At 38.8% G+C, this 144,179-nt stretch overlaps 1 protein-coding gene across 1 annotated transcript; it reads left to right on the top strand.

Moving 5' to 3' along the window:
• The first annotated feature begins 17,766 nt into the window (after window positions 1-17,766).
• SYT16 (synaptotagmin 16) lies at window positions 17,767-113,396 on the top strand. Its single transcript, XM_045901989.2, has 6 exons — window positions 17,767-18,280; window positions 82,450-82,662; window positions 88,287-88,525; window positions 93,820-94,260; window positions 97,463-97,652; window positions 112,621-113,396. Exons 1-6 carry the CDS (start codon window positions 17,767-17,769, stop codon window positions 112,932-112,934), a joined length of 1,911 nt encoding a protein of 636 aa, XP_045757945.1. The 3' UTR covers window positions 112,935-113,396.
• Window positions 113,397-144,179: the final 30,783 nt, after the last annotated feature.

Consider the following 144,179-nt stretch of genomic DNA (forward strand, 5'->3'; position numbering starts at 1 on the left):
AAATTGGAAGAAATTGAAAGCAAAAGAGAAGAAAAAAGTAAAAGGCAGGCATTGTTGGCTGAAAATAGAAATATAACTAGCATTTCGGTTTAACTGAATAAATACAATCTGTGTAACTATATATAATGCTATAAAATAGGTCACACGTGTATGTAGAATTAGTTAAGAACATTTGGATCCACTATTATGCTGAGAAAACAGTGCTCCCAGTTCTTATGTGAAATTCCCCACCAGTGGGAAGGGAAATGTGAAGAAAGGAGTGTTTTCAAATGTTCTTTGACAGGGGCCGCTTTGGCTGGGCAGGACTGAGAGACGTCATGTACCACCCGCCTAACCTCCTTGTGTTTGCAACCACAAAGATCCCATTAAGTCTGCTGCTTTTGATGGGCTCCCAGGGGGAGCTGATTATTAATGTTTGCCAAACACAGAAGTATTGATATTGTCATATTATTAGCATTACTATTCTAAGAGCCCAGTCATCAAGGACCACAGGAGATCTTATTTTGATAACCACTAATGAAGGAGATAAAATGTGTCTCAATAGTCATTTTTGTAATGAACAATTTTACTACCTGCTTAGTTTGAAGCTTATGTAAACAAATGAAAAGGGAATATATAAGGAAAAATACTGAACATTTGTTAGCATTGATTTAGGTTGAGAGTTCTAACTTAAAGAGTATTGATACGTTCATTCATAGACAGAAGGGGGCCAGTATAAATAAGAATATGAGGCCATGTCCTAATACCTAGCAGAAACATGTATAATAGATTAATACTTTGTGCTGGAATGGTTTTCTGGCTGTATATGGAAATTTCATTAGATACAAGATTCATATTTTCTTCATCACAAACATAGTGGGATCCAAATTAAAATGGTATAATTGTTGGTTGCAGGGTATCTTTCAGAAACAGACTAATCTCACCAATCTGTGCTTTTCATAGCAGTGACAGTTGGAGGTGGTGGTGAGGAATCCTTTTGAGACTCTGCAAAAGGTATATTCAGATATTCACAACTATTGATTGCTGACAATAGGCAAAGGCAAAACTAAACTGTTACCTGATCTCATGGAGCTTCTAGCTTAGTGGGGAAGGCAGATGTTAAAAGAAATAATTACATAAGTTATCAATAAGCTACAATTATAAACCCTAAAGACTCCACCAAAAAACTACTAGAACTGATAATTGAATTCAGTAAGGTTGCAGGATACAAAATCAATAAACAGAAATCTGTTGCATTCCTATACACTAATCATGAAGTAGCAGAAAGTGAAATTAAGGAGAAAGTGTAATTAAAACAATTCCATTTACAATTGCACCAAAAACAATAAAATATCTAGGAATAAACTTAACCGAAGAGGTGAAAGAACTGTACTCTGAAAACTATAAAACACTAGTGAAAGAAATTCAAGATGATGTAAAGAATTCGAAAGACATTCCATGCTCATGGGTTGGAAGAAGAAATATTGCTAAAATGTCTATACTACCCAAAGCAATCTATAGATTTAATGCAGTCCCTAACAAAATACCAACAGCATTTTTCACAGAACTAGAATAAACAATCCTAAAATTTGTATGGAACTCAAATAGCCAAAGCAACCTTGAAAAAGAAAAACAAAAACTGGAGCTATCACAATTCCAGATTTCAAGTTATAGTACACTGGGTGTTATACTTAACTAATGAATCATTGAATACTATATCAAAAACTAATTATGTACTATACTGTGGCTAACTGAACATAATAAAAAGCAACACAACAACAACAACAAAACCAAAATGGTAGTAATTAAAACAGTATGGTATTGGCATTAAATAGACACATAGATCAATAGAATAGAACAGAAAACTCAGAAATAAGCCCACAATTATATGGTCAATTAATCTTTGACAAAGGAGGAATGAATATACAATGGGAAAACTCTCTAAATGGTGTTGGGAAAACTGGACAGCTACATGCAAGAAGAGGAAACTGGACCACTTTCTTTCACCATACACAAAAATAAACTCAAAATGGATTAAAGACCTAAATGTGAGATCTGAAACCATAAAAATCCTTGAAGAGAGCATAGGTAGTAATCTCTCTGACATTGGCTGCAGCAACATTTTTCTAGGTATGTGTCCTGTAGCAAGGGAAATAACAGCAAAAATAAACAATTGGGACCACATCAAAATAAAAAGTTTCTGTACAGCAAAGGAAATAATTAACAAAACTGAAAGGCAACCTATGGAATGGGAAAAGATATTTGCAAATTACATATCTGAAAAATGGTTAGTATCCAAAATATATAAAGAACTGATACAACTTGATATTCAAAAAACAAATAATCCAATAAAGAAACAGGCAGAGGACATGAACAGACATTTCTCTAAAGAACACATACAGATAGCCAACAGACACATGAAAAGATGCTCAATATCACTCAACATCAGGGAAATGCAAATCAAAACTACAGTGAGATATCACCTCACACCTGTCAGAATGGCTAAAATCAACAACACAAGAAACAAGTGGTAGTGCGGACATGGAGAAAAAACAACTGTCTTGCACTGTTTGTGGGAATGTAAATTGGTGTAGCCACTGTGGAAAATGGTATGGTGGCTCCTCAGAAAATTAAAAATAGAATTACCCTATGATCCAGGAATTGCACTACTGGATATTTACCCCCAAAATATGAAAAGACTAGTTCAAAGGGATATATGCATCCCTGTGTTTATTGCAGTATTATTTACAATAGCCAAACTAAGGAAGCAGCCTGTGTCCATCAACTGATGAATAGATAAAGAAGATGAGGTATACATATACAATGGAATATTTTTCAGCCATAAAAAGAATGAAATCTTATCGTTTGCAACAACATGGATAGAGCTAGAGAGTAAGAGAAATAAGTCAGTCAGAGAAGGACAAATACCATATGATCTATTCACATTAGTGGAATTTAAGAAACAAAACAAGCAAAGAGAAAAAAAGAGAGACAGACAGACAGACCAAGAAACAGACTCTTAACTATAGAGAACAAACTGAGGGGTACCAGAAGGGAGGTAGGTGGGGGGCGGGGTGGTAAAAAAAAGCTACAATTATAATATAGTAAGTGTTAATAAGAAGGTATAAAAGGTGTTAAGAGAAACTATTTCAGAGGCAACTGGGTGGCTCAGTTGGTTAAGCAGCTTTACTCTTGGTTTTAGTCAGGTCATGATCTCAAGGACAAGGGATCGAGCCCTGTGTCAGTTTCCATGCTCAACACAGCCTTCTTATCCCTCTCCCTTCCCCTCTGTTTCTCTCCCCCCCACACACATTCTCTCTCTCTCAAATAAATATATAAAATATGTTTTTTTAAAAAGACTATTTCAGGAAGACATAATTGAGTCTGAATTATGGGGGCTGGTTGTCAGGCTGAGCCCTGAAAAGAGATGGATGGGCTTTGGAGGACAGGAAGGAAGCCTGGAGGAAGGAGCACAGTCTCAGCCAGTGGAGCCAGTGGGAGGAGCCAGCTGAAGTAAGATGTTGAAGGGAGGGGGCAAGATACTGACGAACAGAGAGCAAATAGAGAGTGGTTAAAGATAAGAAGGGGTCAAAGCATGCTTAGCTTCCTAAGTCCTGTGGAGGATTTTGGACTTTGTCTTAGAAGCAATCAGAAGTAATTTTAAGTCATTTCAAACATAGAATGACACAATCAAATATGTGTCTTAAAAACATCATGAATGCCATTCTACCTTGGATATAATGGGTGGTCTAAAATACTGAATGGGCTTATGAAATTTGGAGAATATCTAAAGGTTCTATTGTTACAATGGAAAAAGCACTGAGCAGCTTAAAGCTCTGGTTGAGCCAACCGTGGTCTTTTTGTGGTCATCATGCTCAAACACAAAGCTGTCTGTTGGATAGTTTGAAAAATATATTTTAAAATAAGCCTTCCTCAACTTAAGCAGTAGTTCAGAATATTTTTTAAAAACTTTATTACAATTATTTTAGAAAATGAATTCCAACAGTTTTCATTTTGTAAAGAGTTTCATTGGTGAAAAAGGCAGCCGAGGTGGAGTGGAAACAAAATGAGAATAGACTTTGGAGTCAGACAAACCTGGATTTGAACCTCACGTTGCCCATTAATGAGGGAAATACCTTCACATTTTTTATTTCTAAGGTCTTCACTGTCTTATTGGCATTTCATGAAGATTTGGAATAGAGGTTAAAGCAAGAATTTGGAAATCAGAGAATTGGAATACTAGCTCCATTCTTTATTATAGATATGAACCTTGGGGAGCAAATCACTTGCTCTTTCTGAGCCTCAGTTTTTTTCAACTATAAAATGGGAAGGCTAATATCTTTCACAAAGAGTTTATTCATATAAGTTGTCAAAAAGCATTGCATGCTGTAAAGTGGCAAATGTTAGCTATAATGACAGCATCATGTTTCTGGGGTCTTAGCACTTTACAGAAAGGATTACAAGAGTTTAATATGTTTTCAACTTTCAAAATGTCACAAGTTTGGGTTTAGTAATGAATAACTGATATTCAGGGCCTGTTATGTAATGGACTCTGTTCTAGGTGCTTTAGAAACATTATGTAATCTAATTGTCACTGGGAATTGCAAGACAGAGGGTAGTGCTCCCCATATTGCAGATGAAGACATTTAGGTGCACCCAGGTAATGTGATTTGCCCCATGCTGTGGCGTAACTGAGAGATTATCCAACACTGAGCCTTGTTTTTTGTGATTCCAAGGCCATTGCTACTGCTTTTCCTCATGCTGTCTCATTTTTCTCAATGTCTACTGATGAAAGTATGTTTTGATTAGAGGGCAATTTCACATTTAGCTTTACACTAATTGCCTCTCCCCTCCCCCACCTGAAGCCTAGTGGTAAAGGGTCTGATGTATTACACATGCCATAGCAATGAAAATATGGTTGAATTGTATCCATATTGTTGACATAAATAGTCTTCAGTAGTCCGTTTTTATATTTAAGATTCTAGCCTTTAGAACATATTTTGGACAAATGCTACAAAAGATATTTCATCTCAGTGGCACATGTTCCTACCCACATAAATTTTCTCTTAACAGAAAACACCTGTAGTTCCTTTTGAATCATGTTAAAGATGAATTACAGCCCATTTTATAGCTCTTATTTTGACTCCATGAGTTATTCATGTTTCTAAGTCTTGTTCACACTAGGTGATACAAAATGCCTTTCTCTGAAGAGCATGATAATTGTCATAAAAATCATAGACTTAATTAGCCTTATGACCTCTCTAAGAAGTCAGTGATAAGTAACTCACATTTAATAGATGACACAAGGAAGTTAACTGATGGCTATGCGAAGACACTTCAAATTAACCCAGTATTCTTTTTTAAATAATTTTTTTTAAGATTTTATTTATTTATTTGAGAGAGAGAGAATGAGAGACAGAGAACATGAGAGGAAGGAGGGTCAGAGGGAGAAGCAGACTCCCTGCCGAGCAGGGAGCCCGATGCGGGACTCGATCCTGGGACTCCAGGATCATGACCTGAGCCGAAGGCAGTCGCTTAACCAACTGAGCCACCCAGGTGCCCCTAAATAATTTTTTTTATTATTGAATTATAGTTGACAAATACTGTTATATTAATTTCAGATATACAACATAGTGATTCAACAATTCTATACATTATGTACTGTTTACCATGGTATGTGTCATTACCATCTGTCACCATACAATGTTATTACAATATTGACAATATTCCCTATGCTGTACTTCTCATCCCCATGGCTTACTCATTTTATAACTGGAAGTTCATACCTCTTAATCCCCTTCATCTATTTCACCCATCCCACACCTAGTATTCTTGACTTTTACTTATGACTGCCCTACAGATGTTGGTAGAGAATAAGAATAGATTTTCCAAGGTGATTTCTCCTTTAAAAATTGCTAAACATTAACCCACTTCAGTAGATGAACTTGTATAAGATTTTGACTTGGGGCTAGGTTACCTGGGGACCATATTATTGGAAACATTTTCTTTTCTCTCAGAATGTGTTTGACTCTCTCCAGGGGCTCATAATCCTTTAAAAATCACACAGACATACAGGCTTCCACTTTATCTTTCACCAAAATAACATCCATTTTAAAGGCATATCTCCCAGAAGCCAATATTTCTTCTTAGATGATAACTTTCTTCCCTTCCTCCAAGCATCTGTCATCAGATAGAAAATGGGGTCAGAAAGATTTAACTAACAGCCTTTAAAGGACCATGAGCATTATTATTCTGGGTATGGAACCAGATCTTTTCTGTTCACAATTACCCTTGGTGAGGATGATCAAAATAAGTGATAAAGCATATGGCTCAGGAATTTGATAGTTTTCCCCCCTACAGAAACAACTCTTGAGTGTTTGCTGTTTAGTCATTTCCTATGTTTAAAATGACCTTAATTGAACATTTTATAATTAAAATAGGATTCTAATTAAAATGATATTTAAAGAAATGTAGCCCCTAGGAATGTATCAATGGCATTCCCTTCATCTTTATTTATTGGTTGTTACTAATACTTTTTAAAAACATTTTTTTTAATATAGTTGACACACAGTGTTATTTTAGTTTCAGGTGTGTAACATAGTGATTCAACTTCTCTATATGTTATGCTGTGCTCACCACAAGTGTAGCTACCATCTGTCACCATAAAACATTATTACAATATTATTGACTATATTCCCTATGCTGCGCCATTTACTCCTATGACTTAGTGGTTACTAATTCTTTATTAGATTGTTACTTTATTCTCAGTACTTTGAGAGATTGTAAACTTTCCTCAGTTATGTTTATGGTAGGAGCTCTTATGTTAAACACACGCACATACATACACCCACCTTTGGCTTTTTTTTTTTTTTTTTTGGTACTTCTTTAATAATGAAGTATCATGATCTTTCATTTCGAATAGTGAGCCTTCTCAGCTACCACAGACCTTACATATATTTTTCCTTCTAATCCAAGGACCTGGACTATCTTTTCTTTTCTTTTCTTTTTTTTTTTTGATATTAAATATTTTATTATTTCTCCCTACCTTCAACTTGGTAATCAATATAATGAAACTATGTATAAAAGTCAGTATTTCAGACACATACTTCCTGTACTCTTTACTCTTTTAAATAAGTCAAAAATTATTACTGGACTATCTTTTCTTTACTATTTTTCTTTTCCTATGTGTTTTTAAAAATTTATTATTATAATACCAGAAGCTACTTTGTCTTTTCAGCTGTAAGAAAGTTCCTGAAGAACTAGGATACCAGATATACATCTGCTATTACCTTTGGCATGCTCTACCAAGCAAGTTGAAATTTATCTAAGCCACAGAGATATCTCCCTGGTTACCCTACCAGTACTTAGCTCTCTTGGCTTTAGACTGCTTTAGTATAAAATAAAAGGTCTCCAGTGTTGCTAACTAGGTAATTTTTCAGTTTCCAGCTTTCGGTTGCCCTTCCTTTTTTAATATTTTGGAATATAACAGTTGGACACTGTTTCATATATATACTGATATTTGACCTCTTTCCAATCGCTCCATGATCATCTCCAGCCACTCCATGCAATGGTTATTGACAAAAGTACAGAACCAATCTGAAAAGGGAACTTAATGTTGAATATATCTAGCCTCAGTATTACATGCTTTTTGCCCAACACTGGTAAATTCTTGGGTTTTAAAGCAGAAAGAAACTATTAGGAGTCATCTAGTGAGTTAACTCTACTTTACAGATAAAGAAAAATGAAGGCATCAGGGCTACTTAGCTTTAAAATTGTTCATGAGTAACTTTCTTTCATTCATTCATTCATTCATTCATTCATTCATTCATTCATTTATTCAACAAACATTAGATAGAGTCCTTACCCTGTATGGGTCCTAGAGCTGTTAAGTCTAAACACTGTCCATTGGAAGAGGAAAATGGACAAATAATTACCATATCCAGTGAAAACTTATATCATAGAGCACTGGGTGTTATTCGCAACTAATGTATCATTGAACATTATACCAAAAACTGATGATGTACTAGATGCTGGCTAATTCAATTTAAATTAAAAAAAAAAGAAAAGAAAACATATTATCATAAAGGCACATTTAAAGCCTCTCTGAGGCCACACCTTTGACTGTAGAAGAGTTGACATAGGCAATAGGAGTTTCATTGTAAAGAACTATTAAATATCAGAGGAGGAGCAAGATGGCGGAGAAGTAGGAGACCTACATTTCTTCTGGTCCCAGGAATTCAACTAGATAGGGATCAAACCATTCTGAACACCTACTCATGAACTCAACATGAACTCAACAGGAGATCAAAGAAAAGAATAGCAGCAACTCTCTGAACAGAAAAGCGACCTTTCTGGAAGGTAGGACGTGAGGAGAAGTGAATCCGAGGCGATATTCAGGAGGATAGACGGCGGGGGAGGGGGCCTCCGTCGGCTGCTTCTGGCAAGTGATAGAGCCACAGAGCACAAAATCAGAACTTTTAGAAGTCTGCTCTGCTGAGGGATTATAAAGATACTAGCTGGGCTTGAAAAAAGCATGGAAGATACTAGAGAAACCCTTACTGGAGAAATAAAAGAACTAAAATCTAACCAAGTCAAAATCAAAAAGGCTATTAATGAGGTGCAATAAAAAATGGAGGCTCTAACTGCTAGGATAAATGAGGCAGAAGAGAGAATTAGTGATAGAGAAGACCAAATGATGGAGAATAAAGAAGCTGAGGAAAAGAGAGCTAAACCACTACTGGATCACAAGGGCAGAATTTGAAAGATAAGTGATACCGTAAGATGAAACAGTATTAGAATAATTGGGATCCCAGAAGAAGAAGAAGGAGAGAGAGGGGTAGAAGGTATATTGGAGAAAATTATAACAGAGAGCTTCCCTAATTTGGGGAAGGAAATAGACATTAAAATCCAGGAGGCACAGAGAACCCCCCTCAAAATCAGTAAAAATAGGTCAACACCCCAACATCTGATAGTAAAACTTACAAGTCTCAGAGACAAAGAGAAAATCCTGAAAGCAGCTCAGGACAAGAGGTCTGTAACCTACAATGATAGAAACATTAGAATGGCAGCAGACCTATCCACAGAGACCTGGCAGGCCAGAAAGGACTGGCATGATATATTCAGAGCACTAAATGAGAAAAATATGCAGCCAAGAATACTATATCCAGCTAGGCTATCACTGAAAATAGAAGGAAAGATAAAAAGCTTCCAGGACAAACAAAAACTAAAAGAATTTACAAACACGAAACCACCCTACAAGAAGTATTGGAAGGGGTCCTCTAAGCAAAGAGAGAGCCTAAAAGTAACATAGACCAGAAGGGAATGGAGACAATATACAGTAACAGTCACCTTACAGACAATGCAATGGCACTAAATTCATATCTTTCAATAGTTACCCTGAATGTAAATGGGCTAAATGCCCCAATCAAAAGACACAGGGTATCAGATTGGATAAAAAAACAAGACCCATCAATATGCTGCCTGCAAGAGACTCATTTTAGACCCAAAGACACCTCCAGATTGAAAGTGAGGGGGTGGATAACCATTTACCATGCTAACGGACATCAAAAGAAAGCTGGGGTGGCAATCCTTATATCAGATAAATTAGATTTTAAACCAAACACTATAGTAAGAGATGAGGAAGGAGACTATATCCTACTTAAAGGGTCTATCCAACAAGAAGTTCTAACAATTGTAAATATCTTTGCCCCTAACTTGGGAACAGCCAGTTATATAAGCCAATTAATAACAAAATCAAAGAAACACATCGACAACAATACAATAATAGTAGGGGACTTTAACACCCCCCCTCACTGAAATGGACAGATCATCTAAGCAAAAGATCAACAAGGAAATAAAGGCTTTAAATGACACCCTGGACCAAATGGACTTCACAAATATATTCAGAACATTCCATCCCAAAGCAACAGAATACACATTCTTCTCTAGCGCCCATGGGTCATTCTCCAGAATAGATCACATCCTAGGTCACAAATCAGGTCTCAACTGGTACCAAAAGATTGGGATCATTCCCTGCATATTTTCGGATCACAAGGCTTTTAAACTAGAACTCAATCACAAGAGGAAGGTCGGAAAGAACTCAAATACGTGGAGGCTAAAGAGCATCCTGCTAAAGAATGAATGGGTCAACCAGGAAATTAAAGAAGAATTTAAAAAATTCATGGAAACAAGTGAAAATGAAAACATAAAATCTTTGGGATGCAGCAAAGGTGATCCTAAGAGGAAAGCATATAGCAATACAAGCCTTTCTCAAGAAACAAGAAAGGTCTCAAGTACACAACCTAACCCTACACCTAAAGAAGCTGGAGAAAGAACAGCAAATAAAGCCTAAGCCCAGCTGGAGAAGAGAAATAATAAAGATCAGAGCAGAAATCAATGAAACAGAAAGCAAAAGAAAGGTAGAACAGATCAATGAAACTAGGAGCTGGTTCTTTGAAAGAGTTAATAAAATTGATAAACCCCTGGCCAGACTCATCAAAAAGAAAAGAGAAAGGACCCAAATAAATAAAATCATGAATGAAAGAGGAGAGATCACAACCAACACCAAAGAAATACAACCAATTATAAGAACATATTTTGAGCAACTCTATGCCAGCAAATTAGATAATCTGGAAGAAATGGATGCATTCCTAGAGATGTATCAACTACCAAAACTGAACCAGGAAGAAATAGAAAGCCTGAACAGACCTATAACCACTAAGGAAATTGAAGCAGTCATCAAAAATCTCCCAACAAACAAGAGCCCAGGGCCAGATAGCTTCCCAGGGGAATTCTACCAAACATTTCAAGAAGAATTAATACCTATTCTTCTGAAACTGTTCCAAAAAATAGAAATGGAAGGAAAACTTCCAAACTCATTTTATGAGGCCAGCATTACCTTGATCCCCAAATCAGACAAAGACCCCATCAGAAAGGAGAATTACAGACCAATATCCTAGATGAACATAGATGCCAAAATTCTCACCAAAATACTAGCCAATAGGATCCAACAGTACATTAAAAGGATTATTCACCACGACCAAGTGGGATTTATTCCTGGTCTGCAAGGTTGGTTCAACATCCACAAATCAATCAATGTGATACAATACATTAATAAAAGAAAGAACATCAAAAACTAATGATGTGGGGCGCCTGGGTGGCTCAGATGGTTAAGCGTCTGCCTTCGGCTCAGGTCATGATCCCAGGGTCCTGGGATTGAGCCCCGCATCAGGCTCCCTGCTCAGCAGGAAGCCTGCTTCTCCCCCTCCCTCTGCTTCTCCCCCTGCTCATATTCTCTCTCTCTCTCTGTATCTCTGTGTCTCAAATGAATAAATAAACCTTAAAAAAAAAAAAAAAACTAATGATGTAATGTATGGTGATTAACATAACATAATAAAAAAATAAATAAAAATAAAAGAAAGAACAAGAACCATATGATCCTCTCAATAGATGCAGAAAAAGCATTTGACAAAGTACAGCATCCTTTCTTGATTAAAACTCTTCAGAGTGTAGGGATAGAGGGTACATACCTCAATATCATAAAAGCCATCTATGAAAAACACACAGCGAATATTACTCTGAAAGGGGAAAAACTGAGAGCATTTCCCTAAGGTCAGGAACACGGCAGGGATGTCCACTATCACCACTGCTGTTCAACATAGTACTAGAAGTCCTAGCCACAGCAATCAGACAACAAAAAGACATAATAGACATCCGAATCTGCAAAGAAGAAGTCAAACTCTCACTCTTCGCAGATGATATGATATTTTATGTGGAAAACCCAAAAGACTCCACCCCAAAACTGCTAGAACTCAAACAGGAATTCAGTAAAGTGGCAAGATATGAAGTCAATGCACAGAAATCAGTTGCATTTCTATACACCAACAACAAGAAAGAAGAAAGAGAAATTAAGGAGTCGATCCCATTTACAATTGCACCCAAAACCATAAGATACCTAGGAATAAATCTAACCAAAGAGGCAAAGAATCTGTACTCAGAAAACTATAAAATACTCATGAAAGAAATTGAGGAAGACACAAAGAAATGGAAAAACATTCCATGCTCATGGATTGGAAGAACAAATATTGTGAAAATGTCAAAGCTACCTAGAGCAATCTAACATTTAATGCAATCCCCATCAAAATACTATCCACTTTTTTCAAAGAAATGGAACAAATAATCCTAAAATTTGTATGGAACCAGAAATGACCCCAAATAGCCGGAGGAATGTTGAAAAAGAAAAGCAAAGCTGGTGGCATCACAATTCCAGACTTCAAGCTCTATTACAAAACTGTAATTATCAAGACAGTATGGTATTGGCACAAAAACAGGCACATAGATCAATGGAACAGAATAGAGAGCCCAGAAATGGACCCTCAACTCTATGGTCAACTAATCTTTGACAAAGCGGGAAAGAAAGTCCAATGGAAAAAAAGACAGTCTCTTCAACAAATGGTGTCGGGAAAATTGGACAGCCACATGAGAAGAATGAAACTGGACCATTTTCTTACACCACACACAAAAATAGACTCCAAATGGATGAAAGACCTAAATGTGAGACAGGAATCCATCAGAATCCTAGAGGAGAACACAGGCAGCAACCTCTCGACCTCAGCCACAGCAACTTCTTCCTAGAAACATCGCCAAAGGCAAGGGAAGCAAGGGCAAAAATGAACTATGGGGACTTCATCAAGATAAAAAGCTTTTGCACAGCAAAGGAATCAGTCAATAAAACCAAAAGACAACCGACAGAATGGGAGAAGATTTTTGCAAATGACATATCAGATAAAGTGCTAGTATCCAAAATCTATAATGAACTTATCAAAGTCAACACCCAGAGAACAAATAATCCAATCAAGAAATGGGCAGAAGACATGAACAGACATTTTTCCAAAGAAGACATCCAAATGGCCAACAGACACATCAAAAAGTGCTCAAAATCACTCGGCATCAGGGAAATCCAAATCAAAGCCTCAACGAGATACCACCTCACACCAGTCAGAATGGCTAAAATTAACAAGTCAGGAAATGACAGATGTTGGTGAGGATATGGAGGAAGGGGAGCCCTCCTACACTGTTGGTGGGAATGCAAGCTGGTGCAGCCACTCTGGAAAACCAGAGGTTCCTCAACAAGTTGAAAATAGAGCTACCCGGGGCTCCTGGGTGGCTCAGTCGTTAAGCGTCTGCCTTCGGCTCAGGTCATGGTCCCAGGGTCCTGGGATCGAGCCCCGCATCGGGCTCCCTGCTCGGCGGGAAGCCTGCTTCTCCCTCCCCCACTCCCCCTGCTTGTGTTCCCTCTCTTTCTGTGTCTCTCTCTGTCAAATAAATAAATAAAATCTTTAAAAAAAAAAAAAAAGAAAAGAAAATAGAGCTACCCTATGACTCAGCAATTGCACTTACTGGGTATTTACCCCAAAGATACAAATGTAGTGATCCAAAGGGGTATGTGCACCCCAATGTTTATAGCAGCGATGTCCCCAATAGCCAAACTATGGAAAGAGCCAAAATGTCCATCAACAGATGAATGCATAAAGAAGATGTACACACACACACACAGACACACACACAGAGACACACACACACACTGGAATATTATGCAGCCATCAAAAGAAATGAAATCTTGCCATTTTCAGTGATGTGGATGGAACTAGGGGGTCATGCTAAGCGAAGTAAGTCAATCAGAGAAAGTCAAGTATCATATGATCTCACTGATATGAAGAATTCTTAATCTCAGGAAACAAACTGTGTGTTGCTGGAGTAGTGGATGGTGGGAGAGATGGGGTGGCTGGGTGATAGACATTGGGGAGGGTATGTGCTATGGTGAGCGCTGTGAACTGTGTTAAGACTGATGAATCACAGACCTGTACCTCTGAAACAAATAATACATTGTATGTTAAAAAAAAAAAAAAAGATAGTAGGAAGGGAAAAATGAAGGCGGGGGAATTGGAGGGGGGACACGAACCATGAGAGACTATGGACTCTGAGAAACAAAGATACTTCGTGTCTTCCTCAATTTCTTTCATGAGTATTTTATGAGGGTTTTAGAGGGGAGGGAGTTGGGGGGTGGGTTAGCCAGGTGATGGGTATTAAGTAGGGCACATATTGAATGGAGCACTGGGTGTTATATGCAAACAATGAATCATGGAACACTACATCAAAAACTAATGATATAATGTATGGTGACTAACATAAGATAATGAAATAAAATTAAAAAAATTAAAAAAAGAACTGTTAAGTATCTACCAGGCAGGGTAGGGAGAGAAGGCATCTGGGCAGAGCAAACAGAAGTCAGGGACGAGCACATTTGCTATGAAAAATGCTTAGTGTGTTAGTGAGTGTGACAGGCACAGAGGACTTTACAATGAGGGGTGGTGAAGAAGGGCCAAGTTGTCACTGTGGGGCAGTGTTATTGGGAACATCTCATACAGAGCGAGACATTCTGTCAGGACAAGGCTCTGTGAGTTGTGAAAATGTTGATATAGTTCCAAACTGGTTGATAAACAGCCACTGATCTGAGACCCTCTCCCCTCTACGGTCCTGTTGTACCTCCCAGAAGTCCTCATACCCAGTGATTTCAGCAGTTAAAGAGTTGGCAACTTGCAGGAGGCCTCTAGGCCCCCTCCAGCACTGAGGTCAGTCAGGCAATGCTGATTGTACATTTTTGAGCATCTCTCCTCTTGTATGCCATGGTAGAGAATGTGAACTTTATCATATAATGTAGGGCTTGGAAATTCAGATGCTTCCAGGGGTCAGGCAGGCTACACAGAAATGAATGGAGCAAGTGGGTACATATAACAGAGAGAGGTGAGGACTGTAGTGAACTGGAGGCATCAAAATTAATTTTTTAAAAACTGTGTCAGTAAATGTAAGTGAATGGTGATTTTTACAGATAGACTGCCAGTGCGCAAATTCTGCAGTATAAGTAATAGGAAAACCATAGTGCGGGTTCTTTTTTGATTTTCTTTTTAAACTAGGGGAGTGATATAAGCTTCATTTTTTTAGAAAAATTGCCATAGGCTTTGATGGACAGAGATTACAGAAGAAAGAGATATGAGACCAAGAACATGAGCTGTTACTAGTTCAAAGTTTGGATAAGAAAAAGCTGGCTTAAATTAAAGGGTCTTAGATTGAATATGGAAACAAAGTTTTCTCTGTGTAATAAAACAATAGAAAGGATTATTAAGGAAGATATTTCTGACAGATATTTTAAGACAGATATTTCTGTCTTAAAAAGTTTCAAGTACCAAAAGGACAGTGGTAGAAGCTAAACCCAATGATTTCTCAGGGAACTTTCTAGGTCCACGATCCTCTGAAGCACAATTTAGTCACAGTATTTGTGGAGAAACAAACAAAAAATCTGTGGGTGGTGAAATGGAGTGGAAGAAATGCTGAGAGAACCCTTTAATACTACCAAGCAGGGGATTTATATAGTAATGTTAAGGTGTTTTTAACAATTCTGAGGTCTATTCATAAATTTAGCAAATTTGAGTATATATTATATGCTAGACACTATTCTATGCACAATATTAAATAGCACTCATTACTTCATTTATTGAGAATTGACTACATACTTAGCACACTTCTAGGCACTGTGGATAAACTAGAGAATAAAACATGCAATCCCTGCCTTCCAGAAATGTCTATTCTAGGGGAGGAGACAGGCAATAAACCTACTAGAAGATCAGGTTATGGTGAGCAAACCTAGAAGGATGGATTGAGGCTGGGGAAGACTTGAGATGGGAACCAGCTAGGTATGTAATTTCTGGGGAAATTAGAGTGCCAGAAAGGTGATCACTGTACAAAACACAACAGAAGAGACTGCATAGACCTAAAAGTAGCAGAACTTGGAATGGAAGGAATAGAAGGGGGCAAGGTTGAAGAGAAAAAATCACAATTGTGAGTGTGGAGTGTTGAACACTTGTAGTAATAAAAGTGATGTGATGAATTTGAGATTTTGGTGAGACACCCAAGTGTAGCTCTTTCCTTAGATCAGCATTTCTCAAATTTTGGTGTGTGTCAGAATCATCTGAGGAACTTGACAAAAATAAAAAGATATAGGGCCTATTCCTTCAACCCACCTGAACCTCTGTTTTTTTATTAGCTTACCAGGTGATTCTCATACAAATTCTGTGAACCACTAGCTTAGATAACCAGAGATCTAAGCCGGTATAAAGGGATTGAACTATGGGCTGGAGATATATATTTTGGAGTTAAAAAAAAAGTGTTGAGACTTATGGATGGGTCAGCTCTCCCAGCTGATGAGTATTAAGGGGCAGGAGGAGTAACCATAGGACAATGCGTGGTTGCATATATGTAGTTGATGGGAAGACAAGGAAGAGCCTGAAAGACAAACACATGAATTATTTAGCATAAAGGGAAAGTGCAGAAAGCTCAGTTTCCCTTTAATTGGAATATGGGCACCGTGGGGACAGACCTCAGGGTTACCTCACACTTGGCATTGTGCCCAGCACTTAATAGGTACTTATCAATATTTGTTTACTGATGAATCAATGTATATATGAATGGCTATTACAAAAGGCCCCCCCCCCCCAGAAAGCTAAGAAGACATTTTCAGGAAAATGTAGGCAATCCTATCAATTGCAGTAGCTGGAGGACAAGAAGGCTAAAACATATAGGAGTGTTGGTAGACTGACTCAGAAGGAAGCTATTGCAATAAAGGGATGGGGTAATTAAGTGCAAGGAGTGAATTTAGGCTCTGTGGTCATTTATAGCATTTATCCTGAGCTGTTGATGAGCATTGTAAGGGCAATAAGATATATATTATATATATATATATATACACACACACACACACACACAATACACATGCAAATGTATATATGTGTAATGTTTGTATGCATGTATATGTATAAAAGTATAGATGTTCAGCTCTACAATCTTTGTGCCCTGTTGCTCTGTCAATGTCCTATAGCTGCCTCCTTCAGGTTGTGAATCTTGGGGGCAGGAGGGTCTCTCAGGAGTCTTCTGGGTTGTGGAGGGTTGTCTTCGGGAAGTTAGAACACAAACAAAGGCAACAAGATGCTAGATTCAATTCTCCAGTAAGCTGCATACTCCACTTGCCGCTCTGTTTTTCAGTGGTTCTTTGGTCCCCAAGAATAGATATGATTTGTAGAAATTGCATAAAAATATAAAATCTTACTTTAAGATCTGTTAAAAGCTTTTTAATTCCAGGCACACATTTCCTTTGAAAGGATAAATCTTTTGTGTCATGAAGCAGAGATGGTTATTAGCCTGCTCGCTGGGATTTGCAGGTTTGTAGATGAAGCATCCAACCTTTCTTGTATTTTGAAATGTCATATCCAACTGCTTCTTAATGAAGATTCATTTATCCTTTTCACACTGTTAAGTATGGTCTATGGGGATAGACTTCTCTCAGTCCACATGAATAGAGCCCATTACTGCCGATGGAAGTTTTGCACATGCCTGAGCAGGTGAATAGGCATTGAAGTAATCTACATTTAGACTTTCACAGTAATTTTTATTTAGCTACTTTCAGATTTCAGTGATGATCTCTTTTTGTCCCTGAATGTTGTTTGACATTGATTATAGGTATCTGATAATAGATCTGAGTTGTTACTGAGTTGTTACTGTAATAGGTGTAAGTATTTCTTTCCTCTGTTTCAGCTGAGAAGTTTTGAGAGCGAACTATTCACAGCCATTAAGGGACCTCCAATTTAATTTGTCATCATGCTTATTCTGTAGTTCACATTAAGTCCAGAGTACTGAAGAAGCTGAACAAGTGGACTTGTAGACATCAGATAGCTGGCTATGGTTTTGGCCATGGCATTTCAGGATGCTCAGAACTTCTTCCAGCCTCTCTCTTCCTGGATATCTCGGGTTTATGAAGCTCTCCAGCAAGCAGGAGATACGCTATCTGCTTCGCTGGTTAACTTAAGCAAACAAGACTCTAAATTGAGTGAAAAGCTAGACCAGGACTTAGATGATATTCAGATTCAGGAAACTTACTTTGAAGATGAAGAACAAGGCAATGATTGGCGTCAAGAGGATGCAAATCCCTTGTTTCTTGAAGTGGATCATTTCTCCTGTTGTGATAGGGATTTGCAGGACTCTGCCCAAAGTTCGAGCCCCAGACTTAGCCAACATGCAAAGGACTCATGTTCCATAATGTCCCAGTGGCCCAATCAGACCCTTGATGACCAAAAGCCACCACATGTGCTTTCTTCTATTGCTGAGAAAGAACACCACCTTGAAAAGCAAAGGAGTGACCTTCAACACAGCCAGCTCTCTGGTATTTTAGAAAATGTTAATGGAAAAAAGCAAGGTAAGGTAGCCAGTGATCATTTTCTCTGGGTTCTTCCAAGGGACATATCTCCTAATTATATTTTTTTTACTTTAGTTATCATATGAAGTTTATTTTTTCCTCTCCTGTACCTTTCCACATGCTGGCTTCTTATTGAGAGATGTACTCAGGAATATTTTCAACATATAAAACTTCGGGAGATCCGTATTTGTGGCCTCCATATTTCAGAACAATTGTTCAGAGCAAGTAAAATGGTGAAAACACGTCTGTAGGTTCTGTTTGAGAAGCCCTTGTGCATATGTCATGCTTTTTAAAATATCTTTTAAAATGTTTTCTTTTTTTTCACTAGGTTAGGAATCTCTAGATGTTACTATATTATTCAGTGTGAAATCCTGTGCAAAAAGCCATACTTGTTGCAAAATTTTTAGTTGATAACACTCCAAGAACACTTTTCACAGTGTTTCACTGAGACGTGATATGAGATGACAGTAGATAGGAAATCTTTGAAATAAGAATAGCTTGATTTTCTTTAAGCCTTGAGTGGAAAGGACACATTTAAAACAAACTGTCTTTAGAGCTTTATCCTGTCAGATACCTTGAATATAGTGAAATGTAATTAACTCTCTAAAAGTAGCTGTATTATGTCTTGGCATGAATTTTTCAGGATTCTAATGCTCAAGCCTGAACTAAGGACATTCCACTTGGTTGAGGCGACAGAGGTGGCTGATAGGCCAAGAAAGGTGTTGGGTGTGTGTATGTGACATGTGGCTGTAATGCATCTCTCACCAAGATTATTGGATCTTTTATGTGACATAAAGTTGAAGTCATTAATTCTTTTCTTTTTGGAGGGAGCAGAATTTTCTAGAATACTTCACAGCGTCTTCATCCATTTTCAGTAATTCCTCTTAGCTTTATCTTTTTAGGGAAACATTTTATCCAGATACATGAAGCCTTAGAAAATGAGGAAGCATGATTTCATTTTTCTTTTTATAGTACTTTTTTGATACTCTTATTTAATGTTGAAATGCTAAAATAAATTGGTAAAAACAGGGTAGGCTGATATTCTTTCTGAATCTGATAAGCTTATAAATAAATTCAATTTCAAGTCTTTAAAAATTATCTGTGGAGATATTTCTAGAAATATCTGGGCAACCAATAGGATTTCTTAGATTTGACTTGAAATTTCTATTATTATTTAAAAAAATCTTTCTAAAGTTGAACTACATTTAAAGTTATTAACATGAATTTGGTTTAATAGTTGCTTAACATTGGGTTTTTAAAATTTTTTAAGTTGTTGTAATCTAATGGCAGTAAAACAATTGTGTTCATTTGTTTATTCGGGGATGTTTATTCACTAGATTGTAGCCTCTTGGAAGGCAGGGGCCACACCATAGATTAATTTTTGTATCCTTAACATCAAGCACAATGTTAGGTATATAACAGGACACCAAATAATAATTAATGATAGAACAGCAACAAAGAAAGCTAACAACTCTAAGAGGCAGATATTATCCTTCTCACTTCACAGTTAAGAAGACTGATGCTTAGAATGTTTGAGAATATATGCAAGATCCATATTTAGAAAGAGGCACAGCTCAGGGAGTCTGATTCTAGAGTTTATACATATTCTTTCTCTTTTTTTTCTCCCCCTTTTCAAGGTATAATTTACAGATGGCAAAATTCATTCTTGTTAGCATACAGTTCTGTGAGTTTTAACACACAGTCTTGTAACCACTGCCATAATCAAGGTATAAACAGTTCCATCACCTCAAAAAATTCCTGCAATTCCCTTTGTACTCATTTCTCTTCTCTACTTCCAGCTCCTCCAATTGCTGGTATATTTTCTATCATTTTGTCTTTTCCAGAATGCTTTATAAATGGAAATATGCAGATGGTAGCCTTTTGAGTCTGACTTCTTTTATAATGCACTTACAGTAATGTATTTAAGATCCATCCATGTTGCTGTGTGTTTCAGTAGTTCACTGTTTTTTGTTTGTTTTTTTTTAAATTGCTGAGTAGTATTCCATTGCATGAATGCACCATAGTTTGTTGATCCATTCATCAGTTGAGGAATATTTGGGTTGTTTCCAGTTTTTAGCAATGTAAATAAAGCTGCTATAAACATTTGCAAAACAGGCTTTGGTGCAAATGTAAGTTTTCACTTCAACTAGGTAAATACCTAGGAGTGGGATTGTTGGGTCATATGGGAAGTATAGGTTCAATTTTATAAAAAAAATTCTACTGTTTTCTGAAGTACCATTTTGCATTCCCCAAAGTAATACATGAGATTTCTAGTCACTGATATCCTCACCAGCACTTTGCAGTAATGTTATTATAAAAAAAACCCTTTTTTTTAGCCATTCTCATAGGTATGTAGTGATAGCTCATGTTGGGAGATAACTCTCCATTGGTCTTTTGCATTTTTGCATGTCCTATGAGCAAAGCTACAAACAGCCTTTTATTTTGGACTATCTTTTCAAGGATGTTTGTATGACAAAGAACCTTGGAAGATAGAGATAGTGTCTCTCTTCAGAGTAGAGAGAAGATTTGTTTGCTTCTCAGTCTAATAAAGATAATGTCTCTCTTCAGGGTGAAGCTTAGGCAGATTTGCCTGCAAATGATAGAGATTTTGCAAGGTTGGTGTTCCTTGGCTGTGACATAAACCCACTGCATGCACAGCATCTATCTGCGCCTGTCTCTGCATCGCCCCTATAGTACTTGGACAGTGGGGGACTGACGTGAATGTGGTGTTCATGTTGTATGTTGCGCTGGAATAAACTGTCCTTTGTCTCTGACGAGAAGTCTTGCATCTTCTGCCAACAACCATAAAACAGTAGCAGGCTAACTTGTTGCTGTGCAAGTAAGATAAAATCTCAGGCCTTTCCTAGGTTTTAACATATCATTTTTATTTTAATTTGCATTTCCCTAATAACTAATGGCATTGAGCATCTTTTCATGTAGTTACCTATCATCTGTGTAGCTTCTTTAGTAAAGTCTTCAAATCTTTTGTCCACTTTTATTGAATTGCTTTTTCAATTTTGAGATTTGAAAGTTATGTTTATATTCTGAGTATGAGTTACTTTTCTGTGGTCTTTTCTATTGGTCTATGATTTACAAATATTTTCTTCCAGTTTTGTGGCTTGACTTTTTATTCTTTTAACAGTGTCCCTCAAAAAACAGGGTTTCTTAATTACATGAGACCTGACTCATCAATTTTTTAAAATGAATTGTGCTTTTGTTATATTTAAGAAATATTCATGTAGCCTGGAGTCACAAAGATTTTTTCTTGTTTTATTCTAGAAATTTTAGAGTTATGGGTTTTACATTTAGGGCTATCCATTTTGATCCATTTTGAGGTGATTTTTTATATGATATAAGGTATGGATGGAGGTGTTTCCCTTCCACCCTCAATATAGATGTTTAATCATTCTTACCTCATTTGTAGAAATGACTACCCTTTCTTCATTATGTGCTTTGGTATCTTTGTCAGAAATATATTATCTATATATGTGTGTCTATTGCTAGACTCTTTATTTTCCCATTAATCTACATTTGTGTTCTTTCTCCAGTATCACACTGTCTTGATTCCTATAGCTGTATAATAGGTCTTGAAATCAGGTAGTGTGAGCCCTCCAACTTTATTATTAAAAAAATTGTTTGACTATTCTAGTTTATTTGCTTTTCCATATAATTTTTGGAATAAGCTTTTGATTAAAAAATTATGCTGGGAAGGAATGAGATCTTGCCATTTGCAATGACGTGGATGGAATTGGAAGGTATTATGCTGAGCGAAATAAGTCAATCAGAGAAAGACATGTATCATATGACCTCACTGATGTGAGGAATTCTTAATCTCAGGAAGCAAACTGAGGGTTGCTGGAGTGGGGGGTAGGGTGGGAGGGATGGGCTGACTGGGTGATAACACTGGGGAGGGTATGTGCTCTGGTGAGCGCTGTGAATTGTGCAAGACTGTTGAATCTCAGATCTGTACCTATGAAACAAATAATGTAATATATGTTAAGAAAAAAAAAAGAAGAAGATAGCAGGAGGGGAGGAATGAAGGGGGGGAAATTGGAGGGGTAGACGAACTATGAGAGATGATGGACTCTGAGAAACAAACTGAGGGTTCCAGAGGGGAAGGGGGGGAGGATGGGTTAGCCTGGTGATGGGTATTAAAGAGGGCACGTTCTGCATGGAGCACTGGGTGTTATGCACAAACAATGAATCATGGAACACTACATCTAAAACTAATGATGTAATGTATGGGGATTAACATAACAATAAAAAAATAAAAAAAATTATGCTGGGAATTTGATTGGAATTATGTTGAATCCATAGATCAATTTGGAAACAAGACAGAGGATCATAAGGGAAGGGAGAGAAAAATGAAATGACAAAACCAGAGAGGGAGATAAACCATAAGAGACTCTTAATCTCAGGAAACAAACTGAGGGTTGCTGGAGTGGGGGGGGGTGGGAGGGATGGGGTGGCTGGGTGATGGACATTGGGGAGGGTATGTACTATGGTGAGTGCTGTGAATTGTGCAAGACTGATGAATCACAGACCTGTACCCCTGAAACAAATAATATGTTATATGTTAATAAAAATTAAAAAAAAGAATGACATGTTAATAACTTGTTTTTCAATTCATGAACATGGTATATTGCTTTATTTAGTACTTGGATTTTGTCTATGTGTTTTATTTTGTAGTTTCCAGCATAAAGGTCTCATACATATTTTGTTAGATTTATACCTAAGTATTTCCTTTTTTTGGATTCTATTGTAAATAGTACTTTTATAACTTTCAATTTGAAACTGCTGCTTGCTAGTATATAAAAATACCATTGACTTTTATCTGCAACCAGAAATTATTATGTTGTCTTTCTATTAAAAACATCTAGTTTCCCTTTGACTCCCTCTTTGATGCATGGTTTATTTAAAAGTATGTTAGTTACATTCCAAATATTAGGAATATTTTAGACGACTTTGTGTAACCAATTTCTAGTTTAATCCAGTTATGGTCTAAGCACATATTTTATATAATTTTGGTTTTTTAAAATTAATTGTTTTGTTTTATCACTCTGAATATGTTCTGACTTGGATATTTCCTGTGTACTTGAAAAAGACTGTATTTTGCTGTTGTTGGGCACAGTGTTCTACAAATTACTTTAAGTTTTTTGAGGCTATTTTTTCAGATTTTTTATGTACTTATTTTATCTACTAATTTTGCCAACTGATTTTGTTCTGTTGATTACTGAGAGAAAAGTATTGCAGTCTCTAATTCTTCTTGTGGATTTGATTATTTCTCTTTTCCAGTTCTATTGGTTTTTGCTTCATGTAGTTTGAAGCCCTATTGTTAATTCCATACACATTTTAGAAGTATGTGTCTCCTTGATGAATTGACCTCTTGCTCATTGTGTTATATACCTTTTTTATCCCTAAAGTCTATTTTGATATTAGTATGGCTACTCCAGCTTTCTTTTGATTAGTGTTGGCATGATATAGTCTTTTCTATTATTAACTTTATTTTTAAAAAAAATTTAAAATATTTTATTTATTTGAGAGAGAGAGAGAGAGAGCACAAATGGTGGGGGAGCGGCAAAGGGAGAGGGAGGAAGCAGCTCCCCTCTGAGCAGGGAGTCTGACATGGGGTTCCATCCCAGGACCTCAAGATTATGACCTGAGCTGAAGGCAGATGCTTACCCGACTGAGCCACTAAGGTGCCCCTAATCATTAACTTTAAATTTGTCTTTATATTTATAGTGGGATTCTTGTACATGGCATAAAATTGGGTTTTATTTTTTTAAAATCCAATCTGACAAATTTTCACTGTTAATTGGTCTTAACTTTATATTTGATGTAATTATTGATATTGTTGAACTAAAATCTGTCATCTTATTAGATTATTTCTTATCTGTTTCATCTATTCTTTGTCTCTTTTATCCTATTTTTTTCATGTCTTCTTTTGAATTGAATATTTTTAAGATTCCATTTCACCTCTACTCTGGGCTCATTATTTATATCTCTTTTTAAAAATTTTAAAAAAAATGTATATCTCTTTTTAAAAATGTTTAGTGGTCATCCTAGGATTTACGATATATATCCTTAATGGCAGTCTGTCTTGAAATAATATTTTACTGCTTTACTCATAGTTTGGTGATGCTACAACAGTGTATTCCCAATTCCTCCTTCATGTCCTTTGTTTTATTGTGATATATTTTACTTTTATACATGTAATAAGTACTCAATACATTGATGCTGTTTTGCTTTAGATGGTTGGTTTTCTCTCTAAATAATTAAAATAAAGGAAAAAAGAATTTTATATTTACCTCATTTATGCTGTTTGAAGCTCTTTAGCTTGTGCATATATGCTGCTACTGAATTATCTTAGTTGTTTGTCTGAAAAATATTTATTTTTGAATCTATTTCAGCAAGGTATGGAATTCTGAGTTGACACTTATTTTTTTCCCAGCACTTTAAGGTTGCCATTTCACTGTCTTATGGCTTGCATAGTTCTCATATGAGAAGTATGCTATAATTCTTTTGTTCCTCTGCGTGTAATGTGTCTTTTTTCTACTGGATACCCTCAAGATTTTGTGTTTATCTGTGGTTTCCAGCAGCTGTATTAGGTGTGTGTGTGTGTGTGCGTGTGTGTGTGTGTGTTCTGGTATTCATTTTTCTTGGTGTTCTCTGACTTTATGTCTGTGATTTAGTGAGTTTCATTACTTCTGGAAAATTCTTGGCTTTCATCTCTTCAAATATTGCTTCTAATACATTCTATTTTGCTTATCTCAGTTATACAAATATTAGACCATTTGATATCATCCCATAGCTCTTGAGTGTTCTTTTTCCTTCACTCTTTTTTACCTTTTTATATTTCAGTATAGGTAGCACAATCTAATGTCATATATTCTTCAAGTTTACTAATATTTTCTTTGTATCAGGTCTGATGATAAGTCCACTGAAAACATTCTTCATCTCTGTTACCATATTTTTTATTTCTAGCATTTTGATTTGACTTTTAAAAAATAATTTCAGTCTTCTTTGCTGAAATTCTGTATGAGTTTATGCATGTTTCCCCCTTTTCCTATTATGGCTTTTAAAATATTAATTCTAGGGTTTTTTTTTTAAAGATTTTATTTATTTATTTGAGAGAGAGGATGAGAGAGAGATAGCACGAGGTGGTGGGAGGGTCAAAGGGAGAAGCAGGCTCCCTGCTGAGCAGGGAGTCAGGTGGGACTCAATCCACGGGACTCCAGAATCATGATGTGAGCCGAAGGCAGTCATTTAACCAACTGAGCCACCCATGCGCCCAATTATAGTTATTTTAAATTTCCTGTCTGATCGTTCCAACATCTGAGTCATCTCTGAGTTTGGCTTTTTTGATTGCTTTGTCTGTTGACAGTGTATTTTTCCTTTCTGTTTTTGTTGCTTGTCTTGTAATTTTTGATTCAAAATCAAACATCATAGGTAGGGAATGTAAGTAGTATTTCTGTCTGGAAATAGGTTAGCCTTTTCTAAAGCTGGGAGAAAGTTGAGTCAATTTAATCAGAATTTGATCTGGGTTTGGGCTTTGCTGTTGGTTAATCTCAGTGCCGTATAAGCTTCAAAAGTTTCTATTATTACATTGTGTTTGGGATAGGGGCTTGTTTTCTACAGAGTTTTGTCAAAATCTTCTCCATCTTCAACTTGAGTCTCCTCTTTTTGTCTGTGCCTCAGAAAGGTCTCTCTTTTTAGGCTTTGTCCCTTTCCCAGAAGGAACCTGCTCTGTATTTATTACTTGGTGTTTGCTAATGTGGTGTGGTTGTGTTTTAAGTTTCTGTTTTGTGCTGTTAGGGAGCAGCCTGTTTTAGGCAGGTATTATGTCCCTATGTCTTAGGGTTAGGGTCTTCTCAATAATCCTGCCCTCCCCCAATGGTATGACCCCAAGACTTCTTTTGCCCCTTCCCCAGAGGTGGAAGTTTTTGTTTTGTTTTATTCACTCACTTAATGTCTTTATCTGTAGTCTGGGGGGTGACAAAATCTGCTGCCCTTCCCCAAGTGGCTTAAAGCTTTTGTTCCATAATGGGAATATAATAGAGGAATCTTAGTGAGACTTCTTACCTTTCCTATGGCATCTTCCAGACTATACAATGAGAGAAACTTTCTTCACTCTTGCCCTGCTGGGCCCTCAGTCTTTCTTGTGAGTACTAGGTGAATTTTGTGGAGAAGAGCTTCTAAATGGGCTTCAATTTTCTTTGGATTTGTGACTCCTTTGGGTTTTGTACTCTTGTGCTGGTCCACACTTGGCCTTTAGAAATTTCTTGAAAATATTAACTTAATTCTTCTTACTGTCTTATGTAAAAATCCAACAACTGCCTTTAGCAAGAAAATGCTTGAATTTTTTATCCCTTTGAAAGAAGTTTTCTTTTTTTTTTTAGCCTTCGGATTTGTTGGTTACATTATGATCTCAGCTCTCTGATGAATTTAAGAGAATGTGTCATTTTACAAAATACCTAAATTGTATTGTTGTTGTTGTTGTTTAAAGAGTGGGAGCATTATTTCCAATGTTCTACATCCTAACTGGAAGCCGGGACTTAGATCTTACACACTTAACACTGTACTTTAAAATTGAATTGGACATTCTCATTAATTGGGCAGCATGTTTGGGCTGGAAGATAAATGTACAAAGAAGATATTGGTTTTTTTGTAATGAGTTCCTTAATTCCTAAAAGATAGTTATATGTAATAAGTCCTATAAAAAAAAGTTTGTATAAAGTTACAACAGTTAACTACATGGTAACTCTTGAGATGATTTTGCCAGAGGTGATCCCAAAAGGTTCCACAAAGCAGATGATATAGGACTGCAAACTCTGAGCATGAGTCAGAATTTAATGGTGAATGGAGGGAGAAAGGCATTTCTTTTGGAGGAAATGGCATGAACACAGACATGTGGACAAGTCTGACATTTTCAGGGATGGAAAATGAGGCTAGATCTTAGGTTGCAGTTGGGAAGGTCTTTGTTTTTCTGTATTAAGGACTTAGCTTTTATTTTGTAAGTAGTTGGAATCTCAAAAATATCATAATCATAAGTGACACCAGTGGAGTCTTGTTTTAGGATAACTCTAGCATCAGTTTGGAGGCTAATTTGGGAGAAAGAATGTATGTTAGGGAGCTATTGTAGTAACTTATAAGAAGAAATAGTGTCTAAAACAACATGAATATATAGAGAGAAATAGTTGTCATTATTTTCATGACAAAATAATGTCATCAAAAAGGCATCTCAGAGAGTCTTTGACAGGGCTCTGACAGAGCAAGAGTCCATTGGCTTATTACAATGGAGGCAGAAGTCTAGGTTTCTCTCTTGGCCTCCTTCACTCTTGAAGGGGTGGTCCTCGTTAATGTTGGGTTGGGATGGGAGTTCTATCTTCCCATGTGATTTCCACTAATACTGAGTTGAGGGTAGCCTTATTACTGTCAGGTGATGGTGAAAGTTCTGTCTCCGCTAGAGCTCCTCTGATACCACCCAAGTTGGGAGGGGTGGAAATGCCTCAATACTTTCAGGTCGGGGTCCAGGCTCCTCACATGGCCTGTTCTGATACTGCAGTGGTGGAGGATGCTCATTATTGGCTATCAAAACTGAAAGTCCTGGATCTCTCCTTTGTCTTCTCTGGCACTCTCTGGTGGGGGTCTTGGGGTGCCTCATTACATCTTGGTGAGGATGGAAGTCTAGGCTCCCCATTTGGACTTTGCTGGCATGGATGAGGGTAAGAGACAGTTTTTTTTCTGTGCTGTTTGTTTAGAGTAGAACATTTATTGTCTAAGAGTTTTCTGTTTTGCTAGGCTGCCCCTTCCCTGGTTCTTTGCATAAAGAGAGTAGGCTTTTCTTGGGGCCTTTGTTGTCTGTGCTTGTTGGAATTTCTGGGTTGCCAGTTTCTTCAGCTTCATTCTGGGATATGTGTGGCAAAAGAACCCAGGAAACTCACCACGATGTTGTTCCTTGAATTTCATGGTTCCTGGCAAGTCTGCCATCTTCTCTGTACCTTTTGGTCTGCTTACCTTTGTTTCATATAGGATTTTTGGTTGTACTTAGGGGAAGAATAGGGAAAAGTACAGCTATTCTATCTTCCTGGAAGTGTAAGTCTTTCAATTAGTCCTTAACAGCATTATGACTAAATCTCATCCACTTCTCTCCATTTCACAGTGAAAATAAGAGCAGAAAATGGTAAAGGGAGACATGTATCTATAGATTGATATGGGGAGAAACATTTCTCTAAAATGAGAGGTTTTGTATGATGGCTGTTCTCACTTAATCAAATGTTTATTGACTGTCTACCATGTACAGAGCACTATAGGGAATGGTTAAGTATACACAAGTATAAGCCATGGGCCTCTCCTTCAGATTATTGAAAAGCTTATACCATTTGTTTAATATATTCCAGAAGATGTACAAATGTTTTTAATGTCCTGGCTGTTGGTGGCAGTGGGAATGGGGATGCAGCAGAGATCTAGAATGAGACAGTCCCCTTGGCCTAATTCACTCATGACTTTATAGGTGGGGGAGCTTTACTAAGTTGCCTCTAGGGAGCTTCCATCTTTGTCTTTCTTCCTGATGTGATATAGCCCACTAATTTACTTCCAATGTCTCATACCAATGAACAAAAGCTCTTATTCCTCTTTTCTCAAAATATTTACCTAGCCTGAGCACCCTATGAAACCAGGATAAGGGACTGGATTCTTAGCTGTATGACTATTGAACACTTGTTTTGGGGGGGATTCTACCTGCTTGGTAGCAGTCTTAAATTATCATCATGTGCTCATTTTTTCTTTTATACTAACGGATCATGGCAGCTGCAGTACATGGCTGCTTTGCAGTCTATTAAAGAGATGTATTTGGAGATACACTAGGAAAAGGCGGCATTTTAATCAGTGATTTATACGCATTTTTTAAAAAGCCTTGTCAAGCCTGCTTTTCCCATTTAACCTTGAATTCTTTTCATAACGTTGTATCTTGATTTTATGTTCCTTAATGTGCCATATTTTTTCTCCACAATAGATTTTAAGCTAAATTGGCCCAAAACAAGAGGGATGCTGAATGCTTTTTGTAACCATGGAAACATTTCTGGGCACTTACTGAGGATCTGGTTGCCAATAGTAATGTAACAGAGAAAAGAGATACACTTCATTTAGCAGTTGCCTATGATTAAGAGGCAGATAGACTCCTTAGAGTGCCATCTCAAGATAGGTTTTTTGGTTTAAAGACCCAAATCCAAAACACCAACTTCTCAGTCAAGAAGCAGTTATGACACCTTTGATATGTGATGGGAAAGAGTTCTAATTACATTTAAAAATCATCTTTGTTTTCAGTTTTTCACCTACTTTTTTTTTTTTTGAGGCTGTTTTTTAGCCACATGTATTTGTTTCCAAGAAATATGCTCACTATTTCCTGAAATAGCCTGCTAATGGAATTAATGTGTTCCAAGCACACTGGCATATAGAACTTTAGAAACACTCTTTGGCTAGATGGAATGAATTTTTAAAAAACATAGAACAGCAGGCTTTGGAATCATGGTGATACAATTTGACTTTTCAGTCAGATTATGAGGCTAATATAACATGAAAGGGAAAATCTTACAGTGTTCTTAGTTGCTGGTCGTCTCAATCTTTTATGGATTGGAGGCATTTTGCACTGTTGATGTTCTTAGGAGTGCTTGTGGCAATTGAGACTAAATGTATCAGACAATATAATGCAATTGATTTATAAATCATACAGGCTTCATTTCTTTTCAACAGGACATGTTACTGCACATGAAATGTTGCACCCTGCCTTTCCTTTATTTGCAACACTGGAACTTTGCTTTTGCATTATACAAGTTCTTTCTTGAAAGTACACCAATCCCTAATTGAATTTGTCTTCATTCATTAGTACTTCATTTGATAGCATATGCCATCATGTTCCTTGGTTATCCAGAACTGTCCATGAAAAAAGTTGAGTATTCTGCAAAATCTTCAGAATTTGTTTTCAAAAAACTTTTTGAAGTTAATTTTCTTGATACATTGACTTGCATATTTTAGAAAAGGTAGGCGTTAATGAATATGCTAGGAGTTGACAGTTTTCAGAGCCTTGACATTGAAGGTGAGGAGATTGTTATTGCCACTGTTGCTTATTTTGCAATTTTTGTGTCATTTTTAAAGCAAATTTTAGGCGTGTAATAAAATCCTATATGGACAGAAGTTAGAACATATGACTTATACAAATGGTCAAAATGTGGATTTAATTTTTACCTTGATTTCTTGATGTTACTATAATAGAATACTTGGACACTTTTAAGGACAGGTTTAAAATGAGGAAATAAAGTCCATTTTCTGTTTTTCCATTCTTACCATCATTAGGGGTGAATTAGAGGGATTAGAGGTAAATTATACTACAAATAAGCTTAAGTTCCATTTTTCTAATTCCCAAGACACCAGAAATTTCTCTCTTTTTAAAAAGATTTATTTATTTGATTGAGAGAGAGAGAGAGAACACACGCGCACACAAGCTTTGTGGGGGAGGGGAGGGGCAGAGGGAGAGAATCTTCAAGCTGACTCCCTGCTGAGCAGGGAGCCCAATGAAGGGCTCAATCTCAGGACCCTGACATCAGGGCCTGAGCTGAAACCAAGAGTCTGACGCCCAACTGACTAAGCCACGCAGGTGCCCCCAGAAATTTCTCTTTAATAATGGAACTACTTGATAATAAAAACACTCAGAAATAAGAAAAACTCAGGAATCTTCCTTGCCCTGAGACTCAGAGAGTAATAGAACCAGGTGAATCTTTTGCAATTATCTAGCCTAATTGGGAGGAAACCAGAGCCAGGTAAGAACTATAAACTTAATAAGACCTTTTCTTCATATACTATCTTGTTTCTTCTTGCTGAGGGAGTTCTTACCTGGGTGTGTGTGTGTTGTTTTTTCATCTTTTAAAATGCCATAGAGATACTATTTTCTTTCCCTCTTCTATTCTCCTTTCTTTGATAAATCTCCCTTCTCCCTCTCCCTGTACTCTTGTCAGATATCCACCTCTGAGGAGAGAGGGTCTTGTTTCTGAGAAGGAGCCTTATAATGGGGTTTCTGATTTGTGATGATGAGTTCTTCTTGCCTTTGAGCTCCTGTTAATTATGCTCAGGGAGTGGTCTAGGCCACTGCTAATGGAGTTTTTAGTGCCCTTTACATTTCCTAGTTTTTAAATTTATGAAACATTTTCAAAACATAGAAAAATATAGCATGATATAACAAACACCCACAAATCCACCACTTAACTTGGCCACATCTTAAGGTTTTGCTATATTGAACTCAGATTTACTTGAAAGAAGTCATCTAGGACCAATATAATTAGAACTCCCTGTGAACTCCTCTTTATTTTCTTTCTCTTCTCTCTTCACTAGGGGTAAAACAAATTTAAATTTGGGGGTATGATTCCCAGTGTGTTTTTATTCTTTTGCTGTAAGTATTTGCACGACATAATTTTGCATGTTTTAAAATGGTACAAACTATATGATATTAAGCATGTTATTCTACAACTTGTTTTTGCTTCCAACCCAATGCTACACTTTTGAGTTATTCAGACACATGTAGGTTTGGTTTAACTGTTATACAGTAGTCCACTATATTAAATAATATGCCACTTACCCATTAGCATGTTGATCTAATTTATTCATTAAAAAAATTTAGTTAACATACAATGCAATATTGGTTTCTGGAGTAGAAATCAGTGATTTATCATAACTTATCCATCCTTATGAACATCTAATTTATCTCCAAATTTTCACTATAGTGAATAATTCTGCAATGTAAAAATATCTTTGAGCACATATACTGGAGTTTCTTTAGATGGCATTTATGAAGGAGACAGTGCTATTTGGGGCCCCTTCCTTTAACTAGGTGATTTCTTCCTGGGTTGAGGTCCTTTGAATAGATTCCTTGGTCCTCCCTGACTTTTTCTTGAGGTGATTCAGATTGGTTCTGTAACCAAGAGAGTCATAACCAATAGTGTGCTGAAGGCATTAAAAGAATCTAAGAATTGTGTGTGTTTTCCATAGCAAGTTTAAGTATTGAATGAGAAAATGGGAAGTGATGCCAGATTTTAGGGGGCTTTCAGGCTCCTTTGAAACTTTAAGAAGAGTTATGAACTAACTTATTAAAAAAATACCATGGTAAATCAAAATGTTTTTATTTCATGGGTTCATGGACCACCTGAAGTTCATCTGTGATACTCCAAAGTCTACAAGGCTTACAAGAAAGAGCTAATATAATAATATAGTGAAGAGTCAACCATTTCAAATTTCATTTGAAATTTGGCTTTTCTCCTAAGAAAACAAAATTGGAGAAATCCATTAGGATCTGTGTTGGTCTTAAGCTGTTATCTCTTTGCTTAAATCTATTCTGCTATGTCCTGCTTTGGCTGTGGGACTGGAATTCTGCAAACTACAGTTCTCCTTCTCCAGGGGTATTCTCCTATGTTGTGCCAAAAGTAGCGGTGGAGGGATATTGGAAGATGGGAGGAAGGGAGAAAGGACCTGCTTTTTTCTGCTTTTCCTCATTGTTCTTGTTACTGGCACCTCAGCAGAGCCCTTCACACTGCTGCCAGCAGTTTGGGTTCTCGTTTCCATCTTCTTCCAGCATTCCAGAACCAGCTTCATGGCACCCCACTCAGAGGTGACAACCCTGTCCAGGCAATTTCCCCTCCCCAGGGCCCAGACTCAGTGGGGCTCCTCTTCTGAGATCCTGAACGACCAGCAGCAGCTGAGTGATACCCCTGCCCTCACAGCCAGTATCTGAGTCTCATATCCATTGGGTCTTATCTCTGAGCTTCTAGTTTCAATAAACTTGACTGCTTCCCTTTGCTTCTCCAGCTGCAGGGGTGGTAGCTGCTTCCTGCAGTTATAATCTCTGAGCTATTTCCATGTTCTTCTTTCTATTCATTCAATACCCAATAGCTATAGAACCAATTCTCTATATCAAATTCCCGCTATTGAAAAGCCTATTGTGGTTTTTGTTTTCCCGACTGGACCTTGACCAATAGTTATTAAAGTGGTGTCCAAGCAGTTGTATAGATTTTGAAGTAGTCCATATTAATTGTGGAAGAGCTAGAATGTGCATGTGAACTGAGACTTTCTGAAGGTGATAGGTAACTGGTAAAATGAGCATCTAAATCTTACCCATATTTGATGTTCACCAGGCAAACAAATGTCATGTCAGGTAATAAGTGCCATGTAGGAAAATAAAGCAGTTTAGGGGGTAAAAATTAATCATGTGAGTGGTATTTTATATAGGATGGCCTTATATTTTATATAGAATGACCTGTATTTTATATAGGTGGTTCTATATTTTATATAGGTGGTGCTTTATTTTATATACTATGACCTCTTCAAGAAGGCAGAAGTTAAGCAGAGCTGTGAGGGAAGTGAGGGAGTGAGCTATGCAAATATCTAAGGGAAGAGCATTGCCAACAGAGGGAAAGTAGTTGGGCAAGCCGTGGGGTAGGGTGAGAAGTGTGTTTGGCAGATTGATTGTAAAATGTGGCTTTGCCCAAGCTTATCAGCATCTGGCCATCAGTAACACTGACCAGTGGTTACTCTGGAAGTTTTGCTGTTTGTGAAATTTTCTGATGTTTCATAAATTGCTTAAGGAGGTCAGGTATGAGATTATCATAGGAGACATTCTTGTTCATGGAAAGACTTCAAAAACTCACAGCTATGTCATCTCACAAATCAGTTTCTTTGTGGGGAGGGAGTAAGAAGAAACAGGAAGTTGAAATTTCAAGCATTACCTGCTTAAGCTGTAATGTCAGAGCCTATTTCAATAAAGCCAAGTTAGAACTTCGGTTTTTCTGGTTTTTTATTCTGTTTTGACCCTGCAAAAAGTAGCCACTGCTAAACTTATATATGGGAAGTTGGAAAAATAGGTTTTTTATGTGAGCATAAAAACAGTTATTTTTATGTGAACCTGTGCTAGACAAGTTTGTATATAAACCACTGTTTCTGACTCTTGATACTTCCCTTCGCAAGGCTGAACTTCCTCGCCATAAAATGGCATCGAGGTGGTACTGCTTGTGTCCCAGAAGCCGTGCTATTTTCGTAATTGAACCAAACTCAAGGCATACTGGGAATTTCTCAATCTCTCACAAGCAAAGAAAAAGAGGGAGTGAACTCAAGTAATTGATAAACCTGGGAGTAAATCTGGTTTCCTGAGTTCTCTCAGAAAAGTTCAAATGTTATCTTTGGTACCTGGTTTTTCTTCCCCTACCACCAGTCTCTTCTCTGCTTCCATCTGAGCTGGCTCCACTTTTTGGCTCTGTTTATAGGGAGATGGTTGCCACAAGCTCCAGGTTTATATCTTCTTAGGTTATAATCTGGTGGATAAAGAAATGCAAATCCCTGGCAACTTGAAAAAATAATTCCAGGGTTAGCACTAATTGGTTTTTATTTGCTTGGCTTGGCTTGGCTTGAATTATGTGGCAAACCTTAGTGATCACTTAGAAATCAGGGAAATGTGATGCTCTAATTGGATGGGCCTATGTCACATGTCACTCCTGGACTTAGTATAGATAGAGCTTTACCAGAAAAGTGGTCTGATCATGGAGGAAAAGTGGCTTACCAGAAGAAAATCAGAATTTCAGAAATTGGAAGAAAAGATGTTGGGTGGCCAAACTGTTCTGAACAAAAGATTCATAACAGCCGTGTTTCGGTTTTGAAAAGGAAAGAAAACTTTACTACTATTATAGAAGCCTAATAGAAACAGAAAAGGAAAGGAATCTACACATAGATGAAGGTAATAGTAGGCAATGAATGAGAATAAGGCAAAATTACATCAAATCAGGTACTTAACAACATCTAACCTCATCAGCGGTGGAAGCCCCATGGAAATGGCCAGGCTGGAGTCCTGATTGAGAGGCCTGGGCAGAGTGTCCTCCCCTCAGGTGAGACTTCCAAATGGCCATCCCCATAAGGGCCATATATATAAGGCAAATCACAGGGTTGAAATTAAACATTTGTTCGCCTATGTGCAGTTTAGAGCAAGTTGCATTTCCATGTTATCATGTTTATATTTTCTGCCTCCCCTCCCAGATTCAATTCTCAGGGGCCAGCCCAGCCTGGAGCAGGAGAGGATGTGAGACAAGATTTGTAGCCCTTGGTGCCCAGAACAGAAGGACCAGTTCTGACCTGGAGGCCAGATAATATATTTCAAACTACCAGGCTCCCAAGGTTATTCACACAGCACGAGTCTCACAAACAACATTCCTTAGCCTGCCTGTGTACATGCGGATCCAGGTGGTTGCTTATGCAGGACAAATCACAAAAACATCTATCCATGCAGAACACAAACAAACAAAAAACCAAGAGCTCTATCAGAGGAATCAATGTCTTTCATGGATCTTTCTACTGTCTGTATATTGTACACTGATTACAAGCCTGTTCCAAGGATGAATCTAGATTCCTTGTGTCACCACATATACCTTATGTCACCACAGGTGCTATGAACACCTGCTTCTCAGTGCTTAGGGATACATGTCTGCTTCAAGTCAGGAAAAACAATTTTTCATATTATACTTCTGATTTAGATCATGGCACCTCTCCTGGATGTTAGAAAATCTCCCTAACTCACCCTTTTATCAATCTATCTATCTATCTATCTATCTATCTATCTATCTATCTATCTATCTATCTATTTTAGATTGGAGGAGGAGCAGAGGGAGAGGGAGAGAGAGAATCCTAAGCAGACTCCACTCCCAGTGTGGAGCCTGACGTGGGGCTTGATCTTATGACCCTGACGTCATGACCTGAGCTGAAATCAAGAGTTGGTGCTTAACCAACTGAGTTACCCAGGCACCCCTCTAACTCACCATTTTTTAGATTCACTTAGCTGCACAATTAACTGTATGGGATCTGTATTAGTTATCCATTGGTATATAATAAATTTTCACAAACTTAGTGACTTAAAATGACATACATTTATTATTTCAGGTTCTATAGGTTAGGAATCCAGGCATAGGTTAGCTGGGTCCTCTGCTCAGGGTCTCACAAGGCTCAAAATATCAGCTAGGCTGCATTTTCATTTGGAGGTTGGACTGGAGAAAAATCCACTTCCAAGTTTCTCAGGTCATTGACAGAATTGGTTTCCTTGGATATAGGACTGGGGACCCCAGCTTTATGCTGGCTGTTGGTTGGAGGCTGCCTGTAGTTCAAAGAGGCCATTCCTGGTTCTTGGCCACATGGGCTTCCTCAGTGTGGTTGCTTACTATATCAAGCTAACAAGGAGAGCCTGCTGGCAAAGGAATCTTATATTATGTAATATGATGATGGGTGTGACATTCCATCACCTTTGACATACTATACTTGTTAGAAGCACATCACAAGTCCCAGCCATACTGAAGGGGAGAGGATCACACAAAGGTATGAACATTAGGAAGCAGGAATAAGGGTAGGGTTTACCACTTGGGGTCTGCCCACTACAGGATCCTAGATTGGTTATTTAAATAAAGTAGAGAAGTTACACGAAAAGTGGGATAATTATGAAGGGAAATGCCTTCATTTGAGTTATTCGAATGTAAAGATTTTTTTTCAAATGAAGAAATGGTATTTTTATCTTAAAAGTCAACTGTTCCTTTCTCTTGGCTTCTCTGCAAATGGTTCATCCAGGAATTGTTCATAAAAAGATTTTGGTTAGAAGCTAAATCTGTAGACTTGAATTGATTTTTGAATGGTAGTGTAGAGGGAATGAAGCCTTCACAGGAAAACTCGCCACTGGCACATGCTGTCTCGTGGGAAGTGCCCAAGAGACCTTGCCAAGAGTCCTTATTGATTTTGTAGATCACTGCAGGTGAAGACTTTCTTGGTTTGCTAATATCTATAATAATAAATATAACAGTGATAGGTATTCGATAAAGTATAACCTTGACTATGGGCTAGACATTTTATAAACATGGTCTCACTTAATCATAATTTTGTGAAGTTGGTAGGTGAATGGATCATTATTATTTTTAAAGAAAACACAAGAGTTTTGTGGCTCAGTTACTTCTTCAATGTCCTTAGCCTTTAAAGAAGCTGGGATTCCAAACCACATGTGTCTGACTCAAAACATCAAGGTGCTTTCCTCATGCAGTCACTGTCCCAAAGTGGGCTGAAGTGCTCCCACTTCCATCCCACACCTCCAGCTCCACAGCAGTTACGGGCAGCAAATTATTGCACATTATAGCTTCTGACAGTGGACTCCTAAGCTGAGTTTAAGGAATTAATGGGAGAACAGGCTATCTTTGCCATCTCCATTTCCCTTGCTTGCTGCTTTATCACTGAGGTCTGGCTTCTCCTCTACCACTGCGATGGCCACACAGTTCATTATACAAGCAGCACCCCATCCCCATTCTACTTATCTTGCCTGTGAACATTGCTAAATATTCTTCTCTTGAAACTCATTCCTCACCTAAGTCCTGGACTCCACGAGTTCTTAGTTTTCTCCTTACTTCATCTATTCACTCCTTATCTTTCCTCTTCTTCTGCCTATCCCTTGAATATTGGTTTCCCTCTTAACACACTCCTCCATGACTTTTAGACCTTCTCTTGAGCTCTGGGCTCATATATCCAACTGCCTTCACTTGAATGGTATCACACATTCCAAATTCAACATGTTGAAAAACATAACTAATCATCTTCCTTTGTTATTTCATGTATGGAAAGCTAGTCATCAAAGTAAGATAGACGTTTCTCTCAGCTCCTTATCCCTCCCAGCTCCCTTACCGCACTTGTATTTTTTTCATATGTCTTAAATCCTATTGGTTTTGTCTCCAATTTCTCTTGTGTCTGTCCATCGAACTCCTCTTTATCCCTCTACCTTAATTCAGATATATATCCTCTTCTGCTTGGTCTATTTCAATAATTGGTAACTGGCCTTTCTATTTCTATGTTCTTTCCATCTCTCTTCATTCCCAGGGTTCCCCTAAGGATGATCATTTTAAACTCTGCATTAGATTTTATACCTTCTCATATAAAAAGCCTTCCAGGATGATTTCTTTCCTTTGAAAGAAGCATAGCCTTCAATGATTTGGGCCCACCATCTTCCAGCATCTGGAAACACTGAGCCCATTTCACACCTAAACATTTGGTTTCTTTCTCGCTGTTCTTGCGCCTACTTAGTGAAAACTGCTCATCTTTCGAGAGTCATCTCAAATATCATTTTCTCTGGGAAGTTCTCTTAGTCCATTCAGGCAGCTATACTAAAAATACTATAGACTGAGCTGTTTAAACAACATTTATTTCTCATGGTTTCAGATGCTGGGGAGTCCCAGTTTAAGACACTGGCAGATTCTGTCTGGTGAGAGGCTGCCTTCTGGTTCATAGACAGCCATCTTCTTGCTGTGTCCTCACATGGTAGACTCCCTGGGATCTTTTGCTAAGGGTAGAAATCCCATTCTGAGGGCTCTACCCTCAGAGCTAATCACCTCCCAGTGACCCTACCTCCTAATACCATCACATTCAGTAGAAGAATGGGGGGGGCATAATATTTAGTTCATGAAAGAATCCTTCCCTATCTTCTTTCTCCAGCTTCTGTCATATTCTTCACACTATTCCCCTGTGCTCCCTACCCTGCCTTTTTCTGGAGGTTAGCTGTTCCTCTTCTGTGTTCCAATAGTTTATTTCACTTCTCAATAATATAGACTTTATATTGTATGTGACTTTATTTATTTTTTTATTATGTTATGTTAGTCACCATACATTGCATCATTAGTTTTTGATGTAGTGTTCCATGATTCATTGTTTGCTTATAACACCCAGTGCTCCATGCAATATGTGCCCTCCTTAATACCCATCACCAGGCTAATTCATCCCCCACACCCCTCCCCTCTAAAACCCTCAGTTTGTTTCTCGGAGTCCATAGTCTCTCATGGTTCATCTCCCCCTCCGATTTGCCCCCCTTCATTTTTCCCTTCCTTCTCCTGTCCTCCATGCTATTCCTTATGTTCCACAAATAAGTGAAACCATATGATAATTGACTTTCTCTGTTTGACTTATTTCACTTAGCATAATCTCCTCCAGTCCCATCCATGTTGATGCAAAAGTTGGGTATTCATCCTTTCTGATGGCTAAGTAATATTCCATTGTATATATGGAACTTTAAAAAAAATAAATGTACCCACTCAAGTCTGTAGGCTCTTTGATGGCAAGGCTTTTTAAAATCTTTACATTTCTAGCATTTAGCAAACATCAATTTCACGAAATGAAAAAAAAAATGAATGACTTAATGATTGAACATAAACCTAATCTTAGTGGTCACTACCATATCTCCTTACCTTCAGGAAAATGATCAGCCTGTAGATATCCTACCATTAACTATAGATTACACACTGTTGAAAGAATCTAGTCAATGACACCCTCCAGGTTTCTTAACACTTTTGACACTGTTGGAAGATACAGGCAAAAAGACTGTATCTCGAGACTTGCCTTGACTTTCTCCATCCAGTGTTAATGAAGGCTTACAAGGTAAGTGAAAATGAATTGCAGATGTTGCTGTGTGAGCCTTCACTTCTAGTTTTTAGTTGTTTTTCTGAGATATAAAGCAAGACCTATGAGCCCTCTGCAATTAAAGTCAGGAGCTCTGGGGAAGCTTCTGTGGCATCATCATGCAGAGTAGCTGTGAATGGACTGGCTCAGACAACTTGGCACTAGTAAAGCCATTACAATGGAGAGCCAATTGATATGTCCTGGCAACATCTCCTGAGCATGCACCAGGGACAGAAGATCAAGGGAGCACTAGCTCTTCTTTGGCACTCCTGCTGTGGAAATGAAGTCATGCTATTTCGGTTCTCAGTGGCATGGTCCCAAGTCACTTTCACAAGAGGTGTCTTCTTGTCAAAGGGTTTTTAGCTAAGATGGGAAAGATGTCATATATATAACATTCATTCAGTGTTAGTGCAGAAGAATATTTTTCTGGTTATCGGTTGAGTCTTTGAAATATTTCTGGTTTATATTTTTGGTTTATAGTTATGGCATTCATTACAATGGAATTCTTATTGAACTGTCAGAATTTGACCCCCAGTTGTGTTTCTGAAACTGCTGTGATTTTATGTACATTAACTTTGTATTGTTATTCTCGTGTCCATGTTTAGGCTCCCCCACTGGACTGTAAACTCCTTAGAACTTGGACCACGTGATAATCATTCCTGTATCCCATCTCCACTATATTTAGTGCTGTGACTTGCATATGCTAGAGTCACAATAAATGTTTCACAATTAAGTTCATGGAGATGTTAAATCCTATTGACTCTACAATAAACATACGTCTAGAATAAAGCTGTTTCTTCCTACTATCGCTGCTATCATGGTGATTTAAGCAACCATTATCTTTCCCCCGTGTTATTGAATTTATATCCTGATTTCTCTATAGCCACCTTTCTTCTCCCATGGCCCATTTTCAACACAGTGCTTAGTGTTCCTTTTAAAACTTAAGTTAGAACCTGTTATTCCTTTGCTGTTAATAGTTTCCATCTGATTTAGAGGAAAAGCCAGAGCTTTTTCAGTGGTTGTGTGGTCCTTCATACCCTCACCCCATGCCACCTCTCTGACTTCATTCCACTATTTTCCCCCTTGTTTACTCTGTCCCAGCAACTCTGGGGCCCTCAGATCTTCTTCTAAAACACCAGCTGTGCTGCTGGTTCAGGGCTTTTGCATGAGCTCTTTCCTCTGCCTGGAAGGCCTGTCCTCTGGGTGTCTTTGGTGTTTGCTCCCTCATTTCACACAGGTCTTTACTCAAATGGCCCTTCTCAGAGGCCTCCCTGATCACATGAACGTAGGCTGTACCCATCCCCTTTCCAGGCCATTTTTTTTTACAGCACTTTTCACTATTTGACCTGTTTTACTTAATTGTCTCCATCAGGGCAAGCATTTTTATCCATTTCGTTCACTGATGTATCCCCTGCATCTAGAAGTGCTTGCCTTATGGTGGTAAGAAATAAATATTTGTTGAAAAAAAGGAATGAATACTTTTTTTTTTTTGTATTTGGCATATCCTACTTTCAAATAGTTTATTCTGACAGCATTCACAAATTGAGTGGCAGAATTTGCCTTGAGATGCTTTTAGATTTGTAATAAGAGGAACAATAAGCTTTTGAAATGTAAAGATTGCAGTTTTTCTTCACTTTTCACAAGTATTAGAAGTGAGCTAAAACTTTGACAGAAGAAATAACACTGTAGTAATATAAAGACTTTATTTTGAGACTTAGGTTTTAACAGACGATCAAGCAGAATTAGAATGTGCTTCTTTCTTTCTTTTTTTTTTTTTTTAAGATTTTACTTATTTATTTAACAGAGAAAGACACAGTGAGAGAGGGAAGACAAGCAGGGGAAGTAGGAGAGGGAGAAGCAGGTTTCCCAGTGAGCAGGGACCCTGATGCAGGGCTTGATCCCAGGACCCTGGGATCATGACCTGAGCCGACGGCAGACGCTTAATGACTGAGCCACCCAGGCGCCCCAGAATGTGCCTATTTCTTTTTAAAAAAATTTTTTTATTGTTATGTTAATCCCCATACATTACATCATTGGTTTTAGATGTAGTGTTCCATGATTCATTGTTTGTGCGTAACACCCAGTGCTCCATGCAGAACGTGCCCTCTTTAATACCCATCACCAGGCTAACCCATCCTCCCACCCCCCTCCCCTCTAGAACCCTCAGTTTGTTTTTCAGAGTCCATCGTCCCTCATGGTTCATCTCCCCCTCTGATATCCCCCCCTTCATTCTTTCCCTCCTGCTATCTTTTTTTTTTCTTAACATATATTACATTATTTGTTTCAGAGGTACAGATCTGAGATTCAACAGTCTTGCACAATTCACAGCGCTCACCAGAGCACATACCCTCCCCAGTGTCTATCACCCAGTCAGCCCATCCCTCCCACCCTACCCCCCACTCCAGCAACCCTCAGTTTGTTTCCTGAGATTAAGAATTCCTCATATCAGTGAGGTCATATGATACATGTCTTTCTCTGATTGACTTATTTCGCTCAGCATAATACCCTCCAGTTCCATCCACATCGTTGCAAATGGCAAGATCTCATTCCTTTTGATGGCTGCATAATATTCTATTGTATATATATACCACATCTTCTTTATCCATTCATCTGTCAATGGACATCTTGGCTCTTTCCACAGTTTGGCTATTGTGGACATTGCTGCTATAAACATTGGGGTGCACGTACCCCTTCGGATCCCTACATTTGTATCTTTGGGATAAATACCCAGTAGTGCAATTGCTGGATCTTATGGTAGCTCTATTTTCAACTTTTTGAGGAACCTCCATACTGTTTTCCAGAGTGGCTGCACCAGCTTGCATTCTCACCAACAGTGTAGGAGGGTTCCCCTTTCTCCGCATCCCCGCCAACATCTGTCATTTCCTGACTTGTTAATTTTAGCCATTCTAACTGGTGTGAGGTGGTATCTCACTGAGGTTTTGATTTGGATTTCCCTGATGCTGAGTGATGTTGAGCACTTTTTGATGTGTCTGTTGGCCATTTGGATGTCTTCTTTGGAAAAATGTCTGTTCATGTCTTCTGCCCATTTCTTGATTGGATTCTTTGTTCTCTGGGTGTTGAGTTTGATAAGTTCTTTATAGATTTTGGATACTAGCACTTTATCTGATATGTCATTTGCAAAAATCTTCTCCCATTCTGTCGGTTGTCTTTTGGTTTTGTTGACTGTTTCCTTTGCTGTGCAAAGGCTTTTTATCTTGATGAAGTCCCAATAGTTCATTTTTGCCCTTGCTTCCCTTGCCTTTGGCGATGTTTCTAGGAAGAAGTTGCTGCGGCTGAGGTCGAAGAGGTTGCTGCCTGTGTTCTCCTTTAGGATTTTGATGGACTCCTGTCTCACATTTAGGTCTTTCAACCATTTGGAGTCTATTTTTGTGTGTGGTGTAAGGAAATGGTCCAGTTTCATTCTTCTGCATGTGGCTGTCCAATTTTCCCAACACCATTTGTTGAAAAGGCTGTCTCTTTTTTCCATTGGACATTCTTTCCTGCTTTGTCAAAGATGAGTTGACCATAGAGTTGAGGGTCCATTTCTGGGCTCTCTATTCTGTTCCATTGATCTATGTGTCTGTTTTTGTGTCAGTACCATCAGAATGTGCCTATTTCTTAAAAGAATCTGGGAACATGGAAAAAACACACAAATGAAGTTTTTTTTTTTTTTTTTTTTTTTCCGAGAGAGGGCACTTAAGCAAGCAAGGCGGGGAGGGGCAGAGGGAGAGGTAGAGAGAGGATCTTAAGCAGGCTCCATGCCCAGCATGGTGCCTGACACAGGGCTCATTCTGACGACCCCAAGATTATGACCTGAGCTGAGATCAAGAGTGGGACACGTAACCTACTGTAACCCAGGCACCTCACAAATGAAGATATTTTATATCTTTCTCCTCATGAAAAAAAACATCAGTTCCATTTTCTGAATTATCACAGAGGGATGTGTGTGAAGACTCTGGTCTTTGGAGCCATAGGGGTTCAAATATCAAATTGCTACTTTCTTGCTATACAAGCAAAATAAGTTACTTAAGCTAAGGAGGCTCTCTTTTCTCATCTGTAACAGGGGATAGCAGTATCTAGTTAAATGTGAGAACTTGCACAAAACCAGGCACAAAGTTAGCCATCCATGTAACAATTTCCTTTTTCTCAAATATTCCTCCTCCTTTTTTTTTTTTTGGCTCCTTGTGGTCTTTTTTCAAATAGAATCTTGGAGGAGATGCTCTAGGCTCCCAGGTGTTTGTTTCATGCGATATATTTGCAAACACAGGGAGCCTTCTTTTGCTATCTGGCTATGTAATCAGGCAGTAAGTGGAGTAGAATCTAAGTCATGGGAAGGACCCTGGCAGGCTCTGTGGGAGGATCACACCAAGAGGAGGGGACATCAGCCTTTTTTACTGGGGCCTCTGTTGAAGATGAGCTGCTGATTGCATCATTTCGAAGTGCTAATCCAACACTGTCTTCTAAATGGTAGTCTGATCATAATCTCATCAAAGACTGCTATTGCAGTGTTTGAAACCTTGGAGATCGGATGCAGTGGGAATTAGTGAAGGGAATTCTTTTTTTTTTTTTAAATAAAGAAATCCTTTTACTTCCTTTACCCCCTAACTTATTAGTTAGAGATACACTTGAATTAGCAAAGCAGTTGATTTTATCTGGATCGCTTCATAAATCAGACTTAATAGTTCCTAAAGAAATTGGCCTGACAATCTTGGCTTTCTCCTGTTGAATTCTGGAGAGTTCCTTGTGTTGTGATTTCTTTATTTTAGTAGGCTGGAAAGAACTGTAGAGATTCTAAAACTCTCACTGCTTTCATTTTCTTAAAGAGTTTTTCCTTCTCCCTAGTAGATAGGTAAAAGTAAATTAACATATGACTTCACTTGGGTTTACATAATTTTTTTTTCCCTCTATCCCTATTACCTTATTTCTTTTTTAGGAGAGTAGCTACAAGTCTAGCACCTCTCTCTCTCTCTCTCTTTTTTAAAGATTTTATTTATTTTTTGACAGAGAGAGACAGAAAGAGAGGGAACACAAGCAGGGGGGGGCGCGGGAGAGGGAGAAGCAGGCTTCCCGCAGAGCAGAGCGCCCAATGCAGGGCTCGATCCTAGGACCCTGGGATCACGACCTGAGCTGAAGGCAGATGCTTAACGACTGAGCCACCCAGGCACCCCCAGCACCTCTCTTTAAAACAAAAACAAAAACACTTCATTCTAGAGATCTTGGGAGAGTTCTGAAATTTACCTATAAATTCACCAAGGAAATGTTGAACTGAATTTGGAGAGTTCACTTGCGCAGTTTTCCACATTTTACAAGGGCAAAGAGTGGCACACCATAATGGAGATTCCACTCCATCTCCCAAAAAGCTTCCATGTTTGTAGTCTGCCTTCTACAATTCATTTTCACCAACTGGCAGCTCTGGCTCTCAGCCAGAACCGTGGACTCTGGCCTCTCCAGCGGTGGACTCAACAACCCCTAAGGAGTCTTTGTTCAAGCACACACTTTTGTTCAGGACAAGAGTCTCTGCAAAGCTTAACTAAAAGTGAGCACCAGGAACCTCCCAGGATTAAGGAAACAACACTAAGTGAGTTGGGAATTTGGTCCTGGCAGGTTCAGGAGTGACCAGGGCCCTTGTGCTGATTAGGGAGCCCAGTATCTCCAGAGCCGGTGCACGCGGTTTGTACTCTTGGTGGTCAGCAGGCACGGAAATTCACAAGGATGTGGCTAACATGGGTCTTCACTGGCACCTCTAGTCCTGAGTTCTCAGGATGCAAGTAGTTTGAGAAAAAGAAAAGTTGTGAAGGTTCACACTCATGAGAGGAGGAATTTTATTCTATCTTGGAGTGTGAACTGTTTGATTTTTAAAAACATGTCTACTGACAGCCCACGTAGGTGCCCTTTTCCTGGTTTTATTCATTGTTGGGGGTTTTCTTCTTAAGCCACCCCCTTCTAAGAACTCATATTGTGTCATTACTGTTAAGCTTTTGTCATGTTTTGCAATTTTTTTTTCCAAATATGCTTTTAATATAGTGTCATTTGGTCATCTGGAGGGAAGTGATTATTCATTGTTTTTATGTTCAGAATCACCAAGAGGCAAGAATAAAATCCCAAGTCAATTTTATGTAAAGTCCCATTTTTCTGAGGTATCACTTGGAAGCAGCAGTTGCCATGGCATTTCACCATCTGAATTTGAATCCTGGTCCAACCATTTATTTCTTGGGTGACCCTTGGGCAAATTTCTTGGAGACTCTGGACCTCAGTTTTCCAATCTATGTTACCTCCTAATTTTAAGTATTTAGTGTGTGCTGTATGCAAAGTATTTAGGGTGATGCCTGACCTGCAGTAGGTTCTTAATAAACATTAACCATTTGAAGTTCTGTCAGTTGAATATTCAGCTACATTTTCTTTTAGCCTTTTTGTCCCTGGTTGATAGGAAGGGGGTTGTTTTACATTTGACTTTGTGATCCCTTAGGAGTTCACTTTGGTATATAGTATCAAATGAAGTTCTAACTTGGAGGTTTTTCTTGTGGGCCATATTTTTCAAAGTAGAATTTGTTGAGCAATTTCTTCCTTCCCTGTTGATTTTTGTAAAGCTGTAGAGCTTCCTTTATCATTTATCATGTTCTTCTGTCTCTTAATCTGTGTCAGGGATGCCTTATCTAGTCCATTAGCTGTTGGTCAACTCTTATCCCTAGTACTTAGGTTTTTAATTTTGTTTATTTTTTGGTCTTTTTATTTATTCTTTTATTGAAGTATAACATACACAATGAAGTACATGAGTCTTGAGGACTGTTTATCTGTTTATTTATGTTTCCACTCTTGTAATTACCATACACATCAAATTAGAGACCCCAGATAGCTCCCTCATGCTTGTCCCTAAGGTAACCACTGTTGTAACACCTATCACCATAGATCAAGGAAATTTCTTTCTATTCCTACTTTGTTTAGGAATAGACCAGGAGATAAATTTTATTGTGTGCTTATTCTGCATCTATTGAAATAACTATATGATTTTTTCCTCCCTTTATTTATTAGTGGGTAGATTATATTGGTTGATTTTTCAAATGTTAAACTAACTTTGCATTTTTGGAATAAATCTCACCTGGTTTTGATATATAATTCTTCTTATATATAAAGGGATTTGAATTTCAAATATCTTGGTTATGGTTCTACATCTTTGTTCATGAAAATATAGGCCTATCATCTTCCTTTCTTGTAATATCCTTTTCAGGTTTTAGTATCAAGGTTATGCCTGCATCATCACATGATTTGGGCAATGTTTACCTCTTTTTCTTTTCTCTTATTTTGCAAGTTTGGTATTTTTTCCTTTTTGAAGTTAGGCAGATTTCACCAGTGAAGCCATCTGGGACTGGAGTTTCTTTGTGAAAAGAAATGAAATAATTGATTAAATTTCTTTAATAGATAATGAACCTTTCAAATGTTCTTCTTTTGTCACATCTTTTCAAATATATAACTTTTTTCTAATGTATACATTTGAAGTGATAAGTTTCCTTAAAAACACTGCTTTAGCTGCCTCCCACAGCCTTAGTATGTTGTATTTTCCTTATAATTAAGCTCAACATATTTTCTAAGTTGATCTAAAATGTCTTCCTGTTTGTCGTTCTTTTATTGATTTCTTGTTTAACTGCCCTGTGGTCAGAGAATATTCTCTTGTGATTTCAATCCTTTGAAATTGGAAATTTGTGATACTTTATGGTACAACATATAGTCCTTTTTTTCCCGGTATAGTCCATTTTTGGTAAATATCCCATTTAAACTCGAAAAGAATGCATATCATGAAGGTGTGTGTGTAATATATATATATATATATATATATATATATATATATATATATATATATATATATATACTTTTTTTTCCTATGCTAAGGTGATTTAATTAATCATGTTCTATTTTTATATACTTTATTTTCAGTTTGTTATATCAGTTTTAGAGAGAAGAATGTTAAAATCTTGAAATAAGATTACAGACCTTGTTTCTCTCTATAATTTGAAGTTGTATTTAGGGTCAATATGTCTTCCTAATAAATTCACTATCTTACCATGAAATATCATTTCTTATTTTGAATACTTCTTGTCTTAAGGTTTACTCTGTCTGATATTAATATAATTATACCATATTATTTTTGGTTATTATTTGCATGCTACATCTTTTTTCTTTCTAATTTTATCAAATTTAATGTGGGCCTCTTGTAAATAAAGAAGATAGATATAGTTGGGTTTCCTTTACTTTTATCTAGTATGATGATACTTATATTTCAAGTGGAGTATTCAGTCCATTTACATTTAGTGTAATTATTGATAATTGGATTTAAGGCCTCTTACTCTTTGTTTTCTATCCTCATCCTGTCTGTTCTTTGGTCCATTATTTTTTTTCCTTGCCTTTGGATTAATCAAACACTTGTATTAGTCTAGTTTCTTTAACTTCTTAGTTGTATATTATTCTTCAGGTGATTACCCTACAGATTATGATATTCATTATTGATATTTTAAAGTCTACTCTAAATGAATACTTTTATCACTTCCTGAACAATGCAAAAACTTTATATAACATTTTAATTTCACATATACCCACCTCTATACTTTTGTGTTTCTGTTGTCCTATCTTTTACTTCTTCAAATATTTTAAATCCTCAAGGAATTGTAATTAATTTTTTTGGGGGGTTGATGATTTTATTTCTTTATTTGGGGGGGAGGAGCAGAGGGAGAGAGAATCCCACGCAGACTCTGTGCCCTATGTGGGCCTCCATCTCAAGACCCTGAGATCAAGAGTTGGAAGCTCAACCAACTGAGCCACCCAGGCACTCCTAATTTCGTTTTTTAAAGTATAATTTAAATGTTCATGTGTTACATAAGGACCTTACAACAGTATATTCCTATTTACTTCCTCCTATCATTTGTCATCATACATTTTACTTTAATATATGCTCTGAATACCCAAAATACTGCTATTATTTTTGCATTAGACAGTTATCTTTTAGAAAAATTACAAATAAGAAGAAAATAAAATTTTAAATTTCCTTTCATTTATGTCATTTCCAGTACTCTTCATTTCATTGAATAGGTTCAAGTTTTTATCTGTGTTAACAGTTTTCTCTCTGAAGAACTCCATCTTTAGTACAAGTGTGCAGCAAATGAGTTCTCTGTTTTTGTTTGAAAATTTCTGTATTTCTATTTCATTTTTGATAGATATTTTCATTGTTTGGTAGTTTGGTTTTTTTCCTCTCAACACTTGGATGCCATTCCAATTGTCTATGGCTACGTAGTTTTTAACAGGATTTTTATTTCTGTTCCCCCATATGCAATGTGTCTTTTTCTCTCTGAGAGCTGGCAAGAAATTTGCTTAACCTTGTTTTCCAGCAGTTTGAATATGAGATGTGTGTGTATGTTTGTGTGTGTTTAATTTATCTGGTTCTGTGTTCTTTAAGGTTCTTTAAACTTTTGGATCAGTGGTTGGCTTTTTGGAAGAATTCTTGGCTGTTATCTCTTTAAACATTTTTTTGCTCTGTTCCCTCTCTCCTCCTAATGGGATTCCAGTATTTCATGTTACACCTTTAAATATTGACCACAGTTCTTGGATGTTCTATTCTTAAAAAAGGAAAAAAAAAGGAGATCTTTTTTTAATTTTGTGTTTCAGTTGGGATAATTCCTATTGACCTTTTTTAAATGTTACAGTGGTCTTTTTCTTGACTGTGTTAAGTCTAATGCTGATTCCATTAAAGGGATTCTTTATCTCTTGCAGTGTTTTTTTTCCCCTAGCATTTCCATCAAGCTCTTTTTTAAAGTTTCCACCTCTGAAATACCTCATCTAATGGTGCATGCTTCCTTTTCTGTTATTCTTTAACATAGTCATTATTGCTGCTTTAATTTCCCACTCTCATCATTCTAGCATCTGTGGCACATCTGAATCTGGTTCTCTTACTTGCTTTGCCTCTTGATAATGTCTTGTTTGTCCTTGTCTTTTGTGTGTCATAATTTGTTTCTGAAATTTAGACATCTTGTGTAAGATATATAGATTGAGAACTAAGGTAAATAGCATTTATGATTACAAATACCTTATCTTTTACTATGACTTTAGTGTGAGGAGTTGAGTCAACATAGCCAAAATTTGAGCTGGCTTTAGGTTTTATTATGGCTATGGTTATCTTCTAGGCACTACACTCTTCAAATTCTTCTAGTGTTACTTTGGCATTTAGGATAGGGGCAGGTTTGCCAGAGGGTTTTCTCTTAATGTTTGTGCCACCCTTAGGTTTAAATTTTCCTTTTAGTCTCTACATCATAGAAGGTCTTGACACACCCCAGCAGGAAACTGCTGTTTCTAGTTATTGATACTTGCTAGCCTAGTGGGCAGAGTGGGGTGGTGTTCTCTGTTGTTCTGTTACTGATTTGGTTTTAGGGGGTGTTCTCTCCCAGACTCTCATGGGTGTGGCCTTCTCAGTAATCGTGACTCTTTCCCAGGGCTAGCGGATGGCTAATGGTGGAGATATAGGGTATGCTCCTGCCATCCTCCATTGATAGAGCTAGAGAATTTTCTGTTCCTTTTCTCCAGCTGCAGAGGTCTTCACCTGTGCCCTAAAACCAACAGGATTTTCTGTTTTCCCTCCAGTGGTTTATGTCTCTTGTGCCCTAGGGGAGATAGAAGGGAAGAATCTGTGTGAACCTTTTCCACAATGGCTGTTGTTTTCCTCCAACAAGATTGCACCAAGAAAGAGGCTGCCTCCAGCCTTTCTTACAGTACTTGATGAAGATACTTGAGAAGCTTCTCTGAGGGGGAGTAAATATCTTTTGTGTCTGCAGCTCCTAGAGGTTGTAGGCTCTCATGGTAACTCTTACTTGGTTTTTAGCAATTTGTTGAAAGGTTCAGCTCAATTATTCATAATGGCTTGATTGGAGTTCAGTGTCTATCTCAGGTAAGCAAGTTTTGGGGTCTTGAATCTCTTTAGAGGCTCTTGTCATTCCTTAGTTAGTTGGGTTAGTTGGTTGACCTGAAAGATAAGCTGTCTTTAATGGGTTCAAGAAAAGTTGTAATTTTACTTTTTTTTTTTTTTTTTGCAGGAGTAGGAGAGAATCTATTCTAGTGGGAAGAATATCATAATTCCTTTCTTTTTAATTCCTTCTACATGTCCATAATTCCACACAGGATCATTTCCCTTTAGCTTTAAGAATTCCATTTAGTACTTCTTACAGTGCCAGTCCACTAGTTATGAATTTCTTAGAATTTATGTGTTTGAAATGTATTTTTGAAGTTTATTTTTACTGGATATAAAACTCAAAATTGGTAGTTCTTTTTATTTCAGTACTAAATATGTCATTCTATTGTCAGCTTTCATCTTTTTTTTTTTTTTTTTTTTTAGTACATTTAGACCTTAGAGGCACCTGGCTGGCTCAGTTGGTAGAGCATGTGACTCTTGATCCTTGGGGTTGTACAATTCGAGCACCCAACTTCAGTCTTTTTTTTTTTTTTTTTAAGATTTTATTTAATTATTTGACAGAGAGTGAGCGAGCACAAGCAGGGGGAGGAATAGAGGGAGAGGGAGAAGCAGGCTCCCTGCTGAGCAAGGAGCCCAATGCAGGGCTCGATCCCAGGACCCTGGGATCATGGCCTGAGCCGAAGGCAGATGCTTAACTGACGGAGCCACCCAGGTGCCCCCCAAATTCAGTCTTAATGTTTTTCCTTTGAAGCTAGTGTGTTTTTCTCTGATAGCATTTATGAGTTTATTTGCAGTTTTACCATGATATATTTAGTTGTGGTTTGCTTTTTATTTATTCTGCTTAGTGTTCGGAGGGCTTCTTGAATATATGGTTTGATGTCTTTCATCTGTTTTGGAGGATTTTGACCATTATTTCTTCATATATTGTTTCTGCTATATTCCCTAGGATTTCAGTTACATATATGTGCATACACATACACATATAATGCATACACATTATATGTGTGTGTGTGTGTGTATTTCATAAACTATTTAGGCTTTTATTCCATGTTTGTAATCTATTTCTCTATGTGCTTCAATATAGGTATTTTTGGTTCACTTCTGTTTTGCTTTGTCCAATCTGCTATTGAGCCCATCAGTTGAGTTCTTAATTTTAGTTCAAATTTAAGTTCTAGATTTTCCATTTGACTCACTACTTAAAGAAAGATTTCAGATCTCTGTCTAAATATTTAACATTCATATTCTCAAACCTATTAATCTTAAAAATTTTGAAGTCCTTGTTTGATAATTCCATTATCAGAATCACTTGTGGTTCTATTTCTATGGACTGTTTTTCTCTTTGATTTGATGTCATTTGGTTTTGTATGTTCCATTTTAGTAAGCCAAATAGTAACTGAATACCAACATTATGGACCCAAAATTGTAGAGGCTCTGGATGATTTTGTTTTCTTCCAAAAAAAGGCAAATTTTCCACTGGCAGGCAGCTAGAGTACCAGTGGATCACTTTGATACTTATAAGAATTTATTTTTAGTTATTTGGAGGCAGGTTTTTTACAGTCTTTACTTTTTGGAGTGTTTCTTATTCCTCATCTGTACAGCCTCTAACATCTCAACTGAAAGAGTGTTTATCAAATTTACTCTGCCTTCATGGAGCTTGACCTCCAACTTCTGTCTCTCCTAAAACATGAAGCTGATAAAATCTATGTTTAGCTTTTTAGCCTTCCAGCTATAAGCTTTCCTAATTTCATGTACAGCTTAGGAATTAGTCAACAACTTGAGGGGAATTTTTATTCAGATTCTTCTGAGGCTAGTTTCTCCCTAGGATTTTGCCCCAAGCCTCAGCTGCTTTTGGCTGCTCTAAACCCTGACCTTTTTCTCTTCCTTTCTAGTTCTCCATCCTGGGATTTTGAAAAATGTTCTCAAGGAGGTAGTAGAGGTGAATGTGTAGTTCACCTTCAATGCTTGCTTCCTTTCGAGGATCATAGACCCTAATCCTACCTGTGTTAGTTCTTGAATAACTTCAAACATTTGTTCAAACAGTTGTTTTATATGTATTTTTATTATTATTTTTTAAATTTTATTTTATTATGTTAGTCACCATACATTACATCATTAGTTTTTGATGTAGTGTTCCATGATTCATTGTTTGTGTGTAACACCCAGTGCTCCATTCAATGTGTGCCCTCCTTAATACCCATCACTGTGCTAACCCCTCCCCCCACCCCTCCCCTCTAAAACCGTCAGTTTGTTTCTCAGAGTCCATAGTCTCTCATGGTTCATCACCCCCTCCGATTTCCTCCCCTTCATTTTTCCCTTCCTACTATCATCTTCTCCTTCTCCTTCTCCTCCTCCTCCTTCTTCTTCTCCTTCTCCTCCTCCCCCTCCTCCTCCTCCCCCCCTCCTCCTCCCCCTCCTCCTCCTCCCCCTCCTCCTCCTCCCCCTCCTCCTCCTCCCCCTCCTCCTCCTTCTTCTTCTTCTTCTTCTTCTTCTTCTTCTTCTTCTTCTTCTTCTTCTTCTTCTTCTTCTTCTTTTAACATATAATGTATTATTGGTTTCAGAGGTATAGGTATTTTTGTTCAACTTTTATGGATGGTTTTTCATTAGCACACTGTTCTTTTTCCTTAAGTCTCACATCGTGTGTAAGGGAAGGAGACTCCACTGACTCATGTGTTTCCCGTAATGAGGTATATTTCAAACTGTATTATAATTATCCCTTATTTTCTCTTACTTTCACTAGCTCTGTGAAAGCTCTGTGGAGGCAGGCATTCTATCTGCCTTATTTACTAATATAACACCAGAACCAGCACACAGCCTGGCAATGTAGTAGGTTCTCAGATAAAACTTGATGAACAAATAACATCTTTTCCTTCTAGGAATGTATTAGGTTTTTCCTTCTGAACCAAGTATATGATCTATTATAAGCACTTTATTGACACTTGAAAATAAGATGTCTTCTCTGCTTTGAAGGGATGGTGTTTGATGTACATGTAGTTATTAATTATATTCATATTTTTGACTATTTTTTGCTTACTTGATCTGTTGGAGACTGGGAAGTATTTTTTCATATGTATATTAAAATATTTTGTACACATTTAAATGCTATGCATTCTCCACAGCATTGTTTGTAATGATTATGTCTTCATTGTGATTTTCTCTTTTATCATTTGTAAAACTAACTTCTCTGTCCACTTCATGCTCTTTGTCTTAAATTCATCTTTTCCTGAAATTAACCTGTAATAACTTACTTCATTAAAAAATCTGTGGGAAAAAATGGGGAAAGTTCCTTAAGAGCATGTTGAACCTCTTACTTTTCCTGTTTTCTCTTCTAGTATCTGGAACTTTATCCATAAGATGCAGTATATGGTTTCACATCCCAGCTCAGCCTGGCCATGTTACAGCTGTGATAGCAGTGCTTTCCAGAATGAATGTAGACCTAATGGTATCAATGTAGGACATGGAATGAAAAATGATTCTAGTCATCTTGAAAGTAGAGCCCAAGAAGGGGGACTGTGATCTGAACTGGAGAGAGACCTTATTTTCTGGTGGTGGTTCTAGACCTGGGTTTCCTAAGAGTACATGGCAGGGATGGGTAGAAGAGCTTTTACAGCCAGAGACTACTCTGACTGGTTGGTTCTAATGTCTTGTTGGCTGTTAAAAATGTTTAAAATTCTTCTCTTTAGATTGAAGCATGAGTTTTCCATCCATTGTATTTCAATCCAGCCTTACATGTACTGCATTAATATTCTCTTTTGGTTCCCGCAGTGTCATGACCTTGCATGTTTGGTGTAATGTTGGGAGTTCAACTCTCCATGACCTTCCCATTGAATTAGGCTTGGGTGCCTGACTGGAAACACAACATAACTCAGAAGTCTCAAGGCAGCCATGTTTGAGTCTTCTGTCCCTTCTGTTACCTCCCCCAAACTGCATGAAAAGAGCCTTTATTTCAGAGGGAATTTTGTACTTTGTGCAGTCAGTGTGTCCCTGAAAAATTGCTCATTTTTATTGCAGACTTCTTCACAGCTGGGGGTGTCAAATGTGGACTATGATTCCTTAGGTTGGAGAAATCTCTGGTTTTTGTTTTTACACCAGAATGGTTGTAAAATGGTTGTTATCTGTATCCTCCTTGTCACCAAAAGCTTTGATGTTCCATCTGAATATCTCTTTGTTCATGGGCCATTCCTGTGCTGTTTCTCTGCTCAATGGGCTTTGGAAGGCAGAATTTGCTCAGTTGGATTGTGCCGCCATACTGTGCCCTGAGTAGTCATTTATATTTGGCCTCTGCCTTCAGTTGGTTGTCTTGAAACTATTTGATCAGAGCCTCAAATAAGAAGATTATGCACCTGTCCAAATAGGTGATGATGGTGATTATAAACGATAATATTTCCTGAAAGCTAACTATGTGTCAAGCAGTTCTAAGTGCTTCATATGTAGCTACATATGTGCTACAATTCCATAAGTACTATTATTGACTCCATTTGACAAAACAGTAAACTGAGGCACAGAGGATTTAAACCCAAAGGCACATAACTAGTATATGGCAGAGCAGGATTTGAACACAGGGATTCTGACTCTTAACCACAATGTTATGCTGCCTCTGTAAATAACCCATAGCATCCCTGTGTTTAAACTTTTAGGTAAGTTGGGGGATATTTTATAGGAATTTTCATGTTAATTATTGTTATCAAAATAGAATTAAGAATTATTTGAAGGGACTGATTAAGAACAGGTTTTATTATTGAAAGGGTAAAGTCACTAAAGCATAAACATCTGAAAAGCTAAAGTCTTATGTTATTATTACAACCAGTGTTGAAATATATGTGTGTGTTGCAGTGAATTACAGTAATATTTTCAATTGACCTTAAAAGACAATTTAAAGGGAACTTGAAAATGAATTTATAAATGCAAACTTGAAAGTACTAAGTATATAGACAGTACCTTGAAGTGTAACCAAGGAAAAGAAGCAGGTGAAACTTAGTGGAATTTACTAGCTATAATAAAAAACAAACATAGAACATTTCAAATATCAAATTCTGGGAATTATTTCTTTAAAGCAAAAGTAGCTATGTCTATTTCTCAGTGAGAGATTCAGGGGCCAGAGTTTCAAGCAGTGTGTGATGCTTTGCACAATTACCTTTCATCTGAGTGGCTCCCATAGGGCCAGCCTGAATATCATAATTAGGAATGAAGTGGCCCTTTTGGATCAAAGTCTTGGATGAATGTGAGGTTGAAAAGGAGATACAAAGAGCATCCATCACAGCTTCCCAATACTTGCGGCAGCCACACTTCACACTGGGAACAGACATCAGGCTTTTCTGCTACACCTGTATGAACAGTGATGCCCACGGGTGGTTTTATCATGATTGTGAAGATCCTTGATGAGGGTATGGAGATCATGTGGAACTCTAAAAATGATATGTTACACTCCTTTTCGGGAATGCTATTCCCAGAATAGCACAGTTCTTTGAAATCCTCATTTAAATGAGCTTCATGATTTGTAGAAGGTGAGAATGCTCACACCTGCTTTGCAAATTGATAAGCTATGCCATGAGTTCATAACAGGTGGTTTGCTTGAAGTCGGGTGGTGAGTCATCAGTGGGACTACCAACAAAATCCAATTGTTGTTACCCACTGACTCTCTGATCTTTTAATTAATGTTAGGGTAATTAGGAAAAAAAGCTTAGTAATAAGGAGGGTTGTTCGTTTATCAACTTGAGGGCATTGCATTTCTGTGTGTGTACACACTGGTGTGTTTGTGTGTGTTTCTGTGTTTGCCTGTGTTTTCTGAAACATTTTTGCCAAGTGGTATCTTCTTCCCACTTCCCAGATGGTAGTTGTGATTTTTTTTTTCTTTTGGAAATTGCTCACAAATCAGGAGGCTTCATTTGCCAGTTGACAGATTTTAACAGCAGCTGGTAGGTGACCACCCTCTACCACCCATTCTTCCTACCCTCCTCCATGGCTAGGCATCAACAGATAGTGCAGAAAAGCTATGCGATATTTAATGCTTTTAGGGAAGTTCAGACAGTGGGAAAGTTTGACAATTACTGAGAATATTCAATACAGAGCCAAACTGAAGTGTATCTTTCTGCTCAAAGACATTTTTTGCCAATCTTTCCCTCTTTTTTTTTTTTTTAAATCAGTTTTCTTAACAATAGAATGGTAGCTTTGTTCACTTTATATTGTGCTGCTAGTGGGAAAAAGTAATTTTGAAAGTGTGATAAACAGAATTTTCTCATAGAATATTGAAGATTCACCCACTGCATAAAGTGATGAATCCCTTGTGTAGAAATAATTTTGAAATGTTTTTGAATGATGAGTTGTACTGAAGACTAATCTGGCCCTGATTTACCTTAATTTGTTGGAAAATAGAAGATCTATAGAGGCCATCTCCATAACAGTTCAAATCCTGTCTAGCTTGGTGCTGTGAATTCTGTTTTTCACTCTCACTTTCTCTCTTAGTTACAGCTGAACTACCTGTTTCACTTCCTTGCCAGGAGCAGAATATGGCTTTGATCAGTCTGCAACAAGGTTACAGAGGTTTTTATTTTGCTATTTGTTAGTCAGATTCAAAGGCAGCTTTAACCTTTCTCTCAGTTAGTGAATGGAGTGTTTTATCAGTGATTGAAGCCAAGCATAAATGAAAGAACATGGATTTTTAGACCATGGCCTTTTGTATTAAAAAAATGAAAAGCTGCAAAGAAAGAAAATGAAGGCTATGATTTATCTGTTGCATTTGGTTATTAATAAGCATCAGAGATGTTGTATTATTTGATTTCAAGTTGAACATGTGTGTGGAACCAAACTGTCTAGGATTAAAGCCTAGGTAACTTTAGGCAGGTCAACTTACCTCCTCTGTGCCTCAGTTTCCTTATCTATAAAATGCGGGAAATAATAGTACTTGTCTCATAGCATTGCTGTGAGAGTTACATGAGGTACTGAAAAGCACACAAGCTACCCAGAACAGATTTTCTTGAACTATTAAAACCTACTTAGTTTAGTATTTTAGAAGTTTGCTTTAAAGCCCCTTTGAAAACGTATGCAATGTGTTAAAAGATAAAAGGTCATAATGTGCAAATAAATACATGCTTCCTTGTGTTAAACACAACCATGTCCTCAAAACTGACTCCTGTTCAGTTGAGTTCAGAGAAAGAGACTTGCCAATTTGGGTTTCAAGTGAGCTAAACTGCATTAATTTGCAGGTCTATTCACATCTAGCACAAACACTATAGTTAGAAAAACACTGTGGAGCTGTTCAGAAATGGAGATGATGTTCACAGTATATTTTAAAGGTGGAAAAAAATAGTTCAACCTCATTTGAAAGGCAAATAGTTACTAATCTACATGAACAGGTAGTTGAACTTTTGAGCATATTTTCACTTCTACTAATCATGAAAACAAGGAAAGCAAATGTGAGCCTGGAAGTGAGAAGAATGATAGTGTCTTGGGGCTAAAAGTAACTTAGAAACCAGAAGAGTCCCCTTATGTTACAGTCCAGGAAACAGAGCTGGAGGATATAGTGAACTCCCTCTAAATCACATGAATAGGTGGTGACAGGGGACACACATCATGAACCACGCAATGACTCAATATCAAACTCACCTCCCTGGGTAAATTGGAAAATCTTGATAACGTGCTGACTTCTAATTCAGTGATCCTTGACACCAGGGACTCAAGCCTCCTACTGAAGATAAGTGTGTCAGATAGTTTTGTGTGGCCCCAAGAGGAAGGCTTTAGACTTATCTGGTACTAAAAGACCGTTGGGACATGAGGAAAGACCTCTACAGGGAAGATGGACTTCATCTGAACCCTAAAAGCAGGAGGCTGCGAACACTAAAATCTGAAAAAAGCAGCAGCATGATTTTCAAACTAAAAATGGAAGGGAACTTAATGTAGTTCAGAATAGAAGGTGAATTGTTTTTTTGGTTTTTTAAAATATTTTATTTATTCATTTGACAGAGAGAGACACAGTGAAAGAGGAAACACAAGCAGGGGGAGTGGGAGAGGGAGAGGCAGGCTTCCCGCCGGGCAGAGAGCCTGATTTGGGGCTCGATCCCAGGACCCTGGGATCATGACCTGAGCCGAAGTCACACGCTTAACGGCTGAGCCACCCACGCGCCCCAGAAGGTGAATTGTTTTGACAATGGCTAGAGAGGGTAGAACAGAATTTGGTAGTTTGGATGAATAAAAAGGGAATGATGAGATAGATGACCCAGTAAGTAGAAAGAAAGGTAAGCATGGGAAAGAAAGTCAAGTTACAAAAGAAAGATGGTAGAAGCCTAAAAATAAAGAGGGTGAATGTTGTTATTATTGCTAGCAACTGAACATCTTAATAAAATTGAAAATTTCTTAGAAATGTAGGATGCTATTAAGATAACTTCTGTCATTTTCTTCATTATGGAAAAGCCATTTAATTTTTCTCAGTTTTAATTACTTTCTCTGTAAGATAAGAATTAAAATGGTATGCCATCCTGAAGGTCTGTTATTCTAGGACATTTAGAAGAATCAAGGATCGTTTATTTAAAAATTCCTTCAAATAGTGACAGTTCCAAATCAATTCTTTTGTAATATCCATTAGCTTAAGATGCTTTTGTTTATCCAAATACACAGCAAATTCTTACTTGAGTTCATAAATATTTATGTATTTGAGTTTATAAAAGTGAATCCACATAGGGTAATGATACTGAACAATGATAATGATCTTTTGGCTCTAAATTCCGGTTGGTTGCTCTTATCTAGAAGTTTTGATAGATTGGGGAGCTTCTAAACTTAGTGAAAAAACACTAAGGTATGTGTGACAAAACTTTTAAAAACATTTAATTGAGGAGGGTTGCAAGTGGGGGCGGTTGATGGTTTTTTTAGGAAAAGAATATTTTGGTAAACAAATTTTTTAAGTCTACCTAATGAAAGTGTCATTGCAATGGATGAAAGAAATATTTATTCTTAATTATTTCAGGCGTACTCATCCAAATTGGTTTATTTTGAATTCTGTAGTTGTATTTATTTTTATTTTTTTAAAAGATTTTATTTATTTATTTATTTATTTATTTATTTATTTATTTATTTATTTATTTACACAGAGAGAGACACAGCGAGGGAAGGAACACAAGCAGGGGGAGTGGGAGAGGGAGAAGCAGGCTTCCCGCTGAGCAGGGAGCCTGATGCAGGGCTCGATCCCAGAACCCTGGGATCATGACCTGAGCTGAAGGCAGACGCTTAACAACTGAGCCACCCAGGTGCCCCAAATTCTGTAGTTTTAGAAATACACCAATTAAATATGAATCTAACCCTAGATCACAAATTATACTACAACCTTTGAAAGACATTACATTTCATGAAATTAAAAGTATGTCTGATGTAAAGTTAGCATAATAAACTTGAGAAAAATACTTTTCTGTTAATATTTCAGAAAATATTACCTCAGAAAAATATATATAGAAGACTAAATATTTTATTTGAAAATATAAAGCAAAAGTACATCTCAAAAACCATAGGACAACTGAGAAGTAGGTACTATGAGACATTTTATAAAATCAGAGATAAAAATATATTTTTAGATTTTGTTACTAATCAAATAAGCTGAACTTTTTCCTCCAGCAGGTCAAAAGTAAAAATAAAATGTTTGACAATATGACAAATAAATGTACTAAATATAAATTTTGGTTATGAAATCAAAAATATCCCTCCTCCCTTACCCTAATGCACAAAGAATGGAAACTAGCATTGCATACCCCACTTTCTAACTTTCAAAGTAAACACAGATATTCTGGAAGAAATTTAACAATCATGTGTCAAATGAATTGTTTGACAAGAACAAGTTCATTAGCCATTATGCAGAAAGAGTGTATTAGAGCATGAGCAAAGAGGAGAGAAGAGGGAATGGGTTAGTACCATGTAGGAAAATGAAAGATGAAGAGATACATTATAATTTGTGAATATATAACTAACACCCAACTAAAAAAACAAAACTTCCTTATAGAACAAGCAAGAATTAACTCAAAATGGGTCACAGACATAACTGGAAAGCCCAAACTATAAAACTCTTAGAAAAAAAACCTGGAAGTAAACCTTATGACCTTGGTTTAGCTAAAGCCTTATTAGATATGATCCTAAAGCACAAGGGGCACACACACACTAGATGCATTAGACTTCCTAAAAATGAAAAACTTCTGTGCTGCAAATGATACCATCAACAAAATGAAAAGACAACCTAAGGGATGGGAGAAAGTACTTGCAAATTGTATATCCAGTAAGGGACTTATATCTAGAATATATAAAGAACTACAACTCAATAACAAAATGAAAATAACCCACTTAAAAATGGGTAAGGACTTGGGCACCTGGGTGGCTCAGTTGGTTGGGCGGCTGCCTTCGGCTCGGGTCATGATCCTGGAGTCCCAGGATTGAGTCCCGGGTCGGGCTCCCTGCTCAGCAGGGAGTCTGCTTCTCCCTCTGACCCTCTCCCCTCTCATGTGCTTGCTCTCTTTCATTCTCTCTCTCAAATAAATAAATAAAATCTTTAAAAAAAATTTTTAAAAATGGGTAAGGACTTGAATAAACATTTCTTCACAGAAGGTTTACATATTGCCATCAGCACATGAAAAGATGCTGAATATCATTAGCCATGAGGGAAATGCAAATTAAAATCTCAGTAAGATACCACTTCACACCCACTAGAATGGCTATAATAAAAAAGACAGGTAATAACAAGTGTTGGTGAGGATATGGAGAAATTGGAACCCTCACACACTGTTGGTGGGAATGCAAAATTCCCAGAGGTGCAGCCTCTTTGGTAACATGGAGTTGTTAGCATATGACTGAGCAATTCCACTCCTAGGTATATATCCAAGGGAAACGGAAACATAGCTCCACACAAAGTTTGGCCCTTGAGTGTTCATAACAGCATTATTTGTACTAGCTAAAAAGTGAAAACAACCTAAATGTCCATCAACTGAATAGGTAAGCAAATGTGATATATCCATACAATGGAATGTCATTTGACCATAATGAAGTACTGATTCATGCTTCAACATAGTTAAACCTTGAAAACATTATGCTAAAGGAAAGAAGGCAGTCACAAAGGGCACATATTATATGACTCCTTTTATATGAAATGTCCAGAGTAGGCCAATCCATAGAGATAGAAAGTAATTAAATGGCTAGCTAGGGCTGGGGGGAATGAGGTGACTTTGGGGACCAGGCGATGGGAAAGAGGTGGGAGGTTTTCTCCTGGGATGTTGAAAATGTTCTAAAATTGTGGTGGTTGTTGCACAGCTCTGTGAACCTCTGAATTGCACCCTTGAAATTGGTGAATTGTATATCATGTGAATTATATCTTTATAAAGCTGTTTAAAAAATAACCCTCATCACAAACAAAATGAAAACTGTGCTACACAGGCATCTTCTGGCAAATGACAAAAGTTTTACTGTCGACAGTGGGATTGACTGAACATCATACCTGCAGACAACAGGTTTTTTCAGTTTGCCTTGAGGTTTCTTTTCAGCAATGACAGATGCAGTGTTTTTTGAAGTGTCCTTAAGTATGTGTGTGTGTATGTGTGTGTGTGTGCGTGCATGTGCATACATGAGCTTTCCTGGGGCAGTCAGTGGGTCATTTTTGAGTATGATGGATCACATCTTCTAGGGCACCTGCCCCTAAGGCACTTTTGGCATCCAATTCTCCATGCAGGTTATTAGACATACTGCTAGAGATGGTAGCTTCCTTAAATCCAATTTGTATCATGATCAGTTTTAGCATATGTTCTAGAACTTAGTGTGAAGTAGTTCTAAGGGCCCATAGCCCAAATTTGTTAGCATCTTATTTTTGAAAATATTAATTCTTTCTGTTTTTGCTGTACACTGCCTTGATTTTTACCTTGTCTTACCTTTACTAATTGTTTAGTCAGATGATTCTGTTCATTTTTTTAATCATGTAATAGCTCCTAACAGTGTTGAATTCACTTAATTAAGAAAAAAACCCATGAAGATAAAGAAAGGAAGGCCAGAATACAGGGAGGAAATAATAAGGGAAAATACTTGTAATTCCATTAAAGAGACAAGTAGCTATCCATTGACAGGTTTAGTGAAAAGAAATTAAAATAGGTTAATAGAAGCTAAATTGGATAAATAGTGTGTCACTATTGTACCCTCAGCCCCTTCTTACCAAGGAGTTGTGTTCTAAGTGTGGCTTTGTAAGCTATTTAAAGCTTGAGAGGCATTTTACATTAAAAGTTGGGGCTCAAGTCCAGACCACAAGAGTTCATTTAATCTGTGTGTATCTAAAATACAAGACAAAGAGTCCCATAAACGCTAATAAAATATATAACTGACTCATTCAACACATCTGTGTTAAGCCTGATTCTGTGCCTGATTATGGTGATAGGTGCTTTCCATGTTAGATGCTTTTGGGTTCCCAACTCCTCCCACTGAAGTGGGATGGGGCTAATTAATTACTGTTCTCAATCAATATTTATTGAGCAGTTGACACTGCTCCTGACACTACACTATCTTGGTTCTGAGATGCAGAGATAGGGACTCTGCTCCCACTTTTTAGGAGCCATCCGTCTGGAGGGAGTATGTGCAAGTAAATGGACAGTTTGAAATTATTTTGATTAGTGCTTTCATAGGGGTAAGCACAGAGGGCAGGTGGAGCAACAATAAGGGAAAGGCTTAGATTTGTCTTTTGGTGGGGGGTGGGGGGATAGATCCTGCAGCAAATGAAGCCAGAAGCACTTTGAAGAGTGAGGTTGAATTGGGTGTGGAAGTTGGGGGCAGGTGAAGGTCATTCTGGGCAAAGAGACAAAATGTTGAGAATAAAGGAAGCATGTAACAGGTTGGGGAAGATGGGAACAGGATGGGCCAGGTGGGGGTTGTGGAGAAAGCCAGGCCAGAGGCAGGTATTGGATACATATATTAGTGTAGAGCTCAGTAAAGAGGGCTGGCAGAGCTCCTCTACTGGTCATCGTTGTGGAGGTGGTAGTTGGAGTTGTGGGTGGTTTGCAGGAAGACCAGGTGTACTGAACATAGTGCTCAGGGTGGAGTCCTAAGGTCTGGTGCCAAGAGATGAGCAGGGAGGACTGGGGTGGGGGGGTGAAAGGACATGAGGCTGCATTGCTGTGGAAGACCAGGGAAGGACTGTCCTCAGTGGTGTCACATTCTGTGAGGGGGTAGTCAAGTAGAACTGAGAATCATCTGTTGTGTGCAGCAACAAGGGACAGGTCAGTGCACTTCTTAGATGCCTTTGCCACTGAGCTACAAAAGCAGATGTCAGATGTTCTGCAAACACTAGTCCCTACATTAAGTGATTTTCAGGAGCATGGGCTTTTTGCCCCTCCAACCTAGTTATGGCAGGAACCCTGTTCACAAGGTTCATTCATTTATTGATGGACATTACTGTTTACCATTGTATGCTGACATCAGGCCCTGGGCCGGGCATGTCATAGGGTCAGTACTGTCAGTACTGTTTATTAAGCAGATAGACTTTTATTTTTTTATTAAAATATAATATATTATTTGTTTCAGGGGTACAGGTCTGTGATTCATCAGTCTTACACAATTCACAGTGCTCTCACCATAGCCCATACCCTCCCCAATGTCTATCACCCAGCCACCCCATCCCTCCCACCCCCATCTACTCCTGCAACCCTCAGTTTGTTTCCTGAGATTAAGAGTCTCTTATGGTTTGTCTCCCTCTCTGGTTTTGTCTTGTTTCATTTTTCCCTCCTTTCCCCTATGATCCTCTGTCTTGTTTCTCAAATTCCTCATATCAGTGAGGTCATATGATACTTGTCTTTCTCTGATTGATTTATTTCGCATAGCATAATACCCTCTAGTTCCAACCATGTCATTGCAAATGACAAGATTTCATTTTTTGATGGCTGCATAATATTCCATTATATATATATATATATATATATATATATATATATATATATATATATATATATATATATCACATCTTCTTTATCCATTCTTCTGTTGATGGACATCTAGGCTCTTTCCATAGTTTGGCTACTGTGGACATTGCTGCTATAAACAGTGGGGTGCATGTGCACCTTTGGATCACTACATTTGTATCTTTGGGATAAATACCCAGTAGTGCAATTGCTGGGTCGTAGGGAACCTCTATTTTCAACTTTTGAGGAACCTCCATACTGTTTTCCAGAGTGGCTGCACCACCTTGCATTCCCACCAACAGTGTAGGAGGGTTCCCCTTTCTCCACATCCTCACCAACATCTGTCGTTTCCTGACTTGTAATTTTAGCCATTCTGACTGGTGTGAGGTGGTATCTCACTGAGGTTTTGATTTGGATTTTCCGGATACCAAGTGATGCTGAGCACTTTTTGATGTGTCTGTTGGCCATTTGGATGTCTTCTTTGGAAAAATGTCTGTTCATGTCTTCTGCCCATTTCTTTCTTTCTTTTTTTTTTTTTTTTAAAGATTTTATTTATTTTTCAACAGAGAGAGAGACAGTGAGAGAGGGAACACAAGCAGGGGGAGTGGGAGAGGGAGAAGCAGGCCTCCCGCGGAGCAGGGAGCCCGATGCGGGACTCGATCCGGGAACCCTGGGATCATGACCTGAGCTGAAGGCAGACGCTTAACGACTGAGCCACCCAGGCGCCCTTCTTCTGCGCATTTCTTGATTGGATTCTTTGTTCTCTGGGTGTTGACTTTGATAAGTTCGTTATAGATTTTGGATACTAGCCCTTTATCTGATATGTCATTTGCAAATATCTTCTCCCATTCTGTCAGTTGTCTTTTGGTTATGTTGACTGTTTCCTTTGCTGTGTAAAAGCTTTTTATCTTGATGAAGTCCCCATAGTTCATTTTTGCCCTTGCTTCCCTTGCCTTTGGCGATGTTTCTAGGAAGAAGTTGCTGTGGCTGAGGTCGAGAGGTTGCTGCCTGTGTTCTCCTCTAGGATTCTGATGGATTCCTGTGTCATATTTAGGTCTTTCATCCATTTGGAGTCTATTTTTGTGTGTGGTATAAGGAAGTGGTCCAGTTTCATTCTTCTGCATGTGGCTATCCAATTTTCCCAACACCATTTGTTGAAGAGACTGTCTTTGTTCCATTGGACATTCTTTCCTGCTTTGTCAAAGATGAGTTGACCATAGAGTTGAGGGTCCATTTCTGGGCTCTCTATTCTGTTTCATTGATCTATGTGTCTGTTTTTGTGCCAGTACCATACTTTCTTGATGATTACAACTTTGTAATAGAGCTTGAAGTCAGGAATTGTGATGTCACCAGCTTTGCTTTGCTTTTTCAACATTCCTCTGGCTATTTGGGGTCTTTTCTGGTTCCATACAAATTTTAGGATTTATTATTTGAAAAAATTTGGTGGTATTTTGATAGGGATTGCATTAAATGTGTAGATTGCTCTAGGTAACATAGACATTTTCGCAATATTTGTTCTTCCAATCCATAAGCATGGAACGTTTTTCCATTTCTTTGTGTCTTCCTCAATTTCTTTCATGAGTATTTTATAGTTTCTGAGTACAGATTCTTTGCCTTTTTGGTTGGATTTATTCCTAGGTATCTTATGGTTTGGAGTGCAGTTGTAAATGGGATCAACTCCTTAATTTCTCTTTCTTCTGTCTTGTTGTTGGTGTATAGGAATGCCACTGATTTCTGTGCATTGATTTTATATCCTGCCACTTTCCTAAATTCCTGTATGAGTTCCAGCAGTTTTGGGGTGGAGTCTTTTGGGTTTTCCACATAAAGTATCATATCATCTGCAAAAAGTGAGAGTTTCACTTCTTCTTTGCCAAGCAGATAGACTTTTAGATAAGTGAATTTTTTGCATTCTCTCCCCACCCCCCATCCTACTTCTAGGTGTGGCCTTAGCTCCACTCTTCAGTCTCTGACCAGGATGTAGGCAGGATCTTTACAGGGCCCAAGTATGGCCAGGAGCATTCTCTTGCGGGCAGCTCTGATGGGTGGATTTTGCTGTTTAGAGTGAGGTTTGCAGATTCGGAGACCACACCCAAGCTTATCAGGCAAGAGTGCCACAGCCTGTGACTATCCTCTGCTTTGGGTAATGAGGGAAAAGTTGTAATGGTATGTGTTCCATGATTTTGTCAATCCTACCTACTATGGATAAGCAGGGACTCTGGGTTCTGCTTTGATTTTCATTTGTTCTTTGTCATTTTGGTTTTGAGGCCCAGACTCAAACTGTTTCATAGTTTCCTGGCACCTGGGGAATGGAGCACCTGTTATTTGTACATAAATTTGTATTTACCAAGTAAAATAATGTGATGGAGGGAATATGGACTTGGAGTCAGAGTTTGCACATTACTTAACTGTTGGGGACCTCAGTAACTTCATCTGTCAGGTCAGGATACCATAGCTGCCTCCAAGAGTATTTTGTAAGTTTTAAATGAGATGTTATATGTAATGCAATGAGTACATCAGAATGTTTAATAAACGTTGCTTGGAGTCCTTCTTTGCCTATAAACAATTGTTTTGCTCCTCACAGTAACCTTAAAAAGTAAAGGATCATTGTTTCCATTTGTATAGAAAAATGGAAGCTCAGAGACCTTAAGTAACAAATGGCAAGTCACACAGCTAACAAGTGGCAGAACCTAAAACTTAGGTTTTTTGGTTCTAAATGCTTTGCTCTTCACTTCTGTTCTTCTTCAGTGGAGGAGAATATTTCTGGGTGTAAAGGAAAATTTGGATAGAATTCAGCTCAGTTCAGCCAATCCTTTCAGTATGCTGACAGTGTTAAGGGCCTTATGCTCCATTTGGGGTCGTAAAGGCCAAGGCAGACTCTGCTTCCACTAACTCATGGTATTTCGGGGATAAGGCATGGGGTCAATATGAGTGATATGCTGTGAAATCAGAAAATAGTCATGATACTTGTGGCCACCGGATTCTTATACAATCATAAATTTCTTTTAAACTGAGAGGGCCCTAGGGGCACCTGGGTGGCTCAGTCGTTAGGCGTCTGCCTTCGGCTCAGGTCATGATCCCAGGGTCCTGGGATGGAGTCCCGCATCGGGCTCCCTGCTCCGCGGGAGGCCTGCTTCTCCCTCTCCCACTCCCCCTGCTTGTGTTCCCTCTCTCGCTGTCTCTCTCTCTCTCTGTCAAAAAAAAAAAAAAAACTTAAAAAAAAAAACAACACAGAAAACTGAGAGGGCCCTAAAAGATGAGGTGACTCATATTAGGTGTGCTATACGTGTATTTGGGTTCAGGGAGCAGCATCAGCTATGTATGAGGAATTAAGGACATATAATCTGATTGGGGAAATAAGACTAAGTGAATAAAATATTAATAAGGATTTAAATAGCTATCCAAGAGGGAAGACCTATCAAAAGCAGTACATACTTATTTGCTTAATGAATTATGCAGAGAGCATTTATTGTAGGAATTCAGAGGAGAGAGATATAAAGTTCTTTGGGCAAGATTTCATAATTATGTGTCGAAAGAGGCAGATCTAGAATGGAGATCCCTTCACTATCACCTATAATATTCTTTGTACTTTATTACTATATTAGGCACAATCCTTCTGAGTGCAGGTGACAGAAAATTCAAAAGGGGCTTAAACACACACACATGCACACAATAGTTTATTGGCTCACATAAGTGAAAAGCCCAGTGGGTTATTCTGGATATAGGAATGATTGGCTCCCATTCACAGTGGGTATCAGGAATCTACAATTCTTGGTTCTTCTTTTTTTCGGTGTTGGCTTCTTTCTAAGACAGGCTATCCTCCAGGTGCTGGCAGATACAGGCTTACATCCTACTAGCTTATCAACCCTAGCTGCAGGAATGGGAGTGCTCCTTTTCAATATTTCCAGCAAAGGCCCAGGGCTGGCTGTCATTGACCAGATTTGAGTTGTTTGCCTACCCTAAGATAAAGGTCAGCCTCACCCCAACGTCATGGATTGAAATTTGGAGAAGAGTGGTTTCCTAAAAAGAAAATCAGGATGTCATTATCAAAAGAGAGAGAAAGATTCTAGATTTATACAGATGAACATCTGTATAATATAGCACATATATAAAAGTTGGGAAGTTTAAAAAAAATTTTTAATAATAAGAATCCAAACTTTTATGTATTTACCCACATAGCAGGTGCTCTGCTCTTCATTTCTTTGTATAGATGCAGATTTATATCCTATCTTTTTTTTTTTTCCCTATTTGAAGGACTTCTTTTAAAGTTCCTGTTTTATTGGTGATGAATTCTTTCTGAAAAGTCTTTATTTTCCCTTTGTTTTTGAAAGATACCTTCTTTGGGTATAGAATTCTGTCAGTGTTTTTCTTTTAGCACTTTAAAAATATTTCTTCACTGTGGGATTTCACAGTGAGAAACCTGCTGTTCTTATCTATACTCCTCTGCTCATAAACTGTCTTTTTTCCTTTGACTACTTTAAAAAAAAAATAAATGGACTATTTTTAGAGTAGTTTTATGTTTGTAGAAAAATTGGGCAAAAATTATGGAGAATTGCCATATACTCTCTCTCCTCCTGCCCAGTTTCTCCTATTATTAACATCTTGGATTGGTGTGGTACATTTGTTACAATTGATGAAACAAACTGATATATTACTACTAACTACAGTCCATAGTTTACATTAGGGTTCACTCTGTTGTTTTGTTCCCAATTATCTCTCACTGGTTTTTAGCTATTTGGTTATGGTGTGCCTTGGTGTAGTTTTCACCATACTTCTTGGACTTAGGATGTGTTGAGCTTCTTGAATTGGTGGGTTTATCACTTTCATCAAACATGGAGAAGATTGTCTGTCCATGCCTTTTTTCAGATTTTTTTTTTCCTGCTCCTCTCCTTCCTTCAGGGTCTCCAATTACATGAAGACCTGAAGTTGTCCCCACTGCTCGCTGGTTCTCTGTTCAAATTTTACAGTGATTATATTTCTCTGTGTCATTTTGGATAGGTTTCTATTGCTACATTTTCAGGCTCACTAGTCTTTCTTTCTGGAGTGCACAATCTGCCATTAATTCCAATCAATGTAGTTTTTCATCTTAGTGTAGTTTTCATCTCTAAGTTTCATTTGAATCTTCCATCTCTCTATAATGTTCAGTCTTTCTTTTTTAGTTTCTTGAATATATGGAATATAGTGATATTTATTGTTTTAGTGTCCTTGCCTACAAATTCTGTTATCTGTGTGATTTCTTAGACCATTTCAGTTGATTGGCTTTATCTTCACTATGGGTGAGATTTTTCTGCTTCTCAGCATGTCTAGAAATGTTGGATCAGATGGCGTACATTGTAAATTTTACCTTGTTACATGCTGGATGTGTAACTCTTCTTGAGCTTGGTTCTGGAACATGGATAAGTTACTTGGAAACTGTTTGATCCTTTCAGGTCTTGGTTTTAAACTTTGTTAGGTAGGGCTGAAGTAATGTTTTATCTTGGGCTAATTGCTCCTTCCTACTGAGGCAAAAACGTCCCAAGTAGTTTAACTAATGCCCCACTAATGAGGGGGTTTTCTATGCTTGCTATTTGAAACAGGCAATATTCCTGGTTCTGTGTGAGCTCCAGGTACTGTTACCTCCAATCATTTCCATTAATTCTTTCTATGGCTTTAATATTTTTCCTCACATGCACTTATCAGTGTTTGTCTGAAGACTCCAAATACAGCAGATCTCTGAGTTCTCTTTGTAGCTCTCCTCTTCAGTACTGTTTTAGCAAGTCCTCACAGTCTTGGCCCCCTAAGTCCATCTCCTCAAATCAGGGAGAACATCAGCTTTGCCTCAAAACTCTCTTCAGGCAGTCAGTTTGGGTAAGCATAGAACTTACTCACTTATTTCTCATCTCTCAGGAATCCCTCTTTTTAGTTGCTTAATGTTCAATATTTTCAGAACCATTGTTTATGTCCAGGTTTTTAGTTGTTTCACATGTGAGGCTAAATTTAGTACTTGTTATTTCATCTTGATTAGAGGCAGACATCCCCTTGATGAACCCTTAATAATTGAAAGGTTGACCTTGGCTTCTCTTGGATTTTTTTTTTAACGTGGAAAGTTCAATCTCTTGACATTTCATTTCTTGCTTTCCAACACATGCCCTTCATTTATCTTTCTTGTCTTATAGTGCTTTTGAGACCTCCAGTACAGAATTGCAAGGAAGTGATAACATCAAGTGTTCTTGTCTTTTATAGTCTCTAAGGAATGTTAAAGTTTACTTTTGATTGTGATGCATGGTAGATTTTCTTTTTCAGGTGGAGAAAATTTCTTTCTATTCCAAGTTACTGAGAATCATTGTCATGAATGGGTGTTGAAACCTATTTAATGATTTTCCACATCTGTTGAGATGATTATACATTTTCATATTTAATCTATTAATGTGGTTAAGTACATTTAAGAGATTTTCCTGATGCTTAAACTTCTTTGCATGTCTGTTATAAATTCTTACTCTCAATGTATTTGTTTTTGATATATCACAAATTTTGTTTGCTGCTTAGTTTATAATATTTGCAACTAGCATTATAAGAGATTGATCTACTATATAAATTCCCTTATTGAGTTTATAGCTATCCTTAAAAAGTGATACAAGAAGTCTTTCCTTCTAGAATGGCTTATATAAAAGAGCAGTTACCTATTAACGGTAAGTTGGAAAAAGTTATACAAAACCATCTGGATGTGATGTGTCACTTTTTAAATTTTTTTCTACCTGTTACTTCTTTAGTGGTTATCAGTCTATATGTTATCTATTTGTTCTTTTTAAAATTGTTAAAACTTGTTTGTGTTCTCTTGTGATTTTTAAGTGTCCATTATATCTATAAATGTGTTCTTTGTCTTAAGCTTGTCAATGGCTTATCTTTAAGAGACTGTCTTCATCTTCCCTAGTTTCTAATGTTTTCTTTGTATTAACTTTTTATTAATATCTACTTCTTATCTTTTTTATTTCTTCCATGTACTTTGCTTTGGTTTAAACTGTTGATCAATAACATCTTGAATTGACCATTTATCATATTAATTTTTCAGTCTTTTTCTTGATTTCTAATATATACCCTAAATGAATCCATAAATTTCTTTTAATTACCACTTTAAATATATCCCACAAGTGTATGATATGTGATGTGTTCATTATTTTTCAGTTATAAATATTTTATCATTCCAGTTAGGGTTTCTTCTTTGACCCATCAATTATTTAAAAATGTGTATTCTGGTTTCCAAAAGGCATTTTTTAATTTTTAAAAAGTCTTTTATTTCTAACTGTATTGAGATTAGAATGTGGTATAATTACATTTTTGAGGCTTCCTCTGTGGCCTAATACATGGCTAATTTTTGTAAATCTTCCACATATTTAAATCACCATGTGTTCTTAGATTGTTTTCCATCTCACCTCAAGACAGTTTAATACCTCTTGTGTATTATGTTCTGTGTGTTTTCAGGTTAGCTCATCTTTAGAAGGGGTATGTTTGTGCTTGGTGAAGGGTGTAATCCTATGCTGCCTTATGGAAGTATTCCTGTAGCGCAATTTTGCACTTCTGTTGGGTCTCCTGGATTTCATAGGTGCTTACCCATTTCCCTTATTAATTCCTTACCTTCACATGTCTGTGCTGTGTTGGTACTATGTCTCTGTGAGAGGTAGACTTGATGTTTTTATTTCTCATAGAATAATTTTTTTATTTACAACCCCAGTGGGTAGTAATCTTGCTACTTCTCTAGGTCCAAACTGTTAGCTGAAATTTACTAGTCCCCTCTTCATAGAAAGGGCAGCCTCTATTAAAGAGTAGTAGCTTTATGCTAGGGTCCTAGATCCAGCCTTGCATGAACCCAAGGCCTTTAATATCCTAGATATCAGCCAAACAAGTTGGTTACCCCTCTGGGATAATACCAGGTATCTTTCGAATTTTATCAGCATTTCTTTTTTTTTTTTTAAGATTTTATTTATTTATTTGACAGAGAGAGAGACAGACAGCGAGAGAGGGAACACAAGCAGGGGGAGTGGGAGAGGGAGAAGCAGGCTTCCCGCGGAGCAGGGAGCCCAATGTGGGGCTCGGTCCCAGGACCCTGGGATCATGACCTGAGCCGAAGGCAGATGCTTAACGACTGAGCCCCCCAGGCGCCCTTTATCAGCATTTCTATGAGTTTGTAGCAGGAGGAGTTTTATATGGCCTCAGACTTCCAAAAGCTGGTCTAATTTTTAAAGATGAGTAAACTGAAGTTCACCCAAGATCACCCAGTTGGGAGGTGTCAAGAGCTGGGATAAAAACCTGTGTATGACTTGCTTCTCTTTGGTATTCTTCCCACTTTGCATTTGTCTTTGTATGATATTTGTGATAGTTAATTTTATGTGTCATTTGATTGTGCCACAGGTGCCAATACAGGGGATCAGATATTATTCTGGGTGTATCTGGGAGGATGTTTCTGGAGGAGATTAACATTTGAATTGGTAGACTGTGGAGAGCAAACTGCCCTCCCAAATGTGGGTGGGCCTCACCCAATCCATTGAAGACCTGAATAGAGCAGAAAAGCTGAGTAAGAGAGAACTTTGTCTGCCTGACTGCTTGAACAAAAACATCCGTCTTCACCTGATCTTGGACTAGAATGTACACCATTGGCTCTCCTTGTTCTCAGGCCCTCAGTCGGCCTGGAACTACCCCACTGGTCTCCTGGGTCTCCAGCTTGCCAGTTATAGACCTCGGAACTTCTCAGCCTCCGTAATTGTATGAGCCAATACCTTATAATAAGTAAATACAAATTGTATATCTCCACCATTGGTTCTGTTTCTCTGAATAATCTGGCTAATACACTACTGTACTAATTTTAAGTTCATTTGTTTATTCATTATTGAAGGATTTGCTTTATTCCTAACTGTGTTGGACACTAAGGGGATAGAGTAGAGAAGAATGCATTAAGACCACAAATTCCTTGAACATGTTAGAGGAGTCACAGCCATATAAACCCATTTAGAAAACGTAAGTAAGATAATAACAGGAGGTAAGCTCTACATGGCAGTTAAGAATATGGATGGAACAAGGGACATTATTATACTCAGGGCAACATTTCTAATTCAGTGGTGCCTGGCTTGTTTAGGTGGTTCCATGCTGAAAATTGATGTGATTTTGGTGGCACCCCATGCAATTTTGATGTATGTATTTTCATCACGAAGCAGGACCCATTTTGCCAGTGGAAAATATGACTAGATGATGTAAGCCATATAACATAGTATGAGTATGCATATCCATGACAAAACAACTAAGGAAAGAAGCATGATTAGCTACTTCATTTCTTTGTTAATTTTTTTTTTTAACCTGCTTGTGCATGTCAGCATATGGGATAACAGGCACCCGAGGGACAGAAACTTCATGGGAAAAGTCAAACATTTGGAAAATTTTCCATTAACTTTTCTGCAAATGGAGAGAAGTTATTCATTATCTATCAGTGGCATCATTAGGGCTGCTATTCTAATTTATGCATACCACCATTGAATATATGATGTATGAATTGTGTGCTTTTCTTGGAACATGGTTTTTATTTTTCTTCTAAAAAAGCTCTTACTTAGCCAAGTGAGCATTTTTAACCTATTTGTTTTCAGTTATCATGATATGTTTGGATATATTTACTGTAGATTTGGTATCGAGGAGAGTTTGAGACAGCCTTATGGAAATTATCTCTGTAGCTTAACTAGGCTCTATTACAAAATAAAACAATAACTTTGGAAACTTCCTTGAGAATGATTTGCAGCATGGAATGGAAAGATGAGTGAATGAACTGAATAGCTAGAATTTAAAAAACTCACAACACCTGCACATCTCAAGATCCGTTTATTATCTCTCTCAGCCTTGGTTACCCATCCGAGGCCCTTCATTTTAGTATCCATGGCAATGGAATTTGTTTTTTGTCTTCCTAATCAGAACATTTGTAAATTAAAATGTTGATTCACATTTGCTTGTAAGGATTCATTGGAGTGATAGAAAAGTGTTGGGGGTTGGGGAAAAGAAAGCAAGAGCAACCATTCTGGTTTTATGTTTTCTCTGCATGTGCAGAAATTTAATTATCAGGTCACCACAGTTCTCAGCAGAGTAAATTACAGTCTTGGCCATTCATTTGTATGTAAATGCCACTATAGCAGGAAAACAACACAACACTTGGGTCCTATCAAGAAATTCCCTTGTTGGAGGTATGTGTATTAATGAGAGCAGAGCTGAAAAGAGTCAGGGAGGTTAACAGTTTAGCACTTGCTCTTGTCCAGGTGAGCCCTGTTGCAGTGATGAACCTGAAAGTGATTGTCAAAGTCAAGTGTTCAGGAAACATTTGTAGGTGAGAGAGTCAGATAATGAGAAATGAGGGCCTAGTGAGTATGGATACAGGTCTGTTCAGAATACTGCCTATTACGGTACAGCCTTTGTGTGATCCCCATAGCCTGAGCCAATCACCCCACCCCTGAAGCTTTCACGATGCTTCCTTTCTAATCTTGGATGAGTTGGGGCCTGGTGGGGAAGAGAAGTAAGTTACTTTTTGTTTTAGCACACAATTACATTATTAGTTGATTCCTTTGATCTTTTGGAGTATTGGCTTCATACTTTGTTCTGTTGGGTTTGTTTCAGTTTTACTTTTAGTCTTAGCTCTAAGGTTGATCTGTCTAGAGTTTTAATGGAATACCTGGGGTCTCTAACTTGGCCAGACTCAAACTCTTGGCTCCTGAAATAGGCTGCGGCCCAAATGTCTGCTCAGATTATTTAGCCCTGTAGCTGTTACTTTTGGGGGTTTCTTGGATTCTTTCCCCTGCATTCATATTTCAGGTTTCAGGCAAGTGTTTGCCAAGTTCATATGCAGATTTTGGAGTTCTTTTTCTGTTCCCTCCTTTATGGTGTTTCCCCCTATATTTTCGGCTGCCCTGAATTCTGCCCTCTGACACCTTAAGTCAATAAGGCTTCTGTGTCTCCCAGAGTCCTGGATGCCCTGTACTTCATAGACTTGGCGGTACTTTTAGCAGAAAAGCAATGTAACCATGTATCTCTCCCAGGGAAGTTTCCTTCTTTCAAAAGTTGGAACCTCTGCAGATTGTCCCTGCTCTTGTTTACTTCTCTGTGCCTTCAAATAGTTGACTTAAATTTTTTTTCATGAATTTATAATTGTTACTTGTAGATGAGTTCAGATCACTTATTCTGCTGTTACCAGAACTCGAATCTTCGATGTTGTAACTTCTCCCTAATATAGTGATCTGTAACTAGTTTTAATAAAAGATTTTCTTTTTGACTCACTCACATCTGTTACAAGTGCCATCTCTTTGTGCATATAGGAAATGGAGTCATCAAAATATCCCACACAAGGTTCAGGGTGACAAAGCAGGTGTGCACGGTCCTTCCTCTGGTGTTAGTCCTTTGCCACTAATTAGCTATTTGACTATAGGTGAGTCCCTTAAGTAACCTCAGACCCAGTTTCTGTTCTGTAGAATGAGGGAGTTGGGTTATACCAATGTTTTTCAAACTTTTAAAAAGTGTCAGGGCTCCTATTTTTTCCCCAACAGAATCTTATGAAAATATAAATAATATTAGAACAAAATAGCCCTGATTCTAAAGAATGTATGGCCCAACCTACTCAGCGCAGCCGCCCATATGTCCACTTTTGTAGTGGCCTTGAAACTCCTTTGTGGAACCCTAGACTTTCACAGAACATAGTCTGAAAAAAACCCCTAAGGCTGGATAATAAATAAAAATCTTTTTCTCTCCTACCTGAATCCAATAATGGCTAGATGGTGTTTCTAGAAATGTGGCCACTTTCTTAGGAGCTGAAATGGGCAGTTGTCTCATTTGACCTCCCTTCTACTTTTTCACTTTAACCAACTTGCTGTTATTTCCATCCTTATCCAGCCACCCTGGGCAGACGTTCGCTGTGGGTATTTGAGAAATCTAGTATATAAGGGGTTTCCTGCAACTGTAGCTAAAAGTAGCACCCAGGTACTGCACCACTGAGCACAACCCTTCCCACCTGTCTCCACTTCCCATGTATAAGATATGAGCAGTACTTCCTTCCACCTAATTGCTCCTGTGTGGGTGGGAACAAATTAATAAGCTCAGAGCTGCACTGACCATTTACAAATTCTAACTCCATCTGTGAAATAGCAGACAGGCTTAAGAAATCCTCCCCTTGTATCACCAGTTGGTTGTTTTGTTGCCTTAAAAGAAACAAGAAAATGAGCAGGCATTGGGCACTGCCCACATCCAGCCAGCATTGCCAACTCTTCGAGAGCACTGCACCTCCAGGCTTGAGAAAAAGGATAGCGAGGTAAAGAAGGTAACACAATTCACATTATCGGCTTTATCTTCTCCTCTCCCAGCCCTTGTTTCTTCCACCTTTCCCCTACAACAACCCTGATGATGAGTTTTCAAGTTAGACCCTGCAAGAACAGGCACATTCTTTCCTTCGCATGTAAATGCAAGGCTTCGTAAAAGCGTTTCCAACCAGGGCACTGCCGTGATGGGGGCTACTAATACTAATACTAATACTAATACTACTAATAAAACATTTTTGAATATATCATATACCAGGCATGTGCTAAGTGGTGTATTTCATTTATTTTTTCAAAAGATTTTATTTATTTATTTGAGAGAGAGAGAGAGAGAATGAGCAGGGGGAGTGGCAGAGGGAGAGGGAGAAACGGGCTCGATCTCAGACTCCTGGGATCATGACCCAAGCCGAAGGCAGACACTTAACCAACCGACTCACCCAGGCGTAATTTATTTCACTTAGTTCTCTCAACAACATTAAGAAGTAAGGAATCTCAAAATAAGGACACCAGAATTCAGAAAAAATAAGGAACTAGCAAATGGAAGATCCCAAATTCAAAGCTAGGCAGCTTGGCTCCGGATTCCACACTCTTCACCACTCTGGCCTTGACTGGCAGGCAGATTCTGTGGCTCTGGGGCCCCACCGTCTTTACTTAAATGTGAAAGATAAAGATGGCCTTGCTCTGCCCCTTCCTACTTAAACTAGAAAAAAAAAATCATTAAAAATTAGAGGGAGGGACATTCTGCCTCCGTTGCAGTAAGAGTTTGGCATTGAGGGGTCTTCAGTCAGCCCTGTCTACCTTTCCAGGACAAACTTCCTGGCAGTGCAAGAATCCCACAATAGCACCTCGGCAGTGTGTGAACAAAGGCATGAAGCTGGGTGGCCAAGCATCAGAAAGGTTGCAGAGGAGTCTGCCTTCTCTTTGGTGGTGGAGATTTGGGTGCTATCTATGATCCCTCTGTATTCTGTGTTGGAGTGAAATGAACAATCTCAACTTTAAGATGTATCCACATCCATGGTAACTGTCCAATTTTTTCCCTATTATCTTAGCAAGCTAATTGGATGAAGGGGTGAAGATTTTAATACAAATTGCCACTGTGTTATTTCCCAGGTACTTAGCATGAAAGAGGTCTTAACTTGTTATTTATAGGGTGTTTCAGAAAGTACTATCTTATCTCTGAAACAATTGTCACAACTGAGATGAGATTTTGTGATTTTCAAAAATTTAAGTTGAATGAAATCCAGATCAGCTATTTAGTTGTTGACATAGACTCATTACAAGGCAAGTAGTAGGAATCTTTTAAAAAGATGCTTATAGGGGCGCCTGGGTGGCTCAGTTGGTTAAGCGCCTGCCTTCGGCTCAGGTCATGATCCCAGGGTCCTAGGATCGAGCCCCCTGCTTCTCCCTCTCCCTCTGCCTGCAGCTCCCCCTGCTTGTGCTCTCTCCCTCCCTCTGTGTCAAATAAATAAATAAAATCTCTCTAAAAAAAAAGATGGTTATAAAAATTCTTTCCAGCTCAACCTATGTGATTTTGTGTTCTTAGTGATAAAACAAAGTTGTGTAGATTTTGACCAGGATTCAAGAAAGTTTTTTTTTTTTTCTCTTGAGGCAGCAGATGGTAGAGGGAGCATTATGTTCATTTACATTGACTTTGGAGCAATATAGCCTGGGTTTGAATCTCGGTTCCGCTATCTACTAACTGTTATGACTCTGGCAAATTACTAACCTCACTTTGTCTCAGTTTTCCCAACCACAGAATGGGAATGATAAAGTACCTATTCTTTAGGTTATTGTAAAGAGTAAATAAGTTAAAATATGTAAAGTTCTAGAATAGTGCCTGCACAGGACACAGGCTGTATATGGAATTGCTTTTATTATTGTAACAGTGCCGCTAGTAACTTATGTAGCTGCCGAGAGGTTTTTAGGAAGGATGGCGGGTTTCATTTTTAAATGGAGAATTCCCTGAGATGCTTGGGGAGTGAGGCTTAGAATAGTACATGCAGTTTTATTTATAATCTCATGAGGAGCAATAGGCCAGTTATGCTGCAGCCTGTCTGTGTGTATTCATTCCCACAGGGGTTACTGCTCTTCTCTTCTCACAGAGGAAGCAACCTCCTGGCAGATTTCAGGGTGGAAGAGGCAGAGCACCCTCACTCACTCTGAAAAGTAAACTAGGTATGACTCTAGTGTCCTCACGCAATAACGTTTGATGATATGCACATTAGCTAAAAACATAGGTTCTGTGTGCAAGTCCCATTTTGTTACTTTGCTAACTTTGTTGCTTAGGGCAAGTTACTTAACTTTCTGTACCTCTGTTTTCTATCTCTATGATGGGAATAATAATGATCCTTACTTCATGGTGTTGCTGTGATGGTTAAATGGGATAATATATGGAAAGTCCCAAGAAGGTGTCTGGAATGTAGTATATGTTTAGTGAAATGGAAATCTTTCCTCTGTGGATGATCAGTGACTCACTGGGGAAAAAAAAAAACCTCAGGGATCATATAATGGTAAATTAATGAATTCTAAAAAAATTAATGAATTTCAATTATTGATTTTATCGATGAGGAAATATCCACTCACTCAATTTGAGACTGATGACTATAACTACTTACATTTAAAAATCTGACCTCATAATATAAATGGAATGGAATCTTAGACTTAGAACGCCAATGAATTGCTCATCCAAATAACCCTCCCATGCATATATCCCCCTAACTCCTTCCCAGGTGCTTAGCTGGTCCCTTGCTCTAATGGTGAAGGGAGTTTAATTTTGCTCCATTGGTCTCTGGGTCTCTCTCATATGTGATGGTCTGTCCCACAACAGGTGCTTTGCACAGTATGTTGGGACATGGGAAGACTGCCTCTTGTGATGGTTTAGTATTAGCGGAGCATCTAGTGTCCTTTTTTTTTTTTCAATAACCTAAAGAAATCTAATTTTATTTTATTATGTTATGTTAATCACCATACATTGCATCATTAGTTTTTGATGTAGTGTTCCATGATTCATTGTTTGCGTATAACACCCAGTGCTCCATGCAGTACGTGCCCTCCTTAATACCCATCACCAGGCTAACCCATCTGCCCACCTCCCTCCCCTCTGGAACCCTCAGTTTGTTTCTCAGAGTCCATAGTCTCTCATGGTTCGTCTCCCCCTCCGATCTAGTGTCTTTTGACACAGCTTTTCAAGTCTTACTGGTGCTGGTCACAGCCAACAGAATTGAGTGAGCTGACAGTGATGTGCTCTTGTATTCTTGGATCAGCTGCTTCATAAAAGAGCAACACAGATCCAGTGTTGACGTTAGGAAGTTGGAGTCAGAAAACTTAGATCTAGAGAAGACCTGGGAAAGGATCCAGACATTAGAAATGACCCAGACAGGTTAAGAGGTTTGACCACAGGGACTGAGCTGGTTGATGTGAGCATACAGAAGGGTTCTTTGCACTGCCTCTCTCTGGTTCTTCAGAATAATAATTAGAAACATGGCCTCTAGAGACAGGCTACCTTGATTCAAATCTCAGTTCTACCCTTTATTGGGAGTATAATCTTCAGCCAGTTGTAGACTTTTCTTTTTCTCGATTTTCTCACTTGGAAAATGAGAGCAATAATGGGTGTTTCATGTGGATTAAATGAGATAATATGTGTAAGGCACTTAGGACAGTTCCTGGCACATAAACAAACAAACAAATAAGTGATTATTATTATTACTAATCTTCTAAACAAACTCAGGAATATCAACTCTTAAATAAGACAGAGAATAGATGTTTTGACCAGGCTGGTATTTAAAGTATTTTCTCTCACTTAAAAAGTGTTTTTATAATTTTTTCTTAGCTTCTGATTCAGATGTGATCTTCAGGACCCATCTGTGAATTAATAGCCATACTCTTCCCAAGAATTACTGTATGAGTTTTGGATGGAAGGAACAAATTTCTAAAAAATAATTTCCCATTGGGGCTTCAGGGTGGCTCAGTCAGTTAAGTGCCTGACTCTTGATTTTGGCCTAGGTTGTGATCTCAGGGTCGTGAGATAGAGCCCTCTGTCTGGCTCCATGCTGGGTGTGGAACGTGCTTAAGATTCTCTCTCTCTCTCTCTCCCTCTCTCCCAACCCCCTCCCAACTCTCTCTCTCTGTCTGAAAAAAAAAAAAAAAAACATTATTTATAATTTCCAGTTTACTTTCAGCAAATATTTACAGAGTAGCCTGCCGTATGCCTGGCATGGAGATAGGGCCTGAAGGGATGGGAAGGTGGGCGATCCGTTGTGCCCCTTACTCTCCTGACGTGTACAGGTTAGGTGGAATGGTTGGGAATTAAATAGGTAAATCTGTCACAAGGCTGGAGGGAACACTGATAGGGCAGGGCTGACAGCTATTTTACAGCTCATGGAAGAAGCCCTGAACCTGATTTAAGGGGTCAGTGAAAAGCTTTCTAGAAGTGATGCCTATACTGAGTCCTGATGATGAGCTAGATTCTTGACTAGTCCAGACAGGGGTTGGGGGAAAATATTCCGGGCACAGGGAACCCTGGGTGAGTGTGTGTGGGTGGGGAGGGTGGGGGGTGCTCAGTCTTGGGAGAAAACACTGGATCTTCACCAGTTTCTTCAAGATTTAACAAGCATTTGTTAAGCACTTACTATGCAACAGGCATTGTTTTACATAATGGAGAGACATCAGGTACCATAACAAATGATGTCTTTATTTTCATGGACGTCATGGGGGGAGAAGAGAGGAATAGAAGTGTTTTGAAGAAAATTGCTAAAGGTGGGACAATGAGGCCAAGTTTAGGATGAAGTGACAGTGGAGCTGACACCTCAGTGGTGAGAGGAGCTAGCCAGGAAAACACCAGGGGCAGGAGGGTTCCAGGCAGAAGAACAACAAAGACAAAAAACTCAAAGGGAAGAACCATCTTGGCTAGTTGGAGAAACTGAAAGGACCAGTGAGCTGATATGGGGAAAGTGGTACAAATGATTCAAAGGGTGTTTGGGTTGGGTTGTTGGTGCTGAGAAAGACATCAGAACATTATAATAAAAACTAGTTTTGTTTTGTATAAATTGCATACACTACTGTGGGTGTCTCTTCAAAACTAGGATACTATTGGAAGTTCTCAGTTGCAAGTATGTCTTCTCTGGAGTGGGGCTTGGCTCTTTGTGTTTTAATAAGAGATGAGGCTAAGAGCATATTTTCTGTCATCATTGTCAAATGTCCTGTTCCCAGTTATAAGCACATGTCAGCAACGCAGCAAATCAGCAGGGCTGCCCTGCTCAACAAAAGGTCTTATTATGTCAACTAGGGGTGTCCTGATGGTTCCTCCTGGGTTCCGGCCATGTATTTCTACTTGCCCACATAAGCTTTATTTTCCTGTGTTATTTCTTTGGACTCAAATTTGTGTTTCAAAAAATGCTTTAAAATCTTTCTGTCTGGTTTGGGCCTGCTTTATCCAGACTAATCATTCATGTTCTTCCATGTTCTTCTATTTCTCTGGATTATTGATCTCTGAATTCTTGTGAGCCCCACATGAGACTCACGGCTCTTGTTTGCTCCCAGTTAACAGGTTTGGAGATGATGAAGAGCCATGCACATCTTCTGACAGTGATGAAGAGGTGATCAAACAATTTGAGATTTCTGTGTCCCGGTCCCAGAGTTTCCATTCAGAAGCATCTGAAAAAGGAAAGCAGGTGGGATTGGAACAAAAATCAAAATTCAGCCACCTGCTCTCTACCCATGAGGAGGATAACACAGAAGTGTCAGCCTGTGAAGGTATTCTTTGCATGAAACACTTTCTGTATCTAGAACAGGGAAGGACAATGGTAAGAACACCTTTGAGTCAATCACTATACTTGTATCTAGGGTCCAGAGAGGAAAAGAAAATGGGGCAAGACCTAGAGGCTGGAACAGGGTAAAGGGGTTCTTTCAAACCTCGCAGAGGGGATGTCATGCAGGGAACTGGGAGAAGGAATGGATAAGAAGTGCCAAAACTTTGACCCCTGATTTGTGGGACTCCTTCCTTCCTTACAGGTTATCATTTGGTATATTTTGAACACTAAGGGTTAGAACTAGCATGGTATTTATTAAGCTTTATAAAATCTTAATCTCTTCTGATAAATATAAACATTTCACATAACTTGTTTGCTGACATTGAGATTCTGTGCCTTTTCTCTCATTTGGAGTCAGAGTCTATTTTCTAGTTATCTATATAGCCTCAGACAATTTTTGAAATCTTTCTTTTAGTAGTTCGTATTATTAAAGCCACAGGTATGTTTTATCTTTTAAATAAAAACATGTATTACAGTAATGTTGAATAACCTTTTCCAAACGGCACATACCCTGCACATCTGCCCTCATTCCCTGTAGTTTCTGTCGTCCCCCACCTCCCCGCCTCCATCCCCTGCCCCACAGGAGAATTGCTTGCTGAGCAAGAGCAGCGTCTTCTGCCATTCTCCAGCGTCTTCAGACTGAGCACCTTCCACAGTGGGGAGGGAAAATACTCTGAGGTAGAGTAAGCACAGCTTGTGGCTTGTTATGGTAGGTTGGCCTTGTGAAGAATCCTCCCTCCACACCACTCACACAAAATAACCTGGCAAAAGAACAGTAAAATATTTCTTAGTGCTTTCCCTAGTGAAGGTCAGGCATTTCTCTGACTCTTTTATGCCCAGAACCCTGAGTAGGCACAGGATATTGAAACAGGGAAGGGTTTGTGAATCGTATTAGGTAGAAAGCTAGAAGAAATGTCACACCGCCCGCTTAAGTGACCTGGTCTAAATGACCTGCGCTCTCTAATCTTATCCTTCTTTCCTTTGGACACATGGTCAGTCAAACCAACGGGGGCGTAGTTGTAGGTCTTCCATACTTTGCAACACTTAGCAATAGAAAGAGAAAAAGGAGATTCCAAGATTGAGAGAAGATAACAGAGAAGAAATGTCTGGTTTGATGAGGTGGATGAGGCAGCCCGAAAAAGAATGAAGTAAAAATTTTAAAAAGGAAAATATACAGAAAGAACCTTATTTATTTGTCAGCAGAAATGTAATAATTTGCTGTCATGTAATTGTACTTATTGATATGGGCCAACATAACGTATTTTATTGCTGTTCCTGTTAGTGCCAGGTGAGTGACCACCGTATTGTATCGGTAGCTACGGACCTCTGTCATTCACTCACCCCTCTCCTGTTCTCTCTTTCGCTGGTGTTCCATCACAGCGCTCCTCCCTCTCCACTGAGAGGGCAAATGTTAGCTAATGAAAGTTAATAGCAGTTGATTCCCTAGGAGCAGCTCACTGCATTCTAAAGCTAATGGCCCCATTTCCCCAAAGCCCAAATGTCTAGTTTCTGATTTATACAAATGGCCCATGTTCCGAGAGTCCTGACAACCATTCTCACCCTCACCGCTTCTGGAATTAGCAATAATTTTATTCATAACTGGCGATTCTGAAAAACTTGACAGAGAGTGACAGGAAAGATCACATTTCTTTCTCTATTGGAGGGAGGAAAAGCACACTGCACTGGATAAATTACCTGTAGATTTTGAAGAAAATCAGCAGGATTTTCATAGGAGGGGATAACTGCATGTTAAATTTTAGGTTATCAAATGCCATGGAAATGTTAATGTAATTTCTATTGCATGATTTTTTGTTCTGTGTAATTTCTTTTTGTTCATCTTTAGATTTGTGAATTTGTTTTCAGCAGTTAAGAATAAGGAAGAGATTAAGCATGCACCCCAGAGAGGAGTTGTGGGTTTTTTGTTTTTTGGGTTTTTTTGCCTGTCCTCCATCTATTTAGCTTTTTTTCACTCTACCTTAAATATGATTTTCTAAGATAAAATTTAATTGTAGACAATTCTTCCACTTTAAAAATGCTTTCAAAATGTTGGACCAGTGAAAGTAAAGGTCCAAATCCAAGTAAAATCTGAACCATGAATGAGTTATTGGTAGGTTGTCTCATGTTTCATCAAGTAGGACCCTTCATTCTAGATGGAGTGGGGAGGTTGTTAGAACCAAGCAAATGCTATCTTCGTATCCCTGGCAAGTTCTCTCTTGTCTCATTTACCGGACTTAGTGTAGCTGTGCATTAACTGTCATGAAGGGGTTTGTGCTAAGTGACCCGGATTAGAGGCTGCATAGCAGGTCTGTGGGTCTGAAAAGTGGGCTGCAGGATAATCGTCTGCTTATTGGGGCATTTATTTATTTGTTTGTTTGTTTATTTAATTGTTTTTGGGCAAAGCCTTATTTTTGCTTGTGAAATACGTAGTTCTTAGGATGTTTCAAAAAAGCTAGACATTACATTCCTGGTGTCATTTAAAACAGCTCAATTATCCCTGGAATCTGTGCTCAGTTTTGTTTGGGATAGTGTATCAATTAGGATTTTATATATATCAAGGTGACAGTGGGGAGCCTGGCTGTCTCAGTTGGTAGAGCATGCAACTCTTGATCTCAGGGTCATGAGTTCAAGCCCCATGTTGGGGTAGAGTTTACTTAAAATTTTTTTTTTTTTAAAAAGGTGATATGAGAGTGGTATATATATCAAGAGATTTATTGCCAGGAATTGGCCTATGCTATTGCTGGAGCTGGCTAAGAAACAGAAATTTAGAGCTCTGAAATCCATAGGTGAAATTTCTTTGTGTCCAAGGATACCTCGGTTCTTCTCTTAAGGTTTTCAATGGACTAATTATGTAGATAATCTCCTTTACTTGAAGTCAACTGCTTAAGGGCTTTAGTCACATCTACAAAATACCTCCACAGTATCTCCTCAATTAGTGTTTGATTGATTAATTGAGGCTTATAGCTTGGCCAAGCTGACACAAAAAACTGACCATTGTAGATGGTGCGCAAAAGTATTTGTATTGTGGATGGTGGTAGGAGGGAAGGGTTTGGGAGTGTAAAATAAAGTAACTGGATAATGGGGTTATACCATGTCAAAGTGGGATATGGATTAAAAAGTGCAAAATTTTCTGTTAAAATAAATATGGTGTGACATAATTATGGCCTATAACTTCTAAGAAGCTGGGATACATTTCTCTGACAACAGGCAGTTACATTTCTGTATGTGTTTAAGGTGACATGGTCTTCTTTAACTTATAGGATGGGAAGATTGCTTTATGTAATGGTGAATCCCCTTTCTTTTTCCTCTGCCTCATGACTTGGACCCCAGCTTTGCTTTTCTAATTCATTCCTTGCTTGTCTGTCAAGGAAAATGGTTTGTTACATTAATATAGTTCTTATGTTTTTCAGTTATGAATAGCTTTTCAAGGCTTAATGTAGCTTTTGAAAATTCCCTTATTACTGATCTAGGTATTATCACTGTAGGAGTTAAAGTCATGAGACAATTTTATGGGGGTAATTTCTTGGCAAAGTTAGATTTTGTGCTGAAATCCTGCTGGGTGCTGCACACGTTGATGGATGACCTACTGTTTAATAGGACATTTTAGTGTTCATGTATATGAGGAATGGATGTGCTAATTAGAGCCTTAGAAGACAATTCTGCTTTATGTTGTAGGGTTTTGCATATGGAATACCCCTTGTTCTGTCATTTTCTGTGGCCTTTTTAAAGAGTGTTTGCCAAATAATTGAGTGTGTGAGTGTAAAAATGTTATGGTGTCCTATGAAAGTGTTTCCAAGGGGCCTGAACTGAATTATTAAGAATAACAAGGCAGTTAGGGGAACTTCTCAGTGGATTGCCACGGTTTTGCAAAATCCCACATCGGGAGTTTGAAGTTGTGCTCTGAGTACTAAGTCTGCCTAAAGATGTTTTTGTATAGTCTGCATAGGGTGATAGTATATTTTTTAAGTTTGCCTGTTTACTGCAGGTGGGTCATAAGCTGTCTGGTAAACCACTGTCGCCACGAGTCCATTTTGCCACACACCTGGCTGCTTCAAATATTTGTTAACCTGCCTAGTCTTGCAAGTTGTTGGGGAGTTTTGTGAAACCCACTGGTGGATAAAGACTAGAAAGCATAGCTATGTGGCTTAGCACCTCCAAGGAGATTATGTTCTCAATGAGGCTTTAAGACCGACCGTGCAAACAGTTGCTACCATACGGTGTAAATAAGAGCTGAATTCATGGGCGCCCGGGTGGCTCAGTCGGTTAAGCGACTGCCTTCGGCTCAGGTCGTGATCCTGGAGTCCCGGGATCGAGTCCCGCATTGGACTCCCTGCTCAGCGGGGGGTCTGCTTCTCCCTCTGACCCTCCCCCCTCTCGTGTACTCTCTCTCTCTCATTCTCTCTGTCTCAAATAAATAAATAAAATCTTAAAAAAAAAAAAAGAGCTGAATTCATGATCTATACTTTGTCATTCCACTCACTCATCTTGTCTATATCTCTAATTTTCTCTTATACCGGGATGGTGGCTTCCGGAGGAGACAGGAGACCAAAGAGAGAATACATTCTTGGCTACCTTCTGGATGTGGGAAGAAAGTCAGGGCGAAAGCTATTGCTTAGGAAGACCCCGCCTGTTTTTCTTTACTGTCTGAGGATAACCTAAACTTTAGAGCAGAGGAGGGAGAGGCATAGGTGAGGGAGCACTGACAGAGAAAGTAGAATAACACTAAGGTCAGAGAAAAACACTGAGTCCAAGAAGTCAGGGAAGATTCAGGTGTTGTTGGGCTTTGGATGGACAAGAAGGAGAGGGCAGTTTGAGGGAGAGGGGGTTTGAGGACCACAGTGAACAGAAATATGCAACTAGTGTTCTCATGAGCCCATGGGGCCACAGGTGACGGCGAAGTGGGAGGCAGTAGAAAATGTGGTTTACTGGGTTGGATGAGGCCAGTTGGGGACAGACAAGCAAGCAAGGCTAATATTTATGGAAAATTAGTGACTGCTAGGAGGCCATTATTTCATGTGTCCACAATGATTCTCTAATGGTTTTTATAATCATTTTATAGATAAGGAAACAAAGGTTTGGGCAGTTCAAATTTTGTGTAAATTCTTAATGCAGAGTTAGGATTTAAATCCAGATCATCTGAATCCAAGTCCAGTGTTCCTTCGGTGGATCAAGTAGAGAACTTTTTACTTGAGAGAACCACTGAAGCCTTCCCAGGAGAGGGTAAGATGAGAGCATGGAAGACAGAAAGAAGAATGGTAGAGTCAGGACACAATATGATCTCCATAGTAGATTGTTGCTCTTGCTTTCTAGATCTATCCCCAAGGTCTTGTGGCCATTAGTTCCAACAAAATGCTAGTATGTTTATTTTACCCTTTTAACATTAACACACATCCTTCATAGTCATATTATTAGAAAGTATTAAGCCTTCTTGTACCCCATGTAATGAACTAATGGTCTGTTTGGTTATAAAGACCAAGTTTATCCACCATGTGGATGCAGTTATGTTTCTGCAGGTGTTATTTGATAGGCTTTGCTTTTGAGGTCTTGATAGTTTCCTTATTGCAAATTTAGATTTGGATGGAGCCAGCCAGCTGAGTTATTCTGAGAATCTGTCCTACGGTGAAGATGACCCTGTTTCTGCCCATTCACAGTCCCCATGTGAGGTGGGGAACACCAGGCACCATGGCGCAGCTCCCCAAGAGACCAGTATGCCTCGCAGCCTCGGTCTCCTGGAATTGGAGACAGCCTTTAATAACCGGGGATTTGAAGAGTCTTATGCTGCTGATAGCTCTTCCATGTGGAGTCCAGAGGCAAGTTATTTGTTTTCCATTCTTCTTTTGCTTGAGTGTTGTGTGCTCTCTGGTGAGTTCTTGCTTTCCTCTTGCTCCCCATGCCTCAAGAAAAAAAATTTCTCGAAAAAGGAAGCATTGCCTTGAAAAACAAAGACATAAGGAGCCTTTATTTGAAATAAAATTTTTTTTTCAGATGACCAAGTCACAGCCCCTATGTGTACCAATCAAAGGGGGTACACAATAAAAGAATCATAAATAAATTTCTATCAAAATAGGGGCGAAAAAGAGTGGTGGCAGAATGGAACCAGCAACAATTACACTTCTTGTTTATATAAAAGAGTTTTTAGTTCTTCAGAGAAGACTGGTTTATTTCCTTCATGGTTTCAATTAAAACGGAGTCTATTTTTATTTACTCCAAATCTTGAGTTACAATTACTTGAACAAAAGAATTATTTGAAAATTAGACTAAAATACAATGGCCTTCTAAATGAAATGCTGCAAGATATTATGATGAAGATCTTGCTGTGTATTTGTTGGATTTGGATTGAATTCAAGATCTAGGGGATGGCATTAATTTGTGATGGCCCTCCGGCCATTGACATTGCTTTTTGGAATAAATCTCTGATAAAAGATGCTCCTTCTAAATTTATTTCTTATTTAAAACTTACTCCAGAATATGCCTAACCGCCCAGAGGTATGATTGGAGGTGATTATTATAGACACTACCATTTATTAAGCAAGGACTATGTGCCAGGCACTGTGATAAAGATTTGCAAACATTATGTTATCTAACAGGCATTTTTGGTTATTCTTTATTAGCTAGATCTCTTTTATTATGACCTATGACATTAAGAGATGTAAAATAATAAATGTCTAATGCCTACTTTGAAATTAATTTTGATGAAATATGTAATGTATGTATATAAAATATTAATATAATTTGCAGGGCAAGAGGAAAGAGAAAAGTGAATGGATTTTGTTAGCGTCAGTCTGCCTGGGGAAATAAACTGGTAGAATCTCTTATTAGGACCTAGACTGTCATACATACCAAATGCTCCTCCAGGAGAAGAAAAAAATAATCACAGAAAATCATGTTCCAAAACCTTACTGTTAATGCACTGGGATGTGTAGAGAGAGCATAAGGAGGTGTGCACACGTGGGTGGGTGTGTGCCCATGTGTTGGTGTTACCGCTGAGGACAAGAAACAGTAACTTGGATACGTGGTTTGTGGCTTGCCGAGAGCAGCCCTGCATATAGAGATACCCAAAGCTATTAACCTTAAAAGTTGTTTTTTTTTAATTTATTATTTTTTTTAATTCTGCTTCCCAGTTGGTTTACTGTGAAGGAGTCCTATCAAATTCCACACAAAACATTTAACATTTAAAATATTCTTTTTGGCTTTCTCACCACAAAAACAAAACACAGCTGTTTACCTGCCTCTTAATACTCTGTCCCTTGATAACTGTTCCCTTAGGCTTGGGATTGCTTTCTTCAGGTAACCTCCCATCTGCCTAACTCGTGGAGCTTTCATAGAAGATTTGGTGTTGAGAGCACTGAATGTTCCCAGACTCCAAAAATACCCAGACATCTCTGTGTGCTCCATTCAACCTCCTATCGATTTTGAGACAAAAACTGTAATTTGGTGCTCCTCCGGTAGAACCTCAGATACAGCTCGGAGGCAGTTCCTGTAACTGCCTGCTTTGCAGGCTTAGCTTGCCTTTTAAGAATTGATTTATTTGCCTCTTAGCTGTATTAAGAACCCTGTCTCCCCCTGTGTATCTGGCATCGGGAACATATTGCAGGTCTGTTTACTTGGGGCCACAGAGATGCCATCAACCCTATCTTACTAAAACACAAAGGCTTTCAATCTGATAGAAAATCTTTAAACCTACGAGGGTTTTGACAGCATGACACAGGTATTCCCATCTCAAAGAAAAATCGGGATATTAGAACTAAGAGAATAATTTATTTTGCCCCAGAAGGAAACCAGCCATGCAGTGTGACTACCTGTTAGGCTGATGGATTTTTGAACACTGCTCTTCTCTGCTGGAAAAGGCCATCGACTTTTTCCTGCAGACCCAAGGCTTGGCAGGGAAGACAACGGGAGGGTGGCTGGCGATTTTGAGCACACAGGGAGGCAGGTGTCCCACTTTTCATCTCTGCTTTCCACTGATTAACTCGTTGGCCTTGAGAAGTTAATTAAAATCTGCCAAATGGGGATAAAAATGAAGAGATTTTTACCTTGCAGGAAGGTCAGATGGATTAGTGGTATTAACAGTACCTGCATGAGGAGAGCCTGGTGATAGGTAACGTGTGTTGAAATAATTAATTGCTATGAAAATACCAGCCTTCCCAAATCTTTGTTTCCGATCAACCCAGGAAGGGGCCACACAGCCCAGCTTCCCTGTGCTACTGCTTGGCTCGGCCCTGTCCAGAGCCTGGCTATGGCCTCCAGCTCTGTCTTAGGCAGGGCTCTGAGGAGAGTCATTTCAGAGACCTCCAGAGGACTTCCACAGACCTGCAGGTGGAGCAAGCATTTGTCTGAATAGATAGCCTGATGGATAAGTGGAGAGAGACTCAGTGACCCGAATATTTTTACCTTGCATTGAAGTTGCTGACAAAACTGGGAACTATTAACTATAATTAGGAGCAGGGACTTAAAAGGATGTGAAATTCAAAGTAGTATGTCTTTCCATCTTTCATCTTACCCCCGCCTCACCCCACACACTTACTACAAACATAAATAGCTATGGTGAGAGACTTGGGGAGAAGAAGGAAGACATCGTAGTTCGACATAAGGTTTGGGATTTTGAGCATTAGTACTGGAAAATCCTGCATCGTCCTGGCAGGGCGTATGAGGTTGGGGGCAGGGAGTGAGTTTCTAAATCTTAACTTTCCTCCCCCATAAAATGAAGATATTAAAATTCCTCCTTCATTAGGTTAATGTGAATATTTTAAAAGATACTATTTCTTAGCTGGATTTCCCAAAAAGCAGAGCCTACTTTGTCAGGATATACAATCCCTGGGAACAAGAGTGAGGGACAAGGCGGGGAGTGAGGCAGGGAAGAAGGGAGAGCCATATGAGAATGTGTAATCAAGTTGGCCACCACTAAGTGTGACCCATGGCTTGATCGTGTGGGACTGTGCGGTAAGAAGCTGTATTAAACTGCTCTCAGGACACTTGTCCAAGGGGAGACAAGTTTACTGCATGGGGCATTAACCTCACACACTTGCTGGACTTTATATACATGAATGCCAGCCAGGATTCTGTAACTTTCCAAGCCTTAACATCAACAGAGAGGCCTGTGGTGGGAGTTGAGAGTTGCATCGCATGGGCAGGAGGTGGGACCTCCTTGGGCTGTGTCAGGCCGAAGCTACTTAGAGCCTGAAAGACTGCACCTGTAGGGGGAGACCTAACAAAAGGTCTAAAACAAGAAGGTCTGAAGTGCATAACAGTGGGCTCTTGCGGTCTGTAAAGGGTTTAGTACGGTACCGGGCACAAGAAAGGGCTTAGTGGATGTTGGCTATCATTACTTCTGATCCAGCAAGCAATATAGAGATGATCAAGAGTAAGCTAAAATAGATGGGAGTTTTAACAGAAGACTGTGACTTGATTTCTGAGTTAGCCTAACTCCTTGGAGACTTGCTTCTAATATTATATCTACACTAGTCAGTTGTATTCAGAAGTCTCTATAGCAACCACTTTTATCACTTGAAACTAAGTACCTCTGAATAGAAACACTCTCACATGAATGCATGCTGAGGAAAGAATATAAGGAGCTTCCCTTATTTTGCAAGAAACCTAAATTTTCTTGGTAGACTAATGTGAATTTTAAAAGAGAAGGCATTTATTCCATGTCTTCTGCGTGTCAAATCCTTTCATTTTCACAACAACCCTATAAATAGTTTTCATCCCCGTTTTACTCTTGAAGAAAACCAAGAGTGGAAAGGATTAGATAACTCGTCCAATGCCCTAGGGGGAGGAAGTGGTAGACCCTGGGTTCCCGAGGATGTCTCACTCCAGGGAACTGTGCACTTTTACCTCAACTCTGCGGGGAAAGTCCTGTTGATGAATGTGCATTTTTGAGGTGCTTTATTATATATTTTAAAGTAGTCTTTAAATTAGCAAAGTCTGGTGTTCAATTACATAAATGAGAATGGATTCCGATTTACAACAAGAATCAGCTCAAAGTTTAAAGTATCATGCCTTCATCGAAAAAAAATCAAATTATGTTGACATTCTTTATAGTTTGTTGGAGAGTACTTCACTGTAGTAATGCAGGTCAGCTCAGCTTTCTCTGTGAGGTCATCAGATCTGAGTGGCTATGGGTGCATTGTTGTCTAAGGCTGCTATTTTATAATGAGGGGCCCATGCTTGAAAATAGGCAGCATCAGTCCATTGATGGGAATAGATATTGATGGAGTCTGGTCTAAGCCAGGTATTTCTCCCTATCTCATAAAACCTCACCACAGCACTCCATCACATAGGCATCTGAATGCTCATTTTGCAGCTAGAGCGCAGAGAGGGTGGCCTTTTTGGCCAGAACCAAAAAGCTAGCACGTGGTAGAGTTATGCTTTCAACCCAGGGGTTCTGTCTCCGCATCCAGTGTTGCTGTTTGCTAAGTGGTTGCTGTAGGTGTCCTCCTAAACCCTTCGTACTCAAAGTGTATCTTGAGGCTAGCTGTGGCATCCTCAGGACCTGAGATGTTCAGAGTCTCGGGCCCCACCCCAGGCCTACGGAATCAGAAACTCTGAGTGACTCAAGTCCACGTGAACGTTTGAGAAGCTCAACTCTAAAACCTTTTCTCCCATGCAGCTTGAAAATCTACTGAAGGATCACCTGTCATTGGGCCCCATAAGGATTCCCATCTGCAGGAAGTCCTGGCCCTTGGAACACAGGCCCAGACTCGACCATTTCTCCTGGGGACTCCAGAAAAAGTTGTTTCTTGGCAGTTGCATAGTTGACTAATTTTAGACTTAGTATCTCAGTTTCAATGATAGTGGTCACTTGTACTTTTTGAGAGTCAGTGTATATAAAAACACTTTGCAAATTATAAAAGCTTTCTTCATTCATTCCAAAAACATTCATGAAGGCTCACCATATGCCAGAGACTGTACCCCTAGAGAAGTCACAGTCCAAGGGAGACATAGACCGGCATGTCTGTGTCTAGACCCTTCTAACGTATAGGGATTTGACTGCTAGCAGTCAAAAAGCACAGGGTTCCGAAGGAGCACAGAGGGGCACCATCTCACCAAAGGGTATTTGGGCATTATCATTTGCATTCCTAATCTCTTCCTCTGTCTGCAACAGGAACAGGATGGGGCCAATTTCCAGGTGCCAGCTGGGGTCTTGGAGCCCATCTCAAAATGTGGTGACCTGGATGTCATCTTCGAATATAGAGCCTCCAGCCAGAAGCTCACAGTGACCATTGTCAGAGCACAGGGCCTCCCAGATAAGGACCGAAGCGGCGTCAACTCCTGGCAAGTTCACGTAGTGCTGCTGCCCAGTAAGAATCAGAGGGGCAGGACAAGCATACAGAGAGGCCCCAACCCTGTCTTCACGGAGAAGGTCACCTTCACCAAGCTGGAGCCCAGACATGTGGCTGCCTGTGCTGCCCGCTTCCGTCTGTATGCTGCCCGCAAGATGACCCGTGAGAGAATGATGGGAGAGAAGCTATTCCATCTCAGGCACCTGCACCCAGAAGGGGAAATGAAAGTGACTCTGGTTCTGGAGCCAAGAAGTAATATCAGCGTGAGTATGTTAAATGGTGCTGCTAATGATGCGGGTATGTTCAAGGATCTGGAATTGTCAGCCCTTGATTTAGTACATTCAGCCTGTGAATTCAAACACCTTAATTTAATTTTCCATTTGGCTCTCCCCATCCTTATAAGCCATGATTTGCGCTTCATGGTACAATGGTTTTTTTTTCTTCGTGTCCATCTTCCCTATAAGCCGATGGATATATTTCCTGTCCATTTTTGGAAATGACAGCAAGTGTAGCCTGCTGATTAACTGACCTGTGGTCTGACCATCTCCCTCTTGCGCCACCCTTACTCTGCATTATGATGGATCTCAGAGATGGGACTTTGAAGGGGAGCTCCTTAACAGGTGTGTCTGAGTAGGCTACCACGGCAGCCCTGATCTCCAGCCACTCCTAAGACCTTCCATGTATATGCCCGCGCTCCTCCCGTGTGCCTTATCCTCTGCATCCCCGCACAGCTTGTAGGTCTCCAAGATGGACAACCCACTATTGCTGGGGGTTAAATGTCATCTAGTATGAGGGCCTCCTTCTAAAAACCATGTAAAAAGATCAGGTAGCTCATCTTGGGCTATTGGGCCAATCAGTCATCCATTCAGAAACGTTTACTGAGTGCCTGCCATGTCAGGTGCTGTACAGGCAGAGGGGATGGGGGAAAGAACAAAAAGGGTGATGCCTCTGCCCTCAAGAGCTTTCAGCCTGGTGGATGAGGGGCAACAAGAGAAAACCAGGGTTTGCAAGGGGAGAGAGAGAGGGATAGAGGCTGCTGTTGGTTAAGGAGGGTCAGAGAATGTGTCTTTGAGGTGGTAATAAAACACAAAACTCCACAAATCAAGGGATCAAGACTGGTGACATGTGGATGACCAAGGATTCTAGGCGGAGGAAATGGCACATGCAGGCATCGAAAAGTAGGAAGGAGCTTGTCCTGTCTAGGGGGAGGAAAGGATCCAGAAAGCCTGGAGTGTAGTGATGGGAGATCCAGCCACTTAAATTTTTAATAGCTATCTCAAAATTAGTATCTCCAGAGTTGTCTCCCTAAATCTATTCTGCCTGCAGCCTTCCCATCTTGGCTAAAGGCAATTTCATCCTTTTAGTTGTTCAGGTCAACCTGAAATCCTCTGGGCTCTATCTTCAAACTATAACCAGAACCTAACTCTGCTGGATTATTGAAATGGCCTTCCAGTGGTCTTCCTGCTTTTGCCTTTGCCCCTTACAGACTATTCCCAACCCAGGGACCCAAATAAACCTTTTAGGGGCACTTGGGTGGCTCAGTCCATTAAATGTCCAACTCCGGATTTTGGTTCAGGTCATGATCTCGATCCTGGGATGGAGCCCCACATCTGGCCCCTAGCTCAGCGCAGAGTCTGCATAGGATTCTCTCTCTCCCTCTGCCCCTCCCCCCACTCGTGCTCTCTACCTCTCTCTAAAGTAAATAAAATCTAAAAAAAAAAAAAAAAAAAACCAAAAAACCATAAGCCAGATCATTTCTCACTTCTGCTTAAATCTCTCTTTTTTCTTAAGCTCTGAGTAAAGTATATGTGAAATCATGGAAAATAGAAGTCAGAGGAGGTCAGAAGGAATCCTGCACTATAAGGCATAGGAGTAGGTATGATCTCACCCCTATTTCTCTGTGCCAGGTCCTGTCCTAGAGACACAGAGTTGAGTGGGGAAGATGAGCCAGTGTGAAAGAACTTTGAAGGTAAAAATTCATCAGTTATCTGTTAATCATGATTATATGCCAGGCATTGGGCTATGCACTAGACTGAGTAATTTACAAGGATTCAAATGTGATGGGAGAGGCAAGCTCTGTTGTGATAGGTGCCTTGGTAGATGCTTCTGTAGAAGCACAGGGGAGGGGTGATCCTTACCCAAACTAAGCAAATATGTCACTACTGGATTGTCATCATCTAGACAGCAGGGCCTATGTGGCAACTATCAAAACCAGCTCTCTCTATAGTTTTCATATTGTGTTCTTGAAAGCCCAGGGCTCTGCCATGGCTTGGTCAACAAGATTTTTCCTACAGATGTGAAGAATATTTAATTCCTTTTAATGTGCTTATTTTGTGGGTTTTTTAAAAAAAGATTTTATTTAATTATTTGTCAGAGAGAGAGAGTACAAGCAGGGGGAGTGGGAGAGTGAGAAGCAGGCTCCCCGCTGAGCAAGGAGCCTGACCGGGGCTCGATCCCAGGACTCTGGGATCATGACCTGAGCCACTGAGGCATCCCTTTGTGGGGTTTTTGATAACAAGTTTAGGAAATGACTTCAGATGTTGAGAAGAAAGTTTGAGCTAAGTCTGATGCACTTGTTTCTGGTGGAGGAGGTGGTGGTTCTTGGAGGCTGGCTGTCTTGCCCCCTCCCCCCCCCCCCCCCCCGCCCCAGGGCCAGTGCCCACTATGCTTCTTGAGGTGAGAGTCAACATCCTGGCTTACTTTGCTCTCCTCCTCCCAATGTGTCTGGTGTAGAAAGGTGGGCACTTTGGAGAAGCAGGTGTGTGAATAAACAGGACAGAAAGCATCGTCTCTCTTCTAGGCTCACCTGGTGTGTGCAAAGTCTCTGAGATCCACAGTCCAATCATGGACTGTTTTACCAAACAGTTATAAAAGTGCTCATTTTCAATGTAATTCATTTCCTCAGTGGGGGGGCAGTAATAGCATCTGGTGTGTTCCTGACACCCCTAGGAAGGAGAACTAGGGACCAAATGTTCTATGGGGTGGTAGATGGTCATGGTCATTTCTTTTCTAGTGAAGACAAAGTGCCTCCTGTGTTGCTACATTCATCAAGAAGCTGCAGCGAACAGAAACAAAACTCATGCCTAGAGTGGATGGGTTCCATAGAAACATCCAAGCACAAATGACAAAGGAGGGAATTTGGGTCTATATTAAATGTATTATTAGCTCTTAGTGTATCTGAGAGCATTTGATTTACACTAGTAATAATATCTTTGTCCATTTTGTCTTTAGAGAGGAAATGTTGAATGGAGACAGCTCTTGAAGCAAATATGTCAGCGAATAACGTGGGGCGTCTCATCCATGACTGCACTCCCCAGGCCCATTATCATTCACACCAAGTGCGCTGTTAGTAATCTTTGGCAGCAGTTGAGATTGGGCTACGGTTTCACCAAACATAATATCGGCTTTCTGTAAGAGAGTAGTGCAGCGTGGACCAATGGGTTCTTTGTTGTTCTTCCCCTCCAGAGTGGAGAGTCTCCGCTCAGCCCATCTGCAGTTTCTCACAGTGATAGCGCTTCATCCACACAGTCGCTGTCTCATGGAGGAGCGCCAGAGCTGTTGGTGGGGCTGTCCTACAACGCCACAACGGGGCGATTATCCGTGGAAATGATCAAAGGCAGCCATTTCCGAAACCTCGCTGTTAATAGAGCGCCTGGTAAGTGCATGTCTGGACGCCCAGCTCTGGGCCTTCCAGGAGCAAGCAGAAGGCTGTGTTTGCTTTGGTCTTAATTCTTTAACTTTTATAAAGAAGTGATTTCAGAATGACTTAGACATGTTTTTACAAAGTGATACCTCTTGATATTTTAAATGCCTTTCTATCTAATTAGATTGAAGGCTTCTTCGATATCTGGATATATCTTGATGCAAAATAGACTGGCCCCTACTTGTATATGGTTAAAGGGAAAAGAATGATGTCTCTTCAGCAACATAATGTGTATGGGCAATTAAAATCTGCTAATAGGTTCCAGGCCTGCAAATACCTTTAAAGAGGCCGAGCATAGGCTTTGGAGTGAGGCAGATCTGGGGGCAAAGTCCAGCTCTACCCACTTACCCATTAGCTTCGCTCTGATCCAGTACAATTTAACTCTCTATTCTGAATTTCAGTAGGTTCATCTGGAACAAAGTGATATTAATAATACTTTCTTTTTTTTTTTTTTAAAGATTTTATTTATTTATTTATTTGACAGAAAGAGACACAGCGAGAGAGGGAACACAAGCAGGGGGAGTGGGAGAGGGAGAAGCAGGCTTCCCGTGCAGCAGGGAGCCTGATATGGGGCTTGATCCTAGGGCCCTGGGATCATGACTTGAGCCGAAGGCAGACGCTTAATGACTGAGCCACCCAGGTGCCCCAATAACACTTTCCTTATGGGTTTTTGGTGGTGGGGGGGATCAAATAAAATGATTTCTATAAAGCATTTAGCCTAGTGCCTAACACACAGTGTGCATACAAGAAATGTTAGTGGTTATGGTGCCGACAGAGGAGGAGGTGGAAGAGGATCTGGGGCAATATAAGCCTGACTTACCAGGAGAGCTACCACTTTGGAGATCACCACCAGAAAGAGGGGCCCAAGACACTCCTGTAGCTGCAGTCCCGGGCTCAGAAAGCTGGAATAAAAATGGTGCTGCTGGAAACAGCCACAACTGCCTATGAGGACACAAGAAGTTAGAGACTGAGCTTTGGAATAATGCTGCTAAATATTAGCTCGGTTTTAATGATTGTCAGCAAAAATAGCTTAAAAGGGGACAGGAAGATGGTTTCTGCCTCACTTCTGCCTTCTGGATCTCATGCAAGTTCATACAACCAGAGGAACCTAATTTGTATCTAGAATTCTAGCTGCAAGAGAGTCTGAAAAATGTTGTTGCATTTCCAGCCTTTCAAGTCCAGAAGGTAAACTAGAAAGGGTAGTGTGGAGGGCAAGTGAGCTTGTCCATCCCAGGGACCAGAGTCTCACTGAAATAAGGATGAAGTTGATAACAACGTGGTAGGCTAAAGGAGTCAATAGGCTCTTGCCTCACATGTCAGCATCAGGCGAGGAGCCAGCCAAGCTGGTAGAAAAGTGTCAGCTTCTATAGCCAAATCCAGGTTCTCACTCTTCTTAGTCTTTATCTGTGCTGCAGCCCACAAAGTCTTTGTTCAGTGTATCTTGTTAGTCAGTCTATTAACACCATTAGAGCAACGTAATAAGGGAAACCCAGCACACTGGCTAACAAGAGAGTGGGTACATAAGCCATGTTTTGTGTTGATGCTCATGGCCACGTGAGAGCTGTTTAACATACATCATAGGTGCTGATTATTAATCACACAGCTAGTCTCTTTGCTAGATACAGCTTTGTTTTTTTAAAATAGCTCTGGATTTATTAAAGATCTGGATTTACTGCTCTTCTTTTAGAGCTTTTTCCAGTTTTCCCCTATCCTCCTGGAATTTGGTGAGATCTGGATAACTACTTGGGAGGAACATGGTGGAGCTGCAGAGAATGGTGGGGAGGTGAATCACACAGTCATGACCTGTTCCAATCCACGCTGAGAAGCTTTAATCTGTGTGCTGGGTGGTAATATGGATGCTAAGAAAGAATCAGCTGGAGGCTAACAAACTAAGGTGTGAATTCAGGCTCTGCCACTTACTAGCTGGAAGTTATTAAACTTTCCTGAATTTCAGTTTCCTCATCTGTAAAATGGAATTGTAATCATATATACTTTCTAGGTAGAAATACTACATAGAAAGCTGTGATGTTGAGGATGGTACTATTGTATCATTATACATTTCTATATAAGAGAAAACATGCCAAAGAGGAAATTCTTGTAACAAATATTTAAAACTGAACAGAAAAAAAAGGCAAGTCCTAATTTAGAAATTGACTTTATTCCAGAAGTTTAAGTCAGTTTGGCATTTGCTACATGATTTTTTGTAGACATAATGTTGCAATTTAATTTAAACCCTAACTGACATGCTGTATCTTTGCAACCAAAGTAATAGAAACAATGTTGCTGTGATGCTGTTCATTAAAACAGAAACCCAGTAGTGAAGACAAAAGTTTTTTGTTTATGTAGAATTCCAGCACTTGAGGAAAAGCCAGTTTAATTAGGAGGGGTTGAGAAAGTAGAAGGTGCCTTTGTGGAGATTGTAAAAGGGATCTCTTGGTACTTTCGAGGGCTTTAGATGTTGATGGCGTTGGTTCTTCATTATGTCTCACTTTATTATGCCACCAGCACTACTTTGGCAGTCATCAGGCAAGCTGAAGGTACATTTTTAGTTCCCATATGGAAGAAAATAAGAGACAGAACAGGAGTTTTATGAGATAACTGAGCAGAGTTGGAAGAAAGTGGGGAGGAGAGAGGATGCAAGCTAGGGGATGAGTGGGCCTGAGGCTGATGGGTGGCTGAGGGAGACGGCCAAGTGCACTGTCCCCATGAGGTGGATGGAGGGTAGGAGGTACCACCAGAGCATCATGGGTAAGAGTCTACCATGAGGAGCTGCCCGCGAGGGGAGAGGCATGTGTGGGAACACTCGTGTGAGGGTCCTAAAACCCTGCGCATAGGACTCTGGGCTCAGGGACAGTTCCCTCTTCTGTAAACAGGGGACACCAATCCTGCTTTACAGAGTAGCTATGATAATTGAAGAATGGTCCTTAGAGAAGCCTGAGAGAGAATAGGTTGAGCCTGAATATTGGGAAATTTTCTTCTCTCGAATATCAAAGTTTCTAAATATTGCTAGAAACTGGGAGAAAGGCTGAGATTTAGAAGGGAGAATCTTTTGCCTCAAAATGTATCATGAAACAGAGGAGAACTTTGAACTCGCCAGCTTGATCCAGTCGGATGACTGTTCGGACATTTTAAACTTTTCTTTCTAAGCAAGATAGTGGGAAGGCGGACAGATAGTAGACGAAATTCCTCTTCTCTATTAGGGCCTTAGAAGAAATAAACCACTGAAATGTAAGCCCCCCTTCTCCAACTTCCAAGGTAAATACCTGGGGGAGAGGGCTCAGTGAGAGGCAGGTTTTGCTTTGATGGGCAGAAGCTGGTGAGAGCATTCTTAGATATGAGTCTCCATGACATGCACTAGAAAGGCTAAAAGTAAGGCTGATTCCATCAAGTGTTGGCGAGGATGTGGAGAATACATTGTTGGTGGGAATGGAACAACCACTTGGGAAAAGGCCTGGCAGTTTCTTATACAACTAAACTTGCTCTGAAAATCCAACAGTTCTATTTTTAGGCATTCATCCACATGTTAAAAAGAAGAAGAAGAAGAAGAAAAGACCTGCACAAGAATGTGCAGAACAGATTTATTCATAATGGCAAAACTGCAAAGAGCCCTCATGTCCACATGAATGAATAAACAAAGATATATTTATATAGTGGAATACTATTCAACAACTAAAAAGGAAATTAACGTGGGATCTCAAAAACATACTGAGTACCTGTTACATGACTCCATTCATAGGAAGTGCTCAAATAAGCAAAACTCATCTATAGTGAGAATAAGCAGAAGAGTGGTTGCCTCAGGATTGGTATCAGTGTCGAGATGAACTGGGCATGGACATGAAAGAATATTCTGAGGTGATGGGCATGTTCTATATTTCGATGGGAGTATGAGTTAAATGGATGTTTGCATTTGTCAAAACTTACCAAATGGTACTAGGCTTTGTGCATTTCACTGTGTGTAAATTTTACCTTAAAGTAGAAAAGAATCATAAAATATTGAGCTCTGGTTATTTAAATGTATGCAGAAATGTTTAGGGGTGAAGAATAATGATGACTACAGCTAAGAGGGATTGATGGGTAGATAGATATGCAGGTATATGAGAAAGAAAATGGTCTGAGCTTGGGCTACTACAACAAAAATGCCATACGCTAAGTGGCTTCACAGAAATTTATTTCTCACAGTTCTGGAGGCTGGGAAGTTCAAGATCGAAGTCCAGCTGATTCGGTTCCTCTTCCTGCTTTGCAGACAGATACCTTCTTGCTGTATCCTCACATGGCAGAGAGAGAAATCATCTCTCTCTTGTCTTTTCTTATAAGGGCACTAATCTCATTCATGAGGGATCCACCCTCATGACCTAATCACCTCCTAAAGGTCACACATCCAAATACCATCACGTTGGGGATTAAGGCTTCAACATATAACTTTGGGGAGAATACACACATTCAGTCCATAACACAAAGCAAAATATAACAAATGAAGAATCTAGGAAGTAAGTATATGGGTATCCACTGTACAATTATTTCAAATTTTCAGTGTATTTGAAAATTCTATTTATACGATATTAGGCAGAAAAAGCTAGTCTGGTCTAGAATAGTTCAGCTGGATCAGGTGGGTAAAAATAAAACATGAACCTTAGCTTCTGTGGTTAGAATTACATTGTTTTTGATTATGTTGACATCTCAAGGTCCAACCTTATTCCCCTGACTTAACCTTGGACAGGATAGAGTACCAAGCAACTGAACCTGAGTGCATCTTCTGTAGCACCCTCTATAAACCACACCCATCCCAAGAGAAAGTATGTGATTAGGCACTTCCTGATTTCTAACTTTAACCTTTTCTCTGTTCATCCAATGGATGGATGGATGGACAGATAGATGTAAATGTAGATACAGATAGACTTGTATCTAGATTTACATCTGTCTACATATCTTTTTCTTCTTTATTTTTGGAAAATGCCCATGTTATATGTTGTTGTTGTTGTTTTTTAAATAATAGGTGGGCTAGGGATGATAAAATAGGCTATTTGAAAATTACTGAAACTAGCCCATTGAACCTATTTAGAAACAACATATAAATGAAGTAACAACATGAACTAATCACATAACAGTGTGCCAAGAGTCATGCCAGTCATTTTCAAGGTAATACCTCATTTAGTATGTGTGGTCAGTGTTCAAAAATATTTTCGCTATTGCTGTTAAGGTGGTGTAGGCTAGTCTACAAACTGATGGCAAGGAATAGTCTCCACATCTGTACATGGTTGATGGTCCAGGTGAAAAAGGAGTTTGTAGCATCTAGTAGTCATATGAAATCGCAATATGCATTTACAAATGCTTTTGAAAAAGTTTCCATGGAGAATTAGAAACATTTAATTATCCTTCGAATTTGGCTTCATGGGAAAGCAATTCACTAACAATTTAGCAGCTCTGTTCTGCCTGCCACCCAATTACTGCATGGCCTCGACAGTTGATTTAACCTCTCTGAATTTCATTTCCTTCCCTATTAAATGAGGTTAACAAGCTAATGTTACCGATACAAGTGCTAAGTTAAAAAAAAAAATGTATTAGCTATTCTGTTGGTAGGTTCTCTTTCTCCATCTTTATTTTCACTATGTCTCTTTCTACAGTGCGTTACTGCGTTGTGTATATGTGTGTGTGTATATACACACATATAATGGTTCTTGTCAAAAACTAACATTAAGATGTCCCCTCCAGTTAAAAACAACAAGTTCCCTATCTCTCAGCATGTGCATGATTAGCCACATGTGATGATTACATCCCAAATGATAATACTTAAAGCAGCACCATATTAACCTTGTTAGGCACTCACAATAGCAGAGACTAGAGCAAAGAAAAACAAAAAAGCATATCAAGCTGCCTCATGTCGAGTGTGAAGAACAGGTAGGATGCAGAGGGTGAGCTGTACAAATGGAGTGCAGGGGGGAAAAGGACTAAATGAAAATGAACAGATACGGGGCATAGCACCTTTCAAAATCCTGGCCCATTTTTCAGCTAAATATAGTGTTTATTAGCAACCACTGTGTGCTCAGAATTATGGCCAATTCAAACAAAGATTTATATGTGGCACTAATTTACAGAGTGCATAGGTGATAGTCCTTTACTTCCATTAACTCACTTAATTCCCACAGCAATATTAAAGTTAGTCAGAAACTCTAGACAGAAAAGCAACGAGGGGGAAATACCATTGCCATGATACATAAATTATATCTCAATCAAGCTGTTTAGTTTGTTGGTGGTGGTTGTTTTGTTTTGTTTTGTTTTGTTTTTAAACCAAGTTACCTGCAGAAGGATGGCAGTAAGCCTGAGGACAGACTTCTAGGGATGCCTGGGTGGCTCAGTCGGTTAAGTATCTGCCTTAGGCTCAGGTCATGATCCTGGGGTCCTAGGATTGAGTCCCGCATTGGGCTCTTTGCTCAGCAGGAAGCCTGCTTCAACCTCCGCCTGCTGCTCCCCCTGCTTTGTGCTCTCTCTTTCTCTCTGACAAATAAATAAATGAAATATTAAGAAAAAAAAAAAGACTGAGGACAGACTTCTCAACAGCAATGACAGAAGCCAGAGGAGAAGGGGACAATATCACCAGTCTCAACAGAAAAACAGTCTCAGCTTTTAGTCTTCTGTTTGAGTGAAGGAAAAATAAAGATGTTTTCCACAAAGTTTGAAAGGGTTTATCACTGAGAGAACTACTAACTGATGTATTTCAGGAAGAAAGAAATTGAACTTAGAAGGAAATAGTGAAGTTCAGAAAGGAATAATGAACAAAAAACCTGGTACACATGTAGGTAAATTTCAGCATGTATAGACTGCAAGAAACAATACAGCAGCAGTAGGAAAAATGACTAATATATTGGGAGTACAACAACAAAGAGAAATAAAATGAAGAATGAGAAGGGAAGATGGAAATCAAAGAATTCTGAGATCCTTATGTTGCTCAAGAGGAGAGTGGAGATATTAATTAATTTTAGACATTAAATCAAAGCACATGTTAAAATTTTCATCTAACTTTCAAAGCATTAGAGGGAACAAATTAGAATAAAGAAAATTCAGTGGATCAGTAGAAATCAGGAAAGGGTATATAAAGGCATAGAAAATGCAGTATAGAAACACAAACCAAAACAATAAAAATAAATAAAAACTGTATCAGTGATCATAATAAATGTAAAAGGACTAAAACTGCTATGTAAAAGATAGATATAATGCTAGATTATTTCTCTTGCTCCCAATCTCTCCCTGTCTCCCCTCCCCACATCCTTCCACCTACACTGTAGTTTATGTTGGCCCACCTTGCCTCATAATGTATAAGAAAAAAAATTCTAATTACCAACAAATTGAGCTTAGCCTGGGCAAGTAAGAAGGATTTAACTTTAGGAAAATCTGCTAGTGTAGTTCACCATATTAGCTGACATATGAGAAACCATTATGGTTATCCCAACAGGTGCAAAAGAAGCTTTTGAGAGAATGCACTGTCCATTATTGATAAAGAGAACTCAGCAGATGGATAAGAAAAGGGTGTTAGTATAGGGTAGGCTAAGATGCAGTAACAAACAAGCCCTGCCATTTGGGTGGCTGGACACAGCAAAGGTTTATTTCTCCTTTGCATCACTGTTTGTAGTGAGTCAAATGACTCCTCTCTGCTGGGACGAAGGCACACAGGCTCTTTCCATTTAATGAGACAATACAATCGTATTCAAAATGTGACCTGCATTGTTGTCGTGGACAGGGAAGGGACAGCATGGGAGATGTCTTGCTTGGGTGGGAGTACTTGAATATAGTCATGATTGAAGGTAATTACTATAATTTCTCATATTCCGTTATTCAGAACTCAGTCAGAAGGCCCAGTCAACTCAAATCTGGTATGAAGCCTACGTCCTTAGTGTGATATTATCACCTTATTCACCTGAGAAGGTTTGTTGGGCCTCTATTGTTTGAATTTCTTCTGAGATCCATTTCTCACTGTTTGGAGGTCTGGAAGCAGTTAGCTTTTCTAACCACAGAAAGGTCTGCATTTCAGTATTCCTTCTTTTTCCTTTCTGTTTACCTTGCATACTGGCCAGTTCTTTCCCAAGCTTACCTTTTGCCTCTCTCTGCCCCCCAAGTGAAGCTAGTAGTACTGAATACACTTCTAGCATTCTCTTTTCCAATCTCTTTCCCTAGGAGAGCAAAAAACTCACTGGCTGTATGCCCTTCCTCCTAACTTAGGTCAGATGGGGATTTCACCATCACATAATATGGAGTATGGGTCTCCACTATCCTAGCCTCTGATCTCTTCATCATCTGGCACCCACCTTCGATGCCAGTGCCCATTCTTACGTTGTTTTGTTGTTGTTGTTTTTTTTATGGAAACATTCCAGTTCAGATTATCACTTACAATATCAGTCAGATTTTGTCAGGGAAATAGGAATAGTCTAGATATTTTGAGTCCAGTATTACACGTTTATTGTAGGGTTGAAGCTCCCTCAGGAAATCTAGACGTACAGACATCACAGGAAAGATGCCAAAATGGTCTGAGCTGTTTGTGCAGGAAAGAAGAGATTCTCATAAGGATGTTTGAACACCATGGGCAAAACCCCTACTTTGCCAGTTACTGGGTCTGGAGAGATATGGCTCCCCTTTTCTTCTACCTTCCAGTCTCAAACAAGATGCTTTCATTAGTGGGATCTTACTGGCAGGAGATTTAGGGAAATGCAGTTTTAAGTTTTATGCCCCTTTGATACAGGAAATTGCTTAGGAAGGAGAAAATGGTGTTCAGTATCAACAACTAATATGAGGTACAGAACTTGCTTAATCTCGTTAGTGGGCATTTAAAGAAAATCTGCACTGTCATCCTTAATCCTGAAATCCCTTTATTAAAGTCAGGAACGAAATAAGGATTCCCACTGTCATCACTCTTATTCAGTATTGGACTGGAGACTCAAGACAATTCATTAGGATAAGAAAAAAATAAAAATGTAAAGCGTGAAAGAAAGAAAACTGCCATTATTTGTAAAAAAAAAAATGATTGTTTACATTAGAAGATCTATAAATTTGAACTAATAAGTTTCTCATACAAAACCAATTATTTTCTAATACATCAGGAACAGTTAGGAAGAAGAGTTTTAAGGGTGCCTCGGTGGTTCAGTTGGTTAAGCGCCCGACTCTTGATTTCAACTCAGGTCATGACCTCAAAGTCCTGAGATCCGGCCTCCGGTCAGGCTCTCTGCTGGGCATGGAGCCTGCTTAAGATTCTCTCTCTCCCTCTGCCCCTCCTCCCCTCTTAAAAAAAAAAAGGAAAGAAAGAAGAGTTTTAAAACATTACTATGCACAACAGTAAGAAAATACCTAATGTACCAAAGGATAACATTAATAAAAGATGAATAAGAAAAGAAAATTATGGAAAAAGATACAAAGTTTTTTGAAAGACACAAAAGAAAACTAGGTGGGTAAACTATGTTCATTGGTGAGAATGTTCTGTATTGTGAAGACAACTTTTCCCAAATTAATCTATATATCCAGTACAAGCCCAATCAAAATCCCCACAGGGTTTTGGTGCTTTTGTATATTTTGCTTTAAAAAAAAAAACAACAACTTGACAGGCTGATCCTAAGTTCATATGCAACAGCCAGTTAAACAAGAACTTAAAATAATGAAAAGTTTTTAAAAAGACAATAGTAGGAGTCTCCCTAGCAGATACAAAGGCATATTATAAAATGATGTTAATTACTATTATCAGGTGAGGGAAAGACACTCAAGCCCGGAAAGCTGGTACCTGACATTGTATTACAAATCAGTTGTGGAGATAATGGGCTATTTAATGAATAATGCTTCCCATATGGAAAAAATAAATAGATCCCTACTTCACACCACACATAAAGATCAATTTCAGGTAGATTAAATATCAAATATGAAAAATAAATTCTTATGACTCATAGAAGAAAATATATGCGACTCTGGAGTTTGGGTAGGATTTCTTTTTTTTTTATTCATGAGACACAGAGAGAGAGACAGAGGCAGAGGCAGGCTCCCCGCAGAGCAGGGAGCCCAATGCGGGACTCGATCCCAGGACCCTGGGATCATGACCTGAGCCGAAGGCAGACGCTCAACCGACTGAGCCACCCAGGCATCCCGGGTAGGATTTCTTAAAGAATTTCTTTTAGGGGCACCTGGGTCGCTCAGATGGTTAAGCATCTGCCTTCGGCTCAGATCATGATCTCCAGGTCCTGGGAACAAGCCCTACGTCAGGACTCCCAACTCAGCGGGGAGTCTGCCTCTCCCTCTCTCTCTGCCTCTCCCCCTCCTTGTGTGCTCTCTCTCTCTCTAATGAATAAATAAAATCTTTAAAAAAAAATTTCTTTTAATGAGGGGTGCCTGGGTGGCTCAGTCATTTAAGCATCTGCCTTCTGCTCAGGTCATGTTCCCAGGTTCCTGGGATCGAGCCCCAGAGCCCCATGTCCAGCTCCCTGCTCAGCGGGAGTTGGCTTCTTCCTCTCCTTCTGCCCCTCCCCTGCTCATGTGCACATGGTCACTCTCTCTCAAATAAATAAATAAAATCTTTAAAGAAAAAAAAAGAATTTCTTTTAACCCATAACCTGAAAAGGAAAACATTTATAAATCAGACTCCACAAAAATATAAAGCAGTTATCCTATAAAAGTCACTATAAAATAAAAGGATAAGAACAGAGAGAAGATACTAGCAATAAATATAACATAGATTTTGTATCTAGAATTTATAAAGAGCCAGCAATCCACTGCTAGATATATACTGGAGAAATTATCAAATTTTGGTACAGTACAAAATATAGAAAAATGTTCAGTGATATCGTTTCCATTCTTGGTTATTATAAATAAATATCCATTAATTAAGAGAATGGACAAGTGAATTGTGGTTTAGAACACTATACAGCAGTTAAAATAAATGAATCACAGATGTATATATCAATATAGGTAATATAAAAAATTTAATGTGGAATGAACAAAGGCAAGTTTCAGGAATACCTACAGTAAAATGCTAAATACTTTTAAATGTGCAAACTTCTGTTAAGTATATTTTGGCTATCTTTATTTATGTCTACTTACACAATGAAAATGATGAACTCCAAATCCAGGCTAGTAATTACCTTTAGTGAGAGAAGAAATCAAAAAGGATCAAGGAGGAATACCCAAGGATCCTCAATTATAATATTTTGTTTCCTAAAAGTCAAACAAAAAGCAAAAGGTCAGTAGTAACTATGACAAATGTTAAATATCGCAAGTCTGTGTGGTGGATATTTGGGTGTGTGTAATATTGTTCTCTACTCTCTTTATGTATGTTTAAAATATCCTGTAATTATTACTAAATTAAAAGGGAAGGGGAGCTTAAGTGATGGAATTCCTTTCCCTCGCCCCGACAATCATGGTGCCCCAGTCCTGCCCCAAGGCAGAGTCCATAGTACTATTGTTAGAACATCATGCTGCAAATGGGCAGTGTTTTGTATGAGCTCCATAAGTAACCACTATGGTATTGTGCTGTTTCTTTGGAAACATGACTTCTGAGTTTCAAATGACATACTTTTGTGCCATGATAAATTGAGGATTGTGTACTCTTATAATTATTTTCTGGTACACATGGCATCTTCCTTTATGGAGAAGGAGACAGTGACTGGTAAAGCAGCTGCCACAGCTGGGTCAGAAGAGCGGCATCGAGGACTGTCAAGGAATTATGACCCATTCAACCTTTTGATGATGGTTTTGAGTTACTAGAGCCACTGAGGAGCAACCTGAATCCTCATCAGAAGATAAAATATTGCTTGGTATTGTTTTTTTTTTTAATTTAATTTAATTTTATTATGTTCTGTTAGTCACCATACAATACATCATTAGTTTTTTTATAAGATTTTTTTTTATTCTTATGTTAATCCCCATACATTACATCATTAGTTTTAGATGAAGTGTTCCATGATTCATTGTTTGTGCATAACACCCAGTGCTCCATGCAGAATGTGCCCTCCTCAATACCCACCACCAGGCTAACCCATCCTCCCACCCCCCTCCCCTCTAGAACCCTCAGTTTGTTTCTCAGAGTCCATCGTCTCTCATGGTTCGTCTACCCCTCCGATTTCCCCCGCTTCATTCTTCCCCTCCTGCTACCTTCTTCTTCTTCTTCTTTTTTCTTATGCTTGGTATTGTTTTGTAGCAAATATTATCAATTCCAAAAAATTAAAACAGAATTCAGTGAAGTTGTATATTTACTTGGTCCTTTCTTCGTCCATTCTGGCTGGCACTCATTGGAATAAGTCACTGAACCCCAAAAGACCTCAGCTGTACTCTGCACTGTTCCTCACAGGTTGACTTTCCTGGGCACAGCCTTGGCTCCGGACACTGAAAAGTAAACACATTATCACTGCTGAGGAAAGGTTCCCTTTGAGCTGGAACAATCAGCAACGTTTCCCTTCTTTTGGTTAGGTGTCCTCAGACTGGATTGTTTATCAAATGATTATTTTCCCCTTTTGTCATACACGTATCATTCAGCTTCGGTGATGGCGGTTTGGTAGTAAATGGCCTTTCTTGTCATTAGAAGGTGATCTGTGACAGGATAAAGATTGAAATTGCACTTTGTGAAATGAGCAGGTCTTTTGTTTGCAAGATTAACTCAATTCCCACTGCCAAAACCAAGGCAAGAATTGCCAAAGCAGCTCAGGGACTGGATTGAACTTCTCCTATAGGAATCATGGAGCTGTACAGCTGTGGAAACACAAATTCACTCCCCTATTGCTGGTTTTCTGACAGCTTTCTCAGAAGAGCAGTTTGAAGAGTGGAGAGGCCTGTTTCTGAGACGGAGAAGTGTTTTCACACCTGAAGTGTAATTTCACACCTTGTGTTTCTCAGCAGATAAGTGAATAAAATAACACATCAAACCGGAATAGAAAAAGATCAACATAGAAAGAAAACTGCAGGTTGTAATTTGTTTCCCACCTTGCAATGCTCTTGTAGAGAACAGTAAATTACAGAGATCTGGATTTACACTTTCAAAAGTTTGACTGGTCGTTAGGTGGGAAAGTGAGCAGTAAACACAAATCAGCTTTCAGCCTGCATTGAACAGAATATACAGAATGATAGAATCTGCGAAATGTCCTAACACTTAGATTTTCTTTTTTAAAGGCTAAGACACACATAAGGTAGTGGTAAATATTATCATTAAGAGAGGGTCAAGAAATTGATGAATTGAGTGATTTTAATAAAAAATATAATTGCCTTTGGGGATAATTTTCTTTGCAATTATCTATTCAGGAATTTTAGCAGCAGTAGTAGATTATGTTAATAAAATTTGGATAATTTTTTTCCTTTCTATAAATTGCTAAACGTATGAGGCTAATCTCATTTTATAGCATTCCAGTGCAAGGGTGATAAAACCAAGGGGTTTATCTTCATTTTGCAAGTTTGAAAACCCAAGACCAAAAGAAAAAAGGAAGTCAAGCCTGCTGGAGGGTCATGCACGTTCGTTACAAAATGTTTAATATATATTGAATGTCTATCATGTGTTGGACACTGGGCCAGGAACCAGGGGTACAATTGTACACAGGCAATTCCTCCTTCCAACTGACAGCCTTGTAGATGAGTAAGCAGGCAGCAAAGTCCTGGGATAACCTGAAGCTAGATTTTGATGGAGCCCACGGAAGGGTTATCCGAATCTGAGCTGGTCGGAACAGGAGCAAGTGGTCAGCAAAAATTCCTGCATAAAGCCACAACCAGACTGAACTAATGAATAGAAACCAAGGGAAGGTGGTTATCACTCGTGGTTTCAGAGCATGCACAGTTTGTGCAGAAGTGAAAGAGAAAGAGAAGGGTGGGTTGGAGGGTTGAAGGGAGGTCAGTATAGAAGGAACGCAGCATATAAAGGAAGCAGGGGTGCCCAGTGAAACGGAAAGGTAAAAGGATCAGAGTATGTCATCTATACCAAGAAATTTCATTTTTGCCCTGAGATTAATGGGCAGTATTGAAGGTTTCGTCTTTGTCTATTAGTGAGAGTGACATAAACAGATTTGCATTTTACAGAGCTCCCTCTGACTGTGGGATTGGGCAGCCTGGTGATGGGAGATGGGTGAGGAGACCTGCCGTAATGCAAGTGAGAGAGGCTAGTGACTGGAGATTGCTGTGCACGGAGTTCAGTGGCCTCAGGGATGGAAAGAAGTGGGTGGAGTTGGGAGCTATTTAGGACATAGAATCAACAGAACTTGGTGATTGATTGGCCGGACTAGGAGTGAGGAGCCAGTCTTGTCAAAAATGTCGTCTTGACTCCTGATGTGGATAAACTGAGTGGATGACACTACTGTTTGCAGAGAGATGGGGAATACTGGAGCAGCAAGTTTTAAGTGTTGGGGACATGAAGAGTGAGACATGTGCAGGATGTCCACAGGAAAAAATGTATTGAGCTGGATCTTGAGCTTGGACAAGAAGTCTAGGCCAGAGTTAAAGGTTTGGTACTTGTCATTGAGTGGATAATATGGTCCAAAGAATATGTGGAGAGTGAGAAGAGAAGATACTCTTTAATCTAGGCCTAAAACAGTATTTTGATTATGAAAAGAAAAATACACATAGAACAAAATGTATATATTTATCTTGTTACATAAATAAAATGTGGCTGAAGAACCACGCATGTCCACACACACCATTGCACGCATGCTTATGCATGTATACACCTCTGTATGTATAGAGTTTCTAATGAACGTCAGCAAGGTGCCCATAGTGGGCTGCATGAAACATTAACCATTGAAGGTAATAATCCCTTTCCTTAATAATTCATGGAAAGTGTGTTAGTCCTACGGCAAGTACCAGGCCTAAGGATGCTGCTCAGTATGTTAAGAAGGAAAAGTTTGGATCCCATGTAAATATTACAACAAAACTAGCAACACAGTAAGCTCTGATGTTTTCTCATTTCTGTTGTTTTTTTCCTTAGATACATACGGAAAGCTCTTTCTTCTCGATTCTGTGGGTCAAGAGATGTCCCGCTGTAAGACATCCATTCGACGTGGTCAGCCCAATCCAGTCTACAAGGAGACCTTTGCTTTCCAGGTGGCCCTCTTTCAGCTCTCTGATGTCACACTGATGATTTCCGTTTATAACAGGCGTACTATGAAGCGTAAAGAGATGATTGGTTGGATTGCTCTGGGCCAAAACAGTAGCGGAGAAGAGGAACAAGACCATTGGGAGGAAATGAAGGAAACCAAAGGCCAGCAAATCTGCAGATGGCACACCTTGCTTGAATCTTAGTTTTGCCAGCAGGCATTTGCATGTGACATCTGCCCTGGCCACCAATGTTTTGGCCACTGATACCAACTCAGCACATGCTGGTAGGCGTTTTAAAGACAGGCTTACAAATAGGTATTAGAGTCTACTAACCTCTGGGACATTCTGGGCAGGATCTTTGGGTCTCTCAAAGGTTTGATTTGGATTCAGATATTATAATTTAAAAAAACACATACACGGTCAAGTGTACTTTATGGCAAATTAACCACAGTTGAGAACAGTGATGATGAGTTATTTTGTGTTAATAGATCATTGAGTCTGGGTTCAACCTGAGGAATGAAGCATCTCTTGCTGTCTCTGTTTGCTTGAAGAGTAACCTGAGATCGCAAGGGAGCTGCTATATTTCACTATTTGTAACCAGGTATGTGTATGAATCAGAATTTTGTTAATATGGTGCCAAAACCCCCCCACTACAGACACAAATCGGATGCCAAGGCTCATGAGAGAGTGTAACTGTCATCCAGAATCCCCTATTTTACATTTTTCTCTCTGTGAAGAAAACTCATTTATTTACTTAAAAAATAAATGTTATAAACTCATACTTATAAAACAAATTTGTGTTCATTAAATACCTTTCTTTATCTCACTTATATATTGTGGTTTCCTATGAGATTTGGTTAGGTGAATCATTTTGAAGGTAAAACAGAGTTCAAAAACACTGTTGAAAGACATCTTGTTTCCTTTTAATATGTAAGATTTCCAACTTGTAATTTTCAAGGTTTTTATGCTATTTTCTCACCTAATAAATTCTTACAGAATGAGAAGAAAACAAAACAAAACAAAAAACCCGTATTTAAGTCATGGATTTGTTGATTTTCTGAATCAAGTGTTCTCCTTTAGATTATACTTTTTCTATATTCAATGATATATACACATACATATATTTTGAATGCACACCTGCATGTAAACCTTATTCTTTTTTATGCAGTTATTTTCCCTCATTAGAGCATAGTAAATTGTATATAATGTGTCCTTAATAAATGTTGATTTAATAGACTCTTAGAAATGAACATGTTACGATACCTGTGAATGAAGAAATATTTCCAGCTTGTGTGAAATGACACCGAGTTTTGTTTTGTTTTTTTGTTTGTTTGTTTGTTTGTTTTGAGCATTTGAAGTGCCTATAATTGTCATTTTCCATGGCATTTGCAGCAGCGTCTCTTAGTCACTACTTGCATTCTGGGCATGTGCCATTCATAACACTCATCTTGTCCGGTGATAAGCATGAAATTGTATCTCTGACTGACTTTTACATATTTGTGCAGTGCATGTTTATTTTCCTTTGGTTATATGTGAGTCCTTAATTTTAATTACCCGAAATTGTCAGAAAAAAAAAAGGGGGGGGGGAGGAATGTGTGTCCATGTGACACCGCGCCTAATGTTCAGCTCTTCTGAGCAATTGCTCAGTCACTTATTATTAGCTTTTATGTTTCATTGTTGACTTATTGCTGTCTGTGGGAAGAGTGGGAGCTAGTGATGGATGTATACAGTTAGAAACACAGAACTCCTCCTCAGCTCTACATTTGACAGATTGTAGACGTAGGCTGTAACACTTGAAGAACATACTTATTCCTTACTGTGCAGTGTGTAATGGTTATCCTGACAAGAAGAGACTAGGGCACAGATAATTCTTCTGTGATTTCAAGTACCCATTTGTGAAAGAAGTGATTTCATATGGAAGAATCAGAATTAGCAAAATAAATTAATATCTTAATTTCTTTTTAGGTCATGGGAGTTTCATCTGTAACACTGCTCAGTTATTGGGAAGAAGTAATAAAACCATGCTCCTTTGGGTTTTTACCCTACCTTTCTTTGGAAACCTCAAAGTGCTTTTCCAACATTATATCCATTAACTGCTGAGTGGTCTTTGCAGTGTGGCTGTGTCATCGAGTAGGACTGAGTGCAATTGACTAAGTAGTGGCACAGAGAATTGGCTTTTCACATGCCTCACTCTCTTTCCACGCTTGTGTTTAAAGGGAAGTAAAGCAGCCTTGTTATGCTTTCCTTTATGCAGTAACATAAAAGCAGCATTCACTTTAAAATTTACATTTGAAAAAAAACCTGCATATATTGTACTGACCGTCCTGGATTTTCCCCCCTTATATTTTCCTGCTCTATGTTTTGCTGCATCCCTTGTCTTATGGTGCCAAATCATCACCTATGCTTCGTTTTCTGCTGCCTTGACCCACCCATTTTTAGGGTTTTCTGCTGGTACGGTGAAGCTATCCTTGTGGGTGTGATCTCTTTTCCAATAGCCTGCCTATGAGGCTGTTACAGGAATGTGCAGTGTTTTAAGGAACGAGATGCCTGAAAAGCATTTTTAATTTTTGTAATTTTACTATGTTGATGCTATTCACCACGTAGGATGCATGTACATCTTGAATATACAGCAGTCTAAAGCTGACTGTATAAATATAAAATGCTAATGACAAGATGCATTAAAATATGAGGCTGGATTTTTTTTTTTTACATTGATTTGAAATTCTGGTTTAGTAAGATCTTTTGATTTTGTACATTTCAACTCCCTTATTTGCCTGGCAAAGTCTAGACACAATGCACTCAGCATGTTTTTCTTTTCACTAGAGCCCTTACAGCTACATTTGCTTTTTAACAGTTATGAAAGATAATTAGTTGGTTCCACGGTGGAAAAAGCTCCTTTTGCCTATTTGATCTAGCTAATAATTAACATCTCACAGAGACATTTGAAATTGAAGAAGCACAGTATTTGTTGCATGAGTAGTTCCTTCCGTGATTTTTCCTGAAAACAGTGCTTTTGAAATAATACTACAGAGGGTAAATGATGCACTGGGTTTATGGAAATCTGCTTTATAGTGTGTCTTCTTTCAGGGCATTAATTTACACTGAGTTGAGAAGTGCTGGTTTCACCAATCACGGTGGTGGCTCTTGTGCTCCCTGCTCCCCTCTGACTATTGTTGAATTTGTAAATGGGCCATTCACCAGGCAGCCAGGCATCTGCTCTTGCTTCTCTCTCCTTCACTGGCTCCCTGTGTGATGCACAGCTGTTTGGGACCCTGTTTTTGCTGATGTAGCGTAGCTGGGAGGGAGGTCTTGCCTTCCTTAACAGTAGAAGAACTTATACTGCTGTCGGATGGATTACGCTTGGCATCCACCTGTACAAAGTTCGAGAAAGAATCCTGTGACTGCAAGGCGGGCCAAGAGAGTAGGCTACTGCGTTGTCGTTCACTTTCGGCGCTGGGCCCTCTGCTCCTTCTTCAGTGACAGTATGGACTGAGCTTGAACACTGATGTCCTCTGTAGCGTGAGGAGCTGCAGTGAGAACCTAGCCTCTGTCTTCGCAGCATAGGAACTTCCGCGAAATTTTACAAATTGTTGTCACCTCTCGGTCAGTCTCAGTGCTTTACATCGTGGTTGTACTAGATGGTCTTATCTGAGAACCAAAATGCTTTTCCTCTCAAGTAACGCATCGTTTAGGTTGAAACTACCACCAGGTTAAGCGAAAGTTCTCCTCCAATAGCCACTGAGTTTATGAAACTGATGGTTCAGCGTTGAACCGTGGGGCTCCCAAAAGCCTGGCTATCCTGTTGCAGCAGAGAACTCAGTGTGTTAGGATCAGAAAAGTGATAGAAGAAGATTATTTGTAGATGACATAAAACCAAATGGAGATGCATGCCTTAATAATAAACAGGGCCAGAAAACCCATGCAGTGTCCCCTCTTTAAGGGAACTGTGACCAGAGCACATTCTATTCTATTTGATCCACAACAAACAAAAATGATAGATAATCCTGAAATGGCAAAAGTATTTTGTCTTAAAAAAAAATCATTCATTTGTTCCAAAAAGGAAAGTTAGGCAAAACTATAAAAAACAAATCATAGAGCTTGTGTATAGAAGAATTAAAGAATAAATAAATATTGCTAGATACCTTCAGCCCCCGCTAGCATATATTCAAGAAGAGTAAAATAATAAACCAAAAGACATTTCAGGTTAACTAGCTATTATTTTTTCACAACTTGTGGAATTCCAGCAAATCCTTAATGACGAGGGAAGTGAGACCCATCCAGTTCAATGAAGTTGGCAAAGGCTGCAGTCTTCCCCTGGCTTTGGATGGAACTCCATTAGCTGTATGGCCTTAAGAAAATTACTTACCCAGTCTGTGTCCCTGATTCTTCAACAAAATGGAAGTGATACCTACCTCATCAGGTTTTTTAAAAGACAATAACAGCATTGAGCCTGGCATATAATAAGCATTCAATTTCCCCCCACCCCCAACCATACTTAATCAAGAATAAAGCCTTTAAGATTTGTTTCTCTGTCTAGTGGAAGTAATAGTAACATTAGAGAAAGGCTATAAACAATTCTCAGATACTTTTAAAAGGGTAGACTCCTAAAGCTGGCCTAAATTTGTAAAGAAAAAGAAGTCTTACAGGGTAAAGTAAAAAGAGATAAGCCTGGCATTTTGAGTCTTAATAAGTCCCAAATGAGGTACAATAACCAGATCTTTGTCTTTCACCCCCTTAGTTTGGAGGGAATACAAAACCTTGGTGCTTGTGTGCACATCTTGCTAAATCAGACACAAGACTCCCTTCAACCTCAGCTCTTCTCTACAATTCAGACCTGGACAGAGCACCATATACCCATCCAAAGAGTTGGTAAGGTGACAGCTTGAGTACCTATTTCAATTTTGGTATGAAAAAGGAAAAAAATGGTGTGGCAATTTGCTGATACTCATTTAAAAATGGACAGTTTTTTAGCCTATGCTATACATCCATATTATATCTTCATAGGCAAATTTTTAAAACTGACCTAATGCAGCTATCAAAACTCATCTAACTGTTTAACTGAAAAGTTCTTTTCAGGACCAATTATTTATCACTCTTTCCCTTAGGAGATCACAATGAAAGGAATTCATTTAGAGTTCATACTATCTCTTTTTTGAAGAGGGTTTTAGAGAGTGACTTGATGTAATAGAACGCATGTTGAGTTGCTCTCAAGTGTTCAGACCATGAGTAAAAAGGAGAGTTTCCTGAGAATTTAGAGGAACTTTTGTGGACATTTGATCTGCAGAAGTGGTCAGGAATAAACCACCTCAAGTTTAGGGTAACCAAGTGCCAAGTACCAGTCATGCACTACTTGCCATTTTAAACCAAATGTGATTCTGGGATGGGGAAGTATGAGCCTACATTCCCAACATTGCTAGATTGCCACAGTGCTGACTCCAGTTCTAGGATTTCTGATTAAGGAGAAACAGGGAAACTTGAGAAGAATCACTTAGCTTAGGGGGTTTTGTTGGGAATAATTCAGCGTGTAGGGAAGTTAAAGGGGGCAGATGGGAGTTCAAAGGCTGTAGAGTGATTTCTAGGAAGAGTTATCCAGAATGTGAAGAGCTCTTACTGAGGGGACAATGTGTTCCTTCTCTTCTTGGTCACATGGACAGAGAGCTTCCATTTAAATCAAGTCACAAGAGTTTAACTTAGACATGAGAACGATATGATGGTTGTTTTGCATTAATTCAAGATGTGTTTCATTGGATTTTCTTGGGTGTAGCATCAGGATATTTGGGATAGTACAGAACTTAAAATCTTTTTTTTTCCAACTTTTTGGAGTGGTGAGATTACACATTGAAGCAATTGAAGCACTTAGTCATCATGATAAAAACAATGTTTATCAACAGTTGTTCAGTTGATCCAATCATGTGCCATAAAAAGCAGAGTTCCTTGTTATGGGTTATTGTTGGAAGGAGGTGAGATGTATTTACTGAACGTATTGGAGAGAGTGTCTAAGAAGCCGGGACCTGGAGTGGGCCTTAGTCACGTTGGAGGGGGAATCATCCAGCGAGAGTACAGGATCATCTTTGGAAGGCTTTTAAGATAGAAATCTCTGTGTGGAGTGTGGGTTCTGTCTAAAGGAGAACAAGAGGGCAGCCAGGAAGATAGCCTTTTTAAAGTTCCTTCTAAGTCTAATATTTTGTATGTAACCTCCAAATAGAATCAACAATAACAACACTCTAGCCCTGTCCTCTTCCCCTTTGGACATTGTTTCCACACTGATTTTTCTCTGCATCATAGAAGGTCTTCTCTGGGGAGTTGCTGTTTGGGCTTTGTTTAGGTGACTTTGGAGATGCCTGCAGGCTCTGGGTGAGTTTCCTCTCCTATGGTGTTTTTGTTTCCCCTGGGTCTCAAAGCAGTATCCTAGACACAGACAATAATCAGCTGTATTTATAGCCACTGTGGAAACTGTAAAACAGCTTGAGGCTTTCTAGAACAAACTCAGAAGCAGTCATGGAGCCCTGTGGACATTCCTAGAATAAACCACCCCTGAATGTTGCTACCTGCTCTCCCTTGCTTACTGATGCTGCCTTAAGCTGTCTCCATGGGAGTTTTTACTTCACGCCTTTGAGTAATAAGGCTACCTACCAACTCTACTTTGAGGGTGGTGAGAAGGCTGCCTGCCCATTGGTACCGCCATATTTATGCATTATTTTTGTGTACTTCATTTTCCCCTCAAAGTATCTACTTACTGTTTTTTTTTAATACAAAATTTATTCATTCAAAAGATACTGAGTATATTTATCCCAGGCTCTGGACTAGGGGCTGGAGAATCGTTTGAGTTCAATTGTTTTATTTCTAAATACTCCATTTTTTAAAGCTAGGTAAACAATAAGATCTTTTATAGCCTTTAATTTCTGTCAAATGTATTTCTGCAATGACTTCTTTACTCCCTGTTGAAAAGGAGAAGATTTAAGGAAAATGGAGGTTATTACTCTGCCTCTGATTAAGAAATAAATGTCCTGTTTATCAGGCTACGCTTCCCTTCAAAATAAATGGATGTGTTTTACATCTGAGAGAGGAAATGCAGCATTCCATTCCAGTAATGAAATAAGTTATAGCTTGAAATGGAAGTTGGATATTTAGTATTTTTCACTTTTATAATTGAACATTGAATACCTTTTATAAAGCTGTAAGCAGGCCAGAGCCTGGAATGCTAGGTCTGTACAAACAAATGTGACACGGTTCTTAGAAGCTCCATGTTTTAATAGCTCCATGTTTTGCTACCTTTTACTTTTTGAAAGAGTGAACTGGAAAGAGTAGCTGCCAGATAAAGGGGTAAGGGTATGAAACAAAGATCCCTCCTTACCGATCTGGTTCTTTTGATTAACATTTGTCTTAGATATTATACACTAAACACATTTGGGACATCCCTATAAAATGGGTAAAGGTCAACATTGGGAGTGTCCCTTCCTTGGCAGATGAACCAGTCTCAAACAATCTCTTAATTTCAATTTTATAACAGGAGACGAAGTAGGAGTTTTTCCAGTAGATTTATTGCTTATAATTTTTAACATCATAGAAACTTACCTTAAATATCACCTATATATGTCTCAATCCATGATTCCAGGTCAGAATCTTTGATGGCCTAAAAATTCTTACTGAAGAAAGTCTTTTAGTGTTGCCCCGTGATGGTCCATAATAAAAAAGTTTACATCTCTTACTTGATGAAGACCTTGATTTTGGGGAAAAGATATTAAAAGGCTGCCACTAAAAACTCTGATTGGTGAGGAGTACATACACTAAAAGACTGTATTTCCATGGAAGCTATTCTGTGTACTATGTTCACATTCTGGGGCCACACCTCTCTCTTAAGAGTTTGTCAAGTTCCTTATAGTTGGCACCTTAACCAAAGCTTACTAATTTTGCCATTTCCCCGTGGGCCATGATAATCTTTATTAATTCACAACTACACCAAATTATATTGTTGTCTTTTATTATGCCACCATACTAATGCAGGTGTAACTTAAAGTTTGTTATTATGAAATACAAAATGTTTTCCAGAATTTAAAATTTTAATTTCATTACAGATTCTATTATTTTAAGTTGGTGAATAAGAAGTTAGTATTTGTATACTTGAGTGTGACCAAGACATTTCTATAATAATATTTTGAAATAAGATCTGACCTCTATTTCCATGGAAAAAAGCATAATGGTCTTTGTGATCTACTTGCTTTTTAAAAAAATGAATAAACTTTTTTTGAGCAATTTTAGGTTTATAGCAAATTTGAGTGGAAACTACAGAGTTCCTGTGCACACTCTGCCCCATCCTTGCCCAGTGTCCCCCGCAATGGGCATACCCCACAGGAGTGGGTACATCGGTTACTGTGACGACCTACACTGGCACATCGTTACCACCCAAATTCCATATTTTACATTAGGGTTCACTCCTGGTGTTCCGTTACCTTAAAATTTTTCTGTGCTCTGCCTATTCATCCCTCCTCCCTAACTTTTGGCAACCGGTGATCATTTTACTGTCTCCTTAGCTTTGCTTTTTCCAGAATGTCATATGGTTGGAATCATACAGTATGTAGTCTTTTTAGATTGGCTGCTTTCATGTAGTGATATGCATTTAAGTTTCCTTCCTGTCTTTTCACGGCTTCATAGTTCATTTCTTTTTAGCGCTGAATAATAATATCCCATTGTCTGGAGGTACTGGTCTGTTCATTATTTACTTTTATTTTTAGTTCTGATTGCTAGTGTACATTTTGTTAATGTGCATGTTCTCAAGAAAACTGGATGGATTAATCCGTATGATGCATCAACTGACATGTAGCAATTTCTAATCTGGCATGAATTTCACCTATGTGGTATTAGGCTTGATTCACCTTTGAGGAGAAGATTCATGGAAAACATTATGTAATTTCACAGTTGGAATCTAAGCAGAGAAAGTTCTGAAGGCAATGAGGATACGATCCCCAAATTTAGTGATTCTGTGGTATTCTCTGTTGTTGAGCACTGATTTAAATATACATTGATAAAAAGTGCTAATTACATTATTACTGATTCATGACAGAAAACCACCTTCTGTTACTAGTGTATATGACTTCACATTTGCCAGTGCTGCCAAGAGAAAGGAAGCTTCGTGATTGTACCGTCACAGTCAATTGTGTAAATTAGCTGCAAGTGGTACGTAAGCATCTGGATCATGCAGGAGCTCTGCATTATGGATAGAAGGATGACCCATGAAGATGTATAGGCTGAATGGACAAGTGCTGAATATTGGAATGATAACACTGATAATCACACTGGGTGAATGGGAAGACCTGACTGATGATCAATATCTAGGAAACATTCTGACATTTTGATGTGCACTGACTGCCCTTTGCTTTATAGCTGCAACAACCTGTGGAACCAGGCATTGTTGCGGAGATGAAAGTGGTTGCGGAAAGAATATTGGATTAGATTAAAATTAATGAGGCCTATGTTCTATACCAAGTCTTCCCTTAATGAGCTCTAAAATGAATGTCAAGTCACAAGTTCTCTAAGCCTTCAATTTTGCATCTGTCAGCCGGGAATAGTAATACTCTTTTTACTTGTTTTCACCACGTTGTGATAAGAATGAGATTCATTCACTCCTTCATTAATATCACAAACACTCAGAGTCCCCACTACAGACGAGGGCCACAGGCGTGATCAGGTAATAGATGGAAATACACTTTGCAGAGTTGAGAGTTTTTGAAGGCTGTGAGATATTTTCTTATTTTTTATTTTAAGGTTAAATCAATTCTTTTTTTATGTTAATATATCAAAGTAATTGACACTTCTAGATCTCTGCCAATCATCGAGCTATATTCATAGAGTGTCAGTTATTTGACTAAAAGTTACAGTCGGAACGGTCTTTAGATGTTCCGCCTCTGAGAAGCTAGAAATAAAGTATTAGGCTCTAATTCTTTTGTTCAGACACGCTGACCACAGAACAAATTGCAAATCCATCTTTTCGGCAGTCTTGCCAATCTTTGAGTTGAACACAGACCTTTCTTTTTTAGAACAATTTAACTTTGAGTACAGGGAAAGTATTAAGTTGGATAGCATTTTTTTTTTTTTTCACAAAACGGAATTTGAATACAGTATTTGGAAAGATGCTTCCCCCACCAAAAAAAGTCCTTCAATCTACGTTATTATATTTCTCTTGGAGAATTAGACTTCTCCAGCTTTCCCCTCCCAAGTGACTTTCCTCACCCACATAATCATTTTCTTCCTAAATACCATTTATCATCTCCCAGGGAAAAAAAAAGTAAGGATTTAAAAAAAATTTTTTTCAAGGTACATCCAAGATTTCATAGCAATATTTGGTGTTCACAGTGCAAGATAAATCTGACTCTCGATTTTTTTTTTTTTTTTTTTGGTCTTCATATGGCATCCGAAACAGTTGTTCACATTCACACATTTATGTTTCACCATATGCATACTGTGTGCAACTCTGTTGTTTTAAAATATTTTATTGGTTTTCCTTTAAATCCCAACTTTTGATGGGTGTCCTTGAAGAACTTGCATGCAAAAAAAAGTAAATGTGAATGATTCATTCATTTTGAACATATGTAACTATTTGGGGAAGATTTTACCCTACATAGAGCACACTGTTCTCAGCAGGGAGTGTACTTTGTATTTCTGTTCAACTCACAGCTGGATGCTGGGGATGTATTAATATTGTTAGCCTGTACCTTCTCTATCTTGTGTTTACTTCAATGAGTTATATGGAACTGAGGGTCCTGAATTTTTGGTGGTTGTGAATGGTGGTCAGACTTTATGGATTTCACTTGCGGGGACAATTTAGCATAACGTGGCTTAAAATCCGGTCTTCCGTTAGATTTCTAAGTCACAAGAAGGCTTCCGTGGGCAAATTCATTGTTCCAGGGCAGACTTGTTAGTGTAAGGTGGGAGCTGCTCCAAACCTGTCCCATCACTTCATGGGCATTTCTAGATCTGACTGCTGTCAGATTTCCTCCTCCAGGGTTTTCCAGCAGAGAAGCAATCCCTGGGTGGTCCAGAAGTTCAAGAGAGAAACAAAAAGTATTTTCTCCTCCAAGGGGTTGAACTCTCATGTGAGAAACTCCTGAAATCTTCAGAACATCCCATGTAGGTGTCCCTGTGTTCCTCACAGTGTGACTTACTGACTTATAGCGTCTTCTATTTACGAAGCATGAATGTATCTCCAGCCATTACCAAAACAAACAGCCGTAGAATGTAATCATCCACCCACTTCTAAAATTACTTCTATTGATGAATAATTAGTGTATAGGAAGAGGTTTGGAAATTTTTTTGTTAACCTTAAAAACTAGAATACCTTTCTACCTTTTATAATGTTCAAGATTTCGTAACAGTGGTTTTAATGTATGACCGCTGTACTGTTATATCTTGTGTTCGAACTGGGCAAGCCAGGGAAATTTTTAATAATGTCCGTACTCTCGGGATAGAAACACCCTTGAAAATATGTTAGAAAATATAAAATTGTTTACCTGTGCTAGAGAATAGGTTTGTGATTAGAAGAATTACTGTTTCTCTTGTACAAATAATGCTTCAAGCAGATGTTCTGTCTTAACAGTGATGTTGGAAGCATATTTTATGCAGCCTAAAAACTATTTCTGTATTAGATATTTAAATGCATGAGGATACATTCAAGTTGCTTTTTGTTTAAAGCAGAAACATAGAAGAAGTATTAGTCCCAGTTTGTACAAAATGTCTGCTGCAACTGAACTCACGATAGTTCAAAACTGAAAATCATTCTAATTTTGTAAAACTGCTGCTACTGGTTTTATCAATAAAGTTTAAGCAGATGGCTTATATGTATACGTGTGAAATTTTTTATGCTAAAAAAAGATACAGTTTTGCAGCATCAACATGCAAATTTTATGGGTCTGAATGATATTGCTTAATTTAGTATATACAGAGACCATTAACTCCAAAACCATGCCAACTGCAGACATATATATTAGAACGATGAGTGTTACATTTATGACCCCTATCATTTACTTTGGTTTTAGGATGCTCGAGGCTTTTATGTTGAACACATGCATGAATCAACATAGTTCAACTCAAATGTTAGAGTGGCGAATATTGGGTAAGTAAGGAGCTATATATACATAAAGATCACCTGAAATAACTAAATTGCATCTGAAGAGGATTCTGAGAAGGCAAAATATAGGTATTGCTGTACAAGAGGGTAGGTAATTGTTCATCAGAGAGGCTTTTGTCTGGAGTCCTGGCCCCTCTTTGCATACTCAGTGTGAACAGGCTTACAAGGTTCTGATGCAGCGAGCTAGAAATACAAGGGCAGGGCTATTATGGTCAGACCTCCATAACAGTAAAAACGTCACTGACATCCCACAAACAAACAAACAAAGTCTCTAGATGTTTCAGGGAAAATCTATTTTTACCATTTTTGCAAATTGTATTAGTTGAAGTAATTAATGCTACTTGTTATAATAAACAACCCTAAGTGTCAGTGAGTCTGCATAGGATAGGTTTATTTCTCACTAAGATGTTTTTTTGCCCATGCAGCTTTCTTTCTTAGCAGCATCTTAGGGACTGAGGGCCATCCCAGGGTTCTTAGGGCCTCTGAAGGAATATGTGGCCATGCAAATGGTGGAGGAAGAAAAAGCAGGAGAATCAAACGTACAGTTAAGGGACCAGGGTTAGAGGCAGTGATCACCACTTCTGTAAACAGCAAATGTTGGAGAGGTTGTAGAGAAAGGGGAACCCTCTTACACTGTTGGTGGGAATGCAAGTTGGTACAGCCACTTTGGAAAACAGTGTGGAGGTTCATCAAAAAGTTAAAAATAGAGCTACCCTATGACCCAGCAATTGCACTACTGGGTATTTACCCCAAAATACAGATGTAGTGAAAAGAAGGGCCATATGCACCCCAATGTTCATAGCAGCAATGTCCACAATAGCCAAACTGTGGAAAGAGCCGGGATGCCCTTCAACAGACGAATGGATAAAGAAGATGTGGTTCATATATACAATGGGATATTACTCAGCCAGCGGAAAGGATGAATACCCAACATTTGCATCAACATGGATGGGACTGGAGGAGATTATGCTAAGTGAAATAAGTCAAGCAGAGAAAGTCAATTATCATATGGTTTCACTTATTGGTGGAACATAAGGAATAGCATGGAGGACATTAGGAGAAGGAAGGGAAAAAATGAAGTGGGGGAGATGAACCATGAGAGACTATGGACTCCGAGAAACAAACTGAGGGTTATTTAGAGGGGAGGGGCAGTGGGAGGATGGGTTAGCCTGGTGATGGGTATTAAGGAGGGAACGTATTGAATGGAGCACTGGGTGTTATACGCAAACAATGGATCATGGATCACCACATCAAAAACTAATGATGTATTGTATGGTGACTAACATAACATAATAAATTATTAAAAAAACAATAAACTCCTTTGGTCAGAATGAGTCACATGGCTCCACTTATATTTGAGAAGGCTGGGGATTGTAGTTTATTTGTATGTACAGGAAAATGAATTCATTTGGTGAGAAGCTTCTACACAGGAGCACACACATTTTTTTTCCTTTTTACAAAAACTGTCTTATTTCAAATGTAGGAGTGGCAATTATTTAAGGAAAACTGGCAAACTGTAAGCTCATTTGTTGCTTCAGTTTTTCCTAACCCATGGTGGAACTGGAACATTATGGGCTGACTGAGGATTTTAATTGCTCACTCAGAGCTGACGGCCCTGAGTATGGTGAGGCATTTCTACATGGGTATGTGCACTACATTCATATGTAACCTGTTGAAAACACCAAAGCAAGTCATATGAAATTGTGAGCAGAAACAGAATATTGCAGAGGGAATAGTTTTAAAGTAAATCATCTGCAGAACCAAAAATTTGACAAACGATTGCTATTTCCGACATTCCTTCAACAGAGATTTACCCATCTTTAAATGTTAAAATAATTGAGATGGTTATCCATGACTATGGCTCTTAAAGTCTCTTGTAATAATTAAAAAAAAAATCTTGAGTAACCTTCTATTGATGAATCAAATCACATTATATGTCTTGCAAACTCCATAGTCTCTTTACAGTTGCCCTGGGGTTCTCCAGGGAGACTCAGAGACATGGCTCAAGAGGAAGCTTGGGTGACAATTTGGAGCTCTGATGAATTTTAATGTGCATTCTACCACATAATGAAATATCTCATTGTTTTTAGCAAACAGATAAGGAGCAGGAGACGGATTCGCATTACATCTGTGGTCGTCTCAATGAGGGACAAGATTCAAAGGTTGTCTTGAGGCGAGAAGATAACAATTTGGATGGATTCTAAGGTGGACTATACGGTATTTAAATATTTAATTTTAAAATCCAAAATATTTAGTGGAAGATGTGCTCTGATCACTTGCCTGGGGAATTGAGGAATTTATAAAATTGTATCTGCAGACATAAGTAGTCCAGTAAGGATTAAGTTCATACCTGTGCTCTAGTTCTGGCTTTGCTACCAAGCCATTCCGTGACCTTGAGATAACTCTGACCTTTCCATCATGTCTTCCAACAGCTGTTATTTTTCATGAGGGAGTCCCCGGTGAAGAAGGGATCTGGCAATTATTTGGTGAGTTATACTGACAACAGAGAAGGAGGTTTCCTGGTCTCTTCTGATCAACTGTACTAGAAGTGCTGTCCATATTGGTCAAGTTAGCTAGCTGCTCTCCAAAGAGGTTTTTTGTGTTTTTTTTAAACTTTTAATTTTTTGCTCCATAGAGCTACAGCGTGTGATGATGGAGGCTACTTTTAACCTGAGATAGAGGAGTATTTTAAGGTAAGATGAAACAGATCAGTTCAGATCACACTTACTTTGAAGGACCCAGAGAGAACACGATTAGGAAAATATATTTAAAAATTCTGAGGTAATTTCTCAATGCCAGTAAAATCCAGGTAGAGACCTTTATAAGATGCTTTAAGAAGAAAAAGAATTTTTTCTATCAACATGTCTCATAAAGGGCAGAAGACAATTTTCTATATGACGGGCTTTGCCCCTTTCCTTTACTTAATTGAAAGGACAGCAACCAGTGACTGCCCTCATGGCTTGTGTAAGTTCAGTAACTTAGAGCTACATAGCTAAGGTAAAAACAAGGGACCTTGAGCCAGGCAGGGTGGCTCCTTCCATCCACAAGTGCTCATGATCACCTTTGATGTCCTAGGCCCTGTGTGCCCAGTACCGGAAACACAGTGTTAACAAGGTGCAACTAGCTGAAAACCTGGTGTGATGACGATTGATAAATGGGACCAGTAGGATGATTTGGGAATGTAATTAGGAGGCTAACCTAGCCAGTGGGAAGCTGTGAGGGAAAGCCACTATGAGGAAGCGGTATTTAAGCTGTGACATGAAAGCTGAGTAGGAGTAAGCCAGGTAAAAGGGAGGCACATTAAGGAAGAAGAGAGCCTGTACAAAATACCTGAGGCAAGCGAGAACCTTCCCCATTCAAGGAAAAGAAAAGCTAGCGTGACTGGACCACCCTTGAGGTATAATTGACAAATAAAATCTTAAGATATTTCAAGTGTACCTGTGATGATTTGATATACATTGCTAAAGGATTCCTGTAATCAAGTTCATTGTTAACACAAGGTTATTGGCTTTTTACATCTTTAGGCTAACAGATTGTTAACTCCAAGTTTGGTCACAGGTGTGAGGTTGGTACTGGGTGCCTGAGGAAGCAGCGGCCAATGAGATTTGTAGGGCTACTTTGTGTGGCCCCTCAGCCTTGCAAAAATGTCTGCCTTTGCAGGAGTCAACATGACACTGCATGGTAGCCCTGCCCTGGCTCCGAAGACAGCAACTTTTCTTTTTAATTGATTCCCAGTGGTGCTCTCTTCCTTTCTGGCCCTGGCCTGACCCTATAGGGAACAACGGAAGTGGTGTATATCAGTCTTCAATGAGATTCCCTCTCTGAGGGATTCCCTCTCTGCTTTGGACAATCCTCTTCTGCTAGGTTTGTCATTTTAACTTTCTTTAATTTGGCTCACTGGCTACCCGGATTTGTCCACTTTGACCTTCTCATCATCCCTCCCCTCCAAGAATGACAACCCCGTTGAACAACGACAAATGATTAAAAAAAAAAAAAAAAAAAAAGCATGCCTTGAGTGAGATATCAGAAACAATACAATCAATCCTTTAGGTAAATTTAAACTAAAGTATAATTGACTGAAACAGGCATACCTTCTCCAGTTTCCTTTGTGAAAAGAACCTTCTGTTTTGTATATTTTTAGTTTAAAGAAGCTTACATATTAGCCCGAGGTTTTAAGTAGCCATTGGATCAAAATGAAGACTTCCTCACTCCATAAAGGCAGTATTTGAGCCCACCGGGTCATTTTTTTCTGAAATCTTTGGCACCATATTGGCAGCCATACCCAGTAACAGGATGAGACTCTGGTCTGATTTTCATGGATTAGTTCTTCCCGCTTCAAAATCTATCAACTGTGAAAACCTGAAGACACAAACAGGAACACACTGGGGAGGAGAGTCCCAGAAGGCGTAAGTTCCTGTAGTCCTCATCCCACCAGCCTCACCCCAGGTCACACACACACTCCTCCATCTCTCCGATGGCCAGGGTCCTGCCCCAAGGCACCGAGCATCCCAGTGGGTCTCCGTGTTTAAAACGCACTGACCAGGTTCTGCCGCTTCCTCAGTCGCTGAAAGTGCCATCCCACTCCCATTCCCAAACCCTATCACCCCAGGGGACACCCGGCTACGGCCGGCCTGCAGCGAGTGACCCTGACGGGGGCGACGGCGGCGGGGCGGGGGGCGGCCCCCGTCACCTGCCCAGGTCCACGGGAGCAGGGCCCGAAGGCCCGGGCACGGAGTTGCGGCCCTCGCCCACCCGCAGCTCCCCAGCTCTCCAGGACCCGACTTCGGCGAGGAAAGGACCCCCCTGTTTGGGGCTCTTTGTTCGCTGCCCTCTTCGTTCCCGTTCCCAAACCTAGCTCCCAGCAGCCCCCGCCAGCGCACCCGACCTACAGGAAAGTTGCTCCCGAGCTGTGGAGGGGCGTCATCGCCTCCTAGCAACGCTCCTAGCAACCGGGTAACATCTGCTCCCTCCGGTCCAATGCGAGCGGAGAACAGCTGCGCGCCCGCCTCGCGTTGCGAACCCGGAGCGAGAGGCGCTTCAGAGGCTGGAGGGACCGACCTGCAGGAGCCAGGGCTGCGCGCCGAGCTGCGGTTGCCGCTGCTGCCGCCGCCGCTGTCAGCGCCCCGCTGAAGAGTGACAGCTCCGCAAAAGCGGGAGGGAGCACGGAGCCCCGCGCCTCTACGAAACAGGTGCATGCGCCGATCTCCTGGTCAGTGGACCCAGCTCGCAAGGTATGTCTGGATTCATCCAGCAATGTGCCTTCCCCTGAGGCTCAGAAAAGACCCGCTTCATTGAGGGTGAGGATAGGGACTGTTCTGGGATCCTACTCCGCCCTCAGTGATTGAAAGGCGGCCAGGTGGTGGCCCCGAATAACCTGATTTCATTTTTTTTTTTTTTAAATAATGAAATTGGTTCTCAAGGATTCCCCTGCCCATCGTTACTAGGTTTGTGTTCGCAAGTTTTCAGCCCTCCGTGTTTTTCCTTTGACTTCGCTGCCCGTGTGTGGCTAGGAGAGCTGGAAGCAGTAAGCACCATGGAAAGCCTGTGGTTAAGGCTAAAATGACATCGTATAGTCTGGACTAACTGAATCAACACGTATGGGGAGCAACAATCTTTTTAGGTCCTGCTCTGGAAAGGGTCCATTTGGCCGGGAGCAGCGGTTCACTGTTACTCAATCTCCTGAAAAGTAACCATAGTAACTCACCTCTCTTTTGATGGGATCCTCCTCATTGGCTGCCTATCTTCCTTTGGAAAGCTCATCTCTCTAAATATAGAAGATGATGAGATCTGTAAGCATACATCCATGTAGAAAAGGTGCAGTTCAGCATGGCCCTTTAAAGAAAAACTATCTTCAAAGAAAAAGTACCATTTGACTGTTTCAAATCCTGTGAGAAGTAGTGTGTCTTACAGAGAATTATTGAGTTACTGTTTTGAGTTAACTGCTGGATTGTTACTTTAGAAAGAATATTTCTTGAAATTATACAAAATCTGGCATTTAAAAACAAATTAAGTATCTCTGACTCTGATTTTTTTAAATCAACCTGCTGATGATCTCCCCAAAATAATCTCCCAGTAAATAATTGGTGAAATCAGTTATTCACTTATTTCCAAATTTCTTAGGATAGTGAAGATCCCTTATGTTTAAAATTCAATCTGGAGAACACTGAAGTAATTGTGTGTGCTTGAAGGTTTATCTATTTATCTGTCTGGTCCAGAAGAGCCCCACCTCGAACATCTTTGATAGGGTCCTCCTACTGCATGCGTTCTCCTGACTTGATAACCAGTTCAAGTCAGCACAGTCCTGACTCTTCCGATGTTATTTGCATCTGTCTCCGTGTTTCAAAATCTCAGGTAGCCATTCATGAGCCTGAGGCTGTGAGAAATGCTCGCTGTGCAAAGGGGAACTCTCACCAGATTTTCTGAAGCTGTCCTAGAAATATACTTTTCAGATTGATTCCGCTTTACCAGGTAATCACTAGCTTAAACGAAATTACTGTTTAAATATGTATCCAGAGAAATAAATGCTAATGTAGCATTACCATAACTTACAAGATCAATATAAGGGGTTGTTTATATAGATGGTTGCTGGGTAGAAGTCAATAGAGGTTTTCTGTAGAAAGAACATTTGTGGGCTGGCAGATTTTCCTCTCTAAGACCCATGTGAATAGACTGGGCCAAATTAGGTAGCCTGCCTTGAGGAGCATGTCAAGCGGAAGTGCTATGGGCAAACTGCTGCATGTCTGAATGAAGGAAATGAAGAGAACTCTCCAAGTTGCAAAAGGAGATTGTGGTGCTTTTTAAAAAATTCATTTGCGTTAAGGCCATAATGATAGAAACTCATGAGTGTTAAGCATTTTAAACCAAACCAAATTTTCAAGACAGAATACAGTCGTTTAATGAATGCTCAGCCCTCCAGTGCTGTTTAACTTTCACATGTACTGAGCTATCCATGTGCAGTTCCTGTAGGCAAGCAGCCTAGCAAATTGCTATCAAATTCATGAAAGTAGAGCCTGCTGCATTTCTTCCCTGACTTTACCTCTCTTTGTAAAAACAAATAGTTGAACCATTTTATTTAGAAACCTATTTGAAAATTTACTTGGTCTAGTTGTATAGTGTTTACGATTATCATGAGACTCTAAAAGTACCAGTCTCCATAGTCCCTTATTGAAATATGTTTAGTTTAATAATTTTAAGCATTAAAGATGACCATTTTAGCCATCATTAGCCTTAAGTACCACCACCCCTTTTTTCTTCCTCCATTATAACTAGTATATTTTATGATAAGAAATAAATCCAAGGAGACAAATAAGATTGATTGTCATCTGCCATGAGAGGTATGTAGAGTTTTAAGCATGCTATCAATCTGAGGAAAGTTTGAATAAAGCAGCCACAGGTATTGGTTCATGTATATGCATTAGTCTTATGCATTAGTAATTTATACACACCCTATCTCTTATGTAATATGCATAGGAGTTTGCAATCATTCAGTGCCCTTTAATTTACATGAACAGGTCTGCCCTTTCATTGAGACCACTATTGCAATCAAGAAGGTCAAGTGAAAAGAGTTCTTAAATTTTAATTTTGATTCTATCATGAATGTATAATGTGTAGAATGTACACTGTGCAATTTTGATGAACATATCTGTTTCGAGTCATTCATCAGAAAATGTTATCGTGGCAGTTAGCTTTAAATAAATAAGAATAAATCAAATGGTATCATTATAAAATAAGCATTTACGTCTAGAGACATTGATGGATCCTAAGGAAGAGTGTGAAAAAAAATTCCACCAATTTGTAGTTAAGGATCTAGTCGCTCTTGTCAATGGGAATCCCAGCTGTGCTCATACATACCACGAGTTATAAAGAGGGCTGTAGTTGGGGCTATAAGGCTTACATAAGGCTGAGATCAAGCAGGTTAAAACTGAAACCAAGTTCTAATTTCAGTTTTTCCTTATATATTCTATTTGGAAGTGTTTATGTGTCTATGAACATTCCATGTTTAATTTTATGTCGTGTTGCTTTCCTGGGATTTAGAAGATGCTTTGAAACATGGAGAAATGTTGAAAGGTTTGATCAAGATGTCAAGCCCTGGGCTCTTCAACTGAGGATTCCTGCCAGCTAGCTTTAGCTGTCAAAACACCGACACCCTTACAATAGCTCTAAAGCTGAGGCATAACCAGTTCAGATTGCTCTATTTGTCAAAGCAATATGCTTCAGAAACCTACAGAAAGGTAAATAAAATAATGATTTCAGAAGCAAAGGAGTAAATTGACCATAGACGTTCACCACTAAAACTGAGGAAGAAGTACACCTGCCATTTTGGGGAGGAACTGATCCTTGTCAACGGCTGCCCCCCCATGCCCCCACCTTTCTAATAAGTTGTTTAACTAGTGTCAATACATTACTTTAACGTTTCCCTTTTTAGTCAAACATAATTATTTTTAAAAATTTTCCCAATTACTTTTATGTTATCAGGCTAATAACAGAGCCACCTAGTTTACTGCAGTATTTTTCAGTGGGGCGAGTAAGGGGACATTAATAAAAAGCACTGAGGGCTTGCTAGTGTTATGTTCAGTGTTATAATATAGCTTTATAGTTAGAATTTTTAAAGCTTTTTTTCATATTATAAAGAGCAACAAAAAGGCTTCTTGGCGGGTAGAGATACAAGAGTCTCCTAAACATCAGTCTCCTAAAACATCAGTAATTTACATACAACCCAGTGATCTCCTTAGAAGGAGAGGAGGGACAGGTTTGAAGGCAATCCCCTCTGTGGTGGTGTACCGGGGTATGTGTTATTTTTTTAAATGATTATTAAAAGGGAGCATGTGTTACAAACATCGAGAAAAGTTGGGGATATTGCAAAGAGAATCACAACTCAAGAGCCTAGAGTCTTAATTCTGTTTGCATGTGCTGCTTATTTACTGCTCTCTGGCTCATTTCTCCATATCTGCGGTGGGGGATAAAACCAGCTATTACATGAAGAGGAGTGTTTGAGTTGAGCACAATGCAATTTAATGAAGCACTGGTAGTCTTTAGAAGAAAGGAACCCTGCGAATGAAGGACATTACAGAACTAGAGCCACTCTGGGTGGTGACACAAATCAGGCCAATAAGTGAGGGCAGAGAGTCACCCAACTCCAGGGCAAAGTCTCCTATATTCTTACTGAGTCAAGTTAATTATTAGCCCATCTCATGTTTTTCTACAACCCTTCGGGGATACCAGGCTAAATGTTTTTGGCAATACACCCAAACCTGGTGGTAGTCGAAGTGGAAGACAATGAGGGTGATAAAGAGGAGGTATTTTTCAAAAGGCCTCTGTGGTCCACTTACGAGGGATTGAAAAACCTTCCTCTCTGAGCAACAAACCTGAATATCTAAGGAAGTTATAACATCTCCCTAGACATTATCGGTAAGATATTTCTTGGAACCTGTATCTAGCAATATGATTGCTTTGCCAATTTTCTTTCTGATTCATTTCCACTTTCCAAGGTGAAAGGTGTAGTGAAAGGGAATGTCATCCTTCAAAACAAGGAATGCACTTCTGAAGGGAGGTAAAGCACAACATTTACCCATGAAACTTACTGCACTTGGTCTCCATCATTAATAGGACCAGATCATGGCAGGATTTAGGCTTTGGTGCAGCAACTAAGGTAACTTCATGATTACATGGCTGGTCATATCCCATTTAATAATGTTCTCTTTTGTTCAGAGGTCATCAGCAGTGGAACAAGATAGGAAGGCTGTGGAAGGGTGTTATTTTATTTAATATTCCATGCCTATGCTTGGGGCTATCCTGAGGGACATGGAATCCAGTTCCAGACAATGCTGCTGGTCTTGGGAAACTCTTCTACCTCCTTTCCTGTCAGTATCCCTGGAAGTTCCCAAGAAACTTTTCCAGGAGCTACAACTTGTTGGTAATTCTGAACTGCCAGCAGAGTTAATCTTTTGTTTGGAGTGGATGATAAATCTGAAGAAACAGATTGTTCCATTGATATGGAGCTAAAAACTGGCACTGAGTTCTGTTCCACAGAGTATGTTATCTAGAAGGGTGCCAGCAAGGGGGTTTGAGGGATAAAATTGATGGAATCTTGCTATCACAAAGCTAAAGGTCCACAGAAGGAGCAGCTTTTATGGCCTCGAATGTTGCTTCCGTCTACCTTCTTGAGCACACTTGTGGATGTTTCATGCTCCTGTGCTTACCACAAAAGAGAGGACAGATGTCCTGCTATAACAAACACAGTGCTGCTTAATAGGACACATATCTATGATTTCAAAAATGAAATCACTACACTCACAACACCTAACCTTTATTGTAGAGTAGAAAATATGTGGAAATGTGACAGGCACTGAGTAAGTGCTTTTAAAACATTATCTCAGTTAATTTACATACAACCCAATGACTTTGATATTGTTCTGCCATTTAATTGATGAGGGAACTCAGGCTCTTTGAGGTTAAATCCTTTGCCCAGAGTCACTAAGCACATAAATTGTAGAGCTGGGATTTGAACTAGTGCTATGGAACAGCACTAGAAAATCCTGTTGAAGTAGTTGAAGACTTGTAACAAGATTGAAGAGTGCAGCTAACAGTGACAGATGGGATAGCTCTTTCTAAACAAAAGTGGCCCTTGAGGAAGGATGTCTGCAAGCTTTGACACTAGCAAAGCATTATTTAGTCAGATAAAGACATGTACTTTTTAAGGCTCATGCCAGGCTAGCACCATGCAAAGGGAAATCAGTGAGAGACTGGAAATTGAGGCCCATGATTTGTCCACCACACAAATCAGTTGTTCATCTGAGACTAGACCCCACCTTCTTCTCCCCATTGCTCAGACTCTTCTGTTATCTAGGGCTACAGATGCCCATATCTAATTGGAGGATCTCAGCTCAGTTTTTATAGTCTCTTGATTAAAGTGTTGTGGGGAAGAGAATAGAAACGTTACTCAAATGAAGATACGTTAAACCCATCACTTCTTCACCCTCTCTCAGGCTTTTCAATCTCAGACAAAGAATGGATTGCCATGACAGGGCTTGTTCTTTTATTATTGTGTGTTCTCTCAAAGTGTTTGTAAATTAATTTGCTGATGATCTTTCCTTAATGTACTGCCCCTGGGCCATGTACCTAATGAAATCACTTGTGCAATAATAGGATTTCAGTTGTCTGGAGGCAGGAGCAGAACAATAGGAAGAGCGCTTGAGCAATCATTTGTAATTACATTTGAAACATTTATTTTAAAAATGTGTATAAATTGTTCTGCTGGAACTCTAATGACAGAGGCGGTCATTCTGTTCTGTAACTTCTCATTTGTTGCTTCTTGGAGTTTTACACTATGAAATGCATTGAGCTGGGCGCAGATATTTTATGTGCCCCCGGGGGGTTACAGCGTTAAAAGCAATTTGAATATCCAAGCCAGCATTAACCATTTTACCTTTTGAGATAAATATAGGCTCAGCCTAACGCAGTTTTATAATTTATATCCTGTTCTCAGAACTCAGGACACTGAAAATGAACACATAAAGTCATTTTACTTTTTCTTGTCTTTGTCAAGGCTGGGTTGAGTTTGGCTCTTTAGTTATGGGAGAATGATATAAACAGATTTGCACCTGGTTACTGGATCATAACGGGCAAATTTCCTTGGATATCTAGAGTAACTTTAATTCTCCAAATGACTATCTGGATGTTTCAAGAACAATCTACATTTCCTTCACCCCAAACGTGTGACCAGTGGCAATAAATCCAGAAACATTTTGCTGGAGTCATTGTAGCACCTGTAGGTATTTTTTTCCTTGACCATTTGAAATATTCTTTTGTAGTCTTTTAACTCTCCAATTACAATCTAGTATCTCTGGGAGGACGGGCGGTGGAAAGGAGTCTTGGGGTCAGAGCTAGGAGGCCAGGCTGGGATTGGTGTCTGTGGGATAGGTTTCTGTGCCTATTGGCACTAATAAGAGCTCGATTTGATTGAGCACTTACTATATGCTAGGCACAGTGCCAGTCATTTTCAATGAATTATTTCAATGGTCCTATGAGCCAGTGTTACTTCTATCCCCACTTTACGAGTAAGCCTTGTAAAGAGCCTCTATAATTTTCTCAAGGCCACCCAACCAAGAAAGAGCAGAGCTAGAAATTCAAACCCACTTCAACCTGACTTCAAAACCCAAACTCGTAGCCACACAACTATTGTAAATCACGGAACCCTTCTGAGACACACGTTCCTCATCTGTAAACTTTGGAGGCTGACTCAGGTAGTCAACAAATGGATCTCCAGCTCTGAATTTTTTGAGTTTCAATCCAGCCAAGAAAACAGATGTAGGAACTTATGTTTGCTATATATTTTAGCCTCGAAGTGGCTAAAAGCATCCTCCAAAAACATTTATGCCAAAAACATTGCAAATAGCTAAACAGCCTGCAAGGAGGTAATTGTCAAACCAATACCAGCTGTGAAAGCTTTTCAGCATTTCAACAACCCTTGGGGGTGTTTTTTAAGAGCAATAAACTAAGTGGCTAAGTGTGTTGCCCATGGAGCTGAGACACAAATCTAGACCCCTGAGAATTTACAGGGTCTGATACATTCTATATCTGAGGCTAATGACTCCAATGCAGCCAAACGGGATCTTAATTAATGAACCTTGGAGACATTTAGGATAGTTTTTTGGTCTTGATCTATGAATTAAAAACGCCTTCTGCAGAACATCTCTTGGTTTATTTGACGTTTGGTTCTCTAAGCTGCCACCTGTCCTGCCTTGTTTCATTTACTGAAAGGTTTTATTTGGTCTTAAATGCTATAGACACGGCATTCCTTTGGAAAATAAAATGAGCAGATGTTAAAAGAACAAAATATATATAGATGAAAATGTTTGCTATGGTGAAGTCATTTTTCTTTCCAAGTCTTTCATCAATCCTTTCCTACTGTGATAATCCATTGGACCTTATTAAAAAAAAAAAAAGCAGTGACCTGTCCTGCTAAAATGCTATTAACAGTCATCGATACTTCTTAATGTGAACCCAGAATTTATGTTGAAAGTGACCTCATTCTTCCTTCACTACTTAGTTAAAAGGCAGTCTGGCTTTGTTCATGATGCTACGGCATTGAAGCTGATGTAGCCAATGTTGGGATAGCTAGCACCACCACCAACAAAAATCAATCATGCTGATTGCTTGGCATTCTGATGACAAAGCCATCAGCTGATGGGCCCAATGGTCTGCTTTTCTACTTGCGGTTGTAGTGTAACTACTTCCCTGTCTAGGGCTCTCATACAGAGGCTCTCAAAATTCAGTCCCCACACCCGCAGCCTCAGCATCACCTGGAAATTTGTCACAAATGTAGATTCTCTGCTCCTAGTTCAAGGCTACTGAATTAGAAATTCTGGGGCTGGGATCCAGCAAATTGTGTTTTAAGGAGCCCTTCAGATGATTCTGATGCTCTCCAACATTTGAGAACCACTATGGCATCAACTAAATAGTTAAAAGAGAATTCAGTCGCAATAATTAATTGTCATCACAGAATAACCCAAAGCTTCACCTAATTATTTGATTAAACTCTTTAAAAATACACATAAGAAAATGCAGTTTACAAAAAACAAAAACACAAAAGCAAAACAAAAAAACCCAAACCAAAAAACAACCCAAAACAGCCCCTAAGAAGAAGAAAACTGGATTCTGTAATGCTTTCTTCGTTTTCAATATACTCCATTTTGTTCTCTTTCCCCCCAACCTTTTGAAATCTGTGAAAACTCCATATAAATTGAGTTCTGCTTGCTGCACTCAGAGATTGCATACCTATAGTAGCAACTACTGTCTTTGACTCATTAGACAATCACAGACAATAATCATTGTACATTTGTCTCTTTTTAGGTCAGACCAACCAGTGCTTTAAAATTCTCACTGCCCTTATAAATCATGCCAATTCTAACTGAAGACTCCTTCGGTTCTTTGATCCACACTGGTATCAGTGAAAATTTGGACTGCTTTAGGTGTGGCTTACGTAGCTTTTCCTACGCTTTAGGAAAACCACCCAGCTACTAAAAGCTGCAGGAAGTGTTATACAGATGCCACTGAATTGGAAGAAAAACTAGGACAAGCAAGTTCTTGAAGTGCACATTTTTAATATTTAAGATTTTTAAAATTTAAGACAGAGGAAAAACATTAAATGTCTTCATCATAAATTTATTTAATACGTTAATAAACTACTCATTTTGTGAATCAAATAGTTTCAACACCTAGAAATATTTGAGGATGTAGATTAAAAGTAAAATTGATGATGTATAAATATGAGCATTTATTTTGGTTCAGCTCCCTGAGGTTGAATGAGTCTGTACTAACCAGGACTCAATTTGTATTCTAAATTCATTCAGTGCTTTCACTGGGAAGCTACTTGTCCTTTGTTTTTAAGCGCGAACTTGCCTGTTTCCTGTGATATGAGCACCACCTACAGTACACACTAGGTACTCCCTTTAAACCAAATGATTTCTGCAAATCGGCTTTCAGAACACGACCGCTCTTCCTTAAGCAAGTCAGAATCCCCAATAGCAATAGCAGTTTAAAGGAGAGAACAAAGATTTTCACATTCAGATATTATATACCAAGGTCAGGTTTGCTAGTCAGAATGTTATTTAAACCTTTCATTTCCATATGATTAACCTCTGTGTTATGAGGATGGTCATACCATGACCATAGTATCATAGGGTTTGTCTACAGACACGCATAATTATTTCTTTAGGGTGTAATTGGGTTGCCAACCATTTGATTAACCTAGGAACATTAAATTTTCTTTATAAGTTAGGTAATTTAGCTAAAAGAATGACGAAAAATAACTTACCTCTTTCCATTAATTTTGTGAATCAACTTCAAATTTGGGCATATTTTGACATTAAATGGCATGGAATTAAGTAGGGAATTGGTAAGTATTTTATTTCTGAGGAGATTCATAAGGAAATAAATATAATTGTCCAACCTGGAACATCTATTTTGGGTCCGAATAGTGGCATTTGCCTGCAAACAGGCTTTTTGGTCACAAGAGAATTGTTCCTGACTACTTTTATCACTTTGCCCAGTAAATGAAGATAGAATTTTATTTTCTAGGGTCGACAGTTTCTTTTTATAAGTAGAACTTACATGATAAAATACTCTTTGCCACAATAAAATCTGACTTTTCTTCAATTATTTTATTTTGTTTAGCTTATCCAACGAAAGTATTAACATATACATTAACAACGTCGAAAGTAGCCTACTTTAAGAGAAAATATGCAGAAGAAGAAGATTTACATCAAGATTACCATGGGTATTTTCCAAAAGTAAGGGTTTACTTATTATTATTTTTTCATTTGTATGAGTCTTGTCAATAGCGAAAGCTCTAGTTTTCATTTTTCTAAAACATAGATAATGATGTATTTGCTTTCCAGCACCTGATATTGCCTGAGGACAGGACTTGCATTCTCAAACTTTCTCTGGAGAAGCTCAGGTTTCTTGAAGACCCAGAAACCTACTTAAGAAGGTCTGTGTTAATTAACAATTTGCTGAGGAAGATACATCTAGAGACGGAGAAAGAGAGCTATGAATACTTTAAAGAAGCTCCCTGTTATAAGACTGCTTATTCTGATACAAGAAAACGGCTGAAGTTCATGGTACAGGAATGCTGTTCTCAGTCTCTTTATTATGAAGAGCTGCATTCATATCATATTGTGCCTTATGCTTCGGAGAATGCCATTTATGGAATGGGCTACACTAGCAGCCGCTTGGAGCAAAATTCTCAGCTGCTTATTTATAAAATGAATTAAAGTAACCGTTAAGTTCATTGATACTTTGTTTCTAAATGCCTGAACTGTTTATAGTGAAGATGTTAAAATAAGGCACTAATTACCAGTGCACTTGAGATCAAAGATGACATGCATGCTGAACTGAGTGGAGAAAAGCCTGGTTATTACTCAGCAGTCCTTAGTATCATCCAAATTGAAAATATGTCCACATATTATAAAGCGGCAAATAAGTGCTTTACAGGCAAAGGTTTTTATGCTCTTTTTAAGATAAGATGATGTGTACAAGGAGACCTATGTCAAGTTCTTATACTGATTTAAACTCTTAAGCCCACTGTTTCCAAATTCTGCCACTCTTAGTGGAAAGTAACAAAAAATGACATTGAACTGATAATGTGGTGTCCTTGAATATTAAGGGTGGAATGAATTTCGTTTTCTGTAAACAATGAGGGGAAGATAGGTTCTTTCTGAAAAGCTTTCGCTTGTCAAGCATTGTGCCAAATAATTGTTTGACACCATTCTCCTCTTACCGTTGGTAGCAATTCAAGTTGGAGCAAACGTATTGCAACTTAACTGCTGAATGTAACAACCAGATTACTCCAAACTGATCCATTTTATTTTATTTTATTTTTTTATTTTATTTTATTTTATTTTTGGCTTGATAGACATTTCTCTTAAAAGTAAAATTTAATAAAATGAGCCTTGCAGATAGGCTTATCTGTAAGTTCTAGAGGTCAGTTAAAATTTGTGGTGGGCTTTCAGTTAAGAGTTTACATTTTATTTATGATGTCATTTTTACAGGCTGTGAGGCTCAGGAAAAGGGTAGGCAGGTCAAATTTGTTTTTAATAGGTTGATAATTTTAAAAAGTCGTATCTGCAAAAATTGGTGAAAACAACAGAAATTCTACATGATGTTATTTCTTCATCGAAGAGTACATTTAAGGCTGCCTGGATGAAACTTTGCACTGATTTTTGTATAGTAGTTGACCATTCACTATTTTACAAAATGTTTCAGAATGCTTTTGGTGGTGAAGTTCAGATAAGTCCCTATATTTTGCAATTTGAAAGATAATTATTTAACAAGTTGGATAGATCCCTGAAATTATTTGAAGTGGTTCATATGTTCTTTGAGGTTTGAGTGAGATTTCAGTGTCTGGAGTTATGTTCTGTGGAACATATCATTTAAAGAATTGTCATTAATTGATAAAACAGATTGGGAAACCTAGGTGCCAAAGGTATATTCAAGAAAATACCAAAGACCCAAAGATGAGTGTTAGAGAGACTATGATAATGAAGATAAGAATCTAAAATAAGGATTGCATAGGACACAGAAGAACACTGTTAAAGGGTTTTGGAACGATTTGCTTACTAATGTGCTTTCAGAGCACTTTACAGGAAATAATGAAAATCAAGGACACTGCTTTAAGTGAAGATATTACAGGCTTTCGGTGATCATATGCTTTCACAAATCTAAATATGGTGACTTGTCAACATTGTTCCATCCCTAGTTGAATGCCATCTTGTGACCAAGAAGTCTTTTTTTTATTCAAGAGAATTTTGTTTTTAGTTCGGATTCACTATTTGTTCCCTTTAATGAATCATCAGGTCAGTCACGTGGATGTTTTTGGTATAAATATTAGTGCCCTAATTAGCAGGTGTTGTTAAAGATTATGTAGATTTATAATTGATAAAAGTATCAGGTTTTTATTTAATTGCTCAATCAGAATTATTAAAAAATACTTTAGAACAAACTGAAAAATTATAATCGGGGCTGATTTTTAAAGGCAATTTTGTTTGAATGGTGAAATAGCTTTGAAATAGATGTAAGTATTTAAAAATTAATTTAAGGGGAAAATTTGGCACCAAAGTTCAAAAACTTTGCTTCACTGCTTATAAAATACTTCAAGAGCACTTCTTTTAAAAAGGTTTCTTAAACAATGAGGATATTAATTGAATAGACTCCAAATTAGATAGGATAATTATACTACATATAATTTAAAAATAGAATTAGCTCTCTAATAGTTTTAACTTTTTCTTTTTCTTTTTACTGAGAGAAACATTTGGTTTGCTTTAGGACAGTGCCTATAACAAAAACACACCTGTGCAAATTGATGTGACTTACAAAACTGCCATATATTGAAATTGTTTGAGAATAGAAATGCAACTTTGGAATAGAATAGAGAGGGAGAGAAAAAATTACCAGGAAAGTGTGAAATTATAATAGTTAGCGTATGTCAGAAATCTTAAAGTAACAACTCTTGGGCAATGAACCAGCAACAGAGGTAAAGTCTGTTTTATTTGATGATGTCATTAACTGAGCTCTCTGATCTCTATATTCATATGTAGAGAAGGAACTGTCTTAGAAACCAGTGGTATTTGTGAATATGCTTTTTAAAAAAAAATGATTTCAAACCAGGTTATTTAAAAATATCTTTAAGAGCATTGAATTTCTTGTGCAATAAACAATTCATAGATAAGGAGTGGACTAATGTTATCTTGATTTTTAAAAAAACAATAATTTGTATTTAAGTGATGTAAATGTCTCTGAATCAACCAATAAGATTGCTGTCATTTTACTCTGGCAAACTGATATATAGAGAGACTCCATATAGACCTGCTTTGCTGACCCCATCCCACATGCTCTATTACGGGAGAAGCAAAAGGTGGGAGACTAGTTACAGCTTTCTTGAACGTAGACATCCTTTCTTTGGTAACAGAAGCCATCCTTAGAGTAAGAAAGACAGGATGAGAAATCTGAATGCCTTAGGTAATATTGATCACTCTTGTGAGTCCTCAGCCTGCAGGCCTAGTAAAGAAGAAAATTTTAAAAAGAGAGAAGAGGAAAATGGTGAGACGAGGAAGGAAAAAAGTGTGTTGGAGGGGTGCAGAGAAATTAAAAAACAGTATTAATAAGTGAAAGAGAATGTTGTTTCATTGTGAGGGCAGATGGCCTTACTTGCTACACTCATTTTGACTCCCTATCTCTCCTGTACACCCCCAAACCTGATATCCAGAACATACGGATATTTTCTTTCATTCATCAATGATGCATAAGCTAGATTTTATTCAGCCTACGTATTATTTGAAATGTGATGTTACTGTGAAATATTGCCAAAACTGAGCTCCCTGGTTAGATGAATAGAGGAAAAAAGAGACATTAATTAAGTTAGGGGCAAGACTAATGGTACGCCTGTATATAATTGGATAAGCTCAAACATATGATCAGATTTCAATGTACACTTTAATAAGATTTAATCCAAGATTTAATAATTCAGTGCTAGAGGACTCGGAAATAAATCTAACTCCCCATCGTTTATTAAGCAACTACTATGAGCCAGACACTGTGCCAGGGTTGGAGATATAGAGGTGAATGATACGCAGTCCCCGTGAACTGCTCAAGCAGTTCACTGATGAAGGAGGAACTCAGAGATGTTTCGTTTTGTTTTTAAAGTATTGAAAGCACCTGCATTTCTCTTTTTCAAACTATGGGATGGTTATCAAACATGTGTCTCCAGAAGTGTTTACAGCTAAGAAGATGCACAAGGAGAAGGGAAGGTCTACTGACCTCGATCTTAGAGG

The sequence above is a fragment of the Mirounga angustirostris genome, unplaced genomic scaffold (assembly GCF_029215605.1).
Source record: "Mirounga angustirostris isolate CCGP_5_RB_7025 unplaced genomic scaffold, mMirAng1.0.hap1 SCAF_9, whole genome shotgun sequence".
NCBI lineage: Eukaryota > Metazoa > Chordata > Mammalia > Carnivora > Phocidae > Mirounga > Mirounga angustirostris.

Excerpts from the sequence above, each read along its gene's own strand:
- SYT16 (XM_045901989.2), top strand. The coding sequence starts at position 17,767 with ATGGTTTTGGCCATGGCATTTCAGGATGCTCAGAACTTCTTCCAGCCT. Across the intron at positions 18,281-82,449 it reads TGTTAATGGAAAAAAGCAAG|TTAACAGGTTTGGAGATGAT; the intron begins GTAAGGTAGCCA and ends GTTTGCTCCCAG. Across the intron at positions 82,663-88,286 it reads AGAAGTGTCAGCCTGTGAAG|ATTTGGATGGAGCCAGCCAG; the intron begins GTATTCTTTGCA and ends TTGCAAATTTAG.